The 144,179-nt window shown below is 40.9% G+C and overlaps 4 protein-coding genes across 4 annotated transcripts; 2 read left to right on the top strand and 2 right to left on the bottom strand.

The window, feature by feature from the left end:
* Positions 1 to 43,258: 43,258 nt before the first annotated feature.
* On the top strand, positions 43,259 to 51,318 carry LOC149299222 (M-phase phosphoprotein 6-like). The gene is made up of 5 exons (XM_089486551.1): positions 43,259 to 43,306; positions 49,129 to 49,241; positions 50,147 to 50,237; positions 50,849 to 50,946; positions 51,183 to 51,318. Exons 1-5 carry the CDS (start codon positions 43,259 to 43,261, stop codon positions 51,316 to 51,318), a joined length of 486 nt encoding a protein of 161 aa, XP_089342677.1.
* A 29,266-nt stretch (positions 51,319 to 80,584) lies between these two features.
* LOC149299221 (17-beta-hydroxysteroid dehydrogenase type 2-like) lies at positions 80,585 to 104,034 on the bottom strand. The gene is made up of 6 exons (XM_089486672.1): positions 103,934 to 104,034; positions 91,296 to 91,396; positions 86,943 to 87,155; positions 86,175 to 86,360; positions 81,371 to 81,508; positions 80,585 to 80,949 (listed from the first exon to the last, which is right to left on the bottom strand). The coding sequence occupies exons 1-6, from the start codon at positions 104,032 to 104,034 to the stop codon at positions 80,585 to 80,587; spliced, it is 1,104 nt and encodes a 367-aa protein (XP_089342798.1).
* An 804-nt stretch (positions 104,035 to 104,838) lies between these two features.
* On the top strand, positions 104,839 to 106,472 carry LOC149299220 (short-chain dehydrogenase/reductase family 42E member 1-like). The gene is made up of 2 exons (XM_089486284.1): positions 104,839 to 104,906; positions 105,365 to 106,472. Exons 1-2 carry the CDS (start codon positions 104,839 to 104,841, stop codon positions 106,470 to 106,472), a joined length of 1,176 nt encoding a protein of 391 aa, XP_089342410.1.
* A 3,017-nt stretch (positions 106,473 to 109,489) lies between these two features.
* Positions 109,490 to 135,057, bottom strand: LOC149299219 (1-phosphatidylinositol 4,5-bisphosphate phosphodiesterase gamma-2-like). Its single transcript, XM_089486671.1, has 32 exons — positions 134,859 to 135,057; positions 129,195 to 129,338; positions 128,219 to 128,312; positions 127,933 to 127,980; positions 126,618 to 126,702; positions 126,458 to 126,541; positions 126,180 to 126,223; positions 125,815 to 125,887; positions 124,316 to 124,417; positions 124,046 to 124,164; positions 123,505 to 123,590; positions 123,137 to 123,257; positions 122,662 to 122,830; positions 122,408 to 122,512; positions 122,091 to 122,183; positions 121,685 to 121,857; positions 120,914 to 121,114; positions 119,876 to 119,995; positions 119,587 to 119,767; positions 119,126 to 119,200; positions 118,545 to 118,654; positions 118,349 to 118,445; positions 118,026 to 118,092; positions 117,670 to 117,827; positions 116,596 to 116,698; positions 114,552 to 114,761; positions 114,069 to 114,208; positions 113,721 to 113,835; positions 112,846 to 113,010; positions 112,299 to 112,387; positions 110,323 to 110,447; positions 109,490 to 109,532 (listed from the first exon to the last, which is right to left on the bottom strand). Exons 1-32 carry the CDS (start codon positions 135,055 to 135,057, stop codon positions 109,490 to 109,492), a joined length of 3,738 nt encoding a protein of 1,245 aa, XP_089342797.1.
* Positions 135,058 to 144,179: the final 9,122 nt, after the last annotated feature.

The raw sequence follows: 144,179 nt of genomic DNA, 5'->3' as shown, positions 1-144,179 counted from the left end.
TAGAACCACGCAGGTACATCAGCGGGAAAGAGCCATCCCCCAGGGAGACAGCACAGTGTAATACATGGATAAAACAGGGTACCCAAAATCACAGTGCCACAATGCATTACATGAGAAAGAAACCAAAACAAAATAAAACATGTCCGTCCCAAGGTCTATCGGGTAGCTCCAATACACAGTCGCCCAATGAAGGATACCGAGAGCCAACACAAAAGATGAGAGAACGACCCAGAGAGAGTGAGTCACAACCCCCTAAATGGAAATAGGTAAAGGGCGGTGTTCCAGGGACGTGACAAACGTCCTCCAGTGAAACCACCGAAGCTCAACCCTGTGCCCCGCACCCCTAGCCGACCCCACCAAAACCTCCATCTGGTAAACGAATTCGACCTGGTTCACCCAGGCCAGAAAGGGGGGAGGAGTGGCTGACTTCCAGTGGCGGGGGAGAACCACATTGGCAGCATTAATCAGGTGAAATGTCAAGGACCGCTTATAACAGGAATAAGAAAGCTGTGTGTGGTGGAGCAGAATGGACTCAGGAGAAGCCTGAAAGTCGGGATCGGCCACATCACGGATCACCGCAGTAACGGAATCCCAGAAGGGCCTAATAGCGGGGCAGGACCACCAAATATGTAACAAGGAGCCCGGGTGGGTCCCACACCTCCAGCAGCAAGGGGAAACCTGGGGAGCGAACCTATGAATATCCAAGGGAACCCTATACCATCTAGTAAGAATCTTAAAAGACGTCTCCTGCATCCGGCTAGACACCGTTCCCTTGTGGACAACAGAGAGGATCTTAGACCAATCCTCCGGGTCGAACGAGCAGGCCAAATCCCTCTCCCATAGGCTAAAATAATACGGCTTAGCGACCGACTCAGGGGAGAGCAAAAGTAAATACAGCTTAGACAAAAGATGGGGGGATTCCTTCGAATCCAAACAAAGCCTCTCCAGAGGAGAGAGAGGCTGGTCCATGCGCGACAGGACCGCCAAGGACGAGACAAAATGACTAAGCTGATGATAAAGGAACCGGAGGGAGAAAGAACAGGGTCCCGGACCCGACAGGGCCTCCAGAGGCTTCAAGGCTGTCCCAGCGACCACGTGACACAGACGCAGAGTGCGAATCCCCGGAGGGAGGAAAGCTTGTATGCCCCTCCCCGCCAAACCCGGGGGAAAGTCCGGGTTACCAACCAAGGGGGTCAATGGGCCGGGGACCCTAGCCACCACGCCAGCACCCAGCAATCTACGAAGAACCCGTAGGGTGGGGAGAAGGAAAGGATGGGCGGAAAACGTGACACACCTCGCGGGGACACGAATCCACGGTAACACGGACACCGGACACGTCAGGAAAGACCCCTCCACTAATACCCATTGCTTAACAGAATCTACGGACCATTCAACAACGCGGCGCAGGTGAGACGCCTGCCAGTACAGTTCCAAATTTGGAAGACCCATCCCCCCCTGTAGCCTTGGCCGAGTCAGATAGGAAAACGCCAGGCGGGACTGCTTACCCCTCCAAACGTATCGCAGGAAGACCCTCCTGCATCTCTGGAAAAAGGATCTCGGGAGAGCGATGGGAAGCGTCTGAAAAAGGTATAAGAATCTGGGCAATAGATTCATCTTTATAACTCCCACCCTCCCAAACCATGAAACATGAGGAAACGCCCATTTACGCAAGTCCGATTCCAACGCGGAGAGTAAGGGCTCAAAATTAAGAACTCGCAGCCTCGAGAGGTCCCCAGGGATAAACAAACCAAGGTACTTGATAGAGTCCTCCCTCCACTTAAAAGGGAACTCAGTCCGAATGCGGTCACGAAGACGCGTCGGAATGCGAAACCCTAGAATCTCGGATTTGGACAAATTAATTTTGTAATTGGACAATTCCTGAAACCTGTCAAGCTCCGACAGGACAGTCGAGAGGGACCGAATAGGATGGGTGAGAGTCATGAGGATATCATCCGCAAACAACGATAAGGCATAAGACCGGGGTCCAATCTGAACCCCCGTGATATCCGGATGGGCTCGGACGGCGTTCGCAAAGGGCTCAAGTACTAGAAGAAACAAGAGAGGGGAAAGGGGGCACCCCTGTCGCGTGCCGTTCGCCAGCGTGAACGGGTCCGACAACAAGCCATTAACGGTCACCCGAGCGGTCGGAGAATCATATAATGCCTGGACACAAGTCAAAAAATTAAAACCGACACCAATCCCGGACAACACCCCAAAAAGAAAGGACCAGGACACCCGATCGAACGCCTTCTCGGCATCCATCGAAGCCACGACCAACGGAAGGTCACAGGACTGGGCATGAGCTATTATGTTGATCACCTTAATTGTATTATCCCTGGCCTCGCGTCCAGGAACGAAACCCACCTGGTCGGAATGGATAAGATGGGGTAAAAAAGGTAATAGGCGATTGGCTAAAATTTTGGAAAACAGCTTCAAATCAACATTAATCAAAGAGATAGGGCGAAAACTACTACAGAGATCTAAATTTTTGTCGGGTTTAGGGATGACCGCAATATGCGCGGACAAAGCCTGCGGGGCAAACGGAACACCCTGCGCGATTGCATTAAAGCACGAAACCATATGAGGGCCCAGAACAGAAAAAAATTTCTTATAATATAAAATGGTAAAACCATCCGGACCAGGGCTCTTGCCAGCGGGAGAAGACTTCACAACCTCGGCTACCTCAGCCAAAGAAAACGGTTGGTCAAGGAGAGCTCTGGCCTCGGGCGGTAGGGTAGTGGAAATAAATTCAGATAAATAAGCCGCAGTGGCCGCTTCCGACTCAGAGGAGGGAGATCCCGGACCCGGCAAATTATACAAGGAGGCATAGTACCGTCTGAAACAGTCGGCAATGTCCTCCGAACGAAAGCGAAGACGGCCAGCAGAGTCTCTAATACGCGGAACATAAGTTTGAGCTCGCTTCGCCCGCAGCGCCCGAGCCAGGAGCCTGCCAGGTTTGTCACCAAATTCGTAAAACTGACGCCGAACCAGAAGATAATTACGCCTAGTCCTATCATCCAGAAGCGCCGCCAATCTCGTACGCAATGCAGAGAGCTCCACCTGGGCGGAGGGGAGGAGGGTCAGCTTATGGCGGGCCTCCAGACGCGCAATTTGCTGCGTAAGGTTTAAAATAGTTGCCGCCCGGGACCGTTTAACTGAAGCACCCAACTTGATCAAATGACCTCGCAAAACTGCCTTATGGGCTTCCCATAGAGTCGGCTTCGAGACGTCCGGGGTGGCATTCTCCGCGAAATATTGGTTAATATGAGAAGTCAATTGGGTAACGTGGTGAGGGTCGCTCAACAAATTCTCTTTGAGACGCCAATGCCAAGAAGACCTAGGGAGACCAGAGAGGGCGAGCTTCAGAAAAATCGGGGCGTGGTCACTAATCGTTGCCACACCGATGCTAGCCGAACGCAGGACCGACAAATGAAAGTGAGACAGGAAAAAAGCGTCAATACGCGAATATTTACAGTGGCTAGGGGAAAAGTAGGTGTAATCCCGCACCGTAGGATGGAGGGCCCTCCATACATCAACCAGCTGGTTTAAGCGCAAATGGTGGGATACTTTACGGATCATAGAAAAGGGGATATGGGAACTCCCAGAGGAGGTATCCATTTTAGGGTCCAAAACCATATTAAAATCTCCCCCCAAGATGGTGATACCCTCCTGGAAATCAGCCAATTTAGATAGGGTCGAGACAACAAAGCGGGCTTGGTTACTATTAGGAGCATATATATTCGCCAAGGTGACTTTATGAGAGCCCACAAAGCCCTTAACAAACACAGCTCGCCCCTCGTCATCTTTCCACGTCGCAGAGGGACGAAAGCGGATACACTTATGTATGAGGATAGCTACCCCTTTGGTTTTAGAGGAAGGAGAGCTGGACAGAAAGGAGTGGGTAAAGTGCCTATTTAAAAGAGGAAATTCCCTGTTAGTAGAAAAATGCGTTTCCTGCACGAAGGCGATATGCGTCTTAAAGGAGTGAAAAAACGCTAAGAGTTTAGAACGCTGTTGAGGTTTATTAAGGCCCCTAATATTCAAGGAGACCAAGTTAAGAGACTGAGGAGCCATACAAAAAAAGTAGAGAGCACCAGAAAGAGTACAACCTGTACCCGGGACCCTTGGGACATGCAAAAAACATAAGAAAACAAAACATAAACCAAACTGTGTGAAATGTGTGTAAGGTGTGGTGCGATGCAAGGGAAAACATCCCTAGTAATATTGCTGTAGCAATATGAAGGGTGAGCACGGGGACTGCAAGCAGGCCCAAATCAACTGTCCACCTACGGACAGGAAAGCTCTGGGGGGGGGTGCCAAAAAGAGCACAAAGGAAAGGACCGTATCGGTCACAGGGAACAAAGGTGGCGGGAGCCAAACCAAACGTCCCCATCTACGGGACAGGAGCTAAATTAAATGAACCGCGCTGAGGAAGAGAGACCTAAGAGCTATAGCGTCCACTGACGGTCGCCGAAGGCAATAAGCGCTCAGCAGGTAAGTATTGCAGTATATATGAAAGTAAAAGGCAAAAAAGGTGAGAAAAAAAAAACAAACAAAGTGAAGAGCAGCAGAGAAATCACAAGGCCATGAGACAGCAAACCTCCCATAGAACAAGGGACCTGACAATGCAAAAATACGGAGACTGCAGAGTCACGGCGCAACGGACAACAATAGTGTAATGTGGTGCACGAGGGACGGCGAGTGCACAGCGAAGAACCGGAACGAAACGGGCGGGCGCGAAAGAAAAAGAACTGAAAAAACAAAACAAAAGTGCCGAAGTCCGAAAAGTCCGAAGAATAGCGTCCAAAGTTCTCCATCCGGAGGGGCGAACAGGAGCACAAACACCAATGCCCGCAACTCCACCAACTCACCACCCAAACCGGCGAAAAGTCTTAGGCAAGGGAGACCGCCAACCAAGACGCAGGAACCAACGAGGGACGGAACGTCGCAAGCGGGGCCAATCCATCAGGCATCTCCCTCCGGCAGTGGCGCGGCAGACGCGGCCCGCCGAGACCTCTTCCTACGCTGCACCGGAGCCGTCCAGGACATAGCAGGGTTGGTGAGTTGTTTCGGAACCTCCAGAGAGAGTTCCCAATCCGGAAGGCGAATGGCTGGAAGGTCAAGGTGAGTAAGGAAGTCCTCCAAATCGCCGTGGTGCCTAAGGGTAAAGACATCCTTGTCCTTACGAGCAATAAGGACGAACGGGAAACCCCACTGGTAGGGGATACCCGCCTCCCGAAGCGCGGCAGTAACGGGTTTGAGGGCCCGGCGTTTCTGAAGGGTGATCGGGGACAAGTCCTGGAAAATCTTGACCTGTTCCCCCTCGTAATCCAAGTCGCCCGAGAGGCGACATGCCTTGAGCACAGCCTCCTTGACGGAATAGTCATGTAGACAGCAGACCACGTCCCTCGGTGGAGCCGAGGGAGGGCCTCTCGGACGAAGCGCCCGATGGGCTCGATCAAACTTTATCGGGGTATCGTCGGGCTGTTGAAGGAGCCGATTAAACAGGGTCTGTAGCGTCATACGGACATCAGCGGCCAACACTGATTCGGGTAGGCCCCGGACGCGCAAGTTGTTACGGCGTCCCCTGTTATCCAGGTCCTCAAGCTGTCTGCGTAGGGCAAGGAAAAGTTCAGAGTGATCCCGGTGCATCGCGGATAAAGCATCCACCGTTTCACAGGTCTTAGCATGGTCCTCCTCCAGCGTTGCAACCCGATCACCAATATGCTGGACGTCTTGCTTAATCGCCGTAAGATCAGCACGAATTCCCTGCAAGGCCTGGTCCAGGGCGGCGTCAATCACGGAGACGAGATCTGCCTTCGTGGGAAGCTGCTTCAAAGCGTCCTGCCAGGTAAGTGACACCGCCGGAGGATCCGAAAGCGTGGTATCCTGGTCGAGCGAGGCGTCGTCAGAGCACTCGCTCGCACGGCTCGATGGAGACGGCGCCATCTTGGACACAGGGCCGCGAGTCTCGGAGTCTTGAGAGCCCCGAAAGAAGTGGCGTACCGACGACGCCGGAGGTCTCTCCCGAGTGCCAGGAGCTTTAGGGGTACCGGCAGCGCGGTTCGACTTCCCCATGATCGCGGGAGCGTAAAAAAGGCTAATAGTCCCGAGACGGTAGACGGAGCTGCGAACTTATGCAGCCATCTTGGTTCAGCGCCGGCCCCGCCCCAACTGAATAGAACATATATTTTCCATTTCCTCCTCTTTGTACCTGTATTCCATTGTGACCGGTACATTGTTTGTGCATATGCAACCAATTCTCTAGAGAAGACGTCTGCCTTGATCTAATCATACCTGAGCAGAGCCTTGTTCTGATCTTGATCAATACAAGTATTGGACCTGTAATAAGAAGATGACTGTAATTTCTATTTAGCTGTGGATGACCATTCCACTTTAAAAGAATAAAAGGCGTAGAAGCTCCTGCTAACATAATGTTCCAGTCACCATTTTGCAGATTTGCAAAATCTCCAAGCCACAGTTGAGAGCAACATGTGTCTTGCTTAAACTGGTGGCCTTCAACTGAGGTAGCAAAAGTGTCAATGTCTAAAGTGAGCAATAATTCTTTATCTTGTTGGTGTCATCATTGCTTGCAAAGTGTTATACAAACTGAGATTCATGTTAGTGCACACACAGGGCCTTAGATTCACAGTATGAACCACGGCTCAGTTTCTACAACACTCATACCATGGCAATTAACATTTCGGAAAAGAAAATTGTGAGTGGGAAAGCCATGCTCTTTTTGGCAAATATGCAGAATTCCTGGCCTGTTTGTGGCCCTTAAAAACTGGACTTGTGAACCCTGAGCTAGACTGTTAAGATCCCAAAGCCGAGCACGGTTTCTGTTTAACCTTTAGATTATGAGTGAAGAATAGAGCTAACACAAATGGCCATCATTCATGGCTGTGATGGAGGTGGAGGTCTGTGCAGGTGCCAGAACAGACCACTCTAAGACAGCACATTCCCCGTCTGCTCACAATAAGATGTTTCAGGGCACTGAGATATGTCATTATATCTTGGTATCAGGCAACACGCAAACCAAGAAGAAGGAATTGCTTGCAGAGAGGTCTCTACCTTCATTGCACTGCACCTCCAGGTGGAGTGGCATTAGTGCCTAGAGCCCTGTTATTAAAGATGACCCTGATCATCCCTTTGACTCCAAAAGGCATAAACAAGAGATCTAGACACGCAATGCAGTGATAAATATATATATATATATATATATATATATATATATATATAAATCCTGTTCTGTTGGTCCTCAAAGTACTTTGCATTCCCTCATTCTCTCTAAAACGCCCACAGGTTCTTTCTTACACAATGCAGTAACAAAACCACCAACACACATAAAAAGGATGCTTCTTAATGGTGTGCGGCCTTCGCATACATATAATAATATATAAGCATTGTACATAATACTCTATAGTAACTTGTAATGCAATCAGTACAAGTAAACGTATTTACAGAACAGAATGTAGGGTTCTTCTGATATTTTTTCCCTGTAAGCCCAAATTGTTATGTGATGCTCTACTTGTAATGATTTATATAAAATGAAATAACAATAATAAAGCCTCACATGTAATGTGTGTCGCGATATTTTATGGAGGGTATCCTTCTATTATTCTGAGTATTTCAAAGTCAACTGTAACATGTCTGATACAGAAACAAGAGTAAAGCACTTAGTCTAGTTAAAAGTAAATACAGGCATCCGCTCTCTGTTTGAATAAAAATTTCCATTTGCTTGGGGGGGGGGGGTCAAACGTCCGTAAGCGGGAATTACTTTTGTCCACGCTAAATTATACGTTCCATTCTTGTAATTCTGTCAAATGAGCTGTTCTGGCCAGCTCGCCCGTGCTTCCTGTGATACACAGAATGCATTTGATGGGGATCGCCATCTCATTATTGGCAGGAAAAGTGGACTTCAATAAACAGTTCATCTGAGATTATGATGAGATCAGATGTTACCCGGTAAAGAGTGGGAGGTCAGTGAAAATGGGAAACAGGATTACTGCAATATTTCAAGGACATAATACGATCACTGCATCTTGTGTCATTTAATAACGTACTGTTCTACTGATCTGCAATCGTAAAGAATAAAAGCGCGAGAGGGAAACATATTTATAGGCTAGTTCCTATCAGCAAGTCTAATAAACAAAAGCGCAACCTCTATTTTGAAAAGACGCTTGCATTTAAGCATACATTTTCAGCTTTAATGTAAATAAAGTACATGCGGAGGTGTAATACAACGCCAGCTTTACCTTTTCATTTACATCTATCATCCTTAACACATGAATTTTAGCACAATGAACCGAAACCTTCTTACGGTCCACGTTAGGTCCTTATATCATTGCCAGCGCTTTACAGAGCATTCAGAAACGTGCGCAATGAAAACATGGGTTAATATGTGATTAATCATATGCTTATACGATATATAACAGAAAGCAAACGGGCTGTGCGCGAAATACCATTACAAGCAAAGTCACAAACATACTCCAAGTAAAACATGAAAACTCAATAGAAATATATAGTGCTATATAAAAGTCCCCTGTCCCTCCACAACGCGCTTCACCCGTCGTTGGGCTTCATCTGGTGTCACAGTAACCTTATGGGTCTCCAGTTGATGTGGATCAAATGTGCAGTGTGAGCGAGTGAGCACTGCCTACAGCGTTCTCAGTGTTATGACCATTTTTTATAGATTTCATATATTTCTTTTGTATTTCCGTGTTTTACCTGGCGTAACTTTGAATATAAAGGTGCCATTCATTTATTCTATGCCCTTTAGGTGTATTGTGAGCACAACCCATTTGCTTTCCGTTGTATATTGTGTTTTTTGGCTGGTTGAGATACCAGCAACTATCGTGATGAAGGGCGCAGAGCTACCATCTACATTTTCACAATATATTTATACAAGTCATATCACTAACAACGCAAAAAGAAACTTACCAGACATGAAATGATCAGTAAAAGATGCGCTCAGATTTTTTGATGGAGGGTCAACGTTTTAGCCAACAAACTATATATAATGCACTACAGAGCCTTCAATAATATCATGAGATTTTCTTTTCACGCTATTATGTAACAACGCAGAGAGCAAAGGCTGATTTTTAAATAACAAAGTGAAGCATTAGTTCTGATCTGGGTATCATACTGTGAAAGAGGTTGTCAAGAGGTTTGTTTCACCAGAGTGAGTTTTGGCAGTACAGAGACCTTTAGACACCATTATGACATTAACATCAGCTAAAATAGGATGTTCAGGTAGCTCCAGCTTATTATCAACACAACGTTCTTCAAAATAATGACCAATGGAAAAAGTTTTAGCTTCTTAAGGCACAGCAGGTGGTAGAAAATATTAAGGTACCGGTAGAAAGAGGGAAGCGTTGATAAAATGTAAAACAGAAAGGTGAGAAGATGGCATTACCAAACAGCTAATATACTTAAAGAAACCCTAAAATGATCAGTAAGTGCAGAAAGAATAACACTTCACAAACACACTTGGGGATGTATTCACTAAACTGGGAATTGACAGGAGACGTAAATATTTCAATATATCACTAAGCATTACAAAGGGTTAACCCAGTGAGCTTCTCCTACATTGGTGAGATGTTCAAGGAACCCTCCCAATACCTATATTGCAGGGTCAACTCAGTCCTTCTGAAAGGAGGTTGGACCTTCATAACATATTTGTCATGTCAAGAATTTAAAAACACCTCTCCTACAAACTACCCCGACGACTCCCCCTCTAGTGAGAAGACCCCACTGAGTTTGCACCAGCAGGACATCGGTCAAGATCTAAGGACATGATGCGAGGAAGGATAACTGATCATGGCTATATTTGAGCTTTTTATTTTTGGAAGATAAGCAGAAAGTAAGAAACATCAACATCGATTTCCCCAAACAATCCTCATTATAGACATAGGGAAGTTCTAGAAGACATAGGGCCAAACATACAGAAACCACTAGCAGAAGGATATTGTACCTGGGCCGCTATAGAGGAGTAACTATTTATTTCAGTACGTCACGTCACTCATTTTCAACATTTGCTCAATTTATTTTCACGTGGCTGGCGTGTTTTAACCCAGAACTGCGCGCACCTGCGTGGTTTAAGAGGTTCGAGGATACAGAGATGGTCTTTTCACTCGGTGGAGGAATACATGCATAATAATGAGAATGGAACAGATTATGCTTACGTCCCTTGCTGCACTGGTAGACCCTCAAAGCTATATGTTGCTTCAGTGCGAGACGGGATGCCGGGCTAAACGCCAGACACCATGCGCTGATCCGTGGCAGAGTTTGTTCTTTAGCTGGAAGAGTCCCCACTTTTATCACATTTAGTAATACAAAAAAGTCTATATCCTTATCAGGAAATCTAATTATTAACTATTAAGTTACTATTAAGTAACAATTAGTAATACAAAAACTATGTTTATCGGTCTACATGGTCATAGCTCTGCTAATTAGCTAAAACTTGGATGCTCATAACTGCTGACTATATCCTGTCAACAACCCAAGATCCTCGCTCCAAAAACAATGTCAGCTGTGTCTAGCAGCACTAGAACCTTCTATATGACATCATTCTACGTGACATCACTGTAGTTTAAAGCCCCTATTATACTTTTCCATCATAATGACATTTTTCTCTACCGTTAACCGCTACACCGACTTCATCACGCTATAAACCCTCTCTCTTCTGAGCACTACTTTATCCTTTAGTATTGCACTTAATATTTGGACAAATGTTCTAGAAATAAACATGTCACTGCCATAGAAACTACATACGTGGCACAGGATCTGAATAATAATTTTCTTTATCATGAGTTTAGGAGACTGGCAGAATGTCATATAAATCTTGGATTGTGGGGTGAGCAGGGACAGTGGGTTTCATAGTGTAATATATTATTATTTTCACCTTTCACAAGGTGATGGGGTTTTTTCAAATGGGGTCTCATCATTTACATTTAAATAAAATGCATTCTTCTGCATCAGGATCATGTCTGATTTATTCAAACTATCGTTTGAATTGTATCCTTATTCTTTTCTGGTATTTTATTCCACAATTGTATTTTCAGTAATAGATTGCAAAAGATACAAGTCAAAAAGTATCGGTGGATGCAGTATAAATATGCATCAAACCAAAATATGAAACCACAGACTATTGGTACATCAAAACAACCATCGGGGAAACAATCAATGAAGGGGATTGAAAAACAAAAATTAATGATTTAAGCATGGTATTCTAAGCAAGTCCTGCCCCTGCCCAACAATACATCATAACCATTAATTTTAGTGGACTGGAAGAATTGGTAATGGAAAATGCCTTTGATTTGTGGGATCTGTTAACTCAAAAGGTGTCTGGGGGAACACTTCATTGATAACGTTCCAGTTTTGTTTTAAGCATGAGAAATTTTAAACAGAGCTGTGGGTTCTATAGGGAGGTATGTGGAAGGTTAACAGGACGAGATGGATAGCCATGTCTGCAACGGAAACAGGACATTTATGAATCACGTCTTTCAATTTGCAAATCACTATCTGCCCCTTTCGTATGTGGTAACGTGTGAACATGTCAACATGTCATGCAGTCTGTTAAAACACTTTATAAGCACTGTTGCAAAGATTTCTTTTTCAGCTTTATCCATCTCCTTGCCAAGATCAAAGTGACCATGCCACTCCTCTTATTGAGTAGAAATAATTAGGTGTATATTATCATGGGTGTCTGGGGGAGCAAGAGGGGCACTTACCACCCCCCCCCAAAAAAAAAAAACAAAGAGGCACACTGGAGCAGCACCAGGTGTGGGCAGACACAGTTTGCATGCTGCAGACACAAGATAGTTTACTTCAAACGTGTATTGCAGCTAGGATTAGTTAACACTCCAGCTGTTGAGACTACATTTTCCATGACTGGTATGTTAAGCATTAAGGGAAAGTGAATACTTAACTGAAGTACCAAAGATCAGCTTTTATATCATGATGGGTTGGTACTGCAGTTGATATGGCATGCACATCTCATGATTCTCAGCCATTCCTTTGATTGAAATATAACAGCACTTTGAGTGCCAAAACTACTAAGTGTCCTATTTTGGTTCCAAGCCTTTATGTCTTTGTTTAAATCCCCTCTAACTACTCTGTTTTTTGTAATCACAACTTCCATGATGTTGAGCCAGCAAGATTGCTAATTGATTATTATGGGACTAGTAGCTGTAACTGTAGATTGCGCTGGGGGGGCTACACAAGGTCTACAGTACAAACACTTTTTTGTTGGCTGCATCTTTAATAATATTGCTATTATAATATATATATTATATATCTATCGCCTTATTGCTAGATGAGCCTCATTGGAATTGCAGCTATAGACTGGGGTTGTGGTATCTGCACTACACACTAACGTTTTTGAAGTTGATTGCAGCTCGAATTATATGTAGTCCGCGTTTACTGGCTGAACACCATAGGAATTGTAGACTGGGGTAGTTTTTACCACAACAGCTATTGTAATCTAAAGTTTTCATGTTGTAAAGGTACATGGTCTTTTGTCTACTACTACCATGGTTATATCATTTTTCCTATTAATTAACATTTGCCTTCCCCTCTCACCAGCCAGCAAAGGGAGGAGGTAAGGAGGTAATGGGGTAGAAGAGGGTAAAGGTGGGGAGGGTATTTCTGCCCTGCTGATGTCAATGTATATTATATATCCTCAGAAGAAAAAATAGTTTTTTTTGTAACAGCTGCAGGATGGTCAGTAGATAACGAGCTTGTGGAGCATGCGGCTAAATTACACATTTTTGTATTAGCAGTAGTCTTTTTAATTAACATTCCTCAAGGGGTATAAAACCACGGTTGGAATGCTTTACATTAATTTATATGTAAGAAAAATGCAAAACACGACTTCACATCTACAATAGATGCAGCAGAATTCACAGAACCCTTTCTGTTATTTATTTATATCCTTTTTTTTTTTTATATCCAGTTCTAGGAATTCTATGTACATAGATAATGACACTTCTATTTCGTTGGGAATTCATTTTCAGTTGAAGGGGGGGAAAAGGAAGCAATATGTGAATAATTGCTGTTCTCTTGGGACTTCCTAGATAATCTTCTCTTCACAGTGCCACTGAGTTCGTTAGGAGCAGAGGCTGGGTAGAATTCGTCTGCAATGGTGGTAATTGTAACTTGACTTTCATTTCGCAAAAAAAGCACAGCAAATGTAAAGAAAATCAGTCTCTGAAGAATAGCATACTTTGGCCTGGAGACACAGAGGGACAAACTAGGTCTGTAAGAGTCTGATAAACCTGTCATGGTAACAGGGCACTTTAACCCCTTAAAACCTTCATGACGTTTCATGCCATCATGAAAAAAATGGCCCAAAAATCTATTATGATGGCGTGGAACGTCATGAAGAAAGTAGCAGTGGAAGGTCATGAAGAAAGTAGAGGGGCACGCGACTGCCTTGGGGTTCCCTGTGAAGCCTCGCAGTCCCCAGAAACTACTATTCATGATTTCCACACCGATAGTGCGATCACACAAGCTTTACCTTATGAATAAATGCATTGTGTTCTGAATGCACGCACCGTACCTGCTGCTGATTGGTTGGAGACCAAAAAATGTTACCAATTTAAATAAATAAAATACCGTATTTACTCGATTATAAGATGACCACTGCAAAATTTGAATATTAATTTAGAAAAAAAAGCCTGAATATAAGAGTACCCTATAAGAAAAAAGTTTTTTAGTAAATATTAATTCACATGTAAACTATTTTTTCACATTTAATAACAACTATGACTGAGAAAAATGCATTTTTTGTTTTTATTTCCTTTTATTTGCCACTCTGCCCCCAGTTATGCACATCTGCCCCACAGCTTGCTACTCTGTCCCCCAGATATGCCTTTATACCCCCTATATGCCACTCTGCCCCCAAGATATGCCTTATACCTCCTATATGCCACTCTGCCCCCAGATATGGTTTATACCCCCTATATGCCACTCTGCCCCAGATATGCTTTTTACCCCTATATGCCACTCTGCCCCCCAGATATGCCTTATACACCCTATATGCCACTCTGCCCCCCAGATATGCCTTATACCCCCTATATGCCACTCTGCCCCAGATATGCTTTTTACCCCCTATATGCCACTCTGCCCCTCAGATATGCCTTATACACCCTATATGGCACTCTGCCCCCCAGATATGCCTTATACCCCCTATATGCCACTCTGCCCCCCAGATATGCCTTATACCCCTATATGCCACTCTGCCCCAGATATGCCTTATGCCACTCTTTCCCCTATATGCCACTCTGCCCCCTATATGCCACTCTGCCCCCTGATAAGCCTTATACCCCCATATGCCACTCTGCCCCAGATATGCCTTATAGCCCCTATATGACACTCTGCCCCCGATATGTCTTATACCCCCTATATGACACTCTGCCCCCCAGATATGCCTTATACCCCCTATATGCCACTCTGCCCCCAGATATGCCTTATAGCCCCTATGACACTCTGCCCCCCAGATATGCCTTATAACCCCTATATGGCACTCTGCCCCCCAGATATGCCTTATACCCCTATATGCCACTCTGCCCCAGATATGCCTTATGCCACTCTTTCCCCTATATGTCTTATACCCCCTATATGACACTCTGCCCCCCAGATATACCTTATACCCCCATATGCCACTCTGCCCCCAGATATGCCTTATAGCCCCTATGACACTCTGCCCCCCAGATATGCCTTATACCCCCTATATGACACTCTGCCCCCCAGATATGCCTTATACCCCCTATATGACACTCTGCCCCCCAGATATGCCTTATACCCCCTATATATCACTCTGCCCCCAGATATGCCTTATACCCCCTATATGCCACTCTGCCCCCTGATATGCCTTATAACCCCTATATGCCACTCTGCCCCCAGATGTCTTATACCCCCAATTTACCACTCTGCCCCCCAGATATGCCTTATTCCCCTCTATTTACCAATCTGCCCCCGATATGCCTTATACCCCTCTATTTACCAATCTGCCCCCCCGATATGCCTTATACCCTCCTATATGCTCCCCAACTTACAAATGCATCCCTAGACTTGTCCCCCGTGCTCCAGTTTCCCTGGTGTCAAGTGGGGGCAACCTCTGCTGCTACCTGGGACTTCCGCCAGGGCTTCTATGACTGAGCATCGGAAGTGTCAGGTAGCAGAGGAGGTTGTCTGCGCACATCGCGCTGCGGGGAACCCTCCACTCTGGCAGCCGCTGAACGTCTGTGTGGTGTGCATAGACAACCTCCGCTGCTGCTGGCCGGTACTTCCGCCGGGGCTCCGTCATAGAAGCATAGAAGTGCAGACGTCCACCGGCTGCCAGAGAGGAGGATCCATGTCTCCTGCAGCTTTGCGGGGGATCTGGATCTTAGTCTTATAGTAAGACCTCTATTTGAGGTCTGATTATAAGACGACCTTGAATATAAGACGCATTTGCTCTGAAAAGAACCTTGTCTTATAATCGAGCAAATACAGTAATAATCATAAATAAATAAAAAGTTAGTCAGCAGTAGACTGGATTGGATCCCGGAGCAGTGGACCACCACTTACCCTCCTAGTGCCGGAAGTCTCACAGAATCACGCAAGACTTCCTTAATGAATGCAATGCTTTTTGCTTTTTTTAATGCAACTGCTTTTGTCATTTAGAGCTCAACCAAGTTCATGATATAGGTGATGTGGTCCAAAAAAGTGGGAGAACAAAAAAAGTAAAAGGCTGCCATACTTGTGAAAACGTATCTTTTTTTTTTTATCTAAACTGTGTTTGTGTAGTGTATTATTATGTAATCCTTTATCTTGCCCTATTCTGTGTGCTGTTGCGCAGTGAAATGAGCATCTCTTGTAGTGCATCCAGTAGATTTTAAAAGAATATACATAAACCTATGCACGTAAGGGTATTTCTGTAATCTAGAGATGATTGGTTTCTCTGCAGTTGCATGTAATATGCACAAACAATCCTGAAAAATCATGGAAAAATTGGTGAAGAAAGCAAGGAAAATTAACACAAATTACAGCTTCCTTTGCCAGGGATTGGTGCCCAACTGGTTGCACGATAAGAGTCCAAATGTACCAAGTGAATTACATTGGGTTGTCTTAAAAAATATATACTTTTGTAGGGGTAATTTGAACTGGCGGGCTGCTAAACAGTGCCAAATGAGACATTAGTCTGACAAAATAAAATTTTTACATTTCCTGTTTGAAAAAAGGGAACGAACATGCCCTGTATATTCAAGACACTAAGATTAATATATTTTGTTCAACTTAACTGGTTTGGGGACCATTTTCATAACAAAATATTAGAAAAATTGTGTTTTTTGTTTCATTATTTCAATGTATTATTTATACAAAATTTTGGACTTTACAACTAAAATGGTATCAAAAGAAAGCATTATCTGTTTTTGGAAAAACAATTTTGTGTGGGTGCACAGAAAATTAAAAAGGAGAATCATGGTTAAGAAACATAGTGTAAAAATGCTGAAAGCCTCAGGTTTGTGGGCACAAAACACCCTCCGTAAAGAAAAAGTTAGGAATATAGATGACCTACAAATTAAAATGATTATTACACAATCTTATGTGGACCACAACACACTCCTGTTTCGCTTTTCATATACAGTATGTACATATTTATCTTTGCAATACATTTTATATTTATTACATCAATCTGAAAGCCAAATGCTTACCTGTTTTCCTTACATTTCATAACATTCTTGACCTCCCAGTGTTGTTTTTTTGGTGCGATTTCTCTTGTCTACATGTGTTTGTGGATCAGCTAGCAACATATGACACAGCATTGCTTATGCTCTATATATGTTCAAAAAATGACAATAGTGAGTCCAGCCTGGAGAAGAGAGTTTAAATTTAGTTATTAATGCCCTAAATAAAGGGTGCGAGAAGAGCTCTTGATTTTCTAACAATGGAATGGTTAAGCTTTGTTGACAATAAAGACAATAAACATCAGTCTGTTTGTGGGGTACATTATTTTATTTTACAGGATCTATTTTATTTAACCGCACGGTGACGCAGAATATTGTCACAGATATCCATCATATGTGCGACGAACAATAGATGTTGACCACAAAGAAAAAACGGCATTAATACCCATTGGGGTAAAGATTCTTCTGACTTGCTATGATGGCCCCCCATCTGATCCAAACCCTCTCACCTCTCCATTTATAAAAAAACAACAATATTTGTATTTTTCAGGATTAAGATTCACTTATTAATAACTGTATGTCCAACATCGCATGTATTACTACGAGGCACGCAAAGCGAGCTCTGTATACAAGTCACATATTATATGCCAGGCAATGCATGCACAGTTTATATAGATTATTGCAATATGTAGGGACACAATATGTATATAGGTTGAACTTGATGGACTTTGGTCTTTTTTCAACCTTATGAACTATGTTACTATGTTACAATTACATACAGTAACCTTGGAAACAGCCCCTTCACATTAACACACTATTATTTCTGTGTGGGGGTCATATTTACAAATATTATTTACAAAATGTATTATATTAGTGCAGGGGGTATTATTTACCTCACACAGATTATTATATAACTGCAGGGGGTAATATTTACCTCACACAGATTATTATTTTTATATTGCTGCAGGGGGTCACATTTACCTCACACAGATTATTATTTTTATATTACTCCAGAGGGTAATATTTACCTCACACACATTATTATTATATTACTCCAGGGGGTAATATTTACCTCACAAACATTATTATTATTATATTACTCCAGGGAGTAATATTTACCTCACACACATTATTATTATATTACTCCAGAGGGTAATATTTACCTCACACACATTATTATTATTATTATTATATTACTCCAGGGGGTCAACTTTACCTCACACCCATTATTATTATATTACTCCAGGGGGTAATATTTAGCTCACACACATTATTATTATTATATTACTCCAGGGGGTAATATTTACCTCACACACATTCCTATTATATTACTGCAGGGGGTAATATGCACCTCAAACATGTTACTAATATATTAACCCAGGGGGTAATATGCACCTCACACACATTATTATTATTACTATTATATTACTCCAGGGATAATATTTACCTCACACACATTACTATTATTTGATTACTCCAGGGGGTAAAATTTACCACATACAGATTATTATATTAGCACAGGGGTAATATTTACCTCACATTATTATTATTATTACTACATTAGCACAGGATAATATTTACCTCACACACATTATTATATTAGCACCAGGGTAATATTCACCTCAAATTATTATTATAGCACAGGGATAACATTCACCTCACATTATTATTATTATATTAGCACAGGGGTAATATTCACCTCACAGTATTATTATTATATTAGCGCAGGGGTAATATTCACCTCACAGTATTATTATATTAGCACAGGGGTAATATTCACCTCACAGTTTTAATATTCTATTAGTGCAGGGGTAATATTCACCTCACAGTATTATTATTATATTAGTGCAGGGGTAATATTCACCTCACATTACTATTATTATATCAGCACAGAGGTAATATTCACCTCACATTATTATTATATTAGCGCAGGGGTATTTTTTACCTCACATTATTATTATATTAGCACAAGGGTAATATTTACCTCACATTCTCCTCCAAGCACAGATGATATTTATCTTTTTCACACCGTTTGGAAAGTTAAATCTCCCGGTAATTATTAAGCAGTTGTTGTGTTATGTGGTGAAGTGAGCTCTATATCTGCCCCACACACTCTGACCGAACCAAACCCTGCCTATTATTATTCTTTTTATTATTATTATATTTGGACACAAACTCTCCAGCCAAACATTCCGCCTTCAACCCACGGCTCTCTGTAAACAAGCTGACATTGTATACAAACATGCAGCACTCTCGGCTGATACATTGTATCCTGGCAGGCGGGACTATGCTCAGAATTTGGGATATATAATTTTCCTACCTCCTAGACCCCCTCAGGGGCATCTACCTCGGCGACCCCTCGCACTGCTGCCCGCCAACTTCTGATACTGGGGTAATTTAATGCTGGAGCCTCGAGGGTGAAATCTAATGGCATCACCTGCCGCACTATGGAGCTGTACGCACTAGAGACACAAAACGGCCCCACTTCTGTCTGTGCACTGCAGGAGCCCCAGCAATGAATTGCAGGGTCATGGAACGTGAGTCCATCTCATATTATGTGCATAGAAAGCTTTAGTAAGCTGTAGGTACCTGCTGTGTGCGCCTGCAGTACCCCTGTGACACATGGCAGTATATACTGCATGAATACAGGACATAGGTGGAAATGCAGCCTGTCCTTGGTTTTCACGTCACACCAGGAATATGCACACCAAACCCTTTGCTTGAAAACAGAGTATTATCTGCAGCACCACCGTGCAATGACTATCCCCAACTGCGGAAGACAAAAATAAGCATTAAAGCACCCCTCTTTAGGCCCTTAAACCATCCCTTTTTCCTCCCCTGATGGCCCTCGTTTCTAGGAGCTCGGAACATTTGCTGGGTATGAGGGTATCGCATGGTTCCCTGATAATGTATAAAGAAACATCCAGAAATGGCTTTATTAGATTATGTCGATACACGCCTTTGTATGTAACCGTGAATTTCCCATCGGCCGCGCAACCTGCCAGTCTATATTTTGACATCTCCTAGTCTCAGTCCTCATCATCTGGATTATAAAACATGCTCCTCTCCTAGACAGTCTCGCCTTTCCTTGGTTATCTCGCCAATTAGTTTATCGCACGATTAATGTCTAGTCAGTCATTCTTGGCGCGCCTTTCACTAAGTTAAGTAGCAGTTTCTTTATAACCTATGAATGGCACATGTGTTATCTCTTGATTCACGCTCAATTTCACTTTGGAAGATCTGAATAGTATAAGTGTAGCAGATCATTTGCAGTAAGTGGGTGGTTGGGTATTTTATTTTTTACTATGGATGATTTTTTTTTATTTTAATGGGTTTTTTTGTGAGTGCCTTTAATACCAAAGCTATTTCCCCTGAAATCCCGAAGCCTCGTCAACTTGTAATTTACTTTAAGGTCTCAAAGAGCTAATGCTCAGTCATCACAGGGGTTCCGACTTGGATTGTAACAGAAGCACCAGCTAGAATCATAATGCCTATACAGGTCCATTAGGATTTCCCATAATTAGAACTGGAACCATGACATGAAATATCTGTCCCCAGTCCTGGTTCCGAAAAGCAGAAAAGCCCAGCGGACCACGGTCTGGGAACCATCTGAGTTATAAACAAGGAACCTTTTCCCTACCTGGTGGCTACCAAAGATATTATTCTAACCTTGAATTTCCTTTACTGTTGTCGTTTTCAGGTAATATGTTCCTAGTTTCTGGTTTTATAGGAGGACTAAATTCTGCTTCAATCTATTCTTTGACTTTTACCAAAAAAGGTTGCTGATTCCCATTGCTTTTCACCATAATTGTTTGTGGCGCTGTCAGACCGGGTATATTAAGAGTGAAATAAGATCCCCTGGCATTTGAACATTAGGGTATACGTTACAAAAATGATTAACATTTATTGTCGAAGAACATCCACTTTATAGGGCCACTGTGTATCTGTGTTCGCATCCTCTGAATCACTGTACGGCGAGGGAGAAGAAAGGATACATTGCCACATACAGAAGAGACATCCGCGGTAATTCACTTGAAATATATCTCTGCTGCTAATTAATTTGTAAGAATAGACGACTATCTCCCAGTTAACTATCCGCAGGGGGTGTTGGCCAATAAGTTAAAAGTTCCCCAAGGTAATATATCTGACACTGCAAAATGCAATGCACCACAAAGCAGAAGAAATCTTAAATATTAAGCAGAGGCAAAGGACAGATTATTAACCTCTGGTTATCCAGTATTTTCCATCTTCCCAAAGTACATACACATAGGGGTGAAAGAAGTGACCGCCAAAAGGCATAACATTATATGAACTTTGTTATTCCCTAATAATGCGTTATACATTTTGATATCATTGCATGTATTCTCATGTGTCTTTAGTTTGCTTTATATTGTTTAGTCCATTGACTTTATGAGTCTGTTCTTTGCTTTGAGTATAGATCATTTTCAGTGGTTGATTGGCAGAAAAGTTTCTCTCATTTTTAAAAGAAGGTTTACCATAGCAGACAATGTATCTTCTCAGCTGGTACACATAAAAGGTTTGAGGAGTGTGGACCCCATTGGTCACGCCATGCATCTTCTTTGTATTCAGGCTGCAGATAAAATAGTAGGAGTCGGGATAAGACATTCCAATGGTTTTCTTGTTATATTGGAGCTTTGGATTGCACTGATACCCTGACTTGTATTTGAGACGTAGTGTCATAAATTCCTTTGTCCTCCAGGCCAATACCCTGTTTTCAGATGGCAGAACAAAATTTCAGATGGCTAAGAGACCATCCTTTGTAAGAGTTGCTTCGAGGACCTGAATAATTCCGCTGGTGCCATACAGCTCATCCTAAAATTGAGATTTGGTAATTTATCACTTAGGGTGGAGAATAACTTCTTAAGATATTACATGGGAGGAAAGGTGGGAACCCATCACAATGGGATTCCACTTCTAACACCAAATCAATTGTTAAAGGTTCAAACCTTTCCCTTGTAATTTGCCTGTTACAATAATATTTAGTTGTAGATATGTTCCATATTTCGATGATATTCCAAAAGAAGCACAAAACATGGTACTATTTTTTGCTGTTATAACAGAAAACATAATTTTGTTGCAAAGATTACATTGCAAAAATAGATGCGAAGCCACAGAAGAAAACCAGGTTGTGCTAATGATCCCGTTAATGAAAGTTTTATTTCACTAAACACAGAAAGAAAAGACAGAGAGTTCTGTCAAAATCTGATCTCCACTAAACTAAACATCAGATATTAGGCAATCACTTGTCTTTTGCAAATTTCTTACCGGAACAAGAGAGAAAGAGAAAAAAATGACACGGCTATTTGGGAAAACAGGATGAGCTATAAAGAGTTTGTTAAAAAATAACTAAGTTGTAAATAACCTGATTTTCTAAATCAAAAGATAAATCAGCAATGAAATAAGGATTTAAAGCAGGGCTTCTAAATGTCAGTCTTCTTTTTTTTGTAAGCACGAATCATGCAAAGTTTCACCAATTACGTGTAATTACGGTTGTGCATATGTAAATTGTGTTCACCCGGGGGTATGTTTAAAAGCTGACCTATTACTTGAACAATATTGAATAAGTGCACAGTAAGAATAAAAGAACTGCAAATATGAATGATTGGCAGACCTGAATTGTGTTTCTGTTCCAAGTACTGAGGCCAGAAATATAATGCCCTTTTTTGCTTCTCCGACAACAAAAGAAGATTAGGCTTCCTCTAAGCGACAATTGGTAAAAAAAAAACAGAAAAATGTTTCTTTGGGTGCCAACTCTTACGACTGAGGCTACCAAATTGAACAGCAGCTTCTATTCACCTCTTAAAACAAGTCTTATATATGGGACCATGATTAGGCTTGGAGTTATCCAAGCCATGTGTATGGCCAAGTTGGTTTTGCTATTAGTGAGAATAAAAGCTTTTCTTATCTATTTTTTGGCATTCAGATATAAACAGCACCGGGATTTATCTTCCTCCATCAATGTTCTGACCACATGCCACACACCCACGACGGGCAGAGTAACAGGGGTTTGGTTTCCATCTCCGGGTCCAGCACTGCTTCCTAGAATTTATGGTTAGAAGAATGGGATGTTTGTTTGCTAGGAGCAATATTGTTTTATCGGCATGCCATAGTGATTTCATTATTTACATCCTAATATACCCTTTGTTTTCCCTCTCCTTTTGCATGCCCTGTGATTTTTTTTGCCCCCTTCCTTTGTATTGACAACCAAGGGTGAGAGATTTAGCATTTGTTCCTAGAAAATACAATTTCAACCTCATTGTTAGTTTACATTAGAGAGGAATCGGTAGAAATAACATTTTTGCTTCTTCACAGGATCCGGGATCTTTGTCCACCCCGATTTCCCAAAGCCTCCCACATTAAAAAAAAATCTTTGAACTTGTCACATACAAAAAGAGAATATTCTAGAAAGATATATGAGGCCTTTTTTTAGCAAAATTTCAGATCACATTTCAAAATTATACTATTTGTTCTCTGATTATAATGTTCAATAATAGTTATACTACTCAATGGGGCTAAATTCCTAACGGATAATGAAGTATCACATAATATGACGAATGTAGCAGTAGTGGAGATGGAACAATGGCTTCTATTTATAACCAGTTCAGACCAATCTCTTGCTAGTCACGATAAAGACTTTCAGGCTGTACATTAGAAATACTGACCAAGAAGGGTCGCCATTCTGTATTTTGAATCCGCCAATATAAAAAAAAGATCTAACCCTCTAAATATAAGAATAACTTGTCTTTAAGAATTTTCAACATTATGTTGCCCTTCCTCTTCATTGTTTGTTTGTTTTATAATACATTTTAAAACAGGACAATACTTCGTTAAGCGGGTTCAAGGTTGAATCCTCAACTTCCTTGGGGCAGTTTTAAGGGGCAGAGGTGCTTCGATGGAGTTTTGCCCATATAGTGGTTTGGAAAAACCATGCAGGCTTTCAAATGCTTTCAGGAAGATTTAGTTTTACTGATAAGGCGTTGCCTACAAAACTATTTAGGATGTCTACACCATATCTAAAATAAATTGTAAATAATAATAAAAAAAATAGCAGGCAATCAGAGGTGAGAAAGAAAATTCAGATAGAGATGTTACTAAGCACCATTAAAATTATTAATCTTATTTTATTATACAGTACTTATACTAGTACATTATATTTTGGGGAAAAAAAGCAATACTGTGATCCAGAGGAAGCCATGATTGAGCCAGCATCTGTGTTGTCTTTTTCATTAGAAGTTAGCTGCTATTAGTAGGTAAGATCTCAATGGGAACATGTGCCACCATTAGAGAACCACAGCTGTCTTAGCAGAGAGACTGACCTCTGTAGAAGGCATTTGAAGAGGACAATTGGAGTAGATGACATCAGAGGAAGATGTCTTCTCCATTGCTCAAGCTGCTAGTCCCCAGGTGACGTTTCAGCTGCCGGACAGATGCTTTCTGCTAGTAACTTGGTGTTAAACATCCACAGGAATAAAAAGAAATCACATTGCAGCTGAAGCTGGTCTTTGTTTAGAAGTGAAGTGCTATGTACATTCATGTGATAATGAATAACTCGCAAAGTGACGGAGATTGTGACAATATCGAGAAACAATGGCGCCAGCTGAGAAATACAAATATGTGAAGTAGGAACAATGTGGACGCTATGGACATGTCTTGGTTTGATAACACGTTGAAAAAAAAGTTTAGCTTATTAAGAATTCTTATCTTCAGCACCACAGAGACTAGTCATCTATTTTTTCCCCCCAAATATCACTATAGGTCCTTTACAATCCAGAGGGTGAGCGAACCTCCATCAGTGACCAAACCGACTCTTTGACACCGCACAGCTTGACAAACTGAAAAGGCTTGTTAGCTGTGTCTCAAAAAGCTTTACTTTTTGAGATTTTTTATTTTTATTTATTTTTTTATTTTTAACGGAATCTACTGGCTCCCAGTAAATTATAATAGGCTGTGACTGGTTCTTGAACCAAAATTTTTCAATCCTTCGTAAAGTGGGTTCAAGGTTGAATCCTCAACTTCATTGGGGCAGTCTCAAGGGGCAGAGGTGCTTCGACATATTTTTACCCATAAAGTGGTTTCCAATACCTGTGCAGGCTTTCAGATGTTAGGGAAGGTTTAGTTTTAGTGATAAGGTGTTGCCTACAAAGCTATTTAGGATGTCTGACCATTGCATTTACAGACGTTTCTTTTTATATATAACACAGCCCACGCTGCCCAATGGACCTCTCTTTTTTAAAGAATGTTGTCAATAAAAGACACAATGGTGTCATGGCAAATTGCTCCAAGTGACATCGGTGACACCAAAGTTCAATACGGGCTATCAGCAAAAACCCAGAGGGCTGCTGAAAGGAATCCTGACGTGTTGTGCATTGTTAATTCACTTGCTTTGTGGCACTGCTGCCTGGAATCTGATGGCTTCATTCCAGATGATGTTGTGTTAATCTAGTAGGCCAGTCTCTTTTTTTTTGTATCAAATGAAACAGCCCAACAAATTCCAAAGCGGTGTTTTGTTGCTGAGTTGAATGGACGGAACACGGTGAAATCCCGAACAATTACGTTGGCACATACAGAATAGGATTTTTTTTAATAGCCCATGTATTTAATCCCACATTGGAATTAATCTCCCTTGATGATAATTAATCTCTCCTGATGTTAATCAAAAGGCAAGAGTGTACAAGATGAGATGACCAACAGTGCACCTTTGTGTGGCCGATACCATGATTAATTAATCTCCGACGGCCTGCATCTGCTGATTTTAATTGGTATTCTCCTCTCTAGCAAAGAGGTTTAAGCTTGAGTATTGCAATCATTTCTAAAGTTTGAATCAGAGGTTGTTTTTTTTTACATTATCCTCCCAGAACTCCCGCTATCCATATTAAAGTAATGTGAATTTCCAAAATCTAAGGTACTAATATTTTTTGTTGTTTTTTATAATCCTACATTTCTGATATGTAGGCGGTTATTTATTAGAACAGTCTTGCGGAAAAGTTTTTTTTTTTAACATAATGAAATCATGAACATTCCATTGGCTGCTAAGCTGCTAATAATACCACGTTATCCGGCATAAATACCCTACAGTTTCCCGGCAATCCACACCGGGGAGGCTAAGTCACAATATGCAGACCAGAAGTCGTAATTGGTACTCATAAAGATAGGACATGATCTTGGGCCCTCCGACAAAATCTATATGGTTCCAATTAATTTTTATTTTAAGGAGGAACGGGAATTAAGGCCAACTTTTCCTGTGTCCAGCTCTTGGGGTTGAGCAAAAACATTGGTGCATTGCCTGTATTTCCAAGTGACGCAGAGCTAAAGTCCCATAAAGAGTCGAGAGACAGTAGGCGGAGGAACAGAAAAAAAATCCTTTTTTTGTGGCTGTTGATATTTTTCAATAATAGACCACTGTGTACTTTCTTAGTGATATCACAGAAAAGTGCTCAGGAACGTCCTATGGCGGCTACAGAACCAGGTAACTCAAGGCTCTCCACCAGCAATCCTATGTCTTCCTAAAGCCATAAACTCTCTCGGAAACCGCGCCACCATTCAAAGGGTTCAAAATTACCTCTGGCCAACCTTGCCTAATTCACAACATTTTCTTGTGATACAGCGGATGTCTTTAACTAAAACCCCTGCAAATATGTAAATATGAGACGTGTATCCAAGCTAAATATGTCTTTTTCTACACCATAATGGAAGTAACCTACAATGTTATTTATTTCTGAATCAATCAAAGATAACTGAAAATCTTGAATTGTTAACATGGTCTTACAATGGAATGAACATAAGGTCCATAGGGTTTCCATTGGAACACTTCTCTTTTTTTTTTTTGGTTTTCCCTTTAGTTTCTTATATGCCTCTGAATAGGTTCGGGGTCTCCCAACGGATATCCGTTCTATAGAAATGTATTTTGAGTCTCAAAGCTTCTTAGCAGAAGCGATAGGAAAAAAACAGTACTTTGGGGATCAGCACATGGATTTATACATAAAAGGATGACATATCTTCTAGAATACAACTGCCGTATTAACAGTCGGCGTCTGTAAAATATGTTGTATTGGTGATTTAACGGAAGGTGTGTGGGGAATAATTCAAGACAGAAAGAATGAATCTGGAAGTGGCATATAGAAAATATTCTTCTCGTACTGTACCTTGCTGTCTCAATATCCCAGATGATTCATGTACTTCATTTTAGCGGAGGACGAGATGAAATATTTCAAAATTCCAACCATTTTAAAGCCTCATTTTCCATTTTCTGGTGGAATTAATCTTGGCTTAGTCAAACTTGATCTATTATAATTAGGCATTTTCAGACGGCTCTGTACAATTAAGATTGTTTTGGCTGAGAATAAGAGATTCTATTACCTCTTGCATCATTCATTTACCCAAAATAGCCTTACTGATTTCATTTTAGCGATGTCATTAATCTGGTGCAGATTAGTTGCATGTTCTCCTAATAAAATGGACTCCTGACTCTCACCCCTATCATGTACAGATTTATTTGCGGCTACAGAGATTTTTGCAGCCAACAATTCCACCCTGGCTAATGGTATTGAAGATTGGTCTGAAGATGTGCTGCCTTTTACCCATACCTGGGAATTTTCTAAATGAGCTGACCCTGAGACTCTTGAAATATAAACCATTTAGCCCATCGGAAAGAGGCTATCTAGTGACTCGCCAAATGTGTTAACCAAATAGCTCTAATACCAGCCCCCACGGAAACCTTGTCAAGATCCACTCAATTAAGTCACCTGCATTCAAGCAGGGATATAGATTATGACATATCAGTAGCAAAAGAAGGTAGGCGTATGTATGATCACTGCAGTGTAGAAGAAGGATTTAGTTCCAAATTCCATGACCCTGAGAATCTGCCCCTTTTCCCCGAGATTTAAGCAAAAAACCCAAGGCTCACTGTCAAAAAAGTTCAGAAGTATGCTTTTACTGGACAATAGTTAAAATTGAGACATCTGGTGATTTCAAACCTCATTATCCCATAGAAGCCATGTTTTATATAGAACATCAAAGGCTACATTTGAATAGCATTTAATTATTTGTTTTACTATCATTATAATTGCTAGTTGCTAATGTCTTGGACCCTTTGTTATATGTGTATTAGATATTACATGCAAATTGGGGTAAATACTTTGTATATGTTTTTATAAAACCATTGTTACCCTAATCTGTACATTTAAAGAAGGGTCCTCTGAGCAGTGGCGTCTCCAGGTTTCATATTTAGGGGGGGCACATGGGGGGCCAGGGACCAAAGTAGGGGGGCCAATTATAAAACGGTATATATATATACACACACACACACGTATTTTTAACTACATAATATGCACTTATCTCTTTGAAGTAAAGACTGTGATTAAAATATGATTTCAAAATAACAGCTAAAGTGACAGTTATTTTTCATTCTTTAATATTAGCCCCTGCTGACAATATATATAAATATTAGACCCTGCTGCAGATATATAGAAATATTACACCCTGCTTCCGATATATATTAATATTAACCCCTGCTGCGGATATATATTAATATTAGCCCCTGCTGCGGATACATACTTATATTATACCCTGCTGCCGATATACATACAAATTATACCCTGCTGCCAACATATATTAATATTAGCCCCTACTGCCGATATATAGTATTAGTCCCTGCAGCCAATATATATAAATATTAGCCCCTGCAGCCAATATTTATTGATAATAGGCCCTGCAGCCAATATATATTAATATTAGCCCCTGCTGCCGATATATATAAACATTAGTCCCAGCTTCCGATATATATTAATATTAGCCCCTGCAGCCAATATATATTAATATTAGACCCTGCTGCCAATATATTTGCCACACTGACTGCAGATCAGGGGAAGACAGTGAGAGTCAGTGCAGTGTTCCCTCCTTCTAACTGCACCGTTACATTGAGAGGTCCTCTCCCCTGTAATCATCCCCAGAGTCCCTTTGTCCCCTCATTCACTAAACCATAGCGTTCTTTTACTTACACCCTGTAGTTCAGGTATAGATCAAATAAAAAACACATGGAAACAGCACATGCAACTGAATGAGATTAAAAAAAAACTTGTATTTGCAGGTATACATAAATAATGTACGGAAACATAGCATTGCAGGTATAAACCAACAGAACACACAAACCCAGCATTGCAGGTATATATCAACTGGAAATCACATGTACACTCAGCACTGAAGGTTTAGATCAAATAATCAACACATGGAAACAGCACTCCAGGTATTGATCAACTGAATAAGACAAGCAAATCCTATATTTGCAGGTAAACATTAATAATGTATGGAAATATAGCCGATACAGATGAACAGAATGACACAAAACCCAGCTTTGCAGATATAAATCAATTGGAAATTACATATAAACTCTGCATTAAAGGTATAGATAAAACCCCCTAAATTACAGGCATAGATCACTGGTCACACACCCCAAAGACAACCCTGGTGTCCACACTGCCCACATAGAACCTGACCAGCACCTAAGTTACACATTATGTCAACTTTGTCCCAAACAGCTGAACGTACGCCGTTTTTGTCCCATAAAGACCTCTCCCTCCCAATCTATCCTATCTACCCCCTCTCCCTCCCTATCTACCACATCTGCCTCCCAATCTATCCTATGTACCCCCCTCTCCCTCCCAATCTATCCTATGTACCCCCCTCTCCCTCCCAATCTATCCTATGTACCCCCCTCTCCCTCCCAATCTATCCTATCTATCCCCTCTCCCTCCCAATGTATCCCATCCACCCCCATCTCCCTCCCAATCTACCCCCCTCTCCCTCCCAATCTATCGCATCTACCCCCCTCTCCCTCCCAATCTATCCTTATCTACCCCTTCTCACTTCCTACCTCTTCTGACTCTCTAACCCCCTCCTAACTTTCTAACCCCCCCTTTGAAGTTCACTTACCTTGGGCTTGTCCAGCGGTGAGATCGCGAGGTCTCTGTATCCCTGGTTCTGCCGGCTTCACTGCTGGGCGCCGGATATGACGACATATACCGGCGCTCGGCTTGAAATGCCGGCACTGCGAACCAGGAAGAGGCCTCGCGGTCGCGGAGAAGAGTGAGAGGCGCCGAACGGTTGCTGAGAACTTATTCCTCAGCAACCGCTCGGCGCCTCTCACTCTCTCCTCCGGGTCTATTAAAAAAAAAAAAAGCCGGCGTTTCAATTGGGGGGGCACACCGGGGGGCACAGCATGATGTAGGGGGGGCCATGGCCCCCTCTGGCCCCCCCCTGCCGACGCCACTGCCTCTGAGGTCCTGGAAGCTTGTGTGGCTCAATAAAAACATTTTTTCTACAAGAATAGACCATTTTAAGTTCTATGTTCGCTATGTCAATTTATATATGTGATGGTGGTAACAAAATTGCCTGAATGACTGGCAATAAAATAATTCTAATAAAATGCAATTAGATTTTATTGGTCGATTTAACACTAATATGCCTATTTTAGTGGTTTATAAATTAGGTCGCCTTATTTAAATGCCTGAGATATTAATAACAAAGTACAGTATTGGTTCTTATCCAACACAGATTTAATGGTTGATTTAGAAGCACGGTTGCCCAATGTATAATTCTAGCGGTATAATAGAATAACAGTAATAAGCCTTGGCATCAGTGACCATTAAAACTGTGATAATCTGCTACACAGCTCTGGTCTAATGCTTAGGTTACCCCTCCTCTTTGATAAATTAATATTTTTCTTATGGACAGTGAATAACATATGCTGCTGAGTATTTTCATACACTTGCAATTGTTCCTGTATCTGAGACAGAGCGAGAGATGTTTGATGGATAAATAGATAGATCGATGGATAAATAAATAGGTAGCTAGATAGATGGACGGATGGGTAGATAGGCGGATGGGTAGATAGAATATAAAGTGATTATGGTGTATGGTTTAAAAAGGGGTCTTATCTCTATAACACCAATGAAATGCTTCTACTGATTGAACCCTTCCATTAGTTGCTATGGTAAAAGCACTACTTTTTAAACTGCGTAGCAAAACCACATTTTATGCATTACCTCTCTATATAACATGTTAATCTAATATGATGTGAGCAGGAGTCTTGTGTTACTTGGTACTGGATAATGCTGCAGAATTGTAACCCTCCCCTTCATCTCTCACCACGCAAACAGAACTGAACTGGGAATATGGAAATCTTCATTTTTTTCCCCATTTGGATTTTATAGTGCTGGAAGATTTCAAGATCTATAAATATGTAATGCATACCGCATCAGGTTCAGAAATAATTGTAAAGAATCTTCTCAGCAATGGCTGAAAGAAGGTTAAATGCTGTGAATTTTTGGAAATTGAGATGTTGGCTGACAAGGGTATGGCTGGGTCGTATCGTCTTTGTTTCATGCAAAGGATAGAATTTCTTTTGTTTCTTGTAGACCGGCCATTTCAGTCTCAGCACCTTTGCTCGTGTGATCCTGCTGTCACTATCGATGCCAAAAGAGAAATGTATTGGCCTGTTTGGGAAGTCATTATGACATCTGTACCGATAACCAGTCTTCATGCTGAGCTCCCAGCAGAAGAAGCCACCGATTTCTAAATGGAGGACAGCATTTGTGTCCTTCTTTGATGGATTTCAACTCTGTGGTCACAGCTTGGGAAGAATAATATGTCTAGCTCCAGAACTAATCCTAAAAACTGGAGTTAATTAAAGCTCCATCGAGGTGTCCTATACAAGTCCTAACATTCCGCCTCCCTGTATTATAATTTGACTTCAAGAAATCCAGATTATGAGCTGGAGGAGATATTATCGGTCTTCACAGAAACAGAAAGCGAAGCAATAAAAATCACACTATTGAGAAAAACATGAATCCAGCGGTATTGGTTTTGATAAATTTGATACAGGTTCGCACTCAGGGGATTGTGTATAAAGACACATCTATGTATGAACCATCTCAAAGTGCAAAAAGCGGTAGAGCTGTAATAATACAAAATACTCTGTACTTAAGAGAACAAAGAACAATTGTATTCCTTTGATGGATAAACCTGATGATATATTTTACTAACTGCAAATATTCAATGTAAGGCTCTAGCACATCATTGTTTAAACCCAGAAAGATGTATTTTTTAGGTGTATGAAACATATGTAAATGATCTGTATAATTTGCAGCCTGGAGCCCATTGGAACAATTCATGTCAGAAGCAGAATTCCTATAATAAGCTGTTCATCTGATGGAATGCACTGTACTTGCCACAAACAATTACATTCACTATCTGCAGTAAAAATGATGTGGCTTCATTAGTATATGTCTAGTAAAGAAATAAAAAAAAAATTGTTTTAATGAATTTAAATCTGGCGACTCATAGAAATCAAGTTCTCCAAATAGTGTGTGATGGATTGACCTGTCAGCCATCATTTTAAGAGAAAAATAGGCTAAAAGGATGCACTTTTATTCACAAAAGTTGACTCAAGGTGTTTAAATAGAAATGTGAGGTTTAGGTTATGTATGTATGTATGTTGTACATTGAACTTAATGAGAAATATGTCTTACTATTCAACGTCTTTTTAAGGAGTCCCTTAAGACCAATTTCAACCAAAGCTGTTTATATGATTCTTACTTAACAGAGTTTAAATTAACACTTAACATTGTAAATGTTGCTGCGTTGGTGCTTTGCTACAATGTGTTTCTACGTTCTATTAAATATTATAATGAATTCTTCTTCACAAAGTCTTTCCTCGTCTTTTTTGTTCCTGACCTGGTAACATTTGTTTCCTCCACAAGTACCTTGTGCTACATTTTATGGGCAATAAGGCAGACCCTTTCATAAGTCCAGAAACAACAATGTTTCTCATAACATGGGGATTTCTTTTACCTTAACCCGCAATGTCAACACCCAACACCAATGGGAAAACCGGCGTTAACCCCCTCCGCACACTTATCAAGAACAACATGGTACTTGTGCTGGAGAGGAGGTCGTTGTTCAGATGTAAGGTATGCGAATGGGTTTTCCCTGTTGACTTTCTTGCAATCGATACCAGCAGAGGAGAGAGCTTCGTCTTAAAAAAAATAAACAAGCACCTTACTCTGTATTATGGATTTTCCTGGAATTAATCAATAGCCCATTGTCAGGAGTTACTGCCTCTTTCTGTACCTGGTGCACACACGAGGTCTGCGCATGATAAGAGGTTACTGCAGCGTAAAGCAACTGCCAGACTAAGGAAAAAGTGTTTCAATTCATTTAATACAACAATAAACTATATCTGCAGCATTTATAGGAACCATAGACCATTAATATGGAATTGTTCCAGCGATTTATGTGCTGATTTGTGAAATGTTTTGGTTTAGGATAGCTATTTGTTGGCAGTAAATGCACTTGTAAGTGTAGAATGGTCAAAGTGGGGTCAGACAGGAGTAAAGAGCGAAGGGGAGATTTACTTATGTGATAAGGTATCACAATCTAACAATGCATATTAAGGACAGGAACCCAGTTTAATTTTGTAATATTCATATTATGAAGCCATGGCTACCTGGCTCTTGGGATTTGTAGAGCCCGGTTCTACCTAGATAATTACCTTCCTTTAATATTTAGCGCTGAACGTTTACCGCCTGTTACAGAGCCGAATGGCAAGGTTTGGAATATGTACTTGCAACCAGCAACACAGTACATTTCAGATGGCATGGACTCTTACGCTATGGCGTTAAAACTGAGACGTCCACGTTCTTACACAGAAACCTGCTTCTCCCAGTGGGTTTTGCGTGGACTGTGAAGATCTGTCTACATGAGAAGTCCCACAACACAGAACCTGAACTTTACTCCCATGGCAGACATGTGAAAAACAAAAACCCTTACCAAACAGTATCTCGTAAGATTTTCCGGATATCATAAAAATCATTGCACTTTATAGAGTGGGAAATGTCCTCTTTACATTGTGCTGGTCAAAGTATGGATGAGACCTTTTTTATTTATTCGTAGACAGGAGACAGATAGTGCTGTAAGTGACATACAGTGAGTGTGTGTGCGTGTGTATTGTGGCATGGTGAAGAATTATTTCTCCCAATAATCAGTAACAAATATTTCACTCTGCTTACAATTCATGAATGTCGCACCAGCCTCCATTACTTTCCTATTTGCACTGGACCAATTCTGATTGCCGCATCTACGTTCTTAGCTTTCATTCAGTAGGTTAGGCCATCAGTCACCAAAATAATTACACACAAGTCCATACTTTCAGAGCATTTAATTGTATTTGCCGCATTGTTTATCACCAAAGCTACAGACACCCAGCTATTTTTTACCCTGTACATAAATATTGATAGTGGGAAAAAATATATCACTAATGCATAGAGGAGTTCTGCATATAGGAAGTTGGAAGTTGTAGCTAAACCCAATATTGAAAATTCCAATATTGAATTGAATAAAAGCTACGTGTATATTTATTTTGTGGCATCCCCCCCTTTAAAATGCACTTTCTAGGGTAAACCAGGATTCTGGCAGAGGGTGTATCTGCTCTGTCAGTCAAAGTATTGGATGTGATGTTTGGATACACACTAGACAAATGAGAGTCTCTAAGAGGCTGCCACAGGAGTCTGGCAGCGTCGAAGTAATCTATAGGTATTCATTTACAGCTGGCGTTTAAAATTTTAATGTGGAATATCTCCCATTTATGACATCAGAAAATGTGAATTTGCAAGCTCTCCCTGTCTGCGGAACATTTTTTATTCATTTAACATGAAACTGCAATGAGTTTAATCAGCACTAAATTCCACCTGAGCTCGGATGAGTCTGAGAACATTTTCTTTCCCATCTGCAGTTCTTCGCACACTTGGAAACACACAAATGTGATTTGTAAATGTAATTAACTCTTTCCGTTCAATGCATTATTGAGCGACGCACAACGGCTGGAAATGTACAATCTGAATCGAACAGGAATAATGTGAACTGGAAAGTGTGGCCATGTATTTTTTTTAAGGGGACAGTTTTCTTATTGAGACATTTGTCCCCTGATGCAAACTTAAAGGGATAAGATGCATCAAAACTGACTTGAAATCAGTTACTTTAAATGGCAATACTTTAATACAAAATTATTTTGGGCACATGTAAAGGGGTTATTGCTCCATTGGGGAGCTATGGTAATCTCTGGCACTGTGTATCGTTTTCGCAGAATTTAGCGGCCGGGTACTGGTGGAGGCAAGGACCTCTCCTGTAAGACCACCATGGAAATAGGTCAATAGGACTCTAGAAGAATGATGGCCTTCCTGGTCCCTATTTTGCCAGGGACTCATGGTAGTGGCTCCAGAATATGATTGTAGTGATACTTGACCTGAGTATTTCCCACTTTTCCCCCCAAAATGTATACAGCAGCCATCATCCCCTTCTGTATTAAAAGATACAAACAGTTTAAGAGGACATGGTGAAGATCTTTATACATGAACACAAATAGCTTTTGGTATTGTACAAAATGTAAAAACCAAAACAGGTCATTTTATTACAGGCATCATGCAGAGTGAAATTATATTTCGGTTTTCTCCTGTGCAGAGGTATAATTTGCTGCATTATAAGTAGGGGGAAACAGTGTGACATGCACAGAACCATAAATTGATTTGCTACTACATATATCTGATTTTTTTTTCTACATATCCCATAAACAGGTTTTGATGGAAAGCCATTCTCTTGACATATAGAATTCTCCACTGGAGCAGAAAGCTGAGCCGTCTGTGATACTGGGAGGTCACTCTGTGTGATATCCATACTGTCTTTGCAATCTTGATTGATGCCAGTAAGGGATTAATTATCCCCTATAATAGCAATCAGTATAATTATATATATATATATTTATATAAGCTCTCTGCAAATCAGCAGTTTGAAAATGATTCCCTTTACAAATGAACTGTAAACATTTCACCCCTTCCAACCATCTAAAGCAGGGGTCTAACAGCAGCTGGCGGTGCTTTTTGCCGTGTCTATAGATGGGATGTAGTGATCTATAGTTATTTAGAAGAATATTTACATTAAGAACGAGCACTAGAGTAGACCCATAGGGGAGTAGGTCCGTGCTAAAGAAATAATTCATTAGAGCTTAAAGGGGGAATACTAGTCCTCCATAGAAGTCCAGGGTGAATACGGTAACATTTACATTTAATTCAATATTCTAAAAGCTTTGGAGGTATATTAAGTACCAGATAGACCTAAGCCCCCATGCTGTTGTTTGGTGACGAGTAGAGAGATCAAAATGCTGGGAAGGCTTACGAAATACATAGATATCATTGCTGCCCAAAACCCATCTTTCGGCACCAGTAAAGGTTAAAGCATAAGCAAAATCTTTTATAATGTACTAACCCCCTGCCTGGTAACTATGGAATATATAATACTATTATTACCACTTTCCAGTAGCTGTCTGAAATAATATCGTGTTTCTACTGAACCGATAGCGAGACACAACTCTGACACCGTTCTAGTCTCTTGGCAGCGAAGCTCTACGTGAAATCTCACAGCCGATAATTTGGGGACAACACCATTGGCAGTGAGCTATTTCATACAATTACCAACTTTGTACAAGTATGTACAAGAACGGGTATATGACAGTAAAAACCATTAAAACAATGATTGGAAAATGGACCTCATGCTAAATGAGTTATTTTTCCACCGCCATTACCTTTAAATCACCATAGGTTATTCAGATAGAGGGCTTTCAGAATAGTAAATGGCCGGGATCATTTCTCATCTCATCATCCCATTATCTGTAATGAGAAAATACTTTTAACTGTAGAGATTACTCTTCTGTAAGTTCCTGTTGAATGATGCAGTGAGACTCTGCGGAATATATTACAAGCTTTCTTGTGCTGGAAAGGCGGGTGATACTGGAGTTGTTTTGCTATGTATTGCCACACTCTCTGGGGGGGGGGGTGTTTGTGCGAATATTTGTTGCTGGCCCAATTAAGTACACAGCTGTTTTAAAATATGACAACAGAGGCAATTTAATTAATGGGTATAGTCATAAAACAAAGCAAGAATAATTATTATTATTCTGCCACTACGTCAAAGTAACCCAAGTTGGCTATATTGCTTACCAAGGAGCTGAATCAGTGGGACTGCACCGCATTTCAACCCAACTCATTAATAGTTTTTAGAGAAGGCTTTATATTGCTTGAGAGTCTCATATGAATGTAGAGTGTAAGATCATAACCGATGGCTGGTGGATCCTGAAGGGGAGGGTTGACTTGTTCTGATAAATAATTACCCTTTCTGCATGCGTGGAGTGTCCAGTTGCTTACCCTCACTATGTTAATGGTTATCAGATGTCCCATCAAGGTGGTCATCGGCATGATAAAGTCACATACGACTTACACATGTTCTAGCATCCAATGGTGAGATCTCCGCAATTGTATCCACTAAATGTCAAAGTTAACAGTTTATTTGAACCTTGCCCAAATACGAGAGATTGTAACAATATTTTCATGTCTTCCATTGACCATTGTCAGGTTATTGAGACAACCCCTCAGGCTCAGGTACCAAGAGGTGCTCCATGCAGGACCATGGGTAACTCAGCTTTAAATTTAGGGACCCTTCACTTGTTAACCCTAATGTGTAAGCCCTGAGGCCATCTAGGGAGACCTTGGCCAGTGTTTAATGTCAATGTCATTAGAAGTGGTGCTGAATACCTTACTGCAGATGTCCAGATTCAGACCTACGCTAAATATAAATAATTAAACATACATAAAGATATATACACAGAAATACTTAGTCTTCTATACAATTCCCTCCTTCATTTAAAAGCCAAGAATGCATGGCTTAGCAGAAAGCTGCCCAATTAATAAGAGCATGGGCAATTTAGTGGAATTTTTATGAATCCATCTATTTCAGAAGTACTTTGCAATGTGTTGCCTATAAGATCATTAATAATGTTTTCTTGAAAATATCATTTATAAAGCGCTTACATAAATCATTGTCTGTACGAATACCAAACAGAGCCTAATCTGTCACAAGACTAAATAAAATTTTACAATGCAGACACATTAATTTTTCCCAAGAACAGTTTAATGCATCCGAATGTCCACAAGCAACAAAGCAGATTTGGCTAAAGTATATTATTCATAAGTCTACGGGAACTGAGTTTCTTTCTTACGTATTCTCTCTGTTCACTAAAGCTTGCATACACAAGGGTTTGAACTTTGTGTCATTGCCTGCCAAGTTCCCTTTGCACTGCTGGTGGTTGATCCACCATTGACATGCATGATACCCAAGTGTGAAAACCATACTCGGGGGGGTAACCAAAGCTACCAGGTTTGGGATAATTTTCTCCTAGAAGCTTCTGACACCTATCACTTGACTGTCCATTGATTTTTAGAAGAGTTCAAGTTGACTATGCTCTCTGCCCAGTTCAGGTGGCAAATCCTCTTCAGATATACCCATGTTCCACCTTAGTGAATGCTGGAAAAGTATCTCAGGGACGTAACCCTTAGCCTTTAATACATAGATCATCAAATATCTTCTATTGTGGTGGGACAGGAGATGCTGAAGGACATGGTGACAGCTACAGGGATTTAATGTATTAAGTGAAAAAAAAAAGCTACATATTTGCTTAATTCTGTTGTTTTTTTATTTGTTTCGGTAACGCCAGGTGTCGGCTTTGTCTTTTCTCTTTACCGCCATTGACCTGAGCCCGCAATCTGGAAATCACAATAAGAATGTAAATACTATAATTTATAATCAGGATAAATACCTAGCTCCATTAGCGTCATGCAGCCTGGAGCTGATTAACTGGTTGACGGAATAAAAAATCGCTTGATTTATTTTCATGTGCCACCCTCTTGCAATTTGGTTTAATGAAAGGGTTTAAACGTATGCTTTATCAACGACCACCAATTATTTCACCATGGTGTATTTATTCTCTTGCTTTTGTAACCTAGCCTGGAACCGTCAATGCTAAAATTGATATTTTCATAATAATATGCAGTCTGTGACTCTATGCTAATTGAACAGGCATAATTCCCAGACAATATATATATTTTTTTAATGTTAACCTTGTAGTTGCAATATGGCCGGCAACACCTATTGAACAAAGAACACATGCAGTAACAGGTTTTACCAATTCGTGATAATGTGTAAAGACTCTAATCAGTCCTTGGCCGTGTCTTAGATTCGGGAGCTTTGTGCGTATCCCATGCGTTTTGTAATCCCCTCACCACTTCTGCTGTGAGGCTGTGCCCGCTATATATCACCCTGTCGGTAAAGCAATGGTGCTAGCAATGATACTAGAATGGCCGTCAGATCTTCCACTTATATCAACGTGCACTTACAACCCTAGCCTTGAGCGTGACGTTCCCAGACTCCCATCATATCTCTTCAGATGCTGTTTCAACTAACAAGTAAGTGTCCTTCCCGCTGTGCGGTACGAAGAAATGCCAGCTCGGTTACCACTTGTTGCAAGTGCTTCATTTACACAACGTTACCAGGATACGCTTTCATGGATGTGCTGTATAATACACACACTTGTGCCATATGTAACCATTTCATGCCCAACGTATAAGACGTCCACTATAATGCTTTGGGTTTTGTATATCTATAACTGTATTACAGATATCCAAATAAAAAGCAGGATGTGAAACCATGATGGGGAACATGAATTTTTGAGGTTTTATGTAAAAATCAGATTCATCTGTCTTTGTCTTTTCCTGATCCCTGTATGGGACTTTCTGAATGGGGGACCACTTTCATATAATGGCTCCTGATTCTAAGACGAGACCAACAACGGATTCATATTCCTGCCCTATGCATGTTTACATTCCCTCACTATATTAGCCTTAGCTTAAACGCTGTTCCATGTATCTACCACCCTCTTAGAAAAGTAAAACTTGCATTTTCAGTCATCATTCTCCTTCCGCATTAAGCTATACAGGAGCCGTGGAGTCAATAAGGGTTAATGCACTTACTCAAGCAGTTGACGTTAATTGTTATAGAACTTTCTGACAAAATATTTGTATGTTATCAGAATTAAATTTCAAAATGAGCTATTGTATCTATATGAACGTAGAATATCATTTCCCCGGGAAACTAATTGGAAACCTGTTTGAGAACAAGGTAGTTAATATTTCCATTATACCGAGCGGGTACTACGTGAAATTCACCTTTATCTTCTCCGGCTTAGCGCGCTACATTATTTATTATAAATGAAATTAAAACTCGACAGAAGCCGAGTAAAGTGTTCCGTGATCGTTACAGAATAAAGATTATTATTCAGAGAAATTAAGGTTTGCTCTGAAAGTTCATTATGTGGATCCAGTTGTATTTGTTACAAAGACATATTGCAGCCATCGGATTTGTCTGTTCCCATTCTAGATAAGGTGTGTGATTTGCATTGCGGTGAATACTTGGCTTGCAAGCCTCGTGGAAAAGACAGCCGCGGAAAAAAACGTGGAAATGATTGATGTGCGAGATATTCTTAACGCTTACTGTGTCTGTATGTAAGATACTGCCAGAGGCTTCTTCTCCTGCTCCTCTAGGAGTATCTGATATATCTAGTACACTTTCCAATTACTAATAAACATGCAAAGATCTCCTTTCTTATCTCACTCCAGATAATTACTTCTGTTAGATGCTTGCTCTGCTTTCTTTATATACTTTGTTTCTAGCATAGTGCTGGGATCTTCGGGATATAAATAAAATAAATGTGCGCGGGGCCTTTGGCTCTTATTTACACGCAACGTCTAGGGGTAAAAAACTTGGTCGGTGTTAGCATGCATTTCTGGAGAAACCCACACAATTGAACCCAACCTGGGGTTATTTTTCCCTTAATAGCAAGCAATGGTGCTTGTTATTTGTATTTATCTTTGTTGTGCTAATAAAACTGTCTATATGTATCTGCACCATTCTCCTAGGGTGTAAATCCCTTCTATTATCCACACTTTATTCCAGGCCTCTAATAGAATACACAGAATAATACTTCATGATCGTTATTGTTAATATATATGCTTCTTTCTCTGTCTTTCTTTCTATAAACATATATCTTCCAACATACAATCCTGTGAGAGTAAGAGCGAGTGAAAACTAATAATAATAATAATTGAAACAATGTTATTCCTACACATTGAGTTGTGTTTCCACGTGTAAGAAATACCTAACAATGACATCACACCTAGTGCAAAAGTTGATGGTGAAACATTATTTTAAAGAATAAAAGGTGTTGACATCCATAACATTTGGAAGTAAGACATGGTAGTATGGATTAGCTAGATTCGGGAGACGTACATCCATGGAATTCCAAGTGAAATATTGAAACGGCCAGCATTACGCTTTGGGTAGAAATGCTCTTTATCTCCTGGGATGTGTTGAGTCCATCTCCAGTCCGTTGTTGATATTATATGGGCCAATTATTTCTCAGGACATGTAATTATTATTATCTTTTATTTATATAGCGCCAACAGTTTACGCAGCACTTAATACAATACATAAATTCAAGGGGTCTGACAAGACGAGAATTGACAGACTAAGACAAACCGATACATTAGGTGGAGAGGCCCTCCCCGCAAGCTTACAATCCTGAGGGAATGGGGTGACAAACATAAGGCATAGAGAAAGGGTGAGAGGTAGTGTGGCGGTTGTATCGATGACAAGGAAGTTCTAGCAGCTAAGATGGTGCGGCTTCTCTGAAGAAGTGGGTTTTTAGATGTTTCTTGAATGTTGGGAGGGAGGATGAATGCTGAAGGTTCAGTGGGAGTAGATTCCAGAGATATGGGGCAGATCGAGTGAAATCTTGTAGACGGGAAAAGGAAGAGGTGATGAGTGAGGAGGAGAGCCTTAGCCCATGGGAAGAACGTAGGGATCGAGTAGGAGAGTATTTGCTAATGTAATGTGGGGATGGCCAGTCACGACGAGTACCGTGTCATCCCCTGCTGTGAAATGGGGCTAAAAGATCCATAAAATGCCTGTATTTGGTACCATGCCTACAGACCCTTATGGCCTTTTAGGTCCTGGTTGATATGAAAATATAGGCTAAATTCTGCATCCATTCTCACTCCATGACTCTGCTTGTGGGAAACAGTGTGGACATTAATTAATTCCACTTGCGTTTCAGTGATTTAAAGACATTTTCTGCTCAGGAAGGGTTCGCCAGATACAAAGGAACTATCCACAGGGATAGGAAGTAAAATATGTGTTGTGATAAGTGGTTTACTAATGGAATTCCAAGCAGCTATGAACCAAAATGAATTATGTGCATAACATGGAGCTGAATTATGTCCAAGCTTCCAGTTTACATCACATCAGGGGGGATACTAACACCAGCAAAGGCGCCGTATTGATGAAATCCTCAGCAAGTGTAACAGACTCAAAGACAAAGTAATATTACATAGTCATTTATCCGAACAATAAAAACCGAACAAATATGGCTAAACTGTAATGTAATATTGGATGTGTGTATCTGGATTTAAATGGCTTTACCTGGCTTTATCCAATTAAACATTCCTCTTTCCGTGTCTCTGCTTGTTGAACTGGATTCAGTCTCTTTCTTTGTGCTATTTTTTCCTTGTTTCGCTCTGACAGAATCGTTTTTCATTTGGCGATATGGGATGTAAAAGCCTGAGCTTTGGTAGAAGGAGCAAATTTATCCCTGCCGAGTGACAAGCTTCAATGGATATTTCTACCGTTATCATTTGCGCCTATGTATAGACGGGGAAATGAATAAAGAGCAACTCTGGGGCAAAATAATAAGCATGGAACAATTTAGCAGAAAGAAAGGTGTATGGATAGATAGATAGATAGATAGATAGATAGATAGATAGATAGACAGACAGAGTGCTGTCCCACCTCCCTTGCAGAATGTAAAATTTCTGTAATTAAAAACACCATTAGAAACATCATTCATAGTTCTGAATACCGAGACCCTTCCCAGAAATAATTATTTCTCAAAATTTTCTTCATTCATCATTTTTGCCGCAATCGCTTCATTGTCATGTGACACAAAAGCAGGTGCCTGCACGTTGTTGCCGTGGAAACTGAAAAAGCTTCCTGAACATTTCTGTGTCGCATTTATGTGATTAGATCTCTAGCGGAAAGTATAAAGTTTATATTCGTAAAATACTGGAGAGCGCAATTAATGTCTCAGCCGAACAGCATCTTTAGTGGTTTATTTACATGATTGCAACAATTTATTATAATTTAGAAGATGTAGAATACATTGTATCTATGTATATTATATCTATCTATCTACAGTATATATATATATACACGAATATATCTATGATAAAACAACCATCCCCAATCAGTTTCCGTGTTTGTGTCTTTGTAACTATATTCACTACTTAATATAAAAATAATAATAATCAGAAAGAATATGAAGGTAGTGTGTGTGTGTGTGTGTGTATATATATATATATATATACACGCACACACATGTATACGGGTTTGCAGCTGACAATGATAAGCTATGACCAGCTACAATCACGTGGTGCTGAACAGAACGTATCTGGCATCGATAGATCGGCCTGTATTTCTTGCTGCCGATCGGTGGCTCTCTGTTGATTAGCAGCGTCTGAACCGGTGTGAAGGCCTTCCCCGTGTGATTCCAACGGCCCCTCATTCCGCCGCTAACAATGGCCGTCGAGGTCGGGAAGCTGTCCAAGAACTTGTTGCGTATGAAGGTAACGGCGGCGCCGGCTGCAGCGTACACGTGCTGTTCGATTGCTTGTGCCTGCGTGATGTGTGCAGTCCCCCTGCCAGTGCCTTAATGCTTTGCAATGGCTGTATATTCCTCAATGCTCTGCATTGGAAGTGTATAGCCACATATGTCATGTACACAGCGGTGTGTGCAGATATGTATAACTTGTGTGAGTTTAAAGGTATAGCCACACTTAAATAAATCACCCCCCAGCTCTTTACCTATGGCCTGCCGCACCCAGCATCACATGGGTTCTCTGTGGTCTTATAGAGGTATCAATAAACCTGGGGTATGCATGGCTGGGGGGGGTATGCATGGCTGGGGTATGCATGCGGTACCCCGCTGCCCTGCCCTGCCCTGCCGTGACGTAAACGGCAACAGTTTATATCAGTGAACTATAGATAGCGTGTTAACCAACACGTTACTAGCAGATATGTAGGTGAGAAGTATGTAAGTGCTCCACACAATCCTCCTGCAGGGTCGCACCCAACATCATGGAAAACAAGGACGTTTCTAGCCGTAATATAATCGCAAAAGGGTTTCCTAACCATTGATTAGTCTTTTAAATTTAAACTTTCATTAACGAACACATCCTGCCATTGGAACACAGGAGTGATGGGAGTGATAAAGGGCCATTGGAACACAGGAGTGATGGGAGTGATAAAGGGTCATTGGAACACAGGAGTGATGGGAGTGATAAAGGGCCATTGGAACATGGGAGTGATAAAGGGCCATTGGAACACAGGAGTGATGGGAGTGATAAAGGGCCATTGGAACATGGGAGTGATAAAGGGCCATTGGAACACAGGAGTGATGGGAGTGATAAAGGGCCATTGGAACACAGGAGTGATAAAGGGCCTCTGTACGCCTATTAAGAGATTCCATTCAGTATCAGTCTTTTCTAGCAACAATAGTTATTTACAACATTAACCCCTGCGCTGGATTTCTCACCCATTTCATGTTATTTTAATGGACAAAATTTGCATTTCTTTCTTAAACGATATTTCTGAGTGACCCCAAGCTTTTCAATAGTAGCATATATGTCATCTTGTCATTTAGTCCATTGCTAGTGCAACTCTATGAATCATTGGAATACTCATAGCGGGTACTGATACAAAACATCACGATTTACTAAAGAAACAAAGCTACGTGTCAGCATGTGGAAAGCCCTCCGGACTCCTCTCGGTGACGTTATAATGTGTTTGTACCGTACTTTTTGTCTTCCGCATCTCCCAGACCTACAAACGTCATTGTAATACTACGCTCCGCTCCGAAATAATGGAGGTTTTTAAATTATTCTAGTGATTAGCAGTACAGGCTATAAAAGTCTCACCTGGGGGTCTATTCACATATGTGCGATAGCTGTTATTGAGTGTTAAACGGGAATTTAAATGACAATCAGTGGGAGAAATACTCGCTACCGTGTTTTTCTGATATGGGTTTTTTTCCTTGAGGTTAATGGGGCTTCCAGCGAGGGTACTTTTAGCTAAAAGTTATTGGTTTAGGTGACTTAGCTGATTAAACTCCGAAGTGTCAAACTGGCCAGATTCTAATTGCGCGGATGCTTGGAACGCCACAGTTTTATATAATCCGTCTCCAGCTGTGTTAAATGGTTGATGGGTTTCGGGAGCTGCTTTATGAATGTCCTCCTTTTCTCCAGCAATTTACTCTTTGAACTTGTATTTGGAGAAGTGGTGTTGTCAGATTCGTGGTCTGAAAAGCTCTCTGCTGGTGACGGTTACAATGCAATCAAGTCTCTATCGGCATTTTCTCGTCAGATTTCTGACCCGTGCGTGTGGGCAGGAACACAAGAGTCACTTGTCACAAGTCACTGTGAAGCTGATTTCCGATCAGAAATAGTCAGACGGTCTTTCATGGTGTCAACGTTGTCATTTAGCAGCGATGCCGCATGAAAATAAATCTAAAATCTAAATTAACGTGTATGAGCCAGTCCGGCTCGTAAGGTGTAAGTGTGCGGTTGTATTATACGATAAGATGGCTCTCCTTCGGACCCACTCGTTTTCGGAGACTGTAATTTTCCATTTTTATTTTAAATGGAATGCTATTGGAGCAATAATTTTTAAAACTAAATAACTGTGGATAAACCGGATTCTCCAACACGGTTGAGTTACACGTAAGCCCAGTTACATCAGATACTGTAGGGTTCGTTGTCGAGTTGGTCTTGTTTACTCTGCATGGAGTCAGCCAGGCTGTCTGGCGGAGTTTAATGGACTTCTGGGTCAACTTATCTCCTCCTGAGTAGGATTTTAACTAGTCTCCCAACCCGACCCACGCCAACTTCAGTTCCTGTTGATAAAGGTTTTGTTGAGCCACTTTGGGTGGTTAAAATCCTCAAATTGACAAGTTGCTTAGTTTTAATCGGCTATTGCAGGGGCGTCCAACATCATGTGACTCTGCTCCAGTCCTGCTTCCTCCGTGCAGTACAAGAGAACCTGCTGAAGTCTGGGTGGTATCGATGAGCTGCAATGCATGTAAGGGGGTGGGGGAGGGTGTTTGAATGAGTATGCGTGATTGAGGGAATGAATCTGTGAATGAATGAGTGTGTGTGTGTGATAGCATGGATGTGTAAGTGCTGGAACCTAGGCATGATCGGACTGATTGCCGTTAGCAATCACACTCCTATCACCTCCTAAACCTGGCTAGCTGCCCTGTACCAGCATGTACTGGCTGACTTGGCATGATAGGAGTGTGATTGCTAACAGTAAAGTGTGTTACTTACTTACTTTTAATAAGTGTGGTTAACACACCAAAATTGGACGAAGAAATACAATAACAATATTAATTTATATGATTGTTGACAGCAATCACACTCCTATCATGCCCAGCCAACCAGTACATGCTGGAATCTCGGTATGCCTGAGATTGCTGTTAACAATCATAATATATATATATTTACATTGTTACATTTTTTTTTGTCCAATTTTGGTGTGTAAATTACTTTTATTGAAAGTGTGGGATTTTTTATTATTTTTAAAGGTGTGGGGGGGTCATTTTTGGTTTAGGCTAAGTGAACCCTGAATTTCTCGGTTTTGGTCCAGAATTTTCATTTCGGTGCATCCCTAGGATAAATATAACTATTTCATTTTTACTTATCCAGAATCCTGAATTTGTAGTCACAAAACTTTCTAGGCCCAGAAATCAGTGAGAGGAAAAGTAAAGGTTTTGTGTCATTTACTTAATTTTAATCTGCATATTTTATTAAAGGCCATATTTTCTCACAGTGAAAAATAAGTGCGGCCCTCGCACGTATACAATTCTGATGAAGTGGCCCACTGCAGAAAAAACTTGGACACCCCTGGGCTATTTGAACCTTTTGTGGACACACCCCTAAAGAACAGACTATGTAGAGCCTTTTACCACAAAGGAATGCATTTACTGTTGTATTAAAATTGTCATCTATATACAATTATGGGTTATTTAGAAAATACTATCATTTATTTTCAAATTATTCTTTACAGCAACAAATGATCAAAAATATTTTGATGTATAGAGTTTACGAACCTGATGTTTTAATTGATACATTTGAAATACAATATCTGCTCTGTGCGCAGATTTTGCAGCAGGAGTTAAAATGATCTATCTGTCCAATTTTATTTTTTACTTAAACCCCCGCGCGTGCCGATTGTAAACACGAATGTACGCCTCTGTACCTGTCCGTTGAAGGCAGGTGGGCGCCCTATTGCTATGTGAGCACACGTAATGTCGAGCTGCCGCTGAGGGAGCGATTAAACGAGGTTAGAATAATGAGTTTGAGTTGTTGGTGACCCGCATTAGAGCAGGGACGCCATGCACTGAACTACAATACCTGCTTCCGGGCGTAAAGTATTTTTCCTGACATATAAGCACAGCCAGCCCCCCTTATCTAATGGAACGCTAATAACACTGGAAAGGCCGTGTACCCGCTAATTTACTCACTTACCGGAATGTGTTCGGTGGGTGAAATGTCACTGGGATGGCGCAATGAAACAACGCTACTTAAAGCAACCACTGAGTAACACGCTTGGGGCCGTTTGGTAAAAAATTATACTGTTTGTCAGCGTTGAGAGGAGGCGTAATTGGAATAAAATGTTTTCTCGGAATCCGTGGCGTTCAGCAAAGTTCCGTTTGGATAAGTGTTTAATTGGGGAGAGGGTCCGTTTTAGGAATTGTCATTTTTAGTAGACGGCTACAATTTTATTTTATTGTCGTTCCCAGCAATTCAAAGGCTGTACAAAATTGAAAAAACAATAGGTAAAAGTGTACATGCGCTACAACACTCTGTGGGAATCCCACTCTCCCACACTTCAACAAGATAAGACAGGTATTGGTGGTGCAACCCACCAACAGTGAGCGGAGCGACAGAAGTAAATATAAACGTAACTCACCCTCACCCCAATGGGTTATGTAGAATAAATGACATGGAAAAAATGACAAGAAAAAAAATAAATAATAGTGCAAATATAGTGAATTAAAAAAAAAAATAAGTATAAAAAAACACATTCTGATGAGTCAGACAAAGACTGACTCAAATCATCAACGCCTGGTGTCATTAGGGATCACACACCTAACTGTATTTAAATGGAGATATCTACAAATGGATAAAATCACATAGAGCCGTATTGCAACACATCCAAAATGGACCAGAAAAAGGTGGCTACAGTTAGCCTCTCACCTTGTCGAGACTTAGGGCAGTACTCCCCCTTTAAGGTGATGGACAGCAGAGTGTTTGGAGTATATGTATATAAATATAATATAAAAAGTGGTGTAAAATGTAGAATAAATACTTTATTAAATCACAACACTATCATAAAATATACTCTATTTAAGTGTCTCTGTGAATCCTCCGATACGTCTCGCCCGTGGGCTTCAAGTCGGTTTTATCAGGACCAGGCCACGTGTCAGCTTTGCTGGTGGATCAGAGGTCGTTCTAACCAGAGAAATGTCATGCTGGTACACCTTAAATGTCATTATCTCTCACCAAGAGACATCTAAGGTGTCGAAAGTTACATCTCGCTATGTAAATGTATAAGCGTCACATTTTCCTCTTTATACTAATTGTGGATGCACGATATGAAAGCCTCGAGCGTCTGCGGTACCGAATATCCGCCTGCCCCCGTACGCTTTCTGTTTAAGCCTTTTCCTAAATTAGAAGAGAGAGGGAAAAAAAAAAAGCTAACCCCATGATACGGCCCAGAGAGCTGGGTTGATGCATGTAAGCAGACGATGACGGAGTACTCCGGCATTAATTGACAGCTTGTAGGGGGGGTCAGTGACCAGGCTGCTTAACAATTGATTTCTCTATTGATCTGGCAGGAGGTTTCTGTGCAACCTGAGCACCAGAAATCTCTTCCAGTTCTTCTGCCCTTGTGCCCAGACAACCAAGATGAGCGAGTCATAAATCACATTTTCTGTATCGTGTAATACTTCCTATGTTTCTTTTCTTTTCTGCTATAGACTTGACCCTCTGTGTAGATTTTACTAAGTGTTTTTTTTTTTTTCTTCTTCTTAAAAACTGCATAGTTGCACGTACTACTTAAGGGGGGATCAGTCGCCTAAATGTCACTTTGGTTTCTAGCTCTAGATCACAAAAATAAATCTCCTCAATTTAGTGGTATAATTACAGGTAAAAGGGTGGATTCCAAAATGAAATAGTTTGAATGTGTTAGATCTGTCTTATGCCCCCCATATGCAAATGAATACCTGCTCTTATTTGCATATGAGGCCAAAAGTAGTGTTTACGTGAAAAATAAAAGCGTAGAATATGTACGTTTCTTGACCCTTGATTTCTTTATCTGCTTTCTTTAGTTTATGCAGCGGAGCATTGATGCAGAGACTAGAAAACAACTGGAAGAAGATGAGAAGAAAATAATCAGCGATGAGCACTGGTACCTGGATTTACCCGAACTCAAAGAGAGAGAGTAAGGAGCTCGTGTATCCGGATGGGTTCCTGTATTCTGTTGTATTAACCCTCCACTGGCCTGTCTGTGTGGGGTTTAGATCCAGTTCAGACAGGGGTTAGGATGGCTGCCTACTTGGTGTTTTGGGTATCTGCTCAGAAAGTGACCGCAGAATTTATGGGGTTTGTATTAGAAATAGGTTTTTAAAAGCAGAAAGCTGCGTCCTGCGATAATTGGAAGGCCGTGGAGCTTTTCATCTTACCACTAGAATTTATAGTCCGTCCTGCAGGCGGCAAACTGGCTTTTCTTATTAAGGGATTTGGGATTCAGGTTTTTAAGAAAGACAAGGCTTTTTACCCCAGGACTGAGGAAGGGGGTGCATTGTGCTTTGCGGGTGTCTTCTGTCTTGAGAGCTCAATTTCCTGCATTTTTTGCCATCTTTCAGCTCCTCTAAATGAATGTCACCTCCAGGGTAATAAGTGTCATATTTGAAAAATATGCATTTAAGAGAACATAGACGCCTCCAAATTAAGCTCTTACGTGGACGTATAGAATGGCCGAGTGGAATTCTATTAGTGTCAATTGGTTTAAATTAATTTTATACCTTGGTTTATGTGCAGATAATAGCCGTGTGACTGTCTATGACTGAAAGGGTGCTCATTGTGCGCCGTTTAAAGTTTAGCTTAAAGAAAAAGTGTACTCATCTGGTTTGAATCAGTATTCTGTGGTTTGCTACAGAAGGCCACCACAGCAAAGAATTAGTAGTTAAATAGTATTTACAGAACTGTTTCTCTTAATACATGAGAAACGTCCCACCAACCAGTGGTTTGGCTACATCACTTAACATAGCATCCTTCATTCTGCATAACCCATTGTGCCTTTTGATTTGGTTTGGAAGATGAAGCAGACTTTTGCGTCCCTTTCAGGAGTTTCATCATTGAAGAGAGAAGTTTCCTTCCATGTGAAGAATTCCTGTTTGGCAGAATGTCCTTTAAAGGGTTTAACCCGGAGGTCGAGGTTAGTATGAAGCATAAACCCGATAACCAATGCCATTGCCTTGCTGTAGAAGTCAGACCTTAATAATGGTCATGGAAGATGTTCTCCTCGCGCACATTTTTGCCATAATCTCATTGGCTAAAGTAGCAAATTGTCTCTTTCCTTAGTCCGTTCCTCAGCAGAATGGGTTTCAAACCTCTCTGCAATAACTCCTGCCCAACAGAAGCTATATGGCTGCTTTTATGAGTTTCATTGTGTCAGCAAGCAATAACCTCCATGAGAAATGGCAGCTTTCGGTGGAGCGGGCAACCAGCCATCATTGGGTTTTCCCTCCAAGTACTTCCAGCAGTACAACGTAAAATATGATGTGCTCCTTTTGAGTTATATTAACGTAAAGCCAAATTACTTCTGCTATACCTCCAAAAACTGGAATGATGTCAAGAGCAGGCTTCCGTCAGGATGTACGGCATAGAATTGGATCGTTTTAATGCAGTTATAAGGTATATGTGGCGTATACTGGTTTGAAAAACCTCTTTAGAGACGTCCAGTGCTAGCTTACTTAATACCCTTATCCTCGGATTCTTGAAACTAAAAAAGGCTAACTGTGAATATTACATTATGATTTTTATTAGAAGCTGATGATCCAGATGAACGCCAAGGAAAAGACCGAGGAAGTTATAGATGATGGAAAAATGGAGGTTGATGTTACAGATGAAGAAATGGCCCGAAGGTGAGATCCATTTTGTTTGCTGGCTAGTTTTCCATGAGAATTTGTATAGACAATGGCGTTTAATTAAATGTATTTAATATTATTATGGCAAGAACATGGCATTGATGTGATCCATGCAACCTAATTCGCAACCATTGCGATGTTATATGCTCACTATAAAAGCCTTTGTGTTCAGAATAAGTATAACAAACATTCAGAATCTTTTTTTTTTGGGGGGGGGTGTTATTTTTTTGCAGATATGAGTCATTAGTTGGCACCATCCAGAAAAAATTTGCAAAAAAGCGAGACCAGAAAGTACTAAGGGATGAAGATGAGAACTGTAATGTCCCGAGCAATAAAATAAAGAAGACATTCATAAAGCCGCAGGATTAAAAGCTTACACATCAAATAAGTGAGAACTGCCCAGTTTTTTTCATTTTTAAAAGTGTTTCAGAAGCTTTTTTTTTTAATTTTTATTTTTTAATTTTTACTGAAATGGTTATTTTGAAAGACTGGCTTAAGCTACTTTTTACAGAAATACATGTAAATTTGTATTTATTTTATACCGATGTTTATTGAACCGCTGTGTCGGCGAGAGAGAGAAAAAAAAAAAAAAACCTTGTGGAAACATTAAGATCTAAAGTAGGGGCAGGTTTTTGTTAAATGTAATTTCTGTATGGTAATAGACATCAATGTACATCTGTTTGCCACAGAAACTTAAGAACTGAGGAAAAGGAAAATAAAACCCTGCTTACAACAGTAATGATTTATTTTCTTCTAATTGGTTGCAAAACACAGAATCCTTTTTGCACAATAAAGAGCCTGCAGGTACTTGCTGATAAATTATTCATTAAACCGACGCATAATTCTGAGCCATAAGATTAATGATTTTTTCCCCCCAGGTTGTTGTAAGTCATGTGAATAAGGAAACACTCTAAGCATTGATATCATTATGAAAATTCTTCTATTAATTATCTGATCGTGCACACACTTATGTAGCCACATTTTTAGTTCAGGTTTGGAGCAGCGCTGGTATTAAGCTCCGTGTTTTGGGGTTTCTTATCCGTGTATCATGGAGCCGGTTCTGTCCCCAGGAACTTCATTGAATTGTCCAGGGGCTGGTTTACCTTCCGAAACATTTCGTTCAATGTTTCTATCGATCGGTATGTAACCGAGTGCGTCAAAGATCCACTTAAGGATTTTTATGTGAGCGAGTGGCCCCCAGCATGTTGGCCTTATGGAAAGGTGAATACCAACCAAAAACAGACCCCCCCACTCGCTTTGTTTCATTATTAAATGGTTTACGTTTGGCCGTGCTTCATACAGTAAAGCTATGTTGTTTCCAGCAAAGAGGTTAAAGGTTTTTGTTTATGGCTGAAAAGCTATGTTTACAAATCTTGTAAATGTTTACAAATCTTGTAAACATAGCGTTTTAACCATAAACAAAAACCTGACCAAAGTTTGTAAACACGGCACTTTTTAGAGCTTTTAATTCCGAATCACTTATATGTGTGCGTAAATAGTTTGAGTAACATAGTAACATAGTAACATAGTAACATAGTAACATAGTTCATAAGGTTGAAAAAAGACCAAAGTCCATCAAGTTCAACCTATATACATATTGTGTCCCTACTGTGTTGATCCAGAGGAAGGCAAAAAACCCTTATGAAGCAGATGCCAATTGCCCCATACCAGGGGGAAAATTCCTTCCCGACTCCAAATATGGCAATCAGAATAAATCCCTGGATCAACGTTCTGTCCCTATTAATCTAATATCGATAACTTGTAATATTATTGCTTTCAAGAAACACGTCCAGGCGCCTTTTGAACTCTTTTATTGAGTTTACCATCACCACTTCCTCTGGCAGAGAGTTCCATAATCTCACCGCTCTTACTGTAAAGAACCCCCGTCTGTGCTGGTGTAGAAACCTTCTTTCCTCCAGCCGTAGAGGATGTCCCCTTGTTATAGATACAGTCCTGGGTATAAATAGGTCCTGGGAGTGATCTCTGTACTGTCCCCTTATATATTTATACATAGTTATTAAGTCCCCCCTAAGCCGTCTTTTTTCCAAACTAAATAACCCCAATTCTGATAATCTTTCTGGGTACTGTAGTCCTCCCATTCCCCTTATTACTCTGGTTGCCCGTCTTTGAACCCTCTCCAGCTCCACTATATCTTTCTTGTACACTGGTGCCCAGTACTGTACACAGTATTCCATGTGTGGTCTGACTAGTGACTTGTACAGGGGTAGAATTATTTCCTTGTCGTGGGCATCTATGCCGCTTTTGATGCACCCCATGATTTTATTTGCCTTAGCAGCAGCTGCCTGACACTGGTCGCTACAGGTAAATTTACTGTTAACTAAAACTCCTAAGTCCTTTTCCATGTCAGTCGTCCCCAGTGTTTTCCCATTTAATACATATTCCCAGCCTGGATTTTTCTTCCCCATGTGCATAACCTTACATTTATCTGTGTTGAACCTCATCTGCCACATCCCAGCCCAAGCCTCCAACCTATGCAGATCCATTTGTAATCGTGCGCTGTCCTCTATTGTGTTAACCACGTTACAGAGCTTAGTATCGTCTGCAAAGATTGATACTTTACTATACAATCCCTCTACAAGGTCATTAATAAATATATTAAAAAGAATAGGACCCAAAACTGACCCCTGTGGTACCCCACTAGCAACAGTCACCCACTCAGAGTATGTACCATTAATAACCACCCTCTGTTTCCTATCACTGAGCCAGTTACTTACCCACATACACACATTCTCCCCCAGCCCAAGCATTCTCATTTTATGTACGAGCCTTTTATGTGGCACCGTATCAAATGCTTTGGAAAAATCAAGATATACGACATCCAGCGATTCACCCCGATCCAGTCTTGAGCTCACCTCCTCATAAAAGCTGATCAGGTTAGTTTGACAGGACCGATCCCTTGTAAACCCATGCTGATATGGAGTCATACACTTATTTTCATTGAGATACTCCAAAATAGCATCTCTTAGGAAACCCTCAAACAGTCATTTTATACTGCGGTTCACATGATAATGTTAATTATACACTTTAAAAATAAGCCACAATTGGCTAGTGATAACCATTTGGGCTGAAGCACAGACTGAACCGACCCCTGCCTACAGCGTCCAACGAGCCAGCGCTGGAGCCGAGTATATCGGCCGTCTCTTGCAATAGATTATAGCTGGGAGTGGGGAAAGGGGCAAATGGATATGGGGACTCTAAAGAATCCTATATGCATTTGCGAAAGGGACACCTTGAACATTCAAAGGGACTGCACCGCGATCCTATGCATTAAAGAGCGTATGATGGCCCTTTTTAGGCTAAAAACAGACATTTCTACAATCTGCCACATGAAGGCAAGGAGCTGCGTGTCAGCTGAGCAAGGCCTGCAAGAGCAGAATTATACGAAAGTGCTCAGAACACCAGAAATTCTAGTGCTTAGACGGCTCAAAAATTTAAATATATATTATTTCTAGAAAAAATGACATGAATATAGCTTTTTAGGGCTTGCTGTCGTTTTTCAAGGCTTTTAGCAGGTGCAGGTTTCATGCAGAGTAGCTCCACATAAGCAGATTTACAAAAAAGGTTCCAAAAAAACCAAAATCATTTAGCTGGGTAATTGTATTCTCTATATACCTTCGCGCTAATAACCATTACTAGCCAAAGCCCGATTTACCTGTGATCCGTTGTTTGTGAAACAATAACAGACGTGGAACGTGTCAAATCAAGTGACACACTATATGCCTTTTTCACTATAAATATGTCTATAGTTGGAATATTTTCGTTACAAGCTCCTATACGATGCAGCAGGCCCCTGCTTACTTTTTTAAATGTGGCTATAATCGTTTTAAAAAAACCCCACAAAGCGTTGTAATATTGTGCTGCTGGTAACTGATGTAAATGCTTTATTTTGATAAGTCTGACATCTCAGTAGGAGCGCCATAATTATTATGTTAATTGGCAACGTGATCAGACCTGCATTGCTAATAATAGTCATTTTTATAACAATCTCCTTAAAATCTGTCCAGTTGAAGAATACAACATCCCTTGCCTTCTCCAATTATTTGTGATGTGTGTCTGATACAGACATGTACAGACACACAAATGTAGGGAAGGCTACATCTCCCGTATACATCACACGGTAAAACAGGGACTAAGGGGCACCTATGCAAAACTTTCTGTAAGCGTTCCTGCTCTTCTTCAAGTAACAAACCTACTAAGCGCACGTTGCCAGGTATCTACCGACAATAAAATATCCCACGTGCAGAAAACAAATGGTAGGAGTTTTGGTTTTAATGGCTATCGTTCTAATTGCCTCTGATTATTGATACAGTGTAGCATCCTAATTACGTTAAGTGTCCCCTCCTAGTAATGTTTCAGGGTCTGAGTGGTTAAATCAGATCTCTTTTGGCTTATTCCTTTAATCCCCTTAACAGGATAGTGTCTTCTTAGCTCCAGGATTAATGTGTCCAGCACAGATAATCCTTTCTCATTGCGTTCGTGCGACAATCCGATTATCCTTCTGCTGACCCTGACTTGAACGTTTATAATTCTCCACGGAGCAACACCTCGAAAATATTTCGGGGTGGTTTGAACCATCTCAGTATTTTATTGAAACGGAAGGCCCCATAAATGCTGTCAATCTGGAAGTAAATATGTCATGCAAAATCTGAACAGTAAGGAATATAAAGAAGGATGATAATGCAAGGTATGTATGTTAAAAAATAGTCCCGTTTTCCTGGCATGTCCAATCGGGCAAAGTAACTGCCCAAATGTCATAATCACAATGTTCCAAAGATTCCTTTTCTTTGGGTCTTAGATGTACAGGTCTTCCAGAAGCAGAATGGTGGAAGTTACAACATCAACAGAAGATGGAACAACAAAAAAAGCACATTTATACAAATTCGGCAGCCTGAGAAAAGGAGTTTACCTAATTCCTACAGATCACATTTTTAGACTGATTAAACCTCTTTTTAAAGCCAAATTGTTGCTTATATTCTATTTCCCCCAGAATGTATTTGTAAATAATATTTTCGAATGAACTTATAAATCATATAATTTATACCGACTTCCTTGGGGAAGACTGGTAAGACTCTCTTAATATCGGCATGTCCCAGGAGTCATTAATCGTTGGTTAGAAAGATTCTTCAACAAACGATACAAAGTTTTATTCTAGGTTCTATTTATTACGAAAGCCCGGATCATAAGACGCACGTTTGTTTTGATCGGTAAAGCTGAAGGAAAAGAGGCTGATACGGTAACTACGCAAAGTAGTCGGTCTCGTCTTATATTCAGGAGCCGTGTGTCTAACCCATGCGTGTTTAAATTCCCTCACCGCCCTCCATCCATTGAATTTCCTCGAGTTCTAAACCTGCAGGATCTCTAAGAAGCTTGCAGCCAAACTGATCCAAAATAAGCTGAATTTTGGTTACCGGGTATGGCTGCAGAAGTGAGTTTTTGGGTTCCCACGCTCATCCTGTATTCTTTGCGTATTCATCTCTTTCATGTCAGTAATAAGGACTCCCATCTCGGTAATGGTGTGATTTACGATGTCACGATTACATTCAGCAGGGTTCATTATGAGTCCTCTAAATCCGTGCACAATAATATTCAGCAAAACTGGTGTCCCTGATCAATATTTCTTTCAGATGTTTCGCAAAGTACGAATACTCCCTCCAGTTGAATTTTGAAATCAAAGTAGTTTCATTTGTGTTTTAGGCTCCCCTGGGATGAAGCTGTCATTCCTCTACTTGTGTCAATTACTTAGCTAGCTGCAAATATATTACCGTTATAACCTGGTCGAGTATGGTGTTAATATACCGGGTTTATTCTGTGATGTATTGGGTGAAACATTGTGGGGGAAATAGTATTAATCAGCAGTGATCTGTCAATAATGCCTGCGGACTGGTGGCTAAAAAAAAAAAAAAGTGAAAAATTAATTTAAAACGTTATGTTTTCCAGCTCTAATATATAATAATATACATACACCGATCAGCCATAACATTATGACCACCTGCCTAATATTGTGTAGGTCAACCTTTTGCTATCAAAACAGCCCTGGCCCGTCGAAACGTGGTCCTGTAAGTCCTGTAAATTGTGAGGCGGGGGCTCCATGGATGTGTCCCGGTGCCATGTGTTCTCCAGGTAAGCGACGCACCCGGCCATCCACGTGATTCATCAGACCAGGCCGCCTTCATACATTTCTCTGTGGTCCAGTTCTTATGCTCACGTGCCCATTTTAGATGCTTTCATCGGTGGACAGGGGTCTAATTTGACCACACAGGCCAACCTTCGCTCCCCACGTGCATTAATGAGCCTTGGCCGTCCATGACCCTGTCGCCTGTTCACCGCTTTTCCTTCCTTGGACCACTTTTGATAGATACCGACCACCGCAGACCGGGAACACCCCCCAAGAGCTGCCGTTCTAATATATCCCCCCACTGACGGGTGCCATAATACCAAGATTATCATTGTTATTCCATTCACCTCTCAGTACATAATGTTATGGCTGATCGTGTACAGTATACAGATAAATGGAGCAGCCCCCGAGCAGTTAGGGGATTTCAATTCCTAAATCTAAGACGAGACCAACGACTGATTAAGGTCCGAGTCTTTACAGCAGAAAACACAGGCAGTCTGGATGAGCTGAACGGGTCTGATCTGCTCGTAGATTCTATTCTATGTTATTATTATCTAACAACAGCTACAGATAACGCAAATTGCCCTTTGTTTCCCCATGATCCAATAGAGCTAAGTGTATTGGTATTAGTCTGGACTTCCCTTTCAAACCTTTAACGAGTAACGTGGATCAAAGCCTTCGCCAAGAATTACAGGCTAAGAAACAAATAATAAACGCAAGCTTTCGGAAGGTCGCTAGCAGGTCTGTAAAATATCCCGTTGTTTGTTAACGGTGGTCGGTGTGATGGGTTTGACTCGGTGTTCTTCCAACCCTTTGATACAACATTCAGGTAGCCGTTTCTGACGTGCGGAGTAAATGCTTTGATTCATAATGCTAAGCCTGTTCCTTAGTGATCACATTAATGGTTTTGTTAAGATGCTCAGTGTAAACGGTGTAAAAGTCAGCATTTCAGCAAAACCGGAAATATCATACACTTGCCCCAAGAGTAAATACTGCCCTATGTATGGGGACAAACCAGCTGCCTATATGGGGCATGCCAATGAGCATTGCTCTATATACTAAACAACTGAGCACATGAACTGCCAATGCTCTTGAACCCGCTGGCCTGCAACTCCCTTGATTCTCAGGCAGTCCTTCTAATGTCGCTGTATGAAAAGGGTGCGGGTCTGAAGATTTACACACAATAACAGGCGGCCACTGCCACAGAGGGCTATTCAATGGCCGCTCGGGAAGGCAGGCGGCATGAGCAGCCTCATGCATTAGGCCTTTCAATCCCCATCTGGATGCTAAAAGCAGGAACGACCAGATGGAAGGTATATGATAAACGCTTTATTTTGGGATGGCAGACAATGAAACTGTCATTTTTTTATAGCTCCAGGTTTGTCAGTACATAAATCTTGTGCATCACAAAAAGTATCGTCGCCTGTAAATCGCAGTGTTAGAGCTGGATTTCAACTTAAGAAAAGCAAATATATATTATATATATAATATAAATACACACACACACACATTTATGTACACATATATATATATATATATATATATATATATATATATATATATATACCTCTAATCTAGTGCTGCTTACCTGCAGACTACCACAAACTTTTTTTTAAATAAAAAAATATGCTAAAGGTGTAAAATATACATGAAAACCACCTAAAACCATTACTGGGTTACTAAACTGATATGAATAATCATTGCAGGTTTAAATAATTCTATGGTTATTGTTTTAAGTTTTTTTTTCTTTTTGTTACATAAATGGTGATGGAGACCGAAGACTAAAAAAAAAAAAAGAAAACACCAAACCCAACCCAACCCCCCCTCCCCAGAAGATAAAGTAGCATTGTCTTTATTGAACGTAGCTGCCACATTCATATAAAAACGTATAATTACAGGATGGCAGTCATTCGTATTCATTCCTGTATCTAACAGGCGAACAATCGGATTTAGCAGTTTGATGCCCACGAAGCCATGTCAGAATCGTAACTCAGACTGACGTGCGGGTAGACAATAGGACAAGGATTGTGCAGCTGGAAGCTAAATTCTGCACAGCTTTCATTTTAACCCTTTCCGCTTTATACCTGAATATATAACTTGAAGCGCAGGCGAATAAACGGCGCTTGTCTCATGAACTAAGAGCAAGTTCAAAGCCAAAGGTATTCCGAAGATTTTCAACTTTTTTTTTTTAGCAAAAAAAAAAAAAAAGCTAAAAATGTAACAATAAAGAGCGGAACATCCTATTTTACTGGCCTACCTGAGCAGGTTTTCATTAATAATTCAGTGGAGGAACAATCCACAGGCATGAAGAGAGCGCAGAACACTATATATAGTACGTCTCCTTATACAGGAGAAGAAGGTCTCTTAGGAACATGATGCAAAAAATCCAAACTTTGGCATTGTTCAGTGAAGTGTCTGTCAATTTAAAGTGTACCTGTTGTGTAAAAAATGTAATTTATGTGAAAAAAGCTTGTTTTAGATGAAAGGTCTGTGTACGCGCACGGCACACAGGTATAAATTACAGGTATGCTCAGTGAGTAGACTGCGTGCGGCTTTAAATTTAATTATATTTTGACAATAAGTATTTATCCAGCATATAATTCTTTAGAAGGGGACCGCCTATCAGTGCCGGATTCTTTTTTTTTGCCACATGACAATAAAGTGTTTCCAGCAAAAATATTATCCAGGCCAGATGATTCAAAAAACATTCGATGAATCAACAGAGCAGAAAAAAAAGGTCCATGTGTTCTGCTAACCAACATTTCCAGAGGACCTAGCAACTAATATCCAGAAATACCACCATGCCATAACAATAATCACAAACTGAAACGTCACAGACCCAACTGTCGCCCCTTTGTGTTCCATGCCTTCTTTCACACTGTTTGTTGCAATGCCCGGATTACAGAATCTTGTTCACGTTCAACGTTCCGCATAGAATACAAATGATTAGACAATTCGTTTTACGGAAAGGAAATTCTTGTGCCGGAATGTTTGAGGAGGCAAATCGGAAACAAACGGCCCCAGACTCTCTCAAGGTTATCTGTTTGCTGGGGCTTCCTAAACAATATTGGATTGTTGTTTACTGTATTCTGATCTGTTCTCACTTCTTAACAATGCCGGACTCGGCCGCACCAGTCTAACAGCCAGAGTACCACTGAATCCTCTAGTGCAGACCTGGGCAAAGCACGGCCCGCGGGCCACATCCGGCCCGCTGAATAGCTCGGACCGGCCCGCAAAGAGTGTCCTGGTGACTCACCAATGAGTCCGGTGTCCCCCCCCGCCCCGGTCACTTACCTTAAACTCCTGTGTTGGAAGCGTTTGTCTCGGGTGCCGGCGCTTTACGCTGGGCGCCGGCATATGACGTCAGACGCCGGCAATCAGCAGTGAAGCGCCGGCACCCGAGACAAACGCCTCACGCTTCCAACACAGGAGTTTAAGGTAAGTGACCGGGGCGGGGGGGGAGATCCTGAGAAGGGGGGGTTAGGGAGTTAGAGGGGAGATACTGAGAAGGGGGGGTTAGGGAGTTAGAGGGGAGATACTGAGAAGGGGGGTTAGGGAGGGAGGTCTTACTGTGTGTGTGTGTCTTACTGTGTTTGTGTGTGTGTGTCTTACTGTGTGTGTGTGTATCTTACTGTGTCTGTGTGTGTCTCACTGTGTCTGTGTGTGTCTCACTGTGTCTGTGTGTGTCTCACTGTGTCTGTGTGTGTCTTACTGTGTCTGTGTGTGTCTTACTGTGTCTGTGTGTGTCTTACTGTGTCTGTGTGTGTCTTACTGTGTCTGTGTGTGTCTCACTGTGTCTGTGTGTGTCTTACTGTGTCTGTGTGTGTCTTACTGTGTCTGTGTGTGTCTTACTGCGTGTGTCTTACTGTGTTCATAGCTTATTCAGTTATTGTAATAAATATTTTAGCCCATTTTTTAGCTCAAAATATTTTTTCCTTTTTTTTCTCCTCTAAAATCTATGTGCGTCTTATCAGCAGGTGCGTCTTATAGAGCGAAAAATACGGTATGCACTCCGAAGCCTTGTTCATTTTGTTCACTTCTGTGCTGTGCTAATAGTTATTCAGGCCTTACTTATTCAAGCACCTCTACCAATGACGTAGGCTTGAATAACGTTATTAAACAGCACATAAGTTAACAAAATGGACAAGGCTTCGGAGTTTGTAGTTTGTAGAGGTCTGGCCCTCTAAAACCATTCCAATTTCTCATGTGGCCCCATGGGAAAATTAATTGCCCACCCCTGCTCTAGTGTCTGCGTGTGTCTGCGTGTTTCTAAACTGAATGCAAGCATTCACAACTCTTTGTCGGGTAACAATGTATCACCCGCTTCACGCGTACATTGTTTCTGATCGTACAGAAATACGAAGTACGTTTGGGCTTTTTCGTGAACAGAGCAAAAAAAGACAAAGCTGGGAATCTTTTGAGCAGTTTGTAAACAATAATTCAATGGAAACATTATTTCCCTAGAGACAGAAAATATACTGCACGGAGTTTTATTTATGGGAAGGAGATGCCGAGCATTTAAAGAGATGCGATCAGCCCCCAAACTTCAGCTTTAGTCATCCCAAGCATCCAGTTACCTGAGTATTATCCGGGGTTTGCCATCTTGGGGTGCAGACTGTAATACTCGTTTGGTTTGTAAGAGGAAAAACACAGTATATATATATATATATATATATATACACCGTATCTATCTATATATATATTATATATCTATCTATCTATCTATCTATCTATATATATATATATATATATATATATATATATATACTGTATCTATCTATATATATATATATATATATATATATATATACATACATACAGTCTATAAATATATATATATATATTGTCTTGTAAGATCTAGCACTAGGAATCACTAATAAACAAACTCATCCCATATCACGTAATTAAGGTCAGTGGTACCCATGGGTTCGGTAGCGTAAGAACCAAAGCTATATATGTGGAGAATGTGTACGCAGACAGAATTATGGATTGCTATTTTTTAGGGCTGCAACTAACGATTATTTTAATAATCGATTAGTTGGCCGATTATTTTTTCGATTAATCGGATAAAAAAAAACAATATGCAAATTTTTTGTTTATTTAAAATAATTTAATGAACTGGATGTTAAAAAACAACTTAAAATTTACATTAACATTCTTATTTTGTTATGATGTAATAAAAAACAATATTTTCAAAGTACAAAAACCCAAACACAATATTTATGAAACAAAATAACCCCAAACATTCTGAAAAGAGGTGGACTATTACTGTTCAAGAAACTTTGCACCCAGCACTTTGCACCCGGCACTTTGCACCCAGCCCTGGCACTTTGCACCCGGCACTTTGCCCCAGCCCTGGCACTTTGCACCCAGAACTTTGCACCCAGCACTTTGCACCCAGCCCTGGCACTTTGCACCCAGAACTTTGCACCCAGCCCTGGCACTTTGCACCCAGCCCTGGCACTTTGCACCCAGCACTTTGCACCCGGCACTTTGCACCCAGCCCTGGCACTTTGCACCCAGAACTTTGCACCCAGCCCTGGCACTTTGCACCCAGCCCTGGCACTTTGCACCCAGCACTTTGCACCCGGCACTTTGCACCCAGCCCTGGCACTTTGCACCCAGCACTTTGCACCCAGCCCTGGCACTTTGCACCCAGAACTTTGCACCCAGCCCTGGCACTTTGCACCCAGCCCTGGCACTTTGCACCCAGCCCTGGCACTTTGCACTGTGCCCCTGCACCCAGTCTCCAACTCTGCCCTGCACCCAGCCCTGCCCCCACATTCTGCCCTGCCCCCACACTCACACCCTGCACCCACTCTGCTCTGCACCCACACTCACACTCTGCCCTGCACCCAGTCTCCAACTCTGCCCTGCACCCCCACCCCCACTCTGCCCTGCACCCAGTCTCCTGCCCTGCCCCCACACTCACACCCTGCCCTGCATCCCCACCCCACCCTGCCCTGCACTCAGTCTCCTACCCTGGCCTGCCCCCCCCCCACTCTGCCCTGCATCCCCTGAAACCCCACCCCCGCGAACCGCTCTGTGCGAACGGAGCCACTCGCACAGAGCGAACCGCAACTAAAAGAAGGCGCGTGTAGCGGAAGCGGGGAACGCTCGCGGAGGTAAGTAAAAGGAGCCGAGTGCTCCAACAACGAATCGATCACTCGATTAATCGATAACGGAAATCGTCGACAACGATTTCCGTTATCGATTATTATCGATTTTATCGATTCGTTGTTTCAGCCCTACTATTTTTAGACGTTTTCCTGCAGAATCAGACCTGGAGATCGTGCCATAGCTCTAAACGCAGCAAAAACACACAAGCGAACAAATGTAACCATAAAGCAATCACTAGCTGTGTTTCTACAACCTAATGGATATATGCATTTGTTATATAAAAAAAGTCTTAAAAAAGGGGGATGGATGGACGGGGAAATCATTTTATTTGCCTTTCTTTTCTATTATTGTTCCTTTTTCTCTGCTAAAGTACATTATACAAAGCTAACCTCTAATATGATGTGATTGTTATGAAAGGTTTAGACTAATGCTGCAACTGTAAAAGAAATCTACTCTTGTTAAAACAATACATAGCGGAACGGGAAAGAATAAAGAAAATAGCATAGTTTTCTGTACTCGGTGACCCTCGGCTGTAACAGTTCAGCCCGGTGAGGTTCGGAGAGGGCATAGCTGCTCTGTGTTTCCACGCTCTCACATGGCGTAAATGTAACTTATATGAACCCGAGACCCTTTATGGCTTCCCAGCACGATACCCGTCTGCGTAACAACCCGCCGGTGATTACTGCATGCAGACCGGATTAGCTACAAAGGAACGGAGAGAAAAAGGAGGCTGATTTTTACAAAACAAATGATGTGGATGGGGTTATGTTCCTGATAATAGCGAGATCACCATAATAAGGTTTAATACACAGAGCAGTATAATGTAACTTGTATTGTGAACTCATGCTCACCAGTATTAGCCTGGGCACTCTGTATTGAGTCTGAATATAGTACCTTTACTTTCTATTATTTCTCCCCTTCCAGAAGAAATGTTACCTGATCACCCTTTTTCATGTTATTTTGCTGTGTAAGACGGGATACTAGGTGATATTTTGACCACCTTCGAGCTTGCTTATCATAATAGGTCTGACTTCTCTATCAGAGATAGCCAAACCTTTTCGGCAGCTAATTTGGTGAGTCCGGCGTCATTCGGAAAGGACAGGCTGGGTCTGAGTAAATGTAGGGCTCACTCACGCATTTTTACTGTTACTCGTAAATCACTACTATGCAGCCAACGCATTTACAAGAGATTATTTCCTCGACTACTTTACAGGGTCAAACGTATCAAATTCGTCCCGTACTATTCTTAATATTCTTCGACTAATGAGGGGGCCGCAATCTCCCCCAAAAAACAAAAGAGTTTTGTAATTCGACAGCCGCTTTAGTAATATAGTGAAAGAAGGTCTTCCGTAAGTGTACAAAATTCTTGGTTACCATGGAAACATTTGCCGAACATTCATCAGGTTTACAATTACCTATGTTTAACCATTTGTTTGCCACAGGGGCACGCTTGACTCATTAGGGCTCGGCCAGCTGGCAACAGAAACATTGTAAGTAAAAATGAAAGGAAACGATGTGTGTTCTTCCTTCGATAAAGCAAAATACGCGACTCGTTCAAAGAAAATCTCTTCAGCTGTCACTGTTAGCATTCTCTGCCGCCGAACTCATTAACAATGTCACTACTCACAGTTTCTTGCGGCAGTTAATAAGTCTTAAGGGGTTATTTAAAAGCACTCAGGAGATGATAAGATGTACCAAATCAACGTACTGATCCTAGGAACGAGTATCCTTCCATGCAGAATGGCAGATGATTTGGGGGTAATTTAAAACTCGCATGACATATTCTTCTACTTTAAAAATCTTGACATATATAAGTCTGACTGTAACGGCTTTGAGGTTACCCGGATAAATGCAAAACTCCCCGCTTAATAGCTTATTTGCTAAATCTGCCTTGGAAATGAAATCTTGAAAACACGCAGAGGAAGCAACTTCAATTGTACTTAATTTATCCTGTTGGCGTGCGAATGAGGGTCACTACGTGGGCCCTGTTCTCTTGTAATTATCTGTTGTGTGATCGAGGGATGTCGAGAGGTTGTTCTTCTTAAAGGAAACCAATAATTAACGTGTTAGAACAACTGACTTTGCCGGCCTATTGTTTCCATAGAAAATTTACCAGTGTGCTTGTTTGAATTGTCTCTCTCTGCCTAATTAGTACCCAAATATTGATCCGCTGGATTAAGTACAGAATTTTTTTTTCATTCTTTTAATTTACATCCACACTATTATTTATGCTTACGCTGGACACCATCTCACGGAACCAAACTTTAAAAGTGCGTTCAGCTACTCTCCCCATAATCTAGTTTAATAAACACATACAGAGTTTGTTGGGTAACAATATTTGTGGGTTAAATGAAATGCTTTCCAGCAGATATGTACATACAATTAGAATATAAGACAGGCATATTTACATGTTCCCAGTGTACCGATCTAAACCATTGCAGGCTGAATCTCTGCACTGTTTGGCTCCTGCTGGCCGCCCGGGGCAGCTTTTTTTGTTTTCCAGATTGTCAGTGGGAACGCAGTGCATTTTCTCCGTTTCCAGAATTATTTAAAATGGGCTCCAATCAGAAAGTAAACTCAAGAGAATCTTAAAAAAGATGTGAGTTTCCCTGTAAAAGCAGCCTTGAGATAACCCATACCTATGGCAGGGTCCCGGGTGCTAAGGGACCACGACAAGTATAAATGGTGTTCATTTTACTAAGTACCTTAGGAGACAAGGATCCGATCTCAGTACTTAGCGAATAAACCTCCAACAGGTTCTAAAACCGTATTCATGTACTAAGAAGAGTTCGTTAGCACATGTCTGATGGACAAAATGTATTTAGCCAGCTTTACTTATATGCGGAGACATTGTAAACATGCAATGCTGGGGGTGCCTAAGAACAGACACTGAGAAAGATGTGTGTAACTTCAAACCACAAGAAATGCTGGTTATTTCTCATGAACATTAATCTATGAATATTGGTTACTTTTTTGGTAGTAAATTTAAATGAATTGTATTTAGATATGAAAAAAATCCACTAGAGGGCGCTGCGGTGCAAATTTACCGCAATGTAAGGTGTTCCTCATACTGACAAAAAGTTAGTATTTAAATTATTTAAATGTCAGTAAAGTTTTATGTTTTTTAAGAAAATGATTACACAAGCCTTGCATATATTACCCTCCCCGTTTAATTACCTGCCGACTTCGTGCTGTTCGTCGTAGAGCCATTGTCTGTCAATAGAGGAGCCTGCGGTGTCCGTACTGCTCTTTTGGATCCTCAAGTGATCCGGATTAAAATCCAAACCTGTTTACATATATATATATAAAAGATATAGCTGACTTCAAAAATATTTTACATCGTCCAAAGCAGAAGAGATAGGCCGAATGATTCTAATTGTCGGCAAATTCTATATTTATTTAATATAACATAAGTCTTAAATAAAGTTTCAAAGGTCCTTTTGAAAAACCAGAATAAATGTCTTTAATCCATATAATGTTTTTTTCTGTATTGTGTTTTCTGGTAAAGATGCCAATGGATCTTTGCCCTTCTAAAGCACAACATCCATTAGTGTTTACCAAGAGCCATAAACCTGCGCGATCAATAATTACCACTTATGGTTTATGGACTGCATATTTAAAGGTCAGTATCCAGCTCAGATATAAACAATGGCTTTTCACTTGTTAACAATAGACATGGATTCAATTAGCCAGTAATACGGCTTAGTGAAGGTGAAAATTAGCTGAATATTTATTCTCTGCTCAATGTTACGGTCCCTCTGGGACATTTATCAGAGCGACAGGGATATTTGGGGCAGCCTGCTGTAATAAAGCTAGCATCTTCAGCGTAGAGAAGCGGGCAAACTAACCCAATACCGTAGTTTATGGATTTTTCCATATACCAGTGTGTTTAATTAAAATGGACTGTAGATTACTGTAAGAATAGTTAGGTGTGGAGTAAGTATGGGGCAAGATGAGGCCCAAAATTAAACCAAAAACTGTGTGTTGCTCTGTTTGTGAATACAATGGATTTTATTCGTAGTGGGGAGAAAAAAAAGTAAAAAAAAATTTGAATAGATTTCATTAAAGATAAACCTGCTCAAGTGCCAGTAAATCTGTACATTCTACTCCCTGCACATCTGACTAAAGAACACAATCTGCATGTTTGGTTGACATATGCTTAACATGATTTTACGATAAAAACCCTATTAGTGCGTATCTCGACATGATATGTAACAAGCTTCCTTTCTTGAGCAACCTTCCTTGCGGCTGTTCCAAGATTATGACACATGGCTACCCCTCACTCACACTAGGGCCTAATGGAGAAGTCTTGTTTTCTAGGACAGGGATATATATATATATATATATATATATATACCGTATTTGCTCGATTATAAGACGAGGTTTTTTTCAGAGCAAATGCTCTGAAAAATACCCCTCGTCTTCTAATCGGGGTCGTCTTCTAATCAGACCTCAAATAGAGTCTGATTAGGAGACTAAGATCCAGATCCCCCGCACTGCTGCAGGGGACCTGGATCCTCCTGTCTCACCCCCCCCCCCATCATACACACACTTACCGGTGCTTCCTGCTGTATTGCCGGGGCAGCGGGTTGACGTCTACGCGATCCGCGTAGACAACGTCCGCTGCAGCCGGAAGGAGGTGTGGCTAGCAGCGGGGGTTGTCTGCGTCCGTCGCGTAGACCTTCCCCGACTGTCAGAGATCTCTGATCTCTGACAGCCGGGGAAAGTATACGCGACGGACGCATACAAACCCCCGCTGCCAACTCCACCTCCTTCCGGCTGCAGCAGAAGGCGACGTCAACCCGCTGCCCCGGCTGGAAGCACCGGTAAGAGAGGGCTGAGAGGGGAGAGAGGGGAGAGAGGAGAGAGGAGAGAGGAGAGGGGAGGGGAGGGGAGGGGGGGGAGAGAGTGTGTGTGTGTGTGTTAGTTAAATGGGGGCATAGGGCATTTCTGGAGTGGCGTTAAGGGGGCATTTAATAGAGCACTCTGCCTCCTGAAATGCCTTATACCTCCCTATATGCCACTCTGCCCCATAATATGCCTTTTAACCCCCTAAATGCCAGAGTGGCATATAGGGGTATAAGGCATTTCTGGAGGCAGAGTGCTCTATACAATGCCTTTTAACTCCCTTAATGCCACTCTGCCTCCTGAAATGCCTTATACCTCCCTATATGCCACTCTGCCCCATAATATGCATTTTAACCCCCTAAATGCCAGAATGGGATATAGGGGTATAAGGCATTTCTGGAGGCAGAGTGGCATATAGGGGGTCAAAAGGCATACCATGGGGCACAGTGGCATATAGAGGGTTAAAAGGCATATCATGGGCCACAGTGCCATATTGGTGTGGCAAGCCTGGGGGCAGATGTGCGTAACTGGGGTACAGGCTGGAAAATACAAGAAATAAAAACAAAAAAAATATTTTTCTCAATCATAGCTTTTATTAAAAAAAATAGTTTACATGAATTAACATTTACTGGTAAAACTTTTTTTCCTTTAGGGTCGTCTTATATTCAGGCTTTTTCTTTTTTCCTAAGTTAATATTCAGATTTTGGGGGGTCGTCTTATAATCAGGGTCGTCTTATAATCGAGCAAATACGGTGTATATATATATACACACACGCATGCAGAATTGTATAGACTGTTACTGATGCAGAGCACCGCTTTAGGTAATGAATTAGTTAATCATAGAAAGGTGGATTACTCTATTTTGTCAGTTACAGACGCAGTCTTCTTGTTTTCTGTATTCTGTCCAATACCCCAGCATGATCTTGCATTCTGTTTCACCGTCTATTGTTAAAAATGTCTTTTTTTAAACCTCTTTCCTGTTAACATCATTCTAGTCAAAACTATCATCACCTACCCAGGAGTTGCTGGAGACAGGCCTGGTGTTTATTTTAAGGATCACAATGTTCCGATGGCTGCGGTTTGCCGTTGTCAAATTAAAGGGGTTTGTTCCAAAGTGATTTCGGTTTGTAAAAATTGGATTTATACATATTCGAAACGTGTTCGCTTATGGCTTAAAAACACATGCTTACGGTTTCTCTGAACAGATCACTTAAGTAGGCTGTAATACGTACTTGACCTTGTGGCAGAATACTATTATATTGTAATAATATATTTTTGTGCTTGTCTGTAAGTATGCTTTGTTTAACCTTTTAGGAGCCACAACCTAAAGTTTTGCCAATATTCCCTAATATTATTCTTCCCACTTACCCTTAATTTTATTATCCTACCCTTTGATATGATACACAATATAAATAAAATAAACATTAAATAATAAATATAATATGTAAAAATAATAATAAAAATAAAAGGTGCTTTGGATAACATTATATATCCATATAAATAATATAAAAGGTACCGTATCACTTCGGCTTCATTCGTTTTCTTTAAGATTACTTAATTACAAAAAGCACCCTAAACCTTCACAGGCTCTTCCTTTTTATTTGCAACTAAAGTAATGGAAATTCAACATAGTAAAATTCTGATCAACTTAAAATCAATACCAGGTTACTTTAATTATTATTATATTATTACTATTATTATTAGTAGTTTAATAATGATAATAATAATAATTAGTATATTAATAATATTAACAATATTATTATTATTATTATTAAATAAAGTAGTTTTGGCATGTACCGGATGAACTATTACAATTTAAGATCATCAGATGTGATCTTAGTGCCTGCTCACGAGGAATAGAACTCAAATAACATTTCATGACCTCCAAACAATTAAACATGTTGAATGCCGTTTTCCTATTTCTCCCCGCTAACTAATAATATGCTGTTTATAAAAATACAGTATGTAGCCCTTGTAAATGTCCTCAAACAGAGGATGAGAGTGGGCAGGTGTACTGTGCGCTGCATAGCCATAAACTTTTATGAAGGCATTTTTCTTGGGGATTGAAAACCAATATAACAGGCTGCTGGTGCAAACCACTACGCTGACAGCAAAATCACAAACTTGGGTTACACTGACCTATTCACCGTACTTAAAAACCATAGTTATTTTATCGGAAATAAAGCTGTCATTGACCTTCTAAGACAAAGCACTATTGCCATCGGATTTATGCATGTGGCACCGCACTGCTTTAAAAAGTCAAAATATTACCGTTATTCATATGGACTATGTGCTTTTTCCCCCCAAGGTTGACAGAATTCAGCCGTTACAAGCGCAGTGACTTTTTTTTTAAGATATTGTCTGTCTAGCTCCAGCGGAAATGACAAAGTCAATTTGTTTAAGGATCTAATTTTATTTTCTTTGAAAGATGGGGTGGGGAGATATAAATATTTCTTGGGCTAGAACCAAGGAGCCAGTAGAAAAATACACAGTTGGCTAAAAGATACAGCAAACTTAATTGTAGGCTCTGGTGGTTCTCTGAAAAGAAAAGGGCAGCTGATATAGGAGATGGACTGACCTAGTGGGATGTCGTGCAATAAACATACTACCTATTTCAAAAACACTCAAGTATACTTGGATTCTTTGATGTTGTAATCTTTGGCTCCTGACAGGGAAGCAGTTTGGAACAGGCTGACTAAGTGATGAAAAGCAATAAAAGCATTCTAAGCTTCCCATGGAACAATTATGTCTTGAAGACATTTCTGATAATAAAAAGCACATGCGCCTAAAAAAATGTTTCCATGTCAGTGAAATGTCAACTAGGACAGATAAATTCCCTTGTTAGTTTGATCAGAAATAAAACATGATGAGAACATTATATTTATATATATATATATATATAATTTTATTTCATTACAGCTCATGTACATGGCAGGTGTGCCCTTTTTTCTTAAAACTTACTGCTCTGTTAACCTACTAATACAGAAAAAACTTCCAAAGTACCTAGACTTTCATGGTTAACCTTTTCTTAAATCTTGCTACTACCACTGTTCTTAAGAAGCCATTCCCCAGACAGGGGAATTGCCTAGGGCTTTGTAATAATAACTTTTATATATATATAGGGGTTTGTGCCATTTCCTCTCATGCTTGGAAATAGAAATGACCACACATCAGTGTAGAATATATATATATATATATATATATATATATATATATATACACACACAAACTTAATAGTAATAATAGTTTTACCATTCTTTGAATGCTTCAGCCAAGTTTGTTAAAATGGATTAGGAGAGGCACCTACAGCTAGTATATCAGCAATACACAGTTAATGTTTCATTATTCCTAAAACAATTACCTTATAATGTGCTCTGATTCTGTTACGTTTCTGCCAAAAGGTCGCCTCTTCAGTCCTATTTATGAAATTAAGAAAAACAGCAGTTTAACACAACATCGCAATTTCTTCCATCAACGCTCAACCTGCATTGACCATATAGCTAGAGAAATATTGGAACCCTGTTTACCGCAACAACGCCATATTTATTTGGCAAACGTGGCTGCATGCAGTGTTGACTCAAACAAGTAGTCACGAGCTCGTGTTATGACATATATAAGTGAAAGAGTAGATGCTACAGATTTAAATAGCCTTTTACACCCCATGATGAGTTGTATGGTATAAGGGCATGTGTTTCTTCACAATGGTCCAACTTTCTGCCTAAAGCACCATTGATGCACTTAGAATTTCCTGCTGATTACATTGAAACAAAGAAAACAATTAAGCAATACCACCACTTTTAACAATACCTGCATTTTTATTACAATCCCTTAATGCTTTTAAATGACTAAAAGAGGGAAGGGACAAAAGAGGGCTTAGTATAGCCACGGTGATTCCAGAGCTTGTGACTTTAGTAATAAACAACACACGTTGCTTTATTTCAGTCTTTTAATATTGCGGAGAATAAAGCTGGTATACTGGGAAATGATTCAATTCTGAAAAACAATATTTCATCTGCTCCCAAAACCCGAAGCCATCAAAGGAATTACGCAGCTATACAAACCAGCGGAGGGCATGTCAAACTATTGGAATGTAAAGGGCTAAGTTATCATCAGATTTTATAATATAATTACATGCTTGGCATGATGGAAGACCACTGGGCTTTGTATGCAAACTGCTGTAAGGTCACATTGCTGATTGCAGCATAAGCTGAAAAATGAATCTGAAAGTGTGCAGAACATTTGGGTCTTAGGGGTTCGTATGGTGAAAATGGTGTCCAACACACAAATATTTGCCGCTTTATTTGTTAGAGGCTAGGAGTAAATGAAAATACAATAATCCCAAAAGTGCAGATATTTACCATATTAATTCTCATGAGTGACACATTCTTATCATCACCAACATATTTCTTACAGACAGATCAAAAGTATAACTCATTTTACCGCGTTTCTGTTTCCTACAGCATAAAATGCCCCCGACAAAGCCGCATAACAACCTTTACCCTGCGTATAGACCCACAATTTCAGATTGTTATAGACCATAGAGTATCAAAAGGTAAACTGTTGGCCCATATAAATAATAATATTGATTATCTTGCAGGGATTGCCTACTTGACACCTTATTTAGTGATCCCACTGATCATTTTTGTCAAGTGCTACAGAGAGGTTACATCTCATTCAGAACCGGCTCGTGTGCTAACTGTCACCTGTGTCGAGTTCTTAAGGTATTCCAGCGCCATAACGTCTTGCACCTTCATGCTTTCTTGTGTGGCACATGACATGAACAACTTTTCTATATAAAGCACTCACTTATCAATCCTGGTAACATATGTGAGATCCACGCCAAGGGGCATGCCAATTACTTCAATGCCCCTTTTGGCAGCGCGTTTCCTGCTATGGCTATTAATGAAGAGTAGACCGCTGGTCTATAGAAGGTAGGTATGAACTTGCCTTTCTGCGGATTGCTGAATATGTATTTAGTGGCACTGCTGTGCAGCTTGGTGCAAATCCAACCTTGTCTAACATACAGGGACATTTTGTTCTTGGTCCCCCGGGTCGCTGGATACATTTATTTTTTCTTCATCCTGCAAGAGAGAGAGACACAGATTTATACCCTCCATACTCAAAACACGTGTTGCTCAAACGGTAGCTAAAGCACAATGGCCTGGGGCCCTGAATATTCAATGAGTAATGGAGATAACATAACACAGCTGTTATTTCATACCAGTATGAGAGGGAGAAAAAAAAAACATCTGCATCTACTTAACTTGCTCCGTGCTGGAATGAAAGTGTTACAACAGCTGCGCAACCAGAAAAACTGCATCTCCATACAGACTTTATATTATTAAATGCAGCCGTCGTGTCAGTAAGGATAATACATGAGAGTCTCTGGGTGCAGAGACATCTGTAATTTGCACAATAAGAGCCCCGTCCTCCCGCTGAAATCTTCTTAAGGTGGCAAGCTTCGCGGGGTATCTCACCTGCAGGTTATCTCGTTGACTTTTAGATTCCATAAACATGACAGCCCATACAGGAGGCTCGTTACTGGTGTCCAGAGAAGTCATTGAGTTGCTTGAGGGTCTCTTGGGTTGAAACGCGATGCGGCCCCTCTGATTCAGCTCCTTGGTAAGCAATATAGCCATAAAACAATTAGATAGGACTCGCCAAACTTGGGGTGCTTTGACATAGTGCCGGGCGAAGCGATATATATCCATATACTCTGATAGAATCCCCGATATTTATACCACGGATAGGTGATTCTGAATGGTGTTCGCTGGGTATATGCTGGAGTCTAGCTTTGTTTTGAGCCAAATACTACATTTTTGGGGGTTATGTTGCCCTAAATAAATGAATCTCTAAAGTAACACTAAGGGAACGTGTTGCTTGTTCTTCTAGAATAAAGACATCTTTTGATCAAATTATTGTTCCCCTTCCATAAAGAGCTTTAAGGATTCATCGTATTATTATATATTAAAAAAGTGTCTGCCCCGGAGCCATTATGATTTATAAGCTCCTGTCATATGCATACAGAACAGCCTCCTCGCAGGGCATCCATGCAGATGCCCCAACACTTCCGTACCCCCCACAGGGGCATTATTCTTTTGGGGGGGCTTTGACTAGAATTTTTACTTATGTAACTGAGGCATTTTGATCAATAATGTATTTTATTTACCCAGTTTAATTTATAATGCCATTTCTGTACACATTTTAGGGCTGTAGAACATCGTTTTAAACATGTACCCAGCAAACTGAGAAAAGAGGGACCCCAGGGAAAGAAAAGGGGACAAGGGGGGGGATAAGAGCCAAAAGTGGGACTGTTTCCCCTTAAGAGGGACACTTGGGAGGTATTTCCATGGTTAAAATATTACAAATGGTGCGTGTGGGCTTTTATAGAGCATAATAGGAACGTTAAACATTTCGTTATTAGCCTATTTGGCCAAAGGATGTAAAGTAACTTTTTTATACTTAAAAATTAAAAAAAGTTTATTCAAAAAAAAACATTAGTTATAAGCAACTATCATATTTATCCGCACTCCCCAAGAATCTCTCTATGAGGAGTAGTTAATACCTGGCCGAGACTCGCAGAGGAATAACTTCCCCAACTCTCTGCGGCGGCACTGCTGAGGCGGTAAATGGCGCTATTCTCCTGACCAATAGCACGTCTCGCTAGAACACAAAATCCAGAGGAAGGGGCGGGGCCTGTCAGAAACGGAAATGGAAGAAGAGTATCATCAGCAGGTTCCTGTCGGAAGTAAGAGCTCCTCAGACGCCGGATTCCTGCCCCCGCACTGAACGTGAAGCGGAGATATAGCCTACCTGTTTATGTAAGTAAATAGTTTACATTCTAGTGTTTAGTGGCGGGTGGGTAAATGGGGGTAGTTTTTGATATATATATATATATATATATATATACATACATACACACACACACACATACACACAGCTGTGGACATATTGTTATATTTACGGAAAAGTGTGTCTCTGACTGGGCCATCTTGGTTTTGTGGTATAGGTTTATGTAAAGTTCTATTCTATATTAGTGTTAAGACATTGTATTTATAATGTTGGGGATCAGTGTGTGGCAGTCTGGGGTGTGTGGCTTTAGCTGGTGGGGGTGGCCTTGGAGGGGACGGGGTGGCCTAGGGAGGATGGGTGATTTTAGCTGATGGGGACTGGGAGGGCAGTATATGCGTATATGGGCAGTATATGCGTATATGGGCATTATATGCGTATATGGGCAGTATATGCGTATATGGGCAGTATATGCGTATATGGGCATTATATGCGTATATGGGCATTATATGCGTATATGGGCATTATATGCGTATATGGGCATTATATGCGTATATGGGCAGTATATGCGTATATGGGCAGTATATGCGTGTGAGGGTATAGGCAGGGTGGTGTATGTGTGTGAGGATATGGGCAGGTGTCTGTGTGTGTGTGTAGGGGTGGTGTATGTGTCGTGAAATGGGCAGGTGTGTTTAGGAATGGTGTATGTGTGTCCAGTTGCGTGTATGTGGGCAGTCGCGTGTGTCTGTGTGGGCAGAGTATACTTGTAAGAGTACTCTATATGAGTGGGGATATGGGCAGGCATGTGTATGTGTACAACGTGGGGATATGAGCAGGCAAGCGTGTGTGTATATCGGAAGTGTGTGTGAATGTGGGCAGTGTGTATGTGTGTGGGGATATGGGTGTGCGTGGATGCGGGGCCAGTGTGTGTGGGTATACGGGCAGTGTGTAATAGTGTGTGAATGCCGGGATACAGGCAGTGGGGATGCGGGCAGTGTGTGTGTGTGTGGATGCGGGCAGCGTGTATGTATGTGTGTGTGTGTGAATGCAGGCTGTGGGTGTGTGGATGCATATGTTAAGATATCGGCATTGTATGTGGGGATATGGCAGGCGTCTGTATATAGGCAGGCATGTGTAAGGGGAGTGCAATAGATGAAATGTACAGCGTGGCTCCCGATTGAGGCACAGATCTTTAGTCCACTGCGCCTCTGCCAGTTGGCGCCATGTTGGATTTGACATCATGTCATTCGTGACACTGACGGACAGACGCACAGAGCAAGTCCACGTCACAGAACTGCTGACAGACTCAGGCCGAGGACGGGGAGGCAACGAGATTAACACATATACAAAAATATGAAGGGGGAAATAATTCTGGACGTAAATATGGAGGGGGGGGTGATTTTGGTGTAGTAGGGGATTCAATTTCATACTTAAAAATATTATTTTGCATTATTTGGACTATGTTGGTGGTCTCCCAGGTGGTCCCAGCCCATGACGGTGCCATGGACCACAGTGATATTAAGAACTGTTTTTGTGTGCACATTAGTTATGAGTAATTTGTAATTGAAATATACTTTTATAAATGCAGGGCTTGTGCCTGTTCTGAACAAAAAATTGAGCCGAGACCCCACACATGTCCCGTATGCACAGCAATGCCTGGGGCTTGTATTCAGTTATTTCCAGGGCTGGTTTTCTTATTCCCAGTCTGGGCTTGTTAGAGCGAATATAGTATATAATTAATAAATATATATATATATATATTTATTTATTTTATTTTTTTTCTTCTTCTAAGATATATGAAATCTAACAGTTACAAGAAGTTCCGATTTAACCCTTTAAGTCCCCTTTGGACGTACCGTTACACCCTAAAACCTGTGGCAAGAAGCCCATTAGGCCGTACCAGTACCAGTACCAGGACTATTGCTGCCTAAAAGTGTCTAAACCAGTTGTTCAAAGAATGCCTGACCATGCAGTCGGACGTTCCCTCCTGGTAGTTGTCACTTTCTTGACCCTGCTGGGCTCTCCATTGCTCCCCCTGCTGGCTGATTGCACATTTTGCAATCGGCAATGCAGGGCTATGCTGATCAGTGTGATCAACACAGATAGATCAGGAGCAGGAGAGGGAGAAATTAAATATTAAATACATAAAATTGATAGGGAGGCTGGTAATGTCACACAGCCATTACTGCACTGGGAAAAGTGCACACAAAAAAATTAAAAATATGAGAGAGAAAATAAAAAAATTGCCCTAAGCTCTTCCACTATAACAGGGGCATCCAACCTGCGGTCCTACGGTGCCGGTGCGGGGAACTCTGATCTCTGACAGCCGGGGAAGGTCTGCGTGATGGACGCAGACAACCCCCGCTGCTAGCCACACCTCCATCCGGCTGCAGCGGAAGTTGTCTACGCGGATCACGTGGCCGTCAACCCGCTGCCCCGGTATACAGCAGGAAAATGGAAGCACCGGTAAGTGTGTGGGGTGGGGTGGGGGGGAGACAGAAGGATCCAGGTCCCCTGCAGCGGTGCGGGGGATCTGGATCTTAGTCTCATAGTCAGACCTCTATTTGAGGTCTGATTATAAGACGACCCCGGTTAGAAGACGAGGGGTATTTTTCAGAGCATTCGTCTTAAAATCGAGCAAATACGGTATGTTTCTATTTTTTTTTAAAGAAACTACTTCTGAACAAATCGATGTATAATTTGTGTGGGATCATCAAATATGGAAATGGGTGAAGATCAAGGTTTTTACAAACATAGTAAAAACGTTAAAAAAAATTTTTGGTCCTTGACTTATATAGAAAGAAAAAACCTTAAAGACGTGAAATGTGGGAGATGCGAATGCAATATCAGATAGAATTATTTCAGATACAATAGAAAAAGGACACGAACGTAAGTTTGCATTTAATAAGGTTTTGATGAAAATTTTCTAGAAGCAATTCAGTTTCATTTAATATTGAAAACCTCCATATCTGGGCCTAGAACGTGATTAATTTTCAAGCTCACATTAAAAATATCTTTATTCTAATTCATCTATTACAACAAAACCAGAGGTTCCAAGTTTAAAAATAACACTGATATTGAAGGGGTTTTTTTTACCTTTTACATCACATTTGATCTTTTATTCCTTTTTCGTATGTAGAACAAAATTCATGATCATCAAAGCCCCATCTAGGTAGTCATAGGGGATCCAATTAAGAAATTAAGCTACAGAGGAGTATTATGCATGTAAAACAATGATGCAAATGGTAACTATAGCAGGGTGGACTGCTCTTTAAAGAATTCTTTGAAGGTTTCAGGTTTATTACTAGAAAAATGGCTACCTGCAAACAATTATTGACCAGGGGCTGTCAACACAGTAACCATTGCTAATTCCAGTGTCCGTATTATGTTAAATGCCTAGGGGCTGCACATAGAGCAATGAATGGGGGCAGAATGTAGACCTTCTGATTCAGCTACCCTTACAATCCAATGTTAACGGCCAATGCTGCTTTTATTAAATCCAAAGAATATGTATATACTGGAGCTAATGAAATAAAAGAAACCTAAGCCCAAGTTAGTTTGTAAATTATATACAGTTATTCCTACTCAGGGACGACTTCCCATATAGGCAGCTGTCTAGGACACTGAGGTGGGGAAGCAGATACCACCGTGCTACATTGGCAAGAAAGTTTATGCGTGATAGGGCACCCGGGTGAGAGTTTGCCTAATAACCCTTAGCCAGTCCTGCTCCTACTTCTCTTTAATAAGGAAATACAACACAATAACTTGTTTTCCAGTGGGCAATACGATAATGAAGCCTAAACAATCTCTAGTATTCAAATAAAAGTTATTTTTTTTCGCAATTAAAATAGACAAGTGCAGAAAATATAAGAAACCTTAGGACTTTATATGTTTCTGTCGTTACATTTGTGGCGATATTAAGTCGGGGGTTATACACCATACACGCTGATACCAGGTATGGTTTTAAAGGGATAAGTTCCAAGCGGCTCTCACAGAAATAACCCCAGCAAGATATCTCTGCTAGCGTTTGAATTCTATTAACTTGGATCCTGTTGATGTTGGTATCAGATTAATGGTCTGGGGTATGTGGACGTAAGCCACAGCCTATAAGTATCTAATCCTATACGTATACTGCTTCATCTTCTGGTTGCTGATCACATGTGGTCCAACATGTCGGCTTTTAACTTTGTATTTTATCAGAGAAGAGATGATTTGTAACGCTTAATAAAATCACAACATTCTATGTATGTTGTAACTACAGGGGCTTTCCGTTGAGTTCAGCTACAAATTATTGGTGGTGGAACCCGCTCTTTCTTTTCAGCATGTTTGTAAGGTTCGCTTCCAGCACTGCTTTGTATCATTGGCAACGTGCTTCTAATAAATTGATCGCAAAGAAAGATTAGCGGTCGTTGAATTGATCCATAGAAGCGAACAGTACCCGAAGCCATGCCGTAGGTTGGTTCCAAGTTTCTTCTGAACTTGTATGATCAGTCTTAGTAAACATCGCTGTTGTCAGCCTTTGAAATGTCTTGAACAATCTTTAGCCTTCAGTCCTGATGACTATATCCTTATTTACAAAAATAATGGTTTGTGTCCTTTTTAAGAAATCGGCATAATGTTCCTTCGCTTTGCTATTAATCACCAGCTTTAACTTGGTCGATAAACACTTGTAGCACATGGCAGGGAGGGGGGGGCAACGATATACCGTATTTATCGGCGTATAACACGCACTTTTTTAACTAAAATCCGGAGCTTAAACCCTACCTGCGTGTTATACGCCGATAAATCCGGGGTCGCAACTGAGGCAGGCGGCGGCGGCCGCCAGCAGAGGAGTCCTGGATTTCTGCCAGTCAGGGGGGCCCAAGGGGTGCCGAGCGGTTGCTGAAGACAACCGCTCGGCAACTCTCGGGCCCCTCTGCCTGACAGATATACAGGAATCCTTTGCTGGCGGCACCCGCCGCCACCGCCGCCTGCCTCAGCGCTTCAACTCCTGTGTTGGAAGCGTTTGTCTCGGGTGCCGGCGCTTTACGCTGGGCGCCGGCATATGACGTCAGACGCCGGCGCTCAGCAGTGAAGCGCCGGCACCCGAGACAAACGCCTCACGCTTCCAACACAGGAGTTTAAGGTAAGTGACCGGGGCGGGGGGGGGGGAGATCCTGAGAAGGGGGGGTTAGGGAGTTAGAGGGGAGATCCTGAGAAGGGGGGGTTAGGGAGTTAGAGGGGAGATACTGAGAAGGGGGGTTAGGGAGGGAGGTCTTACTGTGTGTGTCTTACTGTGTTTGTGTGTGTGTGTGTGTGTCTTACTGTGTGTGTGTCTTACTGTGTGTGTGTCTTACTGTGTGTGTGTGTCTCACTGTGTGTGTGTGTGTCTCACTGTGTCTGTGTGTGTCTTACTGTGTCTGTGTGTGTCTTACTGTGTGTGTCTTACTGTGTTCATAGCTTATTCAGTTATTGTAATAAATATTTTAGCCCATTTTTTAGCTCAAAATATTTTTTCCTTTTTTTTCTCCTCTAAAATCTAGGTGCGTCTTATCAGCAGGTGCGTCTTATAGAGCGAAAAATACGGTATATCAAAAATAGCAAATTCTCACAAACCATGAAGTATGAATGAGTTGTGGAATATCGTGTGCTGTCTTTTTCTATTGCCCTTTGTGTCCAGACGGTAAACAATAGAACCCCTGTTTGAAATAATTGGCCAGAAGTAAGTCTTCGTATTCGGGCTCCCTCTGCCTCGGTTGTAGTTTATGCCCCGTTGTTTTTAGTGCGAGAAAGACGCAAGGATCTGGGAAGGATGTTCCTGTGGATTTGAAAGATTTGTTTGGCAAAGTAATCGTAGACCCAGAGAGGAAAATATCGGAATAAACAGGGAATGAAGTAAGCAAATCGGCCCGGCGTGTAAGAGGAATTGGGACTTTGCGCAAACAAAGCATGACACGCGTCTTCCAGTACCGGCGTGAGGTCGGAAGAGGAAATCGCAGCCATTTCATCGTGCAGTTCTCTCAGTTTCAATAGATATTCCTCGCCGTAATCGTCTTTCACATCTGCCGTTAGGTTAGCCAAAATATTCTGGTCTTGAGCAGACCAATTTTCACGAGAGCCAAAAATATCTGTTTGAACAACAAAAGTTGCAAATTCAACTCAAATCCTCTAAGGCAAGGTCTTTAGATAGAAATTACATTTGTCCTTCCAGGGGGGGGAGTTATGAATTAAAGTTTATAAAGGGGTTTTCTCACCCTAGCAATCAGTGGAATGTTTATGCTGATTGGACTATTAGTTGCTATGGTGATAAGACCACTTTTCATGTATAACTTAAACTAAAATTAAAAATGTTCATGTAAGGGGGGGAGAAGAATTAAAAATGTATTTCCTTTCTAGTATTTTAATTAAGTACGATACTTTATCTAAATCAGTCAAGCTATCCATGGGATTTATAAGCAGTAATACTTCCATCTAGTCTGTCTTGCACATGCCCATTAGCAGGAGCAAAGAAAGGTGGGCTTCATTTTGTTACTTTACGCATACACCTACTTGTTTTGAAGCCGCTTGGATGAATTGTTGCCACTTTCACCCCCCATTTGAAGAGGTCTTGTCGCATCACGGCACAGAACATCGTGAGAGCGGCTTTGGATGCGGCGTAAGCTGCAAACCCTGGAATAGGTGTGTGTCCTAAAGCAGATATGGGTGGGGGGAAAGAACTTTCAGAATAAATACCAAATGCATATAGCAATACAGCATGCCGCCTATACAGCCAAATGTTAGCTCAGATTTGGCAACATTTATATATATATATATATTTTAATTTTTTTTTTAAATACGTAATTTCCAAAAAGGTTGGTAATTGATGCTTGTTTATTCCATGGAAGTCTGTGGGAGATGGCTGTTAGGAAGAAAAATTGGGAGCTTCTCGAAAGGCGTGCATTTTCAGGGAGCTTTTGGAAGTTGTGTACGAGAGGGAAAGTCTGATGGAAGGAACCCTCAGAAGAGACAATTCGTGAAATGAATGGAGAGCCATTTGGGATGTATTTAGGAAAAAGAGGGTAGTGATATAACTGTGCATAATTGTTAAGGACTCTATTTGTCAAGATCAGAAGTTTGAATTCGATTCTTCAGGATATGTGGATCCAATGGAGCAGCTGATGAGGAATGGTGGACAGAGAAAGTTTAGTCGTAACGCAGTGTTGAAGACTTATTGGAGCGGTGAACGCAGGGACAAAGGGGGGACTGGTTAGTAGGGACTTGCAATAATCAAGACTGGAAATCACTAAAGTAGTGGATTAGTAAAATAGTTTCTAAAATGTCTGTACAATGTCTTGGCCAAATTCTTAAATTTTAAATTAGATCTAATATACAATTTACTGTGGAACAAAGACTGAGAGGAGACGCAGATTAGTGTTGTCCGTGTACCGGCACTGTTGGAAACTAAATGAAGATATGAGTTGTCCAAGTGAAGAGGTGTAGATGTTGAAGAGTAAAAACCCAAGAACTGAGCCCCGAGAAACAGCAACGGATAACGGTACGGGAGAGGAACAAGTTTAAGTGAAGGGGACAGTAACAGTACGGTCAGAGAGGTAGGATCTGAAGCAGGAAAGAGCTTTGTCTGGGTTTGCAATGGACATGAAGGGTTTGTAGAGGTCCAAGCATATAAGTAGAGAGAAGTTTGTTGGTAATTTAAGTGAGTGCTGTCTCTGTGGAATGCCTGAGAGTTTGTGGCGAGAAACTTAGTTTTTTTAAATTTTAACATTTGAACAGTTTGGATGCTACCGGGAGAAGGAAAACTGGACAGTAGTTTGGGGATGAGGGATAAAGAGAAGGTTTCTTGGGATGGGAGAGACAATGGCCTGTTTAAATGAGGATGGGATTGTACCAGAGGAAAGATTAAGATATTAGGGCTAAGGACACCAGAAAGGGTTGATATGAGATGTGAGGGTACCGGGTCGGGGAGGCTAGTGTTGAGTTGGGAGGACGAAAGAACCTCAAAATCTTCAGTAGGGATGACTGGACTGAAGTAGTAGGTTTGAGGAGGGAGGTTGAGGATGTTATCTCTGATGGTGTTAATTTCGTTTCTAAAGTAGAGGTGTTGGTGGGAAAGGAAGGGTGTTAAATGTGGAAAACAGACGTTTATGGTTATGGGAAAGGGAAGAGACTAAATGGTTTGGTGAGATGGAGAGCGAATGTATAGGAACGGAGCGAAAGTTTTTAATTTGTAAAGTCTTAAGGTAAAGAAGACTTTTCACAGGCGTTCAGGGGGTACGTGACCACTTTTGAACGGGATGGGTCTGTGGAATGCCATGGCGGAGGTGAACAGTGTGTGTGTGGGGGGGGACACAGTTACAAGACCAACCCATAGCTACGACTGAGGCTGGGGGGGGCATTTGAGAGAAGTGGCAGAAGTGTGTTAGTGAATTAACGAATATATTGAAGAAAGGTGGGAGAACATTGGGTCAATTTGGTGGCCATCACGCCGCGTGGGTGAGGTGGTCCATTTGTGAGAGACCAAGAGGAGGAGAGTGGCAGCAATTTGCAACCAGCGGGTGAGGATGGGCCATCAATCGGTATATTGAAGCCCCAAGATTAGTGTAGGGATGGTGGAAGAAAGAAAAACCTACGCAGCAAAGTGATGGAAGAACTGGGAATTAAGAGGAATCTTCTATAAAAAAGCAGACTGTTAATTTCCCTTTTTGTAGAAGATTCTTCTGCGCAGAGTACTTGAAAGCCTCACTACTAATTTTTCTTTAGAATATTTTTTTTTTTACTCTGAAATGTTAATCCCAGTTGAAATGACTAACTTGTTAGAGGTCACAGTAACCTTAAATCTAACTGTTCGCATTCTGTTGTATGCCGATCAGGAAATATAACCGCATGTACAGTTCATTGTGGAAAACAGCTATCAGATAACAAGCTAGAACATGTATTTGCTGTATTACTTAAAATGAATAATCCAGCATTAACTAATCTTGAACCAGGGTATTGTCTAGAATTGCTTCTAAGAGGTACTGTATGTTAAATCTTCCTGCACAAATATAACAGGTTGCCCCCCCCTGCAGTGGCGGCTAATCCCCTTCTATGGCTTCCTAATCCTTTTCACTGGACAAACTGCTCTTGTCCACAAGGCTTGCGATTGCTACTGCCTTTCTATCTGTAGAGCAAGCGTTCCGGTCTATGGGGGAAAAAAAAAAATATACTTAACAGTCGCTGTGCGTGCAGAAATGCAGAATTTCAATGGCTTCATTTAATCCCCAAATTTTTGAAATTCTTCCTGTTTTCGAGAAGTTTTCTGCACGTGCAATTACAATCACGTAGCAAACTAATTAAATAATCAAAAGCCCAATTACTTAACCATGACAAGCTAGGTCTGACAAAGTAATGAGCTCATTAATTAATAGCAGAGATGTAAGACTTGGCTTTTAAGCCTTGATTGATCCATCCACTAATATTTTTGTACATAACTGGCTGGGTAGAAAATGTGCCGTATTATTTCAGCACTAGAGTACAGAGCTCTAAATAAAGGCTACAGGTGCTCATTAGATGCTCCGACTATGCTGTCAATCTTAACTACCCCCATACTTTCCTACATTTGTCATCATAAAGTATTTGGAAATCCGCAGACATACCTTGGCAACTTTGCGCTGTATTTGTTGTGTAAAGTTAATCCACATTTCATATCGGGATGGGTTTTGTACAGATTGATATCTCCATACTGCCATTTGTACTTTCATAACATATAGGTGTGGTGATGTTATCTGATGACACAATGTAATCGTTTGTGTCATCCGTTTCTGGTTAAGGGGAGACCGGGTTTCTGACGTTATTTGTTGTCTTTAAAAAATCATCCTATGTCATACCTTTCAAGATGACATCACTAGACTGCTGTCTACAGAAACATACCTAGTTGTAGGAGGGATGGTCCTCCTTTGGGACCCAAAACAGTTTGCCCCTCTTTTGTAGGAGCTCGGGATGTTTTCGGGGTATGAGGGTATTGCAGGATTCTACAGCCTTACAAGTTACAATAATGTGTTTAGAAACAAAAGAGAATGTTTTGCTAACTAGAATACATTATCATTCTTCTAAATAACACCATCATCTAGGAAATAGGGGACAAAGTCTGCTAAAAGCCCACCAGCCAGACCTTGGTCTTCCGCCCTTCAAACAAAAGTGCTGCTCTTTCCCAGGAGGTCAGAATGTTTGCTGGGTAGGCTAGTATCACCTATAGTATCACCGGGTTCTACAGCCCTAAAACTTACAATGTGTGTAAAGACAACAGGTAATGTGTTTGTAAATTACATTGTGTAGATAAAATACATTCTAGTTACCCAGTTACAAAAAAAGTCACTAGCTGGTGTAAAAAGTCTGGCTAAAGCTCTTCTTATCTGCTAACTCATTCTTGGAGTATTGAGTGAGAGTTACGCTGGAAGTGTCTTCTCGGGCATCTTATATGAAATGACTCAAACCAAAGAACACGTGTGTGTAACGTATAGAATGTTTTTGACTTTTCATACCCGTGTCTCGTAGGCTCTCGTACTAGGCTTCTGTGTTGACAGATCATTAGATCCAGTAGGTGCAAAACTAAGTCTCTAATTATTAGTGCCTGATACACCAGGTAATAAAGCAACTTCTCTGAGGCCACATGAAGGTGACATGAGTATTGAACCTTACCCCCCAGCTCCCGGCTCGGTGTCACAGTACACAGTATTTTAATTTACATAGAGATCTCCCTCTCTCCATGTTTATTGAAAGCTGTTACATCGTAGAGCGTTTTTCTTGTACTTTACATTTCTCCTGCAGGTTATTAACTCCAAGGCTCTAAATAATTAGTAAATGCTGTACTTTGATTTCATTAGGGGCTACTGATGCCACAAAGCACAGAATTGCTTAAAACAATTAATGCTGGAGCTTCTTTCAACCGGGGAGTTGAAGAATTAATTTTGGTCTTGAGGGTCCCACAAAAATTATGTCCTATTACTGTTAGTGACGATGAGGAGCGGGGGCTTTTCAGCTATTTGTACAGGGACAAGTATTTGGAACCAAAGAAAGAATAACATTTCATGGAAAACAAGCTGCTTATGGCTTACTGATTGTTTGCATTCAGCAGAAGTAATTTTGACAAAGAAAAGGCAACACATAGGAGTTGGGGAATCGTGGGTCCTCCGCCATTGCTGGTGGGGACAGAAAATACTTGTTGGGTTTTACGCTTAAAAGTGCGTACTTGGCTTTATATTTACCGAAGGTCTGTATTGTGAGAGAATTGAGCATCTGAATGTTTAATTCATACTGTTTCCATATCCATCTCTAGTGGGGGGGGGGGTGCTGTTTCTTCCTACTTGGTGAATCTTACCTGCCATGCTTGAGATGCTCACTAGCCTTCCCTTAGCTTTCCGTAGCAAGGGCATAAACATTTTCGTAACGTGCGCGGCCCCGATGAAGTTCACATTCAAACACTGCTTATACACGCTTATCGGAAGCAACTCTCCATCTGCCATGTATCCAAGGACCCCAGCATTATGTACGATGCCCCAGAGCCCTGAAAAAAAGAACCAAATATGTAACTTTAGTTAAAATGAAATACAAAGACACGAACTCTTGTTCTGTAATCATCCGTTGGCTACTGTTTGAGATGGTAAATTAAAGACAAGTTACACGTGAAAAAAGCTTTATACTGAGAGCTACCCTAAGTATGTTTCTATTAATGGTGGATATGGCCCAAAAGCAATTGCCAACACTAGTAAAGTAATAAAAAATGTTTATGATGTTGTCAAAATAAGCATGTTTTGGTTAAACATGCCATCTCCTCCAATATTTTGGGCATGTTGCCCTTTCTAGAAGAGTAATTTATTTAAGCTGAACACATTCAACATGGAAATGTATTCAAAGCAATGAAACATTACCTAGGAAGAACCTTGAATACTAAGTCTCTGTGTTTGTACAGATGCCAAGTAGTATTGATTCAAAAGCTCAGAGTTAAAATTGTGTTTATGCCATTTTATCCTACATAAAAATGAAGATAAAACTTTAACGGAACTTTAAGTCCACGAAGTGTGGACAAAATGTGCCATCCCTGGTCAAGTGTTGGCTTGAAATGGTCTTCACATTGGAGATGTTATACCTTCATCTCTCACCCGACCCTTGATTTTGTCACACGCTGTCTTTATCTCTTGGCCACTGGTGACGTCCAGTTGGATCAAGGAAAGCCTTGAAGAACAGATCTTCTTCAGTTCTTCAGCTCCCGGCCCTTTCTTATCCAAAACACCAGCAAAGACAAGAACACCTAGTTCATCCAAGTGCTTAGCTAGTGCATGTCCAAGCCCAGAATCACACCCTAAATGATGGGAAAAATGACAAAATGTACAGGGATCAGCCAAAGTAAATATCTCGCAAAAGATCAGCCCGTTAAAAGCATTTAACAAGCGCTAATTTTTTTTATAGAAGTGCCATACAATAAGAACGATTTATGTAATTTTGATAGACGCTTAATCCGGACAAATAAAGAAGATAGTTAAACAATAGTAATCTTTATAGCCTGGGGTATGATACGTTGGATACATTTACAGCATACCTGCCCTCTCACACATACATTGTGGTTCCCTGACATGCTCGGGCTGTACAATGTACTTCACATGCAAAACGCAGACAACAATTACCATCCAGGATACTCTGGGGGCATGCAGAAGTGCCAAGACACTACACCCTGTCTCTTTCCTCTCGTTTATCTCATACGTTCTTTTTTTTCTATGCCTAGGGCTTGTAATGGCATATTTTAAAATGTTATCGGATTCTATCATCTATAACATTTTTGTAACCAAGCTGCCAGGTGATATTTGACCCAGACAAGGCATTCATTGCTGCCTCAAACCTATTGCTTGGTTTCTCTTTTCACGGTAGGACACACTTGCCTTTAATACAGTGTTGTCGAGTTTCTGTGGATATCAAATTGGACAAAAATCTGTGGCTAACATAGCGGAAGAGGGAGGGGGGGTTAGAGGATTTAATTGCAGACGGGAAATAAGTTTTATGATTTGGGAAATGCTATGAGGAATTGAGGATATGTACTGGATCAGTCTTGGGTTGTTGTGAAAGCACTAGATAGACATCAAATAACCCTACAGTTGAAGGTTAGGGAAATTTATAAAGTTCTAGAACACTTTGGGTAGAAAGTCTCCGCAAATACCAAGAAAGGGTAGATGGAACACTATGGTCGCTTATCTTTACATGGAGAGTGGATATCACAAAGCAAAAGAAACATCAAGTCATAGACCAAAAACACAATGGACGTAGCTGGTGCCAGCTGGGAACTTGGTTGAGAAAGACCCCAAATCTCATCTTAGTCTGATTATTTTTTCCTCAAGCCAACAGAAAAAAAACTGATATTAATTTCTTTCAATCAAATGCATGATTTGAAAAGGTTGCGTGTTTATACAAACAGCATATAATACCACTCTGATACAGTTTTTATTACTGAGAAAGATTTACTTTGAAGGAGCCGTGACAGCCTTGACATGTTTTCTATGCGCAATATAAATAATTAGGATTCTCCGGCATTGTTTGAATGCACGAAGCTGTCTCGTTTGTTATGGGATACCTGACGAGAAAAATGAATTAATTTGCCTTACTGCTTGTTACCTGGATGCTAACAAATGTATACGGCATGAAATCTTTCTTTCTGTAAATCTATAAAGGAGCCAACTTCAGCGCAGGGCACTGATCAGATGCCACGTGAAGCTAAAAGGTCACTACAGACCCGTTCTATGTTTGTATACGTGTTCTTTACCCATGTGCTCTTCAGCGTTTTCCTTCCCTACAACCTTGTCCTTCTTGTTTCTTCTTTTCTGTCAAGTACGCGCTTTAACTGTCCTCGGAAAGAGCGGATCCATAAACGAGCAGCCAAAATATTCAAATTGCAAAGGACAATTTAATCTAATGGTTTAGCGGGCGAAGTTAGAAAGTGCATTAAAGAGAAATACAATTTCCTTTAGGTATGGTGTATAGGTACATTGGTTTTTATAGACTTTGCTGAGGATTTATGGGTGTACGCCATTATTAAAGTGTTTTGACAGCCAATGGCAAACAGGATAAGTCAAAGCAGAGCCAACGATCAATGTAAATAAAGTCATTTGTGCTACTTTTGTACCAACGGAGCGTCCTGCCGACTCCTTTTGCTTTCCCGGAGCCCTCAGCCTGTGACTGTGAGAGATGCCTTTTTAAGACCGGTTTAAAGAAATGCATTTGTATTTCATTTAGTTTCATTCACCCGTAGCCCAAAAGTGTTATTTTTTTTTTTATTTGAAGTTTGAGGCAAATGGTGTGAAAAAACAATTGCTTGCCCAAGGTTACAGACTGCTGAATAGCTGTCAAATATGTCACTATTCCATATACTGGACGACGGCCCGCTCGCCAATAACCCGGAAACTTGGCGTGATATGGAATATTTGGGGAGAATATTGAACATACTGACCTACTAGGAACTTTTAATTTACCCTGATTCACTAGCTTTGAGCCGTTTCTCGTACACAGAACTTCATAAGAACTCAGAACAACATTTGAATCCTCGCAGAAATATTTCTTTTTGTCTTCGTGGACAAGCATGTATTTCAAATACAGTTTAGTGAATGATTTAGACCCAACAATCGTACACTAGGTCTTCCAAGAATTCATGACATCATAATGAGTTCCTAATATTAAATTTTCCTCTGAAAGGGACTAAAAGCTTTTGAACCGTTTGGACCTTGTTTTAAATTTGTTATTTTTGGTTGTCGAGTAATGATATTTTAAAACTACTCCAAAGTTTTATTTTCACTATATTAAGTGCTTGTATTCCAGTGGATCAAATGCAGACTTTGATTCGTTTCTACCTTCTGGCAACTTTCCATGCATGTGCTTAAAACGAATCCTGTACTAAAAATTCATAGTAACATTTTATTTAAAGAGTTCATACATAAGATTTGGTTACACCAAATTATCACAAGCATGGGAAGCAGATTTCACATCAATCATTAATTTTGTTACAATATATGTATGAAAACTTACTACCGAGTATCCGATTCTTAGAACCTAGGTAACGTGTATGTCAAAGAAATACGTTGTCATTGGAATATACCGCGCATGTGTGTGCGCAGACAAGCTGATTTATTGCCAGTCTAGCGTTGTGAATTCACTTATAAAATCTAAGGCTGTGCTAACGCTGTGTTGCAGATGGCTGCGATCCAGAAGTACCACGTTTTAAAAATAAAGATTGTGCTGAGTTTAAAGAAGCAGAAAAGGAAATCCGAGTAAGTGTGTGTGTGTGTGTGTGTGTTTATGTATGGGGGTGTATGCTTTAGACCAAAAAAAGGTTTAATGCTTTTGTACATATAGGAGACGAGTAGAGTGAGGTTGATACCGAAAGGCTCTCACCTTTTTGTATATACATATATTTTGGCTAGTGGAACTCTTGGTTCCACCCCAGTCTGCTCTTTGCGCATGCGTGTCCCCTGCGCACATTCGTACAAGCTTTCTCATGCATCGCATATAAACTGTACGATGTGGGAGTTTCCTCGCTTTGAGTCACGCAGGTCGGAAGTATCGGAATTAGAAGTTAAGCAATTTTAGTTTTGGTAGTAAAGTAATTAAAATCATTACAGAATCTAGACTTAGATGGGAGTCGTGCCATTTGGCCTGTGCTTCTTTAAGTAATACCATGGAATATATGTTTTGTAGCTAGTTTTTATTTTGTATGAAGCTAAAGTGCTTTAGTGTCACAGGGTGCAGAGAATTCTTATTCTACAATTTGTGACATTTTCAGAGATTATAATACTCCAGCTGCCAGTATCTCCACCAGGAGGTCTGATTGCTTTAGCCGGTGTAATTACTCTAAGTACTCCATACACTCTGTTAAGCAAAGGTATGCAAGATGCTGGTAATAGAAACAGATAGGGTCAGAAAAAAAAGACATTAAAAGTTAGTAAAATATGAAAGTCGTTGATAAAAAGAATAAAGCCAGGGTTTATTAGAACATTATTGTACATCACACATTTTCCAAAAGGAACAGAATATGATAGACTTGTAAAACCTTTGTCTGCTGTGAATCATGCCCCTCTTCTTTAACAAGCAATAATTGTCGAACAAGAGGGACATGTAGTTGGAAAAAAGTTTTCTTAGGTAAGATGAAAAGGGAATATATTTTTAATACTAAGTAAAATAAAGTAGAACCGCTCAACTGTATAGAATAACTTAAAGCTTTCTCCTGTAACATAATGTTATAGTGCATACGCTGCTGCAAGCCAGAAATATACAAATACAGAATAATAATGGCAATAACGTTATTTGATCTGGTTTTTCCATTGCAAGGATACACAGAAAATATCTAGAAGCATGAGGGTAGCCCAGACTATTAGGGTGTTTTTTAAAAAAAAAATAAAAAAATATATACATTGGTTTTGCCATCAGAAACATTGTATCAAATGTTCCATTTTGGGGGTCTTACCTGTGATGAGCACAGCCTTGCCTTCCATAGGTAACATATCTCTGACAGGTATTGAAAAGTAGTAGGCGACGCATGATAACACGAAGAGGGTGAGGACGGCTCTTCCAGACGCACAGAAAAAGGAGATAATCCCCAATGTAAGCAGAGACAGGAGACCACAGACGGAAGCATTTTCTATCTTCACCTTGTTCTTCGTTAGTTTGTAAATGGTCAATCCACTAAAAACAGCACTTACTGCTAGGTGGAGCAGCATAGACTCATACTGGACCAACTCCATATCCCAGGGTCAGGTCCCAGTCAGCGGCAGAAATGTGTTGATGTCTCGGGAACCCTCTGCATTTAGCTAGGTAAAGGATTTCTCAACTTGTATGAGTTTCTAACAAATTGCTGGTATAAATATTAATCTTCTTCCCACCTCTTTTTGTGTGTATCATTTTTTTTTTTGTCTGGTATATTTGCTCCTCCCTTCCAGACTTATCACTACTTGTACAAGAAGCTCCAATAACCCATGCATTACCCAAAGGGAGAGCAAGCAGCCTTTTCTTACAGCCATGGAGAAGAGTGACAAACGTTACTTATTAGTCCATAGGCAAGAGCCTTATGCAGTTATCAAAAATAAGCTCATTCCCAGCGGCCCGTGTATCAGGCCAAAAGTAAAGCTAATATACAACACTGAAAGCCCCTCTGGACCTCTCCTCCAGCCCAACCTTGGTAAATGTAAAAAAAAAAAACCCCAAAAAACGGCCATTGAACAACTAATTTTTAGATGCCTGGTTTGTAATCACATTCATGTCGGTAGAATGCCTTTTCATTAGTAACCGGGGCCAAACATAACTTGCCCTAGGTTATAAGTGACAGGCGTCTCACTTTGAGGTCTGGAAGCCCTCACGTGCATTTGCGACATCACAATCCAAGTGCAAATAACTGTTGTTCCAAATGTTGACCATCTTTTTATATGCAGCTTAAAGTATCAGATTTGATCTTTACCAGCGCCGTCGGTCATGTTAATAGTCGAGGACCGTTTTGTCTCCAGTTTTCAAACCCCAGAGCAGACCACTAATTGAGCTAATATTTCTATCCAAACTATCTTTTTAAAATGGTAATTTTTGCAGATCATGGTTTAGAATGTAAGATCCTAATAACCCTTTAAATTATCCCACTGATTGTAACAGCGCTGCGGAATCTGCTGGCGCTATATAAACAAATGTAATGTGACTCGATCTCATTCCAACAGCTCCGGTAGAACTCTCGCTATTCCGCATTCTAAGTAAAGTTCTTCTGGCGAGAAGGTTACGCTTATGTTTGAGAAATTGGTAGCAGTCAGCTTGTTGAGGTTATCATGCTGACACAAGCCATGGGAATCAGCAGATTGTTTAGCAACACGTTCTGATAAGGTCCAGCATAGGTGGGTAGTCTGCACATGACGTTGATAAGAATGTGTTGTTCCTACTGTTTTTCTTACGCCCGCAGCTGTTTCAACATGACAATTTAACCCGTCTCGTGACAGACTCTGCAGTACGGTTAGACATTTCTTCAATAGTGTCTCCATTAACGAGTCCTTTGTGACAGCTCTACAATATGACCACAAAGTCTTTAGGGGTGGCTGAGAAACGTAAAAGGTTTATTGCATGGCCCAAAAATAGAAGATAAACAGAAGGCTAGCCATATGCACAGCAACCTGGTTCATAACCAAGTCAGGATTATGTCTTGCGTGGTTCCAGTGTGTGGCCCTTGGCCGTGGAAAACTGGAGTGTCTGGATAAGACTAGGACATCTGGATAAGCCGATGAAGTTATTTTCATTTGTGCTTTTTGAAGATGCCAAAGCTCAACATAGGATCTTCTAATAGTTGGTTAGTTCAGTTCTACATGTCTGCTGACAAAAGTGACTCTTTATAATAGAGAGATACAAATGGACAGCTGGGGGGTACAGGTGACCCATGAGTTAACTACACAGATTAAGCCTTTAATGCGAAAAATTTAGCTTGTTTAAATACCATTATTTAAAAAAAAAAAAAAAACCTTTTTTTTTCGCTTTTATATATTAGGTTCTGATATGCTTTTAATGTATATTATTAAAGTTTGGCTTTCTGGTAAAATAAGGTTATTTTTATTGATAATGAAAACTTTAATTTAAGAAAAAAAAATGAGCTATTGTTACCCGAGTGAATAAATTAATAACTAAATCCACTTAAAAGAAGATTTTCTTACCAGCCCCATCTGTATGATACGGGCGAACCCCTCTGAAATCATTCACTTCACCGATGTTCTTTCGAGCCGCATCCAACCAAATACACCTTTTAATTGGATCTTTAAAGCTGGCAGGGCTGTGCGTTTTCAGGAAGCGTCTGTCTGTGCTGCCGTGAATATTCTGTTCGAGGGCAACGTGCCCGAAGGAGAAGTTTTGTTCTTCACAGATTTCACCGGAAGCAGTTTCTGTGCACGTTCTTTGGGAACAGCATAAAACATAATGAACATCAAAAGAACGTTCGGAGAAGCCAGAGAGATATGCGTGTTCTGCGCTAGAATCAGTACTTGTAGTATTAGGACTTCTTGCCAATGGTTTCCAAACGCTAATGCTGTCATTTAGTAGTTATTGCCCCAAAAAAGTGCATTCATTTCATTTTAACCTATGAGTGCTCTGGTATTGCTTCATGTATCTATCTAGTTTCCCTTCCCAATGTAAATATCTCTATATCTCAACAAAATAGAATTAATTTAAGTATTTTAAGGCGATCTGTCTGAAAATGTAATATGGCAATAGATATTTCTCCCACCCCCTGCCTGTCTCCATGGAAGGTAATTAAAGTATAAAAAGTGACCTCCCATTGGAATTGAAGACCCCCCTCGGTCCGGATTAATTATAAAGATCAGGGCGTAAAATAGTCCGCAGGCACCACAGCTATAAATCTGTACGGATTTTTGAAATAGCCTTTCTTTTTTTAACGCACGTTGACCTTCTTTTCCTAAATTATTTAATAACTGTGAAAACAAAAAGAGAAATCTGGTATTGTGTAAGAATTCTGTCACTTCATTATGTGGAGTAACAGAGTGTGCTTGTCGTTAGCTTGGGGTTTCGCGAGAAGCTGTAAACTGTTCCAGACTGCGTGGTTTTATTTGGTGATAGCTATTCCCCCAACAAGCGTATGTAACGTTTATTGGAAACGGCCGAATCGCTAATGGGGAACACGCCATCTAATAACAAAATGCACATACATTTTATGGCTGTAACGCCATAAAATGTAAAACACAAACAGTCCCCGACGAAGACCCCCTATTGCGGACTCGGAACATCTAGTGATTACAGAAGGCGCCCAATTCTCCAACCTTGTCTTGGCCGTCTTATGCCTGTGAGTGATGGAATGTAACCATGCATGGGACAGGTATAAGGCCCCTGAATGTAAGACGAGACCAACGGCTGATTAAGGTCGGACTATGGGGGGACTAGATGGGCTGAACGGGTCTGATCTGCCGTCAAGTTCTATGTTTCAGTATCTGCGCCACCCCCATTCTCTGGTTTGCATATTACTGTGCCAGGTCCTCAAAGCTTCTGTGGGTACAGTACTGTGACCACGTAGAGGCGCGCGCCGGGTTATAGGTGACCCGGGTATTCTATCTCAAATCATCCATTGGTCATTACAGAAATTTCGCTGCAGACCCGGCTACCAACAGCTCAGCCGGAGGCATCCCATGAGAGCCTGTCTTCCGATCCACGTAAACAAAGCCATGCTCCCAAAATACGCAAGATGTTTGAATGTAAAATGAAATGAATAAGCTCCAATTGCCAACCTTCCATACTGTTTTTTGTTGCTTTGGTCCCATTCCAGATCATCTCGGTTTGTATAGAAATGTAGCAAGTGTTAGTTTGGGTTTGTTTCCTTGTTTTTATGTGAGGTTTTGCTCCTCCCACGAGATAAACATTTAGAAGTTAACCTTGACCTCTGCCCGTTTGGCGATGCACGTAGCGCGGGTTTTTATTCTGCGTGTACTTTACATATTACAGGACTACATCCCTCAAAGCCCAAGCGGCAGCTGCCGCGACATATCAATTGCGTTACGGCTGTAATTTTCTTTAAGAACTCTCAGAAAGAAGGAAGCGATTATTGTTTATCCGTTCCTCTTCATCAACTTATCGAACGTTCCAATATGGAGACCCATATACGCAGATAGCAGGTTGCGAGGCGTAAATGGTGAAAGCCGGTATGATTTTATATCAACGTTCGTTTTAAGCTTTTCATGTGCCAATATGCTGTGCCATCTTAAGCTTTCATTTTGCCCATATGACTGTATGGAGAAAAAAAATCATGTAAAAAAAAAAAAAAACCCCAAAATTAATGAGCAGCCATCTGGTGGAGTCGGAGAAGCAGTTAATCACACCTAGAAGTTTAGTTTAGTTCCTTAGTATATCAACAGCCCTGAACGCAGATGCCGCTTTCCCATAATTAAAATTAGTAATGCTTCTGGCGTTCTGATTATTTTCGGGGGCTTTTTTATTGTTGTTGCCATTTGCCTCTGCTGATGTACGCAATTTGACTTTTGTTTATGCGATTTTATTCATTTTAATGTGCCTTTTATGTAAAGGAGCTAATAAATGCTCTTTTAAATGACATACAACATGTAGAGGAAGACATTACATTTAACGGTTGTTTTTTTTGTTTGTTTTTCCCAAATGTGACCATTTTATGATGATGTAGTTCCACGCAAAAACTATTTGCTAGAATGAAGTACTACTTAAAGAAGGCCTAGTGACATCATCCATTTGGTAGAATGGAGTACTTCTTATAGAAGGCCTAGTGACATCATCCATTTGGTAGAATGGAGTACTTCTTATAGAAGGCCTAGTGACATCATCCATTTGGTAGAATGGAGTACTTCTTATAGAAGGCCTAGTGACATCATCCATTTGGTAGAATGGAGTACTTCTTATAGAAGGCCTAGTGACATCATCCATTTGGTAGAATGACGTACTATTTATAGAAGGCCTAGTGACATCATCCATATGGTAGAATGGAGTACTACTTAACATTAGCTGCAAGAAACAAATAAATAAGAAAGCAAGCAGGACCCAGCATCCAAATAAAACAGGGATGACACCCATTGGCAGATAAAAATGGCTGCTCATGAAATAAATGCGGCGCATGCATTATCCAAGATTCCAACAAAAGCCGGCAATAGCCTGGACAGACGCATGGTGTTTAGCCGACGGCTACCTGACATATGAAGCACTTTTCTCCTTTACATAACGCAGAACACTATAACTAAAAACAATATTCCAACCGTTGTTCTCGGAGTCCATTCGAATCTCCAATTTCTCCTCTAACTTACTTTTTTTTTTTTTTTCTGAAAAATGCTTTGCATTGAATTTTAAAACCTACTCTTCACCATGAAAATATCCGTATGTATATTTATATTTTCCTGGGTACCTCATTTCCATTCCTGCCCGATTTATCTTATACGGCATTGATATAAGTCTCTAAATCAGAGCACAGATGCTTTTAGTGAATATCTTACCTTCCTTCTGATGTTTTGACCCACAATGCCCCACTAAGTAAAGAACCTTATGCTTGTTTCATAGGTACAGGAGGATTCTAGCTGATCCAGGTCTGGATGGATCCACTGCTGTAAATTCATGGGCAGGAGACACAGGAGTGTGACGTCTTCAGGTAAGATACCAATGACACACAATGGATGCAAAATTTATAATCTAGCAGGAATTCAGTGCATGGCGGAACTTCGCATTTGATGTTCCTTGCTAAGCATGATTGGCGCTAGTTTGTTTTATGTTTTTAAAATATATACATTTTAGCAAAAGCCAGTTCTTCATTTAAGGACCCCTTTTTACTGTTTGACCCACAAAATTACATACTTCGGTTCTGTTCAGATCTCACTGGTGACTGGAGAACGATAATCACGGACTAGCATGTTGCAAGAGCGTGTGATTCAGGAACACTCAGCCAAGTCAAGTCTAATAAAGCATTGAAGCAAAGCTTTATTAGCCACGCTGAGTAAGCCCCAGGTCGTTCGGTGCTAAGCAGGTTAATAGTGGAAGGGTCAAACGAAATCTGTCATGGGTTTGCAGCTGGACTCCCTCTCCAAACGGTATGCAACGGCTGATAAGACTGCTTAATTTTTCAATCGCACAATTAAAATGACATGGGTTTTAGGTCTATGGATTAACAACTAAGCCCAGCTGCTCCATAGCACCACACGCATGGTCCTCTGCCAGCCTCTTCCATCCTTCTACAAGTCAACGGAGCCTCATGTGAATTGTAGTTAAGCGACATCATGACCTACCTGTTGTGGCAACCCTTGGAGTAGACAAAAAAAGGCAGCTAAAGCACCGCGCTTAGCATTCACATCTTCCTGTTGTTCTGTACTTTAATCAATATCCTCTTTCAAAGCACTAGTGGATTAAATATATCCCTGTGCGGCCCGTGGGATGAGGCGTTTTAGCCTGGGAAATACAATTTAACTCCCTTTTGATAGTTACTAATTACAGCTAAATTACTTTATCTTTAACTAAAGTACCCTTCCATATGTTGTCTTTTTTTTGTTTTTTTAAGCTTGGTTTCCGCACACATGGACTCAATAATAAAACTCAAGTGTCAGGGGCTGTGTATCAAAAGCCAATGATGGTGCGAAGCTCAAAGAGCGATCCAAAGTGTAGCGCTTTACGAGTCAACCTGCCTCACGGCTATTTTTATATGATGTAAGCGCTCATGATGTCACACAAAGGCAGAAATGCATCGTGACTAAGTCCTAAAGTTTACACGGTAGCTCCTGCATTTTATTTCCCGTTACTTTTTAATCATCAGACAGCTCTTCCTTGGTGAATTACACAACAAGGAAATACGGCAAGCCTCTAAAGAAGATGTCTTTATTAGATTTATATAGATTGACACCTACACATGTAGACAGCAATACTGTTATGCAATTAAACATGACACAAATACAATATGTTCCGCATACAGTAGCGCCATCGAAATATGTGCATTATTTATCACAATACTAGCTGGTGTGGAAGAAACACAAAATGAAAACACGCTTGAAGTAATGGCATTTAAAACCAAAGCCTTTCATGTCTCAATCTACTTAAATGCATGATGTATAAAAGAAGTCTCAAAGTCGTCTTTCAGCTGCAGTTCTTGTAAATGGCTTTCAGATTTTGTGGAATTGTTGTCGATAAACAGGCGTCTCTGGTCCCATCGAGGCCCGGGTTTTCAGATGTCTTGTGGTTTGAAGAAACGTCGCTGCTCGTAGATCTGTGGGAACACGCTGTATTTTCTTCCCCTCTCTCGCTTTAAAGCGCAGCGGCGTCTGGATCGTTCTTTCCATTTTCCTTCGGAACAAACCCAGTTTGGACAGGCTTTAGACTCTGCGGCAGGAAGAAACTTGGATTAATTAACATGCGCAACACTGCTAAACTTCCATTGACCCATTTTGGAAAGAAAATGGCTATTTTTCTTAATAAAACACACAAGTCTTGGCTAGATATGTTAATTTGTAACCCTGAACATGCTGGGCCACCGCATGGATTTGCAGGTTCGGCTCTGGTCACTATTTTATAAAAAGTCTCCTGGATTTAAAAGATCCCTGTTTAGAAAGCTGTGCCCTAAGGGTAATACTTTGTAAAGAATAGCAGCCTATGTGTACTGGCATGGGGTAACGATTCTTAATACTCAACTCATTGAGTGCCATCAAAATACTGTCTTCCAGAGTAACATTTTTATACACAGTAAGAACATAAGTGAATACGGCGTTTAAAAACATATCAATATAAAATAATAAATATTACCAATTACAGGGTGCAGCCATGCCAGTGGTGCCACTCATTGTTAAACATAACCATACACAAGTGTATAAACCAAAATCCTCTCCGGGATATACTCTGGATACGCTTTCACCGCATACATTCTCAGGCCGAACGGTATACACGAAAAAGGGGCTTCCTCGGGGGCATGCGTCTCGATATGTACACCTCGATATGTACACTAAATCCCTATACATTATATCCATGCCGCTACGATTCGGCACCAGTATGCAAATATCACTGAAATACAGAAACATGCAGAATATATACCGTATTTGCTTGATTTATAAATGCTCAGGAAAAAATACCCCTCGTCTTATAATCGGGGTCGTCTTATAATCAGACCTCAAATAGGTCTCACTATGATCCAGATCCCCCGCAGCGCTGCAGGGGACCTGGATCCTCCTGTTTTATGCCCTCCATTTAACCCCCCCACACACACACAATTTACCGGCGCTTCTGACTCGCTGGTGTGTAGTCGGGGCAGAGGGTAGACGTTCACATAGTTTACATCAATTAACATTTACTAGTGAAACTTTTCCTATAGGGTCGTCTTATATTCAGGCTTTTTCTTTTTTTCCTAAATTAATATTCAGATTTTGGGGGGTCGTCTTATAATCAGGGTCATCTTATCGAGCAAATGCGGTGTTTGTATATCTACATATATATATATACATACATATATATATCTATATGTATATGAAAACCCTAAATAATGTTACATCATTGCTAATTAAAAATTCATGATTATTAAATACATATTTATATGAAAAGCTATAAATCAAGGAATCTGATTTACATGAAATCAGATCTTAAATGTCATGGGGTTTTTTTCTGGTTCCATGCGATTTAATTAAAGTCTGTCTTGTCCTAATCCCTGTCTTCGAGATACATGCCTGACGTAGATTGGGTCACCAACAACTCCCAGAAGCCACAGAAAGCAAAAGAAGCGTTCTAAGACTCGTGTAACCTGCCAGGCTACATGCCAGGATTACCGCAAATCGTATCAGAATCCTTTACCTAAAATGACATTTCCGTAGAAAAAAAAAAATCATCCCCGCGTTGGCTTCAGTGCACGGAACCTCTTCCTATAACATATTCTGCAATGTAAGCCTTGTAGCATTTTTTTTCTTTATTTCCCCCAAAATCATGTCGCTTTGGCTAATTGACCAAAAATAGAAACTTGGCATCGCTTTTTGCTCATTCTGCCTTAAACAAGAGCTTTCGGCGAGATTGACAGGAGAACAGCGAATGTATTATGTTCTATGGAGCTAATTGACGCCTCAATGCAGAGTCACTGCCTGAAAATTAAACCGACTTCTCTCCAATAAAAAATATATATATTTAGTGATTGTACAGTCTCCTGTGAGCCGAGGCGATAAGATATAGTTAAACTGTTTACTGCCTTACCCCAGAAATAATTACGCCGCAATTATCCGTTAAATACAGGCTGTTGCGCGTTTCTATAGTTCTTTCACAAATAAAATGGTTGGTTATTACATGATCAAATCTTAAATAGTGTTATAATGATACACTGTCAATGCTTAATACGATACATATAGCTACAAAATGTTAAACAATTTGTATACCAACAAAATAAACAATGTTTAACTATCATTAATAGCACAAAACAAACAAGACACCATGATGACATCACACAGGGCCTCGTAGATCCCCAGAAAAATGATTTTTGGGCAAGTTTGATTCTAAGTTTCTATTTATATTTAAATAGCCAATGGATCCTACATATGATTATTTGTATTTTAAGTTCTGGGTCGCTCCTGGCATTCATTATTCATGCGGTGCTATTCGTCGGTTCAGCTGGTACTTGGCTTAGATTGGTAAGAACTTGCTGGTCCTGACACTGCAGCTCATGAAAGAAAGTGGACCGGGTGATGACCTCATTCACTTAAGTTCCACTTCCAGCTTGGCGATGAACACACTATAACACATGCAGACACCAGGTAGCTTGATTCTATGGCATCATAGCCATACATTAATACCAAAGGAGCGTCTAAACCTATATATAAACCATAGAAATGCATATTTTCCAACCATTTTCTTCATTCTTGAAATGGCTCTTTAGAATTGTCGGCCGGTCCTGAGCGATCAGTGTCTGTGAAGCTGCTGTGACGGTTCAGTTTGATGCGGCCCTCTCTGCGGACTCGGCTAGGTTGGGGGGTGAGAGTTAGGTTATCGCTGTGTAGAAGGAGTGATGTGGGATTATGGATTGCTTTCTACAGCCGTTATAAATTAACAGTACCGGGGCGGCTTCCTCTGACAGCTCTTTGATGTCTAGGTTCAGCCGGATATACATCAAACCTCAAAAGGGAATTTGATCTATTTATCATTAAGTGCAGCAGACTTGTTCTCATCATTGAAATCACCTTCCAGTTTAACCCTTTAAAAAAAAAAAAAAACTTCCCACGAAAGTTCCAAAGACGGTGAGAAATCTCAGATCTTTAGAACGTGTGTTTTGCCATCTACGTTTATAGCGTGTATGTATATTATATGGATGATGGATATCCATTCTTAATTCAACTAATCTACACCAAAGCCTTTATTATGTACCCTTAATAAAAGGTCAGAGTACATTTTCGTGTAAGGTAATGCTGTGAAGATGTATTAGCGGGGATCACGTTAATATGTTGGCTGTTGGGTTGCAGTAATCTCTGCTTATGTTATAATGAGATGTGTGCATTCACAATGACTATATAGAATCAGACTGAAAATACCTTTAAACCTAGCAGACTGAATTACTCCGTTGCATGCTTCTCTATATCCGCAAATATACCAAGATGACAGGTGGGGCAACATGCCAACAATCCCCATTTGACTACCACAAGCGCCATTAACATCCAATGCACAGACCGACAGCGCCCTCTGTGGGAATACTTAGTATCGTTCTGCCCCAACAATCCTTCCCTTTTTGGACACAGCAGATTTATTCAAGGTCCTTCTTTCCTTTTTAAAAAAATCAGGCTTATAGTACAGAAAACCTATATAAAAAAATAGATCCTTTATCCGTTCAGCAGAACATCTGAAATGTGAGCGTTCCCTAAATGAGGCGTCATATGAAGCTTTTCAGTATTGGCGGCGGCAGTTCAGCCCCGAGGAAGGTTTACAGAATTCTTAGATTCCCGTTAAATTTATTAAGCACAAAGTGTTGGGATTCTGACGTTTTCTGGCACTGAACTGTCCGGTGGTCATAACATTGCACTGCTTTCATTACTGAGAATGATTGATCGCCACCTTCCTCTGGACATAGCTTCTCAGCCCAGTACCTTCGCACAGTTACACTTGCTCTTTTTTCATCTGTCATATATCTTTGTATGCTTTTTTTTTTTAAAAGCCATAAATCTTTTTTTTTTTCAGCGCTTATAAGATTTAAAGGGAGACAAAAACTGTTATGGCAGCCAAGATTTACAGTGTGCGGCTGAGGCTGGCCGGGGACCTCCCTCTGCACGGCCTTGTTAAATTAAAAGTTATTACAACGCGAATCAATGTGACCTTCTTCATAAAATGGCAAATGAACCGGTCACCGGTGTCTAATCGGCTTTATTATAGGACAATATGAAATGTTGCTTGATTGAGTTATGTGCCTGGTGAAGTAACCAAAGCATGGATCTGCCCGTTCAACAATTACACGTCCCCCACACCCTCGTGGGTTTCAAGTATTTCAGCGTTCTTAATATCAGATAAATGTCAGACCGGAAAACTCGACCATGATATTGTCATATATCCTGAACTTATACATGGTCATAGGATTTAAAAAGTTCAAGAAACACCGCTAGTCACGAATGCCAAGATCCTTACCCTAGTGACAGGCCAATTTTAAGTTAAGGGAAGGAAATGCCAAGATCCTGAATATTGTTTATAGGAAGATGTAATCCTAAAGTATTTAGGTCACGGTTACATTGGCCAGTTCACTAAACCCTTAGAAAATAAACCGCTTTTTTTTTTTTTTTAAGGTCACTTACACCTTGGTAGTTTTTGTCTGTCCTGTCCTCAGGAAGATTGATCATGAACACTGCTTTACTGTGCAGAGCTACACAGAATGCAGCCACTAGAGGGAGCTACTCACAAGTCTGTACTCGAGTACCTTGTACCATTGAGAGACTGCTGAGTACATTGGGGGCTCCTGGCCATTCCCGTCAATTTTATAACGATCACCTAATCAGAAATCCGGGTATAACTTGTAGGTCCTAAAAGGTATGTAAGAGGTTACAGTGTGCCTTTAATTAAGTAACATAGTCAGCCGTCAGTGCTTGTGGATTCTATAGGAGATGCGGTGCTGCTGAGCTATAGGAGGATCTGCAGTATTTTTACTGCATGTGTCCTGTTTGTGTACGTAATAGATTTAGTGTCTTGTGCCCATGTAGCTGGCAGTCTCTGCAAAAGTAAATTAAACATACATTCTAATGACTTTGGGGTAACAAAAAGCTTATGGAATACTTGCAAGGTTCAGATATTCTTGGCATTGTATCGATTTTTCAAGTTTTTCCTGGCAATCCTCGAGGGACTCGGCACAAGATCCTGTAGTAAAAGAAAAATAGCCCATTAGATAAAAACTCAGAAGGGAGAGAGGAAGGGTTAAGGAGAGGGGAGTCTGTGTACACCCGGAATTTAACGATACGGTGTAATAATGGTGTGTGAGCAGCCGATGGAGTACAGTGCTCGGACGGTGGATCGAGGTAGGGGGACTGGCTGTGATGGACATTTCCCCCGGGATTCCCTTACCCAAGCGCCGGTTCACTCCCCTGAGCGCCTTCAGCATAGCCTCCAAATCGACAGAGTTCAGTTTCCCCGCCATGGTGTTAACTGAGTCACATCACGTGCTCCCCGGCGCAGTCATAACTTCCGCATTCGCCCAGCTTCCTGCGTCGCCCATGGCAACCGCCGACATTCCTGTCAGTGCTGGGCGGCGCCATGTTGCGGGCCGGCACGGTCGCTTCGCTTTAGAAGCGTGGTTTGCTGGGTGCAGCCCTTTCCGCGGAGCGTTTGTGAGGCAGAAGCCTGGAGGGAGACGAGACCTGAGCACCTGAGAGGTAACACTGGGGTGAGTGTATGCCGTGTGGCTTATATAAGCTCCGTATACTGGCTGCATACATACCTCCTCACATAGGAGAGTGACTGGTTGTGTATGGATTTATACGTTATTTAAATCGGTCTACTATTCGGTTACAGAAAAGAAGGAGAAGGAATGTTGGAACAAGAGGCTGTAATCTGAAACCAGAGGCTTAGATGGGTTTTACTTTACTAAGTGGGTGGTAGATAGGTGGCACAGCCTCCCTGCAGAAGCAGTAGAGAGGCTAAAACAGTGAGGGAATGGGCATAAGGCTGCCAAAGGCCAGTTAAGGCTTGTGATTGGACAGCAGGCAGTGGCATGATCCACAGTCATAAATGCTACATTGTTTCAGCTCGTTTAAAAACATTCTTCCTTGTGTTTTGTCAAATCCTGTTATGCAATAATTATGTCATTGTTTGTAAATAACTCTGATCCACAAGTCGGCTGTTTTTAGCCAGTAGATTTTGCAGAAATATTTGAATTTCTGCATGAAAATTCAAAAAAATAAAATTTTCCAACCCCAGATATTCCTGGGATTTCCGTTAAACTTAAGTATTAAAATAAAGCCTTTCGTGGTTGATGCCCAGCAGTTTCTCATTCGCTTTCCCGTTATATTTTTCTTTATAGGTTACGTTTGAACTTTTTTTTTTATTAATCTGACAAAAGTATGGGCATCTTACAATCTCCCACCGAAACGGTCCTAATTACCGGAGGAGGAGGCTACTTTGGACACAGGTTCGTGCCACATCAGAACCACTAACGTTTCATGATGATGAAAAACTAATTAATAATTTTAATTGCCATGATCCATGGGGATAAACAGACTAATTAATCTTAAATAGATCTCTCAGAAAAACTAAATGGCATGTATTAAATAATTACAGAAAGCCGGTGCTCGGTGCAGACCCTGCGTGTGCCATACAGACACGGCATGTTTAATAGGTAGACCGGACTTGGCTGTAATGGTTTGAAGTTTAATGTTCCTTCCATGCGCAAACGCAGCCTGAAAATATTAAGACGCGTACAGGTTGTACAGGTCTATCGATAACCGATGAAGACTGGCTAGAGAACCAGAGCCGTCCAACCCGCCTAACAAGATGAGGGTTTGCCAAGTTAGAATGGATGTTCTGTACACAGCACTGAATGATACTACGCTTCTCCTGCGTTCATCCAACATTGTTCTTCTTTTCCAGGCTAGGGTGCATACTAAATAAGAGAGGAGTCCATGTCATTCTGTTCGATGTGCGCAAACCCGCCTTGGAGATCCCCGAGGGGATCCGCTTTGTACAAGGAGATATCCGCGACCACTCTGAGGTGGAAGAAGCTTTTACGGGCGCGAGTTGCATCTTCCATACAGCCTCTTACGGGATGTCTGGACGAGAACAACTCCAGAAAAGTAAAATCGAGGAAATTAACGTGAAAGGCACTGAGAATGTGATTCAGGCGTGCATAAAAAGAGGCATCCCGCGGCTGATTTACACAAGTACCTTCAATGTGGTTTTTGGCGGCCAAGTCATCAAGAACGGCGATGAGTCTCTGCCGTACCTACCTCTCCATCTTCATCCAGACAACTACTCCCGAACCAAGTCTGTGGCGGAGATGAAAGTGCTGAAAGCAAACAATTCTCAACTGGAGAACGGACGGGGCTTGTTAAAAACGTGCGCTCTTAGGCCCGCTGGTATCTACGGCCCAGGAGAACAAAGGCATATTCCCAGGATAATTGGCTACCTGGAGAAAGGGCTGTTCAAGTGTGTACATGGTGACCCCAGCACCCTCGTACAGTTTGTCCATGTAGACAATCTGGTTTCAGCTCACATTTTAGCTGCCGAAAGCATGAAGCCAGAGAAAAATGAGGTTGCTGCAGGCCAAGCTTACTTTATTTCAGATGGGCCGCCGGTAAACAATTTTGAGTTTTTCCGCCCATTAGTAGAAAATCTGGGCTACGAGTTCCCTACAAGACGCCTGCCTCTGTTTCTTATATATTTTTTTGCCTTCGTAACGGAATGGATACACTTCCTTGTTAGCCCCGTCTATAACTTCCAGCCTCTGCTGACACGCACTGAGGTCTACAAAACGGGTGTCACTCACTACTTCAGCATAGAAAAGGCTAAGCGGGACCTGGGCTATGAACCGCAAGGATACACAATGCATGAAGTCGCAGACTGGTTTAAATCTCATGGTTATGGCCGTCGGGTCAGGAAGGTCAAGCAGAGAAGCTACATCTGGGATATTTTATTTGTTTTCCTGTTCTTTGTGGCGGTGCTTTCATGGGTTCCAGCTGTAGTGGGTATGAATGTCTAATTGGCTCGACCAATACCCTGAGATTTCCAAGCTCAGGGTATACCCACCAAATTATTACTCACCCTTAACGGTTAAACATCAGTCATAAACCCTTTTGTTTACAATTTTACAACTGAACGTTCTCAAATCGTTGCGAATTGTGTTTAGATCTAATTTGTAAAATAGATATTTGTTTTACGGCAGGGAGGGCAGCATCTAGTTACTACCTCACCTAATTAAAAGCAGGGGCTTTTTTCGCATCTTGGGCTTCATAACATTCGAGGGGGTGTCGGTAGGTTACGGGACTGTAAATGGAGAGGTCCTTGACCTTTTATTACAGAAAAAGCCAATTATCTTCCATAAAATTCCAAATGTAATGTAAACTGTTATACAAATAGTGTTTTTAAACAAAGGCTCTCGTATTTTTACCTTTTGCCCTTCATGGTCTTTCTAGCCTTTCACAATAAACTACCTCTCAACAAAAGTGCTGCCTATTTGTGACCAAAACTTCTTATATGGTGCTTGCGTTTCATACTTCAAATTGATGCTCTCTAAGGTTCTCATTACCAGATTTTCAGATCTTGGTCAGTTTCAAGCTCATTATTCAATAATTTGTATGAGGATCATATCGCAGATCTGTTGATTACTAGTAGTTTTACAAAGGAATCAACACACTAGTTCACATTGATTTTCTCTGTTGCCCCCCCTCATTGTTAAGGGTTATGGAGGTCTCCAGTTACACCTCTGGATCCTAGCAAGTAATGTTCTGATCCCATTCATCCCTGTACCTCTGAACCGACTTGCTATCTGGACTCAGTCATTGGTAACTTAAGAAGAACTGAATCTTATGACTGCTAGATCTTTATTTCTACCAGTTCGGGCATAAACTGGAAACATCAGAGATTTAAAACTAGGAAGGGATGTGGCCTTGAGGGCTGCACATGACACAAGCCGGAAAAACCTGTTCAAACAAATCCAGAAAAGGTTTAAGGTTCTTGAGTTCTGGAATTTTAAACATCTGTTTGAGGGATTGAAATAGATCTTACGTGCGAAGTGTTCACAATTTTATTTCTTTCAGCGTTCCTAAGCTGTGCACGCATCTCAAATGTCCCAGGTACTGCTTTTTATTCTTTAAATAAGATGATCTCCAGCGGCCACTGTTTTCCAAATATTTCATTTAACGTACTTAGATTGTATGTGCAAGAAGAACCCAGAGCCGAAAGCAGAGAAACGTAAGTTTGAACCGTGAATATTGCTGGGTTTTAAAAGGTCAGCTTTTTAGCTTGGCAGAAGACTGTTCATTCTGTATGAGAATCACAGCGGCATTAATCCTACTTTTATTTTCTGTAAACTACAATGGCTACTAAACCTTATAATGGCTAGTCCGGCTATTACATTTCCATTACAGGGCAGAGATACCATTGGGGCACCTCCTTCGTTCCTTGTGTTTTCTTTTGTTCGTTGTATCTCTCTATAGATGATTAAATGCTAATGATTAACTGGCTGTTGTGTTAATATGTGCTCTTTTATAGAACGTGTACCAATGTTTATTTATTTAAAAAAAAAACCACAAAGATTTGTTAAGTAATACAAATAACCATTTTATATACTGAGCCAAACATTTCATGCTCATAACGTCTCTGCTTCCTTAGATATTCTGTTTTATCCCCTTTTGCATTGTCTCCTAAGTCTTGTGTTACTGAAATAACACAGATTAATTCGGTGCATAATCACTGCAAACATTTATTGAAGATTTTGGGAGAAATCCTTTACAATCCAAAACACTGACATTTTATTTAAAGTCGCAAAAATCACATCTCCGTGTAGGGAGAGGACCCTATGAACACAAGATCCGTTACTGCAGAAAAAATGAATATGTACTGAATACACTTAAAAATTTGATGCAATAAATTATTCAATTACACGTTAGTCATCTATTTAACTAGAACTGGTAGGTATTGCAATGTTTTGTTACGATGGTATATAGCAGGTAAGTTTAATGCACCCAAAATAAAATAGTGCATGCAGAGGTCATTTAAATCCTCCAAATTAACACAGGGAACTCCAATGTCACCAAAAGCAAGTCTTTATAATATGAAATAACATTTACTAGCCAAATGTCTACACATACATTCTTCTATGGTCTGTCTTGAACCTGAGCTAATATGTAAGCCCTGAGATGGACTGCGTGCAGCTCATTCAAAGCAAAGTTCAACAACCTGTTATCAACAGGTGATAAGCACAGGGATCTCCCTTTGGGATCACAGAAACACTAATTTTACTAGTTATCTGAGGCCAAGGGTCCACGAGTCTGTGTGTGTGGCCCCACTGAGGTGTATGTTCCAAACCTAACTACTGAGTGTACCCCTAACCAGCTCTAGATATCTAGGGACTTGATGGTGAGCAAGACTCATGAGTGAACCTGATTCTCGAACATTACGACGACAATGGTTGGCCTTGAAAAGTAAGAATGCAGTAACCTGTTGAGTACTTTGTATGGAATTTATCACCCTGTTGGAGATCATCACATGAGCAAAATGTGGACACGAGCAGGATGAGTAGTCTTTAGATCTGGAGTTGCCCGAAGTGTTAGATACATTGTAGATGTACTTCTGTTATCCCGGATCTCTGTCAACCCTGGACACGTTTTCTATATTCATTTTTGAGAACTTTGGCAAGTGTGTAATACAGAAACAGTACTCTGGAGAAAGCTGAGATGCCTTATGGGAAACGATGCTATTGGCCGGAATCAAGAGATGGTTCCCGTCACATTCCAAATCCGTCAACTTTGGGAAAGTCTAACAGAAGTAAAATTAAAAAAATATATCTGGCGTTTATCTTGAAATAGGATGCTTTCTTGGTTATTCTTGAACTGTCTGTGTTAGATCTTGAAATGAAAACCTTGGGTATGTATAGCAAAAAGTTCCAGAATGTACAAAAAAGGTGAGTTTCCATTAAAGGCTAAGTACATTTCTCAGTCTGTCTATTCTGTATTCAGCTTTATGCTCATACAGCGCTTGAACCATACAACACGTCCTTTAAGAGTAGAATTTGCTGTTACTGACGCTCTTCTCCTTCAATCTGGAAGGTAAATGAGAAAATATTTCTGTGACAATGGAACCTCTGTAAAGCGAATAGTTTTACTATTTTCCTATGTCATTCCCAGTAGCATGGAGTTGGATATAGCTCTGCCTATCCAGGTAGGGCAGGAAATCCTAAAACTCCCGTAACGTCCGTGGTTTTTTCCTGCCTGCCTCTTCTTGGTAGGTGTTGTCTTTCTCCCGTTTGTTGGAAGAGCTCTTTTCTCAGGCTCTGCATCCTGGTTGGGTCCTTTGGGAGGACCGGTCAGCCACCAGATCCTGGGCTAGGAACCTTGGGATCTTTAGAGCCTTACAGCCCTTAGGTGGAGGGATTATTTACTGTCTGCTGGAGCCCTGTTTTCACTCTGGTAATGGTTAAGACAAGAGCTCAGCCCCGTATTGTGGCCCTTGGACTCCCTGCCTGGGCCTTGCCGCCTTGCCTCTGCAGGCTTGTCTGCTTGCCTACCTCTGCAAGCCTCCTACCTGTGCTGGCCTGCCTGTTTCGCCATGCGTCATGCCTGGGCCTAGCTATCTTTCCGGGGCCTAACCTTGGCTTACTTGCCTACCTCTGCAGGCCTCTGACCTGTTTGGTAAGTCAGCCATTTTGGAAGCATCTCCTAGACTCTTGGCCAGAGTCGTATCGACGGCAAGAGTTCTGCTGCCAGTTATTTTGTTCCCTCCCTGGTCCTCTGTATTATTTCCTTCTCCATGCTACTGGGCATGTCATTGCAAACAGAAAAATCATATCTGAGAATTTATTTTCCCATTTATTTTATTTTTTTAAATCTTACCTCTTGTCCTGATCCCGGCTCGCATTCCTTATGTTCTGGTGGGTGTCGTACAGAAACAGTTCGTTATTCTGGTCGATCTTCCGCCGGAGTTGTTGGGAGGAGGAGTACAGTTCTTCTTGGTTCCCCTTAAATGTGGAGTTTGTGTGTTAAAGAATGGTTTGATTGATTTATTTATTTTAACACATTTGTAACCAAGTATAAATAATATAATCTTTTGTTAAAACAAGTATTCTTACAGTATTACTTTTATCCATTAATTTCTGAACTTAAACCGCCATTGAAGTGCTGTCACGCGGCACACCGCCTCGACAAACCGCTTTCTAAAACAGTAGATAGTTCCGGTAAGCTACATTCCTTAAAGTAATCGCACGGAACTTGCTTTGAACTCAAGGATTCTGGAAAATACTAATTCCTTCTTAAAGAATAAGTTGGAATTTTACTAACCCCGAGATCCTAGATGGGACTGCGAATACGACAAATTCGCTATAGCGGAAGCAGCTTTACGTTCCCCTTCTTTTCTAGGGGACTGGCATAGCGATGGTGCTATTTTCTACACAAAATATCTGGATGATATTGTGACTCTGGGAAATATTCTCCGGGCTGGACAGGTCACAGCATAGAACGGATTAGAATGTGTATTTTAATACGTGAAAAGTACGGTAATTGGCTCGCAGAATAGCAGGTTCTGTAAAATTACACTTTCAGTCGCTATTTCTATCGCAACTTCAAGACTGAGACTTTTTCTTTTTTTTTTTTCTGCCCGTACGTCCGACCCTTTAAGACCTTTTTTTTTGTCGAGGGAAAAAACACAATGCAGGACTACAATTTGCCAGAATTTTTCTCTTACAACTGCGGAAATGAGGCAAAATTGATTTAGAAAATCAGGAAAATACAGTAAGATTACCATGTCAGAGTCGGAAACTATACGTTATTCTTTAAAAATGACCCAATTTTCCTAACTGACAATATAATCGGCAGAGTAATTTACACTTTGTTAGTGGCTAAAACAGCTTTCTGCTATTGAGACCCAGAAATTTCTGTTTTACAGCCATCTGCGGGCCTTTATGATTTTATATTTCCCATCTAAGTGGCTGCAGATGTGCTTTTATCAAAGCAGACCTACTATTAAATTATAACACTTTATGGAGGATTTTTCAAGTCACAGAACAGATGGATAGGGCCTCGGCTCGTGTGTTAATTTCAAATTCAGATTACATTGGCAAGCAGTCTGACTTCGTAACGGCCATAAAAATTCACGGTTCGCTGTAGATCCATCAAAATATCGGGAGGCCCGCCTCTCGCTGAATCAAAAAACCTATTTACGATAGTGAGAGACGCTGAAGGAGATAGATGGTGCTCCTAAATGGCTGCTCCTCGGAGATAATATGCCGGAGATTTCGGAATTATTTTATCTATGCATAAAAGGACTTAATTTTTCCCTCCAGTGATTAAGAAACATACGATACATAGGAGATTCGACAAAACACGGACTTTGATGTACACTGTAAAACAGGACAAGGACGTGGTCGTGTCCAATAAAGTCTCCGTTCCAACGCGTTTATTCTGAATACGTTCGCCCGCTTGCCTAGTAACGTATAAAGCCGGCTGAAGACCACTTAATGACCTGGCCAGGTTACTATTTTAAGGGACGCGTAATTAAACCATAAACTACATTTGCATCATGGCGTTGAATGCTTGGTCTTCCATGGGACAAACACCCACCGCTTTCCTAGGTTGGTTTGCAGACACTCAATTTCGCCAATGGAGGCACCAACCATCTGAGAATAAGACTCACTACAGCCTCCGAGGTGCATTCAACCCACTTAAAGATGGAACTCTTATTGTCTACAACACATACACAAGTTGTATACGTGTATCGTATTTGGTGTATGTGTGTGTGTATGTATGTATGTATATATATATATATATATATATAGTCTGCAAGCTGGGGCCTTGCCCCATTTACTATCACTTACCCAGTTTTTCTCTATGTGGCAGTGCACCAGTAGGGAGGAAAGCTCAATGCCTTCGCTGTAACCGTTCTTAAGTGGAACTGACCTGTAACCTGAAAAAGACAAAAATATTTGCCTTGAATTTCACATTGATAACCTACCTGGAATCATTCCATCGACTTGTACTGATTAAGGAGAAGACTGTAGCCTGTATGGCATTAGCTGGTACGAAGCTCAGATACAGCGTATTGGCTGGATTCTGAGCAACGCTTTAAAGTTTGCATGCCCTCCCCGTGATGATTAAGTTATGATGTGTGTTTTGGATGTATTTTAGGTAGGTGTGACTTTCCATTATATCACAATAGACACTGATTACTTCTACTTGGGATATATAAAGTGACTTGGCCAAGTAGTGACTTTTCCATGCCCTGCTCATCCTCATATGTGCCTATGAATGCCTTATTATTTTAAGGAGAAATCTTTCTTGGCTATCTTTATTGCCTTCAGGATATAAAGCTCAGAATGTGCATTGTAACAGGTTTTTAGGTTAGAGAATGCCCATGATAAGTACCCGTTCTTATTCCTTTAATGGGAACTGTATACTGAGCTAAGAAGTTTGGGTCACTGAACATGTCTTCTTCATACACAGCGAAGCGGAGGAACGCCAGGTTTGGCTCATGGATCTCAAACACTGCTTGCTGGATTATAGGCCACACTGGATTCAGCCCGTTGTCATCTAAAATAACAAGGAATAAAAAAAGCTTATTATTCACGTTATAGATCATGATCTGGCATTCTAGCCGTGGGCTGTGTTTAGGCAAGTCCTTGAGTTCACATGAAGCAAGAATCTTGATGTTTTACTGCGTGAGAGGTCACTAGCTGTGCGATAAAACCTGTATCGGCGTTCAAGGCTGGAAAAAAACTGGATTAGGGTTCAAGGCTGCACCTTGCTATGCGGCTTAACCATAAACCGTGACAAATATACATTGTTTGTTGGCACCTGGCTTATACTTATAAACCTTAAAGACCGCAGAAGGGAACCTGTGGCACACCAAGGCCTCTGTTGTGGCACGCGGCCAGGTTTGAGTGCCCGGTGCCCTCTCTTTCCAAAATAAAGGGAGTGTAAGATCTGTTCATATAGACCCCTGTTCAGTGCTCGTTCTCGATGTTGCCAGGGTATGACATTCTTTCCCAGCGCTTAGCATTGAAGCTGCGTGGAACGTTATGGAGAACCCAAGAGATGTCTCTTCTCCCACCGCAGGACTTCAGTAAGGAGGGAGATACTGAGAAAGCGGTGAGACGGGAATTACTCAAGCTAAATAGATTGTGTTTGGCGGCTTCTCAGATAGAACCCATGTGCATCAGGCACTTGTGAAACAGGCTTGGATGCCGATGCTACAACCATGCCTGCTGGGGACTTTAATGGAAAAAATATTTAATGCTTACCAACAACAATTGTTTTGAATTTGCTGTTGTCATATTCTCCACCGCAAATCTCGACTTCTACAAAGGGACACGCGATGCCTCGGCCCGGTTTTGGCAAATGACGAGCAGCTATGACCTGGAACAGGAACAAATGAAAGGATGTCGGTGACTTTGTGTCTCTGAAACACACATTTTGTCAAGATCTATTTAATTTGCAAGCAAAGCTTTATATATTGTATCTGAAATATATATATTTATTAGAATTGGCAGTCCAGTGGATGCGAATTTTAACCTTCATGGACAGCTGAGGGAATATGAAGAGATAAGGTGATTGCTTATGGATTTTACCGTTATATGCATATCTCTTACCTTTATAGTAAGCACCATCTGAGGCTGCCTTCTGGAACCGCTCGGATCGTAAGAATCTTCCCGCATGCACTCTGGTTGAAGGATGTAGCCGCAGCGTCCGTTGTAACAAAACATGCCATTGTTTATCTGCATGGACCGATCTGGAAAATACGTGAATTAATATGTGGGCTGCTATATTCTTTGAATAAATCGCTGGTAACACAGTGATGTATTTATCCTTTAGCTACAGCATGGGTTGTTATGAGATAACCTGTAATATTAAAGCACAATACCCGGGATGGAGGTTTTGCTGTGGAAATAGGAATTTATGAGCTGGTACTTTTGAGGAACAGATTCTTAATATTAAGAGGCCACTATATAAACTGTTTAACGTTTATCCCAAACACTATACTATTAACGGCTGAAATAGTAAAAAGCTCAATGGCCCTTTAAGAATGATCCCGCGCATGGCACTGACACCAGGTAGAGATATTCGGAGGTTACCTGGGGTCTGATAGTTGAGAGCGACCATTTGCGCCCCGCACAGCCAGAGATGTAAAGGGTCGTAGTTCGAGGAGTCCACTCTTGGGCCCTTGGGGTAAACTCTTGTCAGGGCCTTCCTGTTATACTGAAGCAAATCGTTGGGTTTCTGTCTAGCGATACTTTCTGCCTTGTTCTCCACAAAAGATCGTATTTCCCGGTAATCCGGTCTTTCTGCAACCAGACAGAAAAAATCACAGCGCGTTGGAATTAGAACTAAAATCTGCTTGTTTATAAAGGTTCCGCAAACTTAAGTGAAACCAGCCGGCCACTTTGTACTTTGAACTTTATGCCGCTCTTAATTATTCCGGCAGAAATGTTAACACAACGTTTCTAAATATTGGTTATAATAACAAAAGGCATAGGTATCTAACATAAATATATATATAACTTGCAGTACATTGATATCTACTTTATTGTATTCAAATTATATAAAACTGATGCAATGTGACCTCTTTCTATGGGAAAATGAGGTTTGCAAGGTCAAAAGTTGTCTAATTCTCTCGATCCAGTTTTACCAATGAATGCATTTTTTTTTTATAGATTGGGCTGTTTTAAGCTTCCTTTTTCCACCTTTAATTGATAGAACACCTGAGTTTTTATCCCAAGGGATATCGCCTGTTGATTTCCAATTTCTGGCAATTTTAATCAATGTACTTAATATTAAATGGATAATAACTTGTGTGTTCTCCCATGTCATCTTAGGCCAACGTATCATAAGGAGGAGGGGGACCTCTGGCGAGGCTCATGTTTATTCCAGTAAGTTGTTGTTTTTTTGATGAACGTCTTTATTTTTTGTTTCCATCTATGCCTTTTTTCTTGCTATCCTGGTGTCCTGCTTTTTTGCAGAAACTCAAATATTTGCAGTTTGACTATACTGCCATTCTAAACTAAAATTGATATACATCACTCTTTGTATATGAGGTTCATTTTGACTTATTCCGCACACTCTGACGTTATTAGATGCTGCGAAGCGGTTGCTACTTTTTTATTGCAATCCTCCGCCTAGTGGAACATTGTGGTATTGCAGCCCATTGAACAGAAACCTATTTAAGTGAATTGTTCTATACCCCTCTCTATTGTTCGAAAAGAGGTAACTTCATATCTTCAGGGTACTTCTCTCCAATGTCATTTACACCTCCATCTGTCAATGAGGCAAAATCTATGCCTGCAACCTTCATATGCTCTTAAATGAACTTCATAATTATCATGCCCGCGATTACTCATCATTATCTGGTAGTTAAAATAATTGCATAATTAAATCAGTTTAATTGGACTTCTGCTGGTAGCGAGAGCACAGGATATATTTATGTCTAGGAAAGAAACGGCATAATGTTCCTGGAAGTTTATCGCTAACCTTTAAATCAAATAAAGTCATCCACTTTTTGGTCAATAGAGTCTAGTCCTGGCTCTAATTTCAAATGTATTCTTTAATCCGGTGCATATTAAAGATGCAAAATACAGGGGATGCCATAGCAACCGATAGTGTTCTTCTTGATTTGACCATTCCGTTGGTTGTATGGTGACGAGACTACATTTCAAACTTTGTAATAGTCGCTTTTTCACACTGAAGACTTTTTTTTTTAACCCCCCCCCCACCTACCGTTCTTACGTACGTAAATAATACAGGTGGGATCATAATCATTATGAATGAACCATTTCAGTGTCTTTATCTTGAGTGAGCAGCTCCCAATCATCAATTAAGTCCATTATAAAAAATAGGTTTGTTTTTTTTTTTAAAGGCTCCCTTTTTTTTGTTAAAAAACATAGGAATCTCATTTTTTTCTTCCATTCTCAAGCCACATTGATGCTGCCCACATGCTATACGCTGACATTTGCCAAGACTTTAAACATGTAACATTATGTGTAGTATTTCACCCATTGCTTGTACTATTTTACAATACATACAGAGAAAAGCTACTAGGAATATAGCTAGTTTTACAGAAAGGCTGACTGCTCCCCCCCATACTCTTTGGAAGGACACTGTCCCCTCGTCCATAAATGTTACCTAAATTGTCTTTGGCTTCACTGGTTGGCTTGCAATAAATGACCAAGTCTGACAGTTCCCTGGCAATGGCCTGGTTCTTCTCCCAGCTCTTAATGAAATAATCCTGTAAATACACGTAAAATGCACTTTTTAAAAAGATTATTAATTTCCCAATCAATCATAAAATGAACCCTTTCTATGCCAGAGGGGCAGGTCTAACCATACCCGCGCAGGCGGCAGCTGCCTAGAAAGGGCTGCCATCGTGCGGCCGTGTCCCATGTTGGCAAGCGAGTGCATGCTGGAGATTGTGCAACGGGTGGCTGAATGGGGTAGACATTTTTAGTTTTAACCAAGCAAATTTACAAGAAACAGATTTGACTAATCAAAATTTGGCATTTTAGATTGTATATGTGCAAAGTCAGCTCCCACCAACCAATTTTACCGTTACCGGCGTATGTATAAAAAAAATCTCTTTCACATTTAAAAAAAAACCAAAAAACACACAAAACAAAATTGATTTTTATGAATGTGCTGCAGAACATAAATATGTATGCGGGTTGTTAAAGTGAATAGGGAAAGCAATTTAAAATGTATAATATGCCAATTGAGATTAAACATATTCATGTCACCAGCAATCAAGACAAGTAGCTGATGTCAGAGTCGCTTAACTCCAGATGTTTGCTTTACGACTTGATTGAAGTCTAATGCTAGTTATTAAAATAAAAAGCATCTCATTATTCTTAACCCGTTCACCTGCGGTGGGTATGATATACTCAAAGCTGTAGTTACAAGGGGTTTACTAACCCCCCCAATAAGCAAGGACGTCATTATTCTAGATACAAAGATTATTAGGTTGGGTGGCCCATTCTTTTTATTTAGGACACGTTTGACCCTATATACCACCCACGGAGCTCGGCAGGGGTCATGGGAATCCACTTAGGAGCTAAGCAATGAATGAAAACAGCTACTAGCCATGCAAGAAAGATCTGCCGTATAGTTACCTGCTATATGTGTTTAATAATACATAATAAAATGAATCATTTTGTGTTCAGAACACTCCTATCTGCATAGGACCTTTTATGAGCGTCCCCTTACCTGAGCTCCCTTTTGTTGCGCGATTTGGTGGATATTCTGATACCATTCAAACAACTCTTCCACCTTGTCTGTTGCAAAATCAACAGGTGGATCCTCCGGGTTTTTGGGATCCAGTGAGAAAACAAACTGTTTGTTGTACTTCCCTTGCGTTATCTTCTCTGCGGAGACATGGTTCATGGGTGAGATAGAAAATAAACCAGAAAGCAAACGTGTCAGAAGGCACAGAATCTAAAAACAGACGACAGTTCTACAGCGAGAGAGAGAGAGAGGGGATAAACCAACTTTAAAAGTCACATTTATTTCGTTTTTACGTTTTCACAGTACATGAAGTGTGTTTTCGTTACACGATTACTTACTGATGTCATATGTTTCTAGGTCCAGGATCCCCCGGCACAGAGACCCTAAAGGACTGTCCTCGATAATCTATACAAAGGAAAAACAGAGAGGGATTTTGGTTCGGGTCATTTAGTAACGTCTGGGGGTCTCAAGGTAACAGGACCCAGTTGCTACTGTTATATCTGTAATATACGCAACGTCATTTACTCCCGAGTCAAGACCATTAATCTCTTAATCAAGAATGTCAGCCTCTGCGTGAGGGCACTGCATACCAAAAATTGGTACAGTCGGTAGATCTATCGGGTTTCAGTCGTTTCTGTTATTTTTAGGGTTTGCTGATTACCTGATTAGCAAATATCTCTGAATTGTTGGCCGATATGTCTTCCACGTAATTTGAAGGAAAGAATTGTTGAATCTTATCTCCGTAGTCCCCCTTCCACCTGAAAGTCAAACTCTTGTTACTGTTAAGTTACAGTTTAAATGTAAAAAAAAGACATTTGTATGTATTTCTAGAGGAAAAAAATAGGATCTGTTCTTACCATCCCTCGGAAACCTTTGTGACGTTGTGGATCAGGGCACCGGTGCAGAATGTCAGCTCATCCGGTCGTTTGGCTGAATAATTGTACAGGGCTCTCACAGTGCCCTGCGGCTGTATGATACAAAAAATATATAGATGGATATAAAGATAACGGTCCATGGACAATCTCATTAAGTTGAGATCAAAAATCCATGTGCAGAAGAGGTCGCCCAAATGGAAAAGATGACGAGGTACAAGACAGAGTCTACATTTAAATTCTATTGCAGATACAAACCAATAAACAAACAACGAATTGTGTGTTTGATTAAAAGTGCCTCTTGTTATAAAATAGAAAGGTAAAGTTTTATTAATATTCATCCTCAATATACCATAACTAAAGGTTGGTTTATTCATAGAGGTATGTTATGGTTTGGTTTGCCTTTATCCCTTTTAGTTCTTTTCTCAGTAACAAAGCGTTTGGGCCATTTGCCAACCCAGTAGTAATAATAATAATACGTTACTTATTAGGGGACATTGCTGTAACCATGGCTATATTTAGCAATTTTATATCATTATAGAAGAAAAACCAAGATGAATTCGTACCATGGCTGGGGATATTTCCTCTGGGTCGACATACAGTTTACTCTTCACATCATAAATGGCACTGAAGTCTTTTTCCTGAAACACAACCAGTGGTGTTAGGATTTATGACCCCCCCCCCCCCATATATGTAAGCATTGATGCTCTTTAAGGAAAAGGTTTACCAAAGAATAACATTTGGTATGTGTGGCGACCATCAAAGAACCCTCTGTCCTGGATTTACATATCTGCCCATTGGAATAAGAATGTGTGATTCCTAAACCACTATTGTTTGCCCATGAAAAACTTAATCATCTCTTTTAAAAATCCTTAAAACTAGGAGCAGCCAGCAGAGACATCACAATGGTTTCTATGCAAGGGTTCCACATCTAGAACTTTACCGCAGAATTGCTGTTAATAGCCATGGACCATTGCCTGACCAACTCCAAATATCACACCCCATAAAAAAACAGAATATCACCTACTTTGCTATATCTTTTCAGCAGTTCCTCTGTGACCGGATAACGCAGCTTCATTTTCCGGTACAATGGGTGTTTCTCGTAGTAGTTTACAAGTTCCACCAGGTTTTCAAAGTACGCCGATGTCCCCAGTACAAACAGGCGCCCTTCCTTTTGGATCAGGCAGTGTTTTATTTTTCCCTCCGCCCTGGGTGAAAACCCCAGACATGGAAATTAACGTCTCCCACCGACTCGATGGAGAGCCATGCGTTAAATAGCTCGCCAACTGAGCAGACTGGTCTCTTATGTACCCTACCTGAAAGTCAAGGCGTAGGAGTTGGGTTCTTCTTTCTTGCGTATTAAAAAGGCTCCATCCCGAGGAATGCTCAGTAACATATCTCCAGCCTCCCCACGGCTCAGGTTATTGTAATACCATCTGAAAAAAAGTCAGTGCCAACAGTTATTTTTAAAAAAAAATTCAAATTGCTACATTGTGACAATTTAAATGTAATTAAATGTTGCAGAGGCCAAGCTTTATGTGAAATGTCCCAGGATTTAAAGCCTGGTCCGTCCTGCGTGTAAAAGGTTTCAGGTACTACTAATTCTCTCTGCAGCTCTATACTGATTTACTGTATGCCCCCGATGTCTGCGACATCCCTGTAAGCTCTAGATACAGCGTGCTATGGAGACTTTGTTGACTAGGGGCAAAGTCTTCCATAGTGTAAGTGGGCTGCGGGGGGAATCAGAGATGCCCCTTGTAACCAGCCTGTTAAGTAGCATTGCCGGGGACGGGGTCCTGATCATTCAAAAGGGACCTTGCCGTACCTTCCACAAGACTGTTCCTACCACAGGCTGGGTCCTCTTCTCCTGCTGTACCAGCGTGTCTTATGTGTGCGAATAAAAAAAAATAGGGGAGCACACAACCCAAAAAGCTTTATATTTTGTATAGTGTCCCACTGATTCAGCTCCATGCCTTGCAACATAGCCATGAACAATTAGGACTTGCCAAACCTGGAGTACTTTGGTGGCCTTAGCTATACATATATATATATATATATATATATATATATATGGACATATAGTGATGGAATCCCCAATATTTATGTTTTAGGTGTTTGTAGAATGGTATTTGCTGGGTATGCACTGTAATTCTTGAATTTTGTTGCCATGTTAATTTTGCATTCACTGTAATAGTGCTAAAAATAATATAGCACTATTTATAATAAAATATACCTATATCAGCAAATACCTTAATTTCTTTACATGTAAACCCAACAAATGAAGATTTGCCATCCTTGACAAAAGGCACGATTGGATATACACGTATAAATCGGATTATGCTTTTAGCGAATACCCTTTGGATTCGTGCGGACTGGGATTTGGAACCGCATCGGTTAACCGTAGTTCAAACTCCGCACAGCGCAGCGAGAATTCTCTGTAGTGTTGTATCAGATCATAGATGCTATCGAACGTCAGGTTGTCGGTGAGGTAATACTTCACTTTATCCCCGTCTGTGAAGGAACGGATGTGGCAGTGCTGAACCCGGCCCTTCCTCCTGCAAAGGCAAACGCAACATTCAAGCAGGGAACCGGCTGGCTTGGACTAAAATATAAAAGGTTCTAAGATCTAAAACTACGTATTGTAACATGCTCTTCCCTGGCTTTTACAGGGGGTTGACTTTGTTGGATATCTATTTTAATCTATAGGTTTCTTTTCAGTTCTTTTAAAAGTGCACACGGTTGTTTTTATTCTATGGAAGTGTCCAGAACACGGTTTTTGTCAGAAAATAACCTTTCGTCTTTGTAAATAGGTTTCATGGTGTCATTATGGCTGTATATGTATTTACTGAACCTCAAGCTTTGAAAGTCACTTTTAAAAATTGTCAACTCCAACTGGGGCTGAATCTTGTATTTCAACCTAATAAGAACCCTGAAGCTTTCGGTAGACCTAACTCGGGTTCCGGCTCCTTGGGACGTAGCCTAAGTGAAGTCCGGAGCTTAGGAGAGTTGCAGCAGGAGAGCTCCCTTAGTTTGTGCTTTCATTAGGAAAAGCTTCGCTGTAACCATAGAACATATATATTTCTTCCTAATCCTGTAAAATGGTAGTATTCCGTAATAAACTGTACCAAAAGGAAAGGGTGTAGTCATCACGGTAGCGTTCGCTTTCTCTCACTAAGAAGGTCCCGTCCTTCCCCCCCATTTCGGCGCAGTATTCTTGGAGCAGCCGCTCAGCCGTGTAGCGTCCTTCCCACATCTTCCCGTGGAACCATTTCTCTTGCAAATGTAGATCTGATGTTTTCTAATTATACGGAAAAAAAGAATAAAAATGATTAACGCGATGCATTTTACAAAAAGTGCTTCTTTAGTACTTATTAAAAAAGTAACTTGATCCACTTTCATAGTCCCCTCTAATCAGCGCATGCCCGGTGATCTGAAAGGCCTTCAGCTCTGTTATTTCTAGTTCATTTTTGTTTACCGTGTAAATAATTTAGTAGCAGCGAACACAAGAAATGTTTTTTTGCTTTACAATACCTTGGGCGTCAATGTGTCATCGGTATTCTGTTCTATCTCATCTCCGTAAGCAAGTTTATCGCCGTCTATTGCGCAGTACCGGGAAGACCATTTCTATGATACAAGAGATATAACAGCTTAGTTCCTCGTATCTAAAGACGTTGGTGATACATGTTAGAGGTCCCTTCTTCGGTTGTGACCGGATGGCTCCCACCTCCTCTGGCAATATAATGCACATTTTGACCTTGCCGTTGCCCTCTTTTGTACGTGGGTACTTGGATCTGGTTATGCTTGTGAAGAATGCCTGATGGTTTAGTAAATGAAACCATTCCAATTACCTGGTCAATTGGGTCCCACATGAACAGCTCGCCTTGTAACTTGGTTTCCTCCTTATGGTCGTCGGTGTTGGTAATGAAATCCCCCCGGGGTCCCAGTTTCTTATGCTGAACGAAAGAAAACAGGTAAATGAATCAACATGCCGGGTCAAAACCAGGACTCCTGCTTAGATTAAATGTATTTTACCGCTATCTCTACCTGCCCAGAACACTTATCCAGTGCCAGCATACAGACTAATGTTTCCTCCTCTATTTACCTTGATTATTATTTTCTCCTTCAGCTGTGTGGGCGAAGGCAGCTGATCGGCGGACGCCTCGACTGGTCGGGTTAGGAGAAGATCTCCTAGAACCTCTTTGAAGACCTTGGCCATGTACCGTTGCTGTTCAACTGAGCAGTGTTCCTCGATGGAGAGAATGACCGGGTATCTGAAAGCAGGTAGGGATGGAATAGCTGGTTTATGTTTTGTATTTTTAATACCAGTTTTTATAACTTTATAGGGGAAATGAATAATTAGTACTTTAACTGTTGTAAGGGCTTTTTGTGGTGAGGAAGCAGGTTAAGGTAAAAACATCTCATGTATAAAGTGTGTTGTTTTTTTTTCTTCCTTTTCTTATAACTTTCTAGTTATAAGCCGTTTAATGGAGCAATTTATAACTTATTATAACACTCTAAATATAAGAGCCATTTAACAGAGCAATTTAGGCCTTCTAGTTTCAGATCAAATTGCTTACTCGGATGTAACAAAGGCATGGTCTCTAATAGCTTGTACAACATCATCAAATTTAATCTTAGTGGTCCTCGTCCACCCGTGATAAATGATTGGTTTTCCATCAGGACCGTCCCAGCAGTCCACTGGAAAGAGAAGAGGGAGATGAAGGTCGTGTTATCAACATGCATCCACTACAGTCGCACGGAAGCTGTATATTACAAAGTACAGGTATTGTACAAAATGTATCAAAGGTCAGACATGGCCTCCGTTACCGTTTTACTTTATGTGATGTTTATTGCAATACACACACCAAAAAGTATGCTTTTACGGCTCAATGGGAATTTGACGGTGTACATTTTCCACAACTAAAAAGTTACCGCAAATCCTTACGTTCAATGCACCGACAGCCCATACGCAGGCATCGCACGTAGGCTTCAGTGGAGGACTCGCTTCGCAACTGGTCCCCTGTTAAATATCTAAACATGGAGGAAAAGAGGATTTAGCCAAGAATTTCAATATTAAAAAAAAACACATGGTGCCATTGTGAGCAGCATCTTTCTGAAGGTATGTGTGACTGTTTAAAACTTTGCACTTCCTACCTATGATACCTTGACGAAAACTTGATCAGCTAACGTGTTGCGTGAATGTACCCCTATATTTCCTAGTTAAATCTCTGGTCTCATCTGCTAGACGCCCTCAGTTGGCCCCCAATTAATGGATAACACTGTACAGTAGAAAATGGATATAGCCGTATTGGTCCAAGCACAGATGTATTTGAAAGCCATACTTTTAATCAGTAGCTGTTATTTAAGCTAATGTGTTGACACCTTTTCTATGTGGACCCAATAAAACGCATCAGCTAAAGACTCCATATAAAATATGAGCAACAATGCCGCCGCGAGGTCTTATGTCACGGGCGCCAAATACTCACGTATTATGTGAGGAAGCGACCCAGTAATGCGACAACGGGTTGTTCATATTCTGCACGCAGATTTCGTCATATTTCTCATCCCAAATACTGTTTTCTTTAGAAAATAAATAAGTCAGGAACTGAAAGAAGCAAAGGACACCATTTAGATGGGGGTTCAGACTAGTAATCCCTTTAGGTCGCAGGGATACTCGCTGATGGCTGTGAGAGGGATTTCGAGAATTAAAAGGTATTGGCTTTCTTATTAGAGACGAAAAGAGAATTTTTGCTTACCTCGTCCACATAAAGGAAAGGCTCTGCTGTTTCCCTCATTGTATCGTCTATAAATTTTGTCATTCGTTCTCGAATTTTATTGAGATCCTGAGCTGTGGATTCCTTAGAAGAAATGTAAACTTTTTTTAGCCGCAGAATATGTTTTATCCTGTTTCCCACAAAGCCGATTTATGTGCCGTACCCCAAAAGCTCTCCTCCAATTGACTGAAGTATGCAGAGTATATGCTGATAATACATACAGACTAAATGGGCGTTAGATGACCCCTGATGGCTTTTTGAAGGTGTCTGGACAGGCAGGGGTTCCCATGTTGGTTTGTCTGTTTATTATCATTTCAAAGAATCCCTTTTCTCTAAATTTAAGCACCTAAATCATTAAATCAACTGATCAAAGGTTGAATTGCTATTATCAACAAAAAATGGAATAATCCCAATGGATTTTAAATAGGGTAAGATGTTTTCAGAGTAAAAAGTATGGGGCATGTCAAGTCTCATACATCTTATGAGAGTAATTGCACTCTTTGAATGTCCTAAAATGCCTAATCATAACCGGCGATGTGTAAAGGGTACATAGTCAAGACAAGTAAAGCCAACAAGTACGTCCCTATTCAGAAACCGGTTTAAAATGGCAAGGAACAAATGTCATCCAAGTGCAAAGTTGGTGTCATTGCCATAGCAACCAACGGAATGGGGCATCTTTTTCTCAATGAATATCCCTTTCTGTCTCAGAGCTGTGTGAACGCTAAACATCGCGTGCGACTGATGCATATGACGGTAGAGTCTCCAAACCTTTGATAAATAGCAAATGCAAATGCAGAAACAAAGGCCTTCTCTTTCTGCTTGTAGAAAAACATCCTGCTGTGTAAATATCCTATTTTCCTATGCAAAATACGCCTATAATAATAATCACAAGGTCTCATAATATTTAATGACCGTATTCTCAGCCACATCGTACATTAAAGACATTAGATATCCCTAAACTGAAAGAATATTCACCGCTATTAATGCATATTCTAGAAAATGTATATAGGGGCTCTAAGCTCCAACGTACCGCTTATGATACTTGTTTTGTTGCTAAAGTCTATAGTGAGTATATATTTGCTTTATAATATGGTGGAATCCTTCATACTGAAGTCCATAAGAGTTGAGATATATCTCATAGATGGAAAACACCAGTTACTCCTGTACGCTGCCGACTGTAAAGGTTCATTTTATGTAAACTCCCAAAAGCAACTTTTATGCACAATTGTATAGGAATAAATGCATCTGTGTTCTTCGGCGGCCATGGGGAATTCATAGACTGCTCTCCATACTTTTAGAGGAATTTTGCAAGCAGTAGGTTGCTCTGAAAATAGCTTTCCTTCCTTGGATGAAAAATAGCAATTCCAAATATCAGACGGTGCCGACCTAGCATTAGCACCCATCCTTTATCTAAATTAGAATGGATTTCATGGCGTATTTCCCATTAATATGGCTTCGAAGCGATACTGTGAGTATCTCACCTGTTGCTCGTGAAGCAGAAACCTTTGGAAATCGTGCAAATGGACAGCCGAGGCATCTGGGCGGTCGATGTTGCTATAAAAGACCATGCAAGCTGTTAGTGAAGAGTTTTGGGGTGACGTAGCACAATCCGGAAATCACTGGATTTCTATGGCTCCAGACTATACGCTAATATTAAACCTCCACTGCTCTGGATTTAGGTTGTTTGTAAGACGGTGCTGGCCGGCTGGACAATTTACAGTGACGGAGTAGCCAAAGTTGCACCCAGAAGAAGAAACCAGGTCTGGTTCCTGTTGGCTACGGTAGACTTTGGGCCAAAAAAGATTCTTCCCTCCAGGATTATAGTGTAAGAAATTAGAACTCTTACCCCAAAATAAACACGGAGGAATCTTTCCGGAATTCATCCAAGATCTGGAAGAAAACATCGCATTCAGCGCAGCTCGTAAAGATAAAATAACTTGCAACCAGCAGCACATTAAGACATTTTTTGGATCAAAACCAGACCCTCGGAAAACAAGACACAACAGAGCTGGCTCCACACGGCAGTTATATAGATTTATATTCCACAAAAAGGGAGAAATAAGAGTATCTATACAACTACAAACTCCGCATCAAGCCAAATCCAGCAGCAAAGTGGGAACTTACAGACTTCTGCTGTTCAAACATCAGTTTCTTGTAGAACTGGTGAAAATGTTCGAAGCTAAGTTCATCCTTTGGAACTCCGATCTCCTGCGATGAAAATAGAACTTAAAGCGAACAACAAGAACAAGCTGATACTTTTTACTGTAGAAAAAAAAAGATTTACCACCAGCTTGTCTTTCAGGGATTTCAGGCTACCGACTTTGAAATTGACCTGTGGAAGTATTGTCTTCAGCTCCCGGATACTAATACTGAAAATTCATAACAAATTCCAATTAGAATCTCCGCTTCCATATTTTTAAAAAGAAAGAAAAAAAGAAAGAAAGAGAGAAAAAAAACCACAAAGAAAGCAGTGCTTTTCTTTAACAAGGAAATGTTAGCAGGGAAATAGCTGCTAAAAATAAATTGTTCTTGTATAAATGGTACCAACTTTTATTTCGCAAATTGTTCTCCTATCGCACAATGTGGAACACAAATTAAAGATAAAAAGGGTTGTTAATGGGCTCAAACAATAGAAGGAAGGAGGGCCGGCACAATACTCATGTAAGGCTGGGAATGACACATTGAGTTGTATTTTTGAAGATTAGGTTTCATACAATGTTCTAAATATTAATTGGTTGGATTGTTTGGTTTCCATGGTGACTGCTTTTCATAATATTGATTGTTCAGAGTCCCAGGGGATATCCAGGGGTAAATATACATTATACAAATATTAAAGATGAGCCCTGGACCCCTAAAGAACAAGTGCACGTGATTTTCCTTTGTCCAGTTTCCCCCCATACCATGTGCATCAAAGCAAGGGTAACAATAGGCACAGTTACTATAAAAACATAACTATGACCACTCGTCACCCGACATATGTGGCTTAGCTGCCATCCACTCATTGGGCACCTGTGCACTCATTGTGCCGAAGCAAAAATGTTCTTGCAATTGGCATGCAATGTTGGAAGCTACGGGAGTTTATAGACTTATGTATTGGGCATTGGCTAGAGTCAGAATTTAACATCCAAAGGTCACCAGTGTGACTGAGCATAAATGTAACGCTAAACCGGGGTTGAACCAAAGGAAAAGTGACTTGAGCGCATTTCAGAAATCCATACAACCTCCAAACCAAAAGAGTGGGCATACGTAATAAAATAACACACTTACAATACACAATTGGTTTGATAAAAATCAGCTGGTAGCTTAGCTCATTTCCATAGAAAGTTAGACTTTTATGAGAAACTGGGTTTAATTCCTGACACAAAGGGAGGGCATATCCTGTATTTCCTTAAAATTCTGTCCGGTATAAAATAACTGCTACTTCTGCATGCAACCGCGCACGCGCACACCAGCATGCAACCGCGCACACACACTCCCATTACATACATGTCCTCTCAATCATTTTATGATCCTAAGGAGCAGAAGTCTAATAAAAGCCAGTCATTTAATTAAGATTGGTTTTGACTCTGCAAAAATGCACAACGGTAACAAACACTTACCTATTTCTTCTTGTCTGATCCACGGAATAAATCTGCTTTCTCAACCAACTGTCATAAAAAACACAATTAACTCCTTGTAAATTAAGTTATATTTCGTTGTAAAGGAAGCTTAAAATTAATTACATTAAGAACATTTCCAGTGATATAGGGTACTTCTATTACGTAGATGCCTAGAGCTGTTTTTATTATTGTTAAACTCCCTAAAGCGTTACATTCTATAGATATAAAGAGGGAGGTATACTAGAAGGGATCAAGAACACGTGTCTGAGAAAATCGACATAATTACCTTTCTATAATTGCTGGGGTAGGGGCACAAGCAACTTCGTCAAGTAAGATACTCAAACCACTACTCCATTTGTGAGCATCTTCGGGCGAATCGGCTGCAAAAATATTCCAGTTAAGCATAAAAATCATAAACAATTTTGATCAATTGAATTGGGTTGCTAGTTTTTTCTCAGCGTGGCAGCAGTTGGCGTGTTTTGATAACTAAACATGCTTTAAGGAGATGGTCTGCTGACCACTCGAGGTCCCCAGGGCATTTCTAGGTGGTCCTTGGGATATAAGGAGAGTGGGCTGGAAATTAGGGGGGAGAAAGGGAAAGGAGTAAATTTAGGTTTTTAAGGGATTTCAGACAAAAAATCCAGCACCTAAAAAACTTATAAAAACTCTTTAGGGGATTTGAGTTATTTGGGCAGAGATTCTGTCTGAACTTTACTTAAAATTCAGTCCCAGATACCGATTCTATACCAAACATTTCATGTGTTTAACTGCGGGCTATGCAATTCTTTTTGAACCCTTATAGTAATGTTTTTAGAATAACGAAAAGATTTATTTTTGTTTTATTATTTCTATACAATATGACATTAAAAAGCATTTCAAAGTACAAGCTAAAAGGTTTTTGTTCCATTACTAATTAAATACAAATTGTATTATTTTTTCTCTTTGGAGACAGATGTTTATGCGTAAAGTTCCGCAAATCTGCCTTTTTTTCAGGTAAATCATGCTGATCTGAGCAATGTGTAATTTTATGAAACCATGGAGATTTAAAACCGTATTTCACAGATAATCTGTATTTTAATGTCTTAAATTACACCATTAAACCTTTCATCTGTCACCAAATAGCATATGCTTGATAATTCGAGCCGCTTCCCTGTAACATGGGATTCTGCACTGAAATAATAATGGATTTAGAATACATTTACTTTATCGGACCTTTCTACGTGACTGTTTATTGGGATACAGGTCTTCCAGACGTGGCCTACCTTCTAAGCTCAAGGTATTAAGGACAAACTGGCTCCCATAGAAAATGGTAAAGCAACACTCCTCTTTCAAACGAGTGGACTTCACGCGTTCAAAGTCCTTTGAGTTCTTCCCAGCCCGGATTTCCTTAATTTCTGAAAGGTCCACTGTAAGGAAATAAAAAAAAAATAATTACTAAGAAAAGCAACGGAGTTCAGATCATAATCTAGGAAACTATAACTATACATTAACTATGAATGCCGTTGGGTTCCTGTAACGCTTTGCCATGTTTTTCTTTTTCTAAATCTTCACTTTTTTTTTTAGCAAAGACAAATATTATGAAAAATAAACCCTGATAGGCAGCATTGGCTCCATGAATCTCACAACATGAGTAATAATTTTAGCCGGCCTCGTTAGTCGGTGAGACTGAATCAAGCCATTTCTTGTAACATCTGTGCCTTGTGACAACTATTTCTGTTATATGTATCTAGTAGCTATTATATTATATCTATTATATTTCTGTTATATGTATCTAGTAGCTATTATATATATATATTATATATCTGTTATATGTATCTAGTAGCTATTATATCTATTATATTTCTGTTATATGTATCTAGTAGCTATTATATTATATCTATTATATTTCTGTTATATGTAACTAGTAGCTATTATATCTATTATTTCTGTTATATGTATCTAGTAGCTATTATATCTATTAGATTTCTGTTATATGTATCTAGTAGCTATTATATCTATTAGATTTCTGTTATATGTATCTAGTAGCTATTATATTATATCTATTAGATTTCTGTTATATGTATCTAGTAGCTATTATGTTATATCTATCATATGTATATATGTAAGTGGTGTTAAGGAGAAGTGGAAAGAATTCTATAGATTTCCTGCTGTTTCTATGTACACATTGTAACTTGTAGGGCTGTAGAACACTGTGATACATTCATACCCAGCAAACATTCTGAGATATTAGAAAAGAGGTGCTGCCCCCCTAAAGAACAGCAGTGGGCTGTGCAATCATTTCGTATTTCAAAGAAGAAACAGTGATGTTATGGTTGAGTATTATCCTCAGACTCCATGTCCATGGGTATGGTAGTAAATCTAAACCTCTAGGAGCCTCCAGTTCAGGGTCTGGGTTTTGGATAATTCATCATTTCATGTCAGTGGCAGCAGAAGAATGGTTTAGTTTGAATCTCTTTTCTAGTTCTCTTTTGACAGTTATTGGCAGCTGGATTTTCATGCCTGATCCACGCCAAGACACAAAATGTAAACACAAGATCTCTTTCCATGATTATTGGTCCAGTAGAACTTTAATTTTTCCTCCCCAATCAAGTAGCTTCCAGGCTGGCCGGGTGGTTAGCGGACAGACCTACGCAACAAGTTAGTTAATAGTTCTGGGCCTGCTTGTGCTGGTACATGATAAGGCTTTTATGAGAAAGGCGGAGGAAGTGGTTTTAAACCACATACAATGGACAAAGCTCTTCCTCTTCCTGATAGAACAGACGACGATCAGGGACAAAATGATCGCAATAAACACCAATGGCCGGCTTAGCGTCTGCCTGTAGCGTGCAGCCGAGGAAAGCTTACCAAAAATATAAACAAATGTTCCGTTGCTTATAAACCTATTATTGGGGCTTTTAGGACTGTCGAAAGTAGAACATTGTTAGAAACGCCTACAAAATTCTGAGCTTCGAGATAATAAAAAAGGGGCATCAGGGGAGGAAATAGGGACACAGGGGTTCCAAAAGATCCTAAATAGCAAAGGGTTCTAATAACATTCCTAAATTTCTGTACCATGGAACATCCAGATGATTAAATACAGGTTAGCACATTGATGGGTCCATTCTCTCGATACATGGCCTTACGGGGGTCCCCCAAGTAACGGTTGATCACGGGAGAACGTATGACCACGTATGTCAGAGAGCGAGATATAACACTATTCTTCTCTCGATTAATCAGTGTAATTTTTCTACCTTTAAATACAGATTATGCATATGCTGCAACAGCAGAATAAACAATCTGACAATGGAGCAGGCTAGAAAAATAAAATGTAAATTACAAGAATCAAATTTAATGAAACCGCTAAAAAGTAAATAAAATCAGGGGTGTGAAGCAATCTCGTTCCTTTTTACTTTTTTATTTTTTATTTTTTTTAATCTACATCACAAAAGGAAAGTGACGGGCGCATTAAACAGAACTGCCTGGGGTACAGGGTGGGGGGGAACCATTGCCGAGTATTTTAGGGTGTGATCGCCTTTTCGAGTCGCAAACGCTGACGGTGTTTCTAAATAGCTATAAAGTAAAATTGGATTTTTCAGCAAGTGTAACAGATTGTTATTATCCTTTTTGTCTTTATTGTTCATATATTCTGACAATAGAATACAAAGGATTTGTCAGGACTTGTAAAGAGAACGTTAAAAAAAAAAAATCCTTTGTATTCAAAGAGGTATCTTTGGGCAGGCTGTAGTAAAGTGATTAATACGCCGTTTTTGGGAGGGGGTTAACCGCTAGTAAATGGAAATGCATCATTTCCATTATATTTGATAAGTTTAACTCTTAAATGGCCCAAGTGAACACCCAAGAAACTAGCGAAGGCACATCAATCTCTCAATGACCTCTAAGACCTATTGACCAGGGCAGCCAACAGGTCACTCTTCATATGACAACTCCCAACAGGCTCAGTCGGCATCAAAAACTTAAAAGCGTGCCTATAGCAAGCTGCCCACCCCCTAAGGTAGTAGGGTAGCTGAGGGTACTAAGGGCATCTATACTGTGGTTTATTGGAGGCATTTGCCAGAAGCTTTAATATAAACTCTCTGCACCTTCTTTCCATCTTTTTCCTGTATGCAATGCGGTAAAGCATTGAAGTAAAGCCAACGGCACCTGTAGATACTACGTTTCAATGCGTTTTATTAGGAGGATTGGAATGTGTAGAAAGGCAAGTGTTGCGTCCGTAGGCAACATCATTATAAATCACGCAGGGAAGCCTTTTCCACCGCGAACTCTGGGCGTTAATGCTGAATCTGAAATGGGTTTCTAGTCGGTTTTTACTTTTGAAAGGAAGAAAAGGTAAGTGAACGATGTCATCAACATTACAAAGATCCCCCCCCAAAAAAATAGCGTAGCAACCTCGCAGGTTAGCTTTGGTTTCTCAAAAGAATGAATGCTCTGTTGGAGAATTCATGTTTGATACATGTGTATTCGGAACTCCTACCACCAGTCTGTCCTCCTTTGACATTGAACATCTTAAAGGATTAGTACGTTTCAGAAAAGAGGTATTGGCGATATCCAAAGTTTATTATAGATGAATTTATTAGGAAATAATGTAATTTCTGTTTGTTTTAATAAGGCAATGAAATGTGTAGTACTTCTAGTAGATCGTTGGCAATATACCTGATTCACAGAAGCTTTCAAGGTCTCAGAGGTCCCTTCAGATAATGACATCTGGATAAGGGACCTTTTGAAGTCTTAAAAGCTTCTGTGCCTTCTGTGAATGCTGGTTCAGAGACGTACTCTCATTTTCTAATTACATTTGGCCATGTGCATTTCTTCGATGGTTCTTCTTCATGGATCTCGGGGAACATTAGGTTTAAAAGCCCATCAGAGCGTAATGAGAGGTTTAGTAGCTTCTAATAGCTGGTTCTGTGAGGAGCAGCTTTAGTAATAAAAATATGAAATGAATGTTTTGTTATTAATTGTGTTGTTTGTTTTAGGTCTATGTAGGTGACATAACCGTCTCTGTGCCCAGGGCTGGTTTTTCAGCAGGGTCAGGCCAGCTGGACACCCTGGTTCCTCTTAAGGACAACATGTTCAGGAGTGTAACTGAAGGACACGTGTGTCGGGTGATCGGGTACCTTTTTTGTTTTAGACAATTACCCCTGAACTGTATCAAAGACTATATTTAGTTCCAAGCCTTTAGTCATCAACTCAACCCTACACAGTTCAGATAGTTGGGTTAGTGTGAACACGTTTGTCATTTCTATGATCTCACTGTGACGTTACGTGGACTGCCTAAGCAAACTCCAAAAGGTCACTTCAGTCTCTTCAGACATAAGGAGCGTCTCTACAACTTTAAGAGAGAGTTCATTGTGAAAGCAGGCTACCGGTTTTCATCCTTATGAATGTAGACAACTAGATCTTGTTGGCTTGAAGTCAAAGGTCATTGGATTTAAGTAACTTGTCTCGGCTCAGCCATCATCTAGTCAATAAATGAAAATGTTTAGCTCCCTTCATCTAAGATAGGGAAAAGCAATTTAAAGAGCTGACCTCTTGTATCGCAGTGAAATTGTATTCTTGCTGAGAATTGGAGCTCGTGGCAGAGTGATTTGTGGTCAGCTTTCAAGGGTAAGCTTGATATTGGATTAAACGAAACTCGTCATTGTGTCTGAAACTGCTCAGGATGCGGCCTCCTCTTATACATTTAATTAGTAACCCCGCAAGCAGCTGCTTTCTCCAAGCGACTCCTTAAACATCAGTCTAATTTCCCTTGAATAATGATTTGGTAGACTAGATGATACAGGTACATATGTTCATCAAATGATATCAGGCTTTGCAACGTAGGCTTGATGGAAGCAAACATCCCAAGTGTCCCTTTTAAGAAAGGACAGTCCCTCTTTTCTCGGAGGTCAGAATGTTTGCTGGGTATGAGTATCACTGGGTTCTACAGCCCTAAAAGCCCCGATAATGTGTGTATAAGCAGCAGAAAATGTGTGTTGACTTACAGTAAGTAGCTGTCAAACAGTCACAGAAACCTTGGTAAAGCTCTGCTTCCCTAGCCATACCTCTAACCTCAAACCACATCACTTAAAACAGAAGTGACACACTTTGAAATGTTGGGGGAGGTAGCTTAGTTTACACTTCCAATAGACTTATTGATCGTCAGCAAGAACAATTCACAAAGAATACGCAGCCCCCAATCCAACAGAAAAAATCTTTTGTTCTTCCAGTCACCCCTCAACCCCAATGCCTGGCTACAAAAAGGCGCATCACCTCCAAAATCTTTCTCCGCACATTCAAGTTTCCTTGACTGTCAATCCCGTCCTATATTTTATGTCTGATATTCTGCCATCTTCCTGCACGCCCTCTGCGCCCCATCCGTAGCGTGCACCTCTCTGCTCTATACCGTCTAAAGGCCTTCTCTCTCTCGCTGCTCCGTGTCTACGGATCTCCCCTCCACCAAACATTCGCTCCAAACTCTCCCCAACTTCAAAAGCCAGCGAAACGAGCTCCTTTTTTATCAAAGCAACACAGTACAGAACTTCCAGGACTCCCCCTGATTATATCCGCACGTTAACACCACGACTATTAGACTGTAAGCTCTGTGCGCCAGGGACCTCCTTGCCTAATGCTTTTGTACCTATTGTACCCCAATCAAAATGTCTGTGGGATTACTGTACCTGTTATAGAACGGCATGGCTGTAACCCCCTTTTTACTAAATACACCTGTTACCGCTAAATCCAGTTATAAATACACAATTAAAGGTTTTGTTTCCTCTTTTCATTGTAACGTTTCAAATAATGAGGTACGGTGCAGAAACGGTACACAGGATGCTGCAGTTTACCTCCGCCAGACAAACCACTTTTTCCTTTTTTTGTATCTAAATTGTGATAATTCTATTATTCACCCCCTCTGCATCATCTCGGCTCTTCTGAACCTGGAGGGTACTTACGGAATCCTTCAATCTTGTCTGCTGTCTTACTCCAAGCCACCTGATAAGTTTCCATTATCACTTGGACGGTCCTCCGCTCGGGCTGAGACTTCTTGTAGTTGAATAGCGTCATCACGGTTCCCAGTTCGAGAGCCCTCTTGATCTGACTCTTCTCATACTCTGGCAGAGCCTTGTTATCTGAACCCCTCCTCCGTGCCATTTTAATGAAATTTGTCACCTCAAAGTTGAATCTTTTTTTTTTTTGTTTTTTTTTTTACAAAAACTGTGGAGAAAGAAAAATAGGCATTTACAAAAAAACAAACAAAAAAAACAGAAAATAATCTTGTTCTTGTTCACAAAAGCTAAGTTTTTATATATCAATATAATATTTGACACATTTTTTGCCTCTTTGAGAAACCTAAACATTCTGCAGGTTTTTTTCATCCATGCATTGAACAGAAATTTGTTTGCATTGGTTTGGAAGACCAAAGAAAGACTCCTTTTAAGCAGGTTTTGGGGTTTGCGTTAAATGTAACAGTTGAAAATGGATCTGTTTCTATAATTCTGTCGGCAAAAAACTTAGATTTTTTTTATGTTTTAGAAAGCATGTTGTGCATTTATTGTAGCCAAATAAGTGCATAGGGTGTCATTTTCTAACCGTTTACTGCCCCTTTTCCTGTAAGATAAGTTTAGCCGTAGGCAGTAATAATTGCTCTTGCTACAGTTGCACAAACAGGCGTCATTTGGTGTCACCTGAAAACCAGTCTTGCCCCAGCCACTCTTCTGGAAACAAAACACTTGTTTTAGACGTCCACTCGTAGGAGGACCTGCTCTTCCTGCTAGATACCTGACTAACTTGTTGGTCAACTTTCTGGTCATGAACCGAGATCTCCAAACCCTCTCTAGAGAACACCAAGATGAGTCTACTGGAGGCACTCAAATGGCCAAGCCACCATCTTTCTTCTGGTGTTACTTTCCAATTCACACTTTCTCTTCGTGGAGAAAACAAACGTCCTGGTTGTACCTTCTGCTTTTTTTTTTTTTCTTAGTCTCCTCTGCACCCACCCTGCACCTCCACTGTGCGCTCTACTGGTTTTACTTCCTCACTCGTATGAAAATGTTCACATAGACTCATAAGGACCTTCTCTGACCCAAATACAAAACCAAAAAGGCCTACAAGCTTCCGGTCTCACACGCGTTCCCCGTCTTACCCCTCTGTGTTGTTTTAGGTCCTGGCCTGGGTAATGCATGGTGTAGACAGATCACACCGATATTATTTGCATGCAACTGAGACTTATTTAAATAACTACTTTAAAAAGAACATAGAAATAAGGGCCATGACTAAACGTTAAGGTCGAGAAGACTATTACCAAAGAGTGCGGATGCTTTGAATGGTTTGTTAAAGGAGGAAACAAAGTTGAACGTGATTAAGAAGGATGATCGGGACATTTGGTTTGTATTACAGACCGGGTGGCTGAAGATTTTTGTCATAAACAAGAAGATTTAGGGCAACACTGTAACCCAGTTTAATTATAAACAAACTGGTGTAAATGGATCTCCATTTTTATACATTTTTAAATGTTACACCAGTGTAACGGTGCTTTAACCTCTTCCATTCTGTATTGTTGCCCCAAGTATTTAATCTGTTTGTAGAGAAGCGCCATCGATGCCTCGCAATCTGTTTCTATAAATACCTTTTGTCTTTCTGGTGCTGCGTGGATCGTGGCCCACGCTTATATTTACATATCAGCAGGGCAGGAGCGAGCCGGCCGCCAGCTCACACGTTTTCACAAGACTTCCAATCCCTTTGATAAGGTTACCTTCAGGCTATACATTGTGTTTACCGCAGCCGACGCTTACTAGAAATGCTTATTCAAAGATGCCATGGTCACCGGGATGATGATGATGATAAAAATGTGTCCCTGTATAGGTCAGATTGTACGGAGATCTATGGGTTAACCCATTATCCATAGCAAACATCCTTTAACAAGAGCATACAATTCACTTCTTCCTCTACAACGTTCTATTCACTTCAGCCAGCGTTGTAGTGTTTGCTAATTCTCGGTACGCAATATTGTTACATAGTAAGCGCTTGTCAGAAGGTCCTGACAGTTACGTCTATGTCCCAATGTCTGTCTTTCCCAACCAGTAAACACCATTTTCCTAGGACTGCTGGTAATTTTTTGGTGCGCTGTGCGAATGAGATGGATTGAGTCATTACATCGATAAAAATGTCATAATGCACCAACATAAAGTGGACCGAGCATGATGTCACCACATGATGTCATACAACCACCAACCGTACAACCACTCATAGTATAAATAAGCAAAACACTTCTCGGGTATCATCTATGAAAAGTAAGTCTGTCAATACATGAACGCGTTATACGACCAGAGTTAAGCCGCTGCAGCGGACCGTTTATTTGCAAACGCAAATGTCAGGAAAGAGGATAGTGGGAGTTCAGGGAAAAGGATTAGTTTATTCAAATGCACATGAAAAGCAAATCCTCTTTAGCCATGTTACATGCGTGTGGAAGAGGCGTAGGGTATGCTAGCGCCATTTATACTGAGCCTTATGCGAGGAGGTATCACAGATTGCAAGCTCTCCAGGTCACACTGAGTGGTGGGGGAGTGCAACCTGTAAATGGTCCTTGATGCAGCTCACAAAGTGTAACAAAACCAGGAAGTGGTAGATAAGTGGAACAGCCCTCCATCCAAAGTGGCTCAGACTAATAAAGTGAATGAATTTAAACATGCATGGGAATGGCACAGGGTTCCTGAATCTAAGACGAGACCAACGACTGGTTCAGCTCTGAGTCTTTACTGCAGGAAAAACCGGAGACTGAATGGGACGGAATGGGTCCGATCTGCCGTCAAATTGTCTGTTTCTACATGAGCAAGAAATTATTGCAGGCTCTGTTGTTTTCCATAAACATGGCACTGGGTTTTAAAGTTACAAGATGTATACTGTGATTACAGATTACCTTAAAGTCAGGCGGGTTAGTCTGGTCCCTTTTAGTAACTGTATGTAGGATACTTTAAATTGATTTTTGTTTCTTTTTTTAATTCTATTTTTACAGATCATTCTTGGCAGAAGTGTCGTGTGTGGCCGTGACGTGATGCCCAAGGTCCGGCATTCCCAGCCAGTACACTGAACGCCAACAGCGTATGTACATGACACGACATCTGCCACCGCCTGCATCTACTGACCCGGTGAGCCATCACACCTTCCTCCAAGACGTGCCATTAGCTGTGCTTAACGTTGTCACCTGTCCACCTGTGCACTCATTGTTGTTGGATATTGTATGACCTGCACACTTTAATATACATTTATATACATTATTATTGTGTAGCCCAGCTCTACAACCAAAGTTTAACGATATGGGGCTGTGTCACCAATATAGCCCTAAAGCCGAGCCATATTTTTGTTGGACATGTTTTCTCAATGCCCAGGATCCAAACAGTCTCACAACTTCTTGTGTGCAGCAGAACTACAGCTTCTTACACAGAAGTGAAATATTATTCACAGAGCATATCATTGGTGTCCAGGACTAAAACCACTCTCATGGTCAAACCGTACTAAGATGATGGCGGATGGTGTCTAACCGTCTGCCTGTTGGCCAAAAATGACAATGACAATGACCAAAACCTCTCCTGAAATGGCAAAGTCCTTTTGTAAACATATGTGGGAATGATGAGAAACTTCAATAAATGGCAGGCAGAAGGGTGTGCGGAGGTACTGGGAGCAGCTGCCCCTGCGTAGGTGAGGCTTACGTGACCCCAGCTACAGGTTGTAAGATCTCTGTTAAGGAACTAGAGGCTTCTCTGTGGACTATTTTAATATTGGGGTTTCCCAAAGTTAACAGATATGACATTTATACCGAGATATAAACTCCAACTGTGCCACATTGAGCATGCGCCACTCACAACCCACGAGCGAGTGCGCAAACAACCCAACTGAGCCAATATATCTTTTGGATCTGTACCTCTCTGGCTCGTATGATGTATAGATCCTTTTTACCTCTCTGTCCAATGATTAGCTCACATTGAGGGTGCATGGGTTAACTCTGACCCTAGTCACTATGTGAAGAAACACCAGTGCAAACTTCCTCTTTCACTCCGGGCTGAAGGACAAAATGACCAATTTTGTAATAAAGCTCCAATAAAAAGTTATATGAATAATGAGCTGTGGCGTGTGAAGGGACCGCGTGTCCCCTCCAGCAGTAGACATCTGCCAGGGTGTGACGGTATATACCTCTATGTGTATGTGAGACGGTGTGTGGGGGTAATTTATAAAGAATAGAAGCGCAAGGTGCCGGATAACGCATGCTTAAGAGGTTACCAGCAGATGTGGCAGCGTCCCGAAGCTTTGAGATGCCCTGTATGGGATCCCAAAAGCTGGCGAGAGCCTCCGTGAGCGGCTGAGCATCGGTGGCAGCTGCACTACTACTCAGGGGGGTCTCTCGCATCTTCGACGAGGACCCACAGCTAGTGGAGACTTCCGCCCCATTCATAGGAGGCCGTGCCGTGAAAGCACTACTCTTTTCTAATATGGCTCTTCTGGAGCCGGTTTTTCTTTTTTTAAAGCGTTTCCATGTTTGCAGACAGCTGTGTATGTGTAAGCATGTCTTGCACTACCCCCCATCTTATACACCCTATAAAAGTCACGTCGCTGAATCAGTCTTTCTGCTAGCTTGGAAATAACCTTTGCTCCCAGTAGATCCATGCAGAGTAAAAGTGATACCTGCAACGCCAACCGATACCTGGGATCTTCACTCCTTACAAAACTTAAATTGCTTGTACCTTCTCCGTGTAATTCTCATCTCACGGCTAAATATAACTCCTTGTGTGCCAGAGGCATCATCAACCCAAAAAGTTAAATGCCCTACTGCCTTTAAAAGGGTTAAAAGTGCGTTGACTTCACCCTGTCACCTGCTTTGTTTAAATAAGAAGCCCCGTTCATCTCTAGCCAAAAAACACAAACCGAGAACGGTCGGTATGGCAGCTCGTCGTAAGATAAACGTCTCGTCGGTTGTACTTACCCAGGTTCTGTCCGCGGAATGACCGTAGGAGGCTACCCTCATCTCTGCCCGGGAAGGGCTGCTTTTCACCCTCCGAGCGCAAGAACTTCCTTAATCTTCTGCATCTGCTCAGAGCGAAGCCCTGAACTTCACACAAGTTTTCTCCTGTCTGAGCAATGCAGGAGGAGTTAAAGTAGATACAAGGAAGTGTTAACCTTCGCTGTCATCCACCCGGTCGCGAGCCCAACAGGAAGGGCTCTTCTTATCTTCTTATACATGTACGATAGGAGAAAACAATTCTCTGTGACTGATTAGCCTTCACTTTTACGTTTGGGTCAATCATAGCTAAATCTCCCTACAAAGAAGTGTCTAGAATGTAGTTCTGTATTCATATGGATTAAGCATAGAGGAGCATTCTGGTTCCAAAATTGCTAAAGTATATTGATCACCATAGCAACTGCTTATCGGACCATTCTGTTGCTTGCTGGGGTGATCAAGCAAGCACACATGATCAATATGTATATATTATATATAAATGTAATTTATTGGATTCAGCTCAGTATTCAGCAGCTACATCGCCGTATCCATAATATATCTTTTCATAGAGACCCATTCGGGCATCTCATCTGCCTGTTTTTCCTCCTGTAAAGTCTCAAATCTTAATCATTCCTTGGTCTTGTCTTAGATTCAGAAGCCATATGCCTGTCCCATGTGTGTCTTAAGTTCCTCCACTATACTAGCTTCTACCACTGCTGCTGGGAGGCCATTCAACTTATCTACCACCTTCTGAGTAAAGTAAAACTACCTTGCAACAATAGAAAAAAAGGTTTTGTAGGACATGTTGCTGTAGCTATTGTGCTATCCATCAAACTATTGATAAACGTGTAAAACTTGGCAAACCAATTTTTTTTATATATTCTAACAGCGTAACGCTTAAAAACATAGAATTTTATCCAAATTGACATCTTTGCCAAACAAAAAAATTATGTTGAGCTGCTGAAGGCTGTGTTTCAACATAAAAATGATTATACATAATGTTCACCAAAACATAAACATGGTAATTAACAGCAGGGAGATTCCGTTAGGGTTAATTGCACATTATATCAATGACGTGTGATCCAGATCTAACTTGGCCCGTAGCGTTTGTTGAATAGATTTGACTTTCCTCCTTGAATTCTTATTGACTTTAGCTCTCTGGTTTCACAGAGATTGTAGAAGCACACAAAAAAACATTTTTCCTCCCCTGATGCCCCTACTTTCTGGTAGCTCAGAATGCTATTGCAGGGTTTCCCTGAAAGTTACAATAATGTTTATTTAACCAACACACAATGTGTTTATAAATGAATCCATGTGACTGAAATAGATAATGCTTCTTACTCTGATGTATAATGTATAATTTTTATCGATTATAAGATGAGGGTTTTTTCAGAGCAAACGCTCAAATAGAGGTCGGATAATAACACTAAGATCCAGATCCCCCACAGCGCTGCAGGGACCCTGATCCTCCTCTCTGACAGCTGGTGGGCGTCTGTGCGATGCACGCAGGCATCCTTCGCTACTGTCCTCCACTTCCGCCGGAGCTTCTGTGATGGAGCACCAGCATGACGTGACCGTCCGGTGCTCCACCATAGAAGCCCCGGCGGAAGTATCGGAAGTACCCCAAAAAATCAATTAAAAATTACTCTTTACTTTGAACAAGAACAATGGCTGCTCAGTGCAGCCCTGATCGGTATGTTTCGTTAAAGAGCACTACTTACACGCCAACGTGTGCATCTTAGAGGGAATAATCTTCAACAGAGGAAGAGATGGAAACCTTTGGGGACCTTGGTATCAAACAAATGTTATATGCAACCAAAATAAAACAATTATGTATTTAACGAAACAAAATTGGAACAATTCTTCTAAAGTAATAGATTTCGTTCCAAAAACGATGGAATGTTCCTTTCCAAATTTAGCCTCGGTGTGAAATCCTTCAGCTTTGTATTTATATGTGTCCCCCAATTTTGTGTGTGATAAAGCCAAAAACACAATTTACTCATAAACTTACAAAATGGCTCATTATGTAATAAAGATAACATTATAGAAACATATAAAAAAAAAAATAGGAGAAATTAGTATTCAGGCTTCCACTCCGTGTGTATGGATGTTTTGGCAGACATCCGAACCGTGACTGCTTAATGAGAATGTTTTTGGTAGCCGACAGGAGGCGCTGGCAGTCTGTGTACCCCGATACTGGGTTTTTTTTGTGGTTTCCCCATCAGCGACAATGTCACGTTACAGCCGCGAGAGAACACGATATTTCAGGTGTATCACGGTGACTTCCTAGTTACAGCAATGCGGAGGTTATATATGAAGGATCAGTGGGGGTATCGTGCCATGGGGCAACTGCCCCATTTTGCCCAAAAGATAACCACCTGCCACGGCCCCTTTTTCCACGGCGTTTCTGGCTCTTTGCAGTGTTCATCATTGGCACGTTATAGAAATGCTTTGGGAAAGGTGAGTGAGCGCTGGAGGAATGTCCCTGTGAAATGCTTGCTTTACACGTGTATCCAGCTGACGTTTTTCATCTCCAGATTTCAAGTGCCTTTTACTGACGTGGTCAAGAATCTCTTCACTGGGAGAACCTCTAGAGGAGTCAGCGGCACAAATCCACGAGTCACGGCGACTAGATACGAGCTGGGGGAGCGAGGTGCTCGGATTATAGGACTAATTTAGGATTCCAGCAATTCTACATTTGGCCAGAAAATTCCCATTGTCCCCGGCCCACCCAGGTCTATTTTGTAGGGCCATGTTTGCGTGTATGATGTCATCCTCCGTGAGAAGAGAGTCGTGTCACTCCTGCGCAAGAAACTAGCGAGGGACTGCCTGGGAACGAGCGCCATGCCATGCTTTGCCTCAGGTATGGCTGGAAAATTTTGGGCGGGGACAAAAGGGATGAGGTAAATTAGTTTTTTTTGCTTTGTTTTCCAGACAAAACAGAGGCCTTCTACCTTCAGGAGCAATCTGGATCCGGAATCTACATGGAAAGAACAAAGAGGACGATTAGACCAACTTTGAAGGATGAACGCTGGGATCCCCTGGCGGCTGGTGAGGCGATCTTGGTTGAACCCCCCCCTGTCCTACCTCTCCTTTCCCTGTACCTGCTGCCCTCTCCCAGTCAACCATCCCCGCTAACCTCTTTCCTCTTCTTCTCACCCCCTTCCGTCTGCTGCCCTCCCGGTAGGGGACGTAAAAAGCCAGACTTTAGTGAAAGGGAGCCGATCATCCGGACCTTGTGATTGTAGCCAGACACAAAATTGTGGCGAGACTTCCGCTGGTCTCTGCCATTTCCACGATGACTCGGCAGCTGTCCTCGGTTGTCGTAAATAATAAATGAGAATTTATTTGCCACAATCTTATATCTCGGTCTAGTATTTTTGGTTAAATTATTATAGTAAAAGCTAGTTAAGGGCCATTCTCAGAAGTACATTGTGGCAGATGCACCGTAATGTCATTTAGAGTGATATCCATTTGCCTAGAGGGGCCATGATTGCTGGACAAGGGTAGTCGAATGTTGGGCAGGACTGGGTCATCTAGACTGTTGGCTTCTAAGTGAGTTTTGGGCCACTGTAATACTCAGTTACTTGGCTAGATTTACCCCCTGTTGGCACCCTCCCCTGGTGTTCCCCGATAACCCTTTGTAACCATGCATGAGGCGAAGAGATGTGTTCAGAACAGGAAGTAATTAACTATGCAGATTCTGCCACGGGTGCCACTCAGTTCATGAATGATTGCGTAACTCCTTCTGTGGAACATACAACAACCTGTTTCATTTATTGTTTTTATGCCCTGTTCATTATTACATATAAATATTTTTCCACACCAGTGTATCAAGTATTTTCGTTACAGATCTGAAACCCAGGATACGGCTTCGTTGTAGCAGTTTGTCCACAAGATTCCGCTGTATGTAAATTTCCAAGTCTTTGTATATAGAGGGTATAACGTTGTAGACCCTTTAATGCAAGTGAAGGTCCTGGCTGATCACACGTGATCGGTGTAAGTTCCGTGGTGAGGAAAACAAATTTCTTTCACTTCTCGTTTTCGTGGTGTGCGTTTCTTACCCAGACTTGCGTCATGATATCAAAGAACAAGGTGAGTGGAAACAGATGCCATTGTGTTCATCGTCCACGGTGTAGTCCGTATTATCCTGTTCCCGAAGAATAATCGTGCAGAGTTGATGACTGTTTTCATTCTTGGTCTCCATTCACAGTTCCTGCAAGCGGTTCTATATCAGCAACAATATTCAAATATTTGAGAACTTTGACCCCAGTCCGCATAAAAC

Source organism: Sceloporus occidentalis, unplaced genomic scaffold (assembly GCF_023333645.1).
Source record: "Sceloporus occidentalis isolate IW3139 unplaced genomic scaffold, rSceOcc1.0.p SCAF_29, whole genome shotgun sequence".
Classification (NCBI taxonomy): Eukaryota; Metazoa; Chordata; class Lepidosauria; order Squamata; family Phrynosomatidae; genus Sceloporus; species Sceloporus occidentalis.
Note: the sequence above shows the minus strand (reverse complement) of the source record. Positions and strands in the feature narration are given on the sequence as shown.

Bases quoted from the DNA above. Each gene is read 5' to 3' on its own strand.
- LOC149299221 (XM_089486672.1), bottom strand. From the start codon at position 104,034: ATGGCGCCGCCCAGCACTGACAGGAATGTCGGCGGTTGCCATGGGCGA. The intron at 87,156-91,295 runs GTAAGACCCCCA...CCCATCATTTAG, and splicing joins CAAGGCTGTGCTCATCACAG to GGTGTGATTCTGGGCTTGGA. The intron at 86,361-86,942 runs GTATAACATCTC...TCTTTTTTTCAG, and splicing joins GGGTCGGGTGAGAGATGAAG to GGCTCTGGGGCATCGTACAT.
- LOC149299222 (XM_089486551.1), top strand. From the start codon at position 43,259: ATGGCCGTCGAGGTCGGGAAGCTGTCCAAGAACTTGTTGCGTATGAAG. The intron at 43,307-49,128 runs GTAACGGCGGCG...TGCTTTCTTTAG, and splicing joins AGAACTTGTTGCGTATGAAG to TTTATGCAGCGGAGCATTGA. The intron at 49,242-50,146 runs GTAAGGAGCTCG...CGTCCCTTTCAG, and splicing joins CCCGAACTCAAAGAGAGAGA to GAGTTTCATCATTGAAGAGA.
- LOC149299220 (XM_089486284.1), top strand. From the start codon at position 104,839: ATGGGCATCTTACAATCTCCCACCGAAACGGTCCTAATTACCGGAGGA. The intron at 104,907-105,364 runs GTTCGTGCCACA...CTTCTTTTCCAG, and splicing joins GGAGGCTACTTTGGACACAG to GCTAGGGTGCATACTAAATA.
- LOC149299219 (XM_089486671.1), bottom strand. From the start codon at position 135,057: ATGGCACGGAGGAGGGGTTCAGATAACAAGGCTCTGCCAGAGTATGAG. The intron at 118,655-119,125 runs GTACGAATTCAT...TGTATCATACAG, and splicing joins AGGAAATATCCCCAGCCATG to CCGCAGGGCACTGTGAGAGC. The intron at 114,762-116,595 runs GTAACATTTATG...GTCTGGTTGCAG, and splicing joins TGAAGCCAAAGACAATTTAG to AAAGACCGGATTACCGGGAA.